This window comes from Calypte anna, chromosome 8 (assembly GCF_003957555.1).
Source record: "Calypte anna isolate BGI_N300 chromosome 8, bCalAnn1_v1.p, whole genome shotgun sequence".
NCBI classification, from domain to species: Eukaryota; Metazoa; Chordata; class Aves; order Apodiformes; family Trochilidae; genus Calypte; species Calypte anna.
The window spans coordinates 9098762-9242940 of record NC_044254.1 but is presented as its reverse complement, the minus strand read 5'-3'; the positions used below and the strand labels follow the sequence as shown (position 1 = coordinate 9242940).

At 38.9% G+C, this 144179-nt stretch overlaps 1 protein-coding gene across 3 annotated transcripts; it reads right to left on the bottom strand.

Moving 5' to 3' along the window:
- Positions 1-57447: 57447 nt before the first annotated feature.
- On the bottom strand, positions 57448-139962 carry NR5A2 (nuclear receptor subfamily 5 group A member 2). Of its 3 annotated transcripts, none has more exons than XM_008503295.2 (7): positions 139425-139962; positions 136823-136941; positions 135468-135609; positions 132166-132812; positions 97274-97393; positions 86513-86660; positions 57448-60700 (listed from the first exon to the last, which is right to left on the bottom strand). In XM_008503295.2, the coding sequence occupies exons 1-7, from the start codon at positions 139504-139506 to the stop codon at positions 60453-60455; spliced, it is 1506 nt and encodes a 501-aa protein (XP_008501517.1). In that variant the 5' UTR covers positions 139507-139962; the 3' UTR covers positions 57448-60452. The 3 variants fall into 3 exon arrangements, with proteins under 3 accessions (XP_008501517.1, XP_030311495.1, XP_030311494.1); XM_030455635.1 differs by lacking the exon at positions 139425-139962 and adding an exon at positions 138245-138501; XM_030455634.1 differs by lacking the exon at positions 139425-139962 and adding an exon at positions 137922-138215.
- Between the last annotated feature and the right edge of the window lie 4217 nt (positions 139963-144179).

Genomic DNA, 144179 nt, shown 5'->3' with positions numbered 1-144179 from the left:
GCATAAAGCTTCATATGACAGAATACAGTGGTAGCTGCAACTGCAGATAAATGTATATTCATGTACTCTGCATACTAATTGATGCTAGTCTCCCGTTTCCTTCCAGCCTTAAAAATGTTCTCTTAATAGTGGAAATGCAATGCTGGTCTGCACTTAATTAAAGGTTTTTATATTTCATTGATTCAAATAAAAATAGGTGTAATTAGAACAAGAATGGTTTCCATGCTTCTGATGGAAGCTCTTTCAGAAGCATCTGATCTTTTCATGGCTGTTTCAGTTAAACTGTGGAGTAAGAGTTAAAACAGGGTTGTATTGTGTTCACAGTTCCCAGGCTTGCAAATTACACAAAAACTATTCTTAATGATTTCTTTAATGCAGGGAAATGTTATAAATTAACTAATATTTCACAAATTGTTCCTGAATATGCAAAGTGTTTCTAGTGTTAATTTGCATAATCTGTGTTAGACCTTTCAGTCATCATGAAGAATTTTCTTTTGAAATTGCTAATTCCTTTCAGTATCATTCTGAAAAGGAAGAGAGAGAGAAAAAAAGGTATTTGATATAAGTATTTATAGCCTAAAATAGGATGGAATAGGTTCAATAGAACAGATGAGTAATAATGGTATCACATTGAACCAGAGGAGAGAATACTTAGCTCTTAAAGTTCTTAATGCAACCAGAATACGTGGTTTTAATTTTTTCTCTCTCAGACTTTCAAGGGTTGATCTGTTTTCAGAGAAAGTAACAAAAGAAGGGAATATTTATCAATTGCACATAAACATTAGTTAATATCAATGAAGCATTATTAGTTAGGTTGTTAGATCTCACCTTTGACATCTAAAAGAATGCCTGATTTTTTTTCTTCAGGTTTAGTACATTTGTTCTAAATATGTAGGTTTTCAAATGTATAATTGAGAATTTCCTCTCTCCGAAGAGCTTCTTGCTTTCTGTTTCCCTCCACTTGCCTTTTTCGTACCCTGAATCAACATCTGCTGATAGTCCTTGTCCTTGCTTTCTCTGCTGGTCCAACTATTATTATGACCTTTAACACACAGAGAAGGATGATTTCTTCTTTTCCTCTGTCATGGGCTTCTCTACAGGGCTGTGACTGTCTTTGAAAAGAAACTCTTCTGCTGGCTTCTAGCTGCTGAAGCTCTGTATTTAAATTCTTAATTAAATTAAGACTTTTGTACAGGTAACTTCTTTTCTGAAAACAAGACATGTTCCATACGAAGAAAATGCTTATTTTGCAGAAACAGGGTTACATGGTTGCTGGCACTATTATTTCCCTTTGCATCATAGGGATTTTATCTCATTTAACTTTTTCACTGCAGGAGATGTCTTTGCAGTGCATGGCAGAAGGAAGCACTGTGGAGCAGAGCAGCTTAGGGTTTAAAGCCAAGTCATCTGTGTCTTGTATGAGCTAAAAGCAGAAATTGGCAGTGAATGGAAGGTAAATTGTTGGCTGGGAGAAATAACTTATCTGGGGTGATTGAGACATCATTGGGTAACTGAAATTTTTTTTGGTGTGTCACAGAAGCAGCTTGGCATCCCAATTAATGGAAATACAGAATTTCTATAGACAAATGACTTAGATAACTTCTAGATAGCTTTAAAATCACAAGGGCCAAGAGTTCAGGATCTCTCTTGTTAAGCTGTTCAAAGAAACATTATGGTTAACTCCTTGTCCCTAAATTGCATCAGTGTTTGAAATTTTTTTTTTTCTTTTTCTGCAGCACTTAGCTTTGAAGTGTTAATTTACATAACATAATATTTTTAGGATTCATCTCCTTGCAATGGCTATTCACTCCTACGTGGTAAAGGAGCCTACTCCAAGTAGATGCTGAATGGAAAGATTATTTTTTTTTTTTTTTAGTTACCTCAAAGTTTTTTTTTGAATGTGTTCTCCTTTTGGAAAGTTCAAGGTCTGTTTTATTAAAAATAAATGCATGATTCATAAATGTAATTCAGTTTTGCCCAGCCCATCAAAACAAAAATAGTAAGGCTTACACATGGGTCTGCATTGGCATAGCTGAAATCAGTTTATTAAATAGGAAAGGCTTATTATGAGGATATAAACAATGATCTTGGAAAATCCTAAGCAGAGGAAAATTGGCTATTCTTCAGTTTTGTGGTGTTTACTTGCTTCTCCTATTGTCACAATAGCTTTTATTTGTAAAGTTTAAGCATTAGTGTCACTTCGTTTAACCCGAACATCTAAATAAAACATCACAACTGTAAACTTACCTTTTCTCCCACATAAAAGAAGAGCCGCTGGGCTAGATTTAGAGGAATTAATCCTTATTTGCATGCTGGTTTTTGAGATCTGGAGGGGCCCAAGGACCTGTACGAGGTGCTAAATGCCACAGCTGTAGAACAAAAAGGGAGAGCCCAGGGGAGGGGGGGCTGGAGGGGGCATCAGCAACCTGGCACTTCTGCCCTACCCTGGGAAGCAAGAGGGTCTTGTGCTCCTATTCCTATTTCTTTTGCACATTCCAGAGGCTCTGAATACCGTATTTCTCTTGCACCTTCCTTCCATTATTTATTTATTTTTTTTTTAATTTTTATTTTTGTTTTTTTGAGAGCATAAAGCCTGGCTCGTTCCTTGAAAGTAATCAAGTTCAGCCTTTTGCAGTTTGAATGAAAATCTGAAGGCAGAGTTACAAAATAGTCAACAGATGTATTTCCCTGCCTTCCAATGGGAAAACAGTCATGGTTAAGATGCTTTTTTGTTTTTCTTGTCTTCTTTTTTTCTTTCTTTCTTTTAATTCAGTATATAAGGTGCTTGAGACATACCACAGTGAACCGGGAGTTTCCATTAAGTTGTCTTTCAGTGTTTTTTTAAGGGAATAATTGTTATTACTAAAATTAATCTCAGGCATTTCCTCATATTGCACTTGGCTGCCAGGCCACTTGATTTTTCAATCAAGCTTGTGCCGTCTGTTTTTAATTCAAATATTCATTGTAATTGAATCCTGTGTTACTGAAGTGACTGTACTTGTTCCCAGTTACTAACAAGGTACATAGCTTGCTGACATCTGCATATGGATTGGTTTGAAACTTGTATCCTGTAATCATTCCTCTTTAACTAAAAGAACTGGCAAAGAATGAGCCCTTAGGAGCTGCAGACTTGATGTCATTCAAGCACTGGTTGTGAAAATTCCAGCTATAATTTACTATTCAGGGGAGTAGTGGCCCATAGTATCAGGTAATTCCTGTATCATCTGCACAAGTTTTAATCTTAGAGTACACTGTTAGAAATTCAAGGATGTTTGAAATACTTTTGTTGTTCTGTTTTGATGTGATTGCTTCAATGATTTCTGCCACCTGTGATGCAATGCTGTAAGGTAACAGCAGGTTAAGATGTGTACCAACAACAACAGGGCTGTTTCTTTTCCATATCATGACGATTCTGGAGGTTACTCTCTCACTCTGTGGCTTACAGATTAAGGGAAGAATTTTATTGCAGAAGTGCTAGCTTTTAGGTCATGCTTTTGAACTGTTTGGTATCTCACACTGTAATATTTAAATAATTCAGTTTAATAGCATATTTTGTATAACTGGTTAGCTAGTTATCCTTTCAATTCTGTTTTTAACATAAAATAATTTTACAGATAGAATTTAATAACTGTTACCAATAATACTTAACAGGAATATGCTAAATTTCAGTTCAGGTGACCAGGCAGAAGATGAACTCAAGTTGTTGAAGTCTCATTTTTCTGCCCTAGGTAAGGGAGAGGTAACTGGGCTGCTGTATAATGAATAAATCTTGCAGAATGGATCGCTACTGTTGAAAGAATGTGGTGAGTTTGATAAATTATTTTCTTGATATTTCTTGATGTAAGGGTAAAGGAAAAATTAGGATAAAAAGGAAAGGTCACTTAGCAGAGTGTATTTAAGTGTGATTTACTCCTTCTTAGTGAAGATTCCTCATAAGCCCAAATTGTCCTTAGTCTCCTTCTACAGAGGTAAGGAAAATATAGCAAGGGAGATGTTAATAACCTCACAGCTTTCCCAACAAATCAGCTGTTGCAGATTGGTAGAAGGTCATCCAGGATTTATCTTTCTGTTAATTTTCATTGTTTTTCATGATGATTGAGCTCATTTCAAGTAGTTATAGATGTAATCCTCAAATACCTCAAAGATTAATTTACTTTTTATGACAATTATGATCGTTAAACTAGAAAACTTTCTTTACTTTTTTCTTTCATTTTTTGTTTTTATTACTCTGCTCTTTTATGACCTGAAGATTTGGACCAGCTATCTTCTTTTTTGGCCTTCTAAACATTTTGCAGTGATGGTGTAGCTGTGTGATATGAGCTGTGTGACACAGTTTGAAAACAATTTTGTCACTGTATAAATTGGATCATAATTTCTATTAGTTCTCTAATGCTAGCATGAAAGTAATAATTTAACATAAAAGTATTATAATTTAAAAAAACTATGCATCCTGAATTAGGTGTTTAATATCTATTATGTATTCCAATAAATCAAAACTCCTGAAATTGAGTTTAAAACCCCACTTGTTACAATAGATGTTTTTAATGAGTGGAAATTGCAAATTTCACTCAGCCTTAGACACTGTTGAACTGTACAATTAATAGCACAGAAAGGGTACATTTAAGAGATGGTAAGTCAAATCATATATTTACTATAAAGTTTTGTTAAAAAATGTTTAATCTTGAACAGATGGAAAAAGTAGTGATTGAGTGACCTGCTTGTCTAGCACGTACTGTTTTAGTTTAAATTCCTTTATTCAACAGTATGGAAAATTCCTTGGAAATGTTTTCAGGATCTGTGCATGAATTATATTGATATCAATAAGCTTCTGCAGCAGAATTAAATACAGCAGACAGCCACTGTGGTACTGGGAGGTAAAGGAATGCTTTGTGATGCTATCTGCAGGACAAGAAGTAGCAAGTATCAAGATGGTTTGGCTTTATGTAGTTGTTTATGGAATGCAGGCTTTTTTAACACTAACTGTGTTATATATGAACTCATAAGACATTATTGGAGCTATGTTCCTTTTTCTAAATGTACTACTGAACAGTCTAACATTAGGTATTTTACTTCTACTACCATTCTAGAAAGCAAGGCTGAAAATGGAGGGTAGCAGATCCTTTATATCTCCTGAGCAGAAGATTCCATGAATTATAAACTATTGGATACTATAATTTGAAGCAAGCTCTGTTCCACTTTTACAGCCAAAAGAACAGTGACTGTTGTCCTTTTTTTCTGTAGTAGATTTATAATTTAACTATGTGTAATTTTTACATCCGGTATACAGTTAGATTTATTTCCTGAATTTTGCAAATTTCCCTCATCAGAGGAGTAAGTTTGGGTTATTATTTCACTTTATGTCAGTATTCATTATGTGCCAGTGGATTTATAAACACAAAAAAGATGTTAGCTTGTCCCAAAAAGGCTAAAGCATGATGCCCCAGCTAGAAGTCTACTATTTTGAGTGACATTGTTAACATAGATTTTCATACATCTCGTTTCAGTTGCAAATGCCTGTTTAAATAAAGCCACTGCTCTGAAATTTTACTTGGCTGCTTGAAAAATTTAATCAGGAAGCATTTGTTTTCAAGTGTGAAATTAGTGGATAGTAGGTAGTTTTGCCTATTTTGAATTCTTATATTGATTTTTGCTGAACTGACATGCCCTCAGACACATATTTTGGAAGTCACCGTTTGTGCTTTCATCATTGCTACAAAATTTTGTCTTATATAAAAAGTTACAAACTGGAAAATTATAACATTGCTGCTAGACCTGGGAGCATCACAGTGATAACTGCAGCCATCAAGGACCCACCTGCACATGTGTGAGTGGTGGCCACAGATGGTGTTCTGGGCTTTGAACAAGGTCCAGCTGGGCTGCTAGCTCCTGTCAAGCCAGCTGAGCTGGAAATGGGGATTCCTTGTGGGCAGAGGCATGAGGAGAAAATAAAGACAACAAAAGTGTTTTTTCTGGGAGGCTGTGTTAAGAATGAGAGTGGAGGTTGACAGCAAGGGACAGGGACCTTTGGCTGGGGATAGGAACAACTGCAGAGAGTACAAAGTAATGTAATTATAAGTTGATATGTAATGGGCAAGCTGGGCCTGATCTGGGAGAGATCAGAGTGGAGGTACTGTCTGGTGAGAGGGCTGAACAGAGAATTGGATGTGATTCCCTCCTGGAGGGTGAGAAAGAAGTGCAATTGGGTTGTTGTGTTTATCACAAAATAGTTGGTCCAAAGCAGTAGGTTTCCTCACCCAGTTCTCAGACATGGAACAGTGACACATAGGCAGGTCCTGAATTCTGGATTTGAGCCTCTCTGTGGTGAACAGGTGGACAGGCCTGGAGTGATAGGGATGGAAACTCTTTATACTTATGGAAAAGATCTCCTCACCATGTGATTCACTGTGGCTTTGAATGGGACCGAGGAGATCTCGGCTTCCCCCACCTGTGGATACATGCTATGCATATGTAGAGGTAGGAATAAAGACAGCGTGACCTGTGTTTAGTCTCATCCTCCTGTGTCGATAACATCCTTTTGGCTGCTGTTCAGAAGAGAGTCAAGAAGTTTCAGTGAGAAGCCTGGAGCTGGAGGGAATACAAGACAGCACCAAGGCAAGAGCACTAAGGGATCATTGGGCAAAATTCAATATAAATGTGTGATGTGAGCTGGCTGATACAGCAGTCAATTCTGAACAAGGTGTATTGATATTTTATTTTTCTGTTTGAAAGCATATGTATTCTTGATCCTTCCTGCATTAAATTAGGGTGGTTCTGAAGTCTGGGATATTGTTAGGTTAAGGTTTTCTTTCTTAGTGCTATTGGCAGCTGTGCTTTAAGAGGCACTGATCAATCAGCTCTCTAGGGTTAGTGTGCTGTGTCAGGAATGATTTTGCATATATGTGTCATGCCAGTAAGTAGTGCATTCTAAGATGAGCAAGAATTTGTGTTACTCAGCAAATTGGATTGTTGGTCTTTTCTGGCATGTTCTTGTAACTGTACTCTCTGCTTCATGACTAAAGACAAATACATGAAGACACGGTGATCTTTGTAATAATTAAATAAGAATATGATGGTGAAGAAAGAATCACAAAAAATCATGGACTTCTTAAAGAACTTCTGTTTTTTTGAAACTGAGATCACCTAATTCACCAATCTAACAGATCTCTGTCTTTTGCTTTCCACAAATGTAGAAAAAGGTGATGGATGTTGTTCATTACTAACAAATACCTTTCTCCTTCGTGTGAGTGCATCAGGATAATGGTAACCAGAGGAGACATGAACAAAGCACAAAGTAAGTTGTTCTGCAGTAATTACTTGCACAGTTTATTAAGTCATACAGTGATCTTTTTGTATCCCTGTTAATTAGTGCTACAGCTGGTTCAGTTAATAGATCCACTTACATATTTGAAAGTGGGAATCTTGCTGAATACTGACTTTTGGTACCGGTCCAGTCTGACTTTGAGGAAAATCAGTGCAGAACTGTTTCCCTTGCCTGTGAATCATGCAGCCTGACACATTTTTAGTTGTTGCAATGTATTTATGTTCTTAGATGAGCAGTATCCTCTGCTGGATTGGGCAGTTCCACAAGGACAAAACTAAAGCGGCTGGGAATGCCTGTAAAGAAGATGGTGATTGTTGTTGTTAGTATTTTAAGGATCCTTTTAAGGTGTGTTGTGTTACACAACATCTTAACTTACCTTAATAACATGCAAAACGCTTAAAAAGTCGTGAGTGCAAGAAACAATCCCAACATACCTTAATCCTTGTATCAATAACACTACTATTGGGTTACATGGGTTTTAGTCTCAGAGGAGTTGTCGTCTGACATTAAACTGTCCAAATAGTATTTATATCTGCTGCTGCCCTGCAAGATCACTTAACCCTGCACAGCAGTTTAAAAGTAGTTAATGACAGACCCAGCATGACTTGTCCCTTATGAATGATCACATAAGTTCGACCTGTGCTGTCATGGTTTATGGAGGAAGGCAGTTTGTCCATAGCCTGCTCCAGCCACAGCAGGTAATTTGAAATGAAATGAGACAGTTTCTACAAGTAGATTGATTTGGGAATCTTGCCTGTTCTTCCCTTTGACCCTTGACAAGTTGACACTACAAAGATTGTGACTTTAAAAAATGATTGGGTGCAAATACATTTAGGTAGATGATTTACTATGTGTTAAAGCAAGGACGGTGCATTTAGAATGGAGCTGTGAGGGAAGGTAATTGTAAACTTTAACAACTTATGTTTTATGTTTCTGTATCTTATTAATTATCTGACTAGGTGAATCTTCTGATAATGGTAGACTAGGTACTATATCTAATAAACTGTATATATGAGAGCCCACAGGCTTTGCATTATTCAGAATTTTAGCTATACAGAAATAAGTATATGCAATTTAGAAGTGCAACTGGAATGCTTTCTTTAATAGAGCTGCAAGGGTTAAATCTGAAGATGAACATCTGAATATATAGATTCCTGACCCAAAGATGTCTTTATTTTGTTATTCTGTAAATGCAAATACAAATATTGAATAGCAAGATCCAGCATATGATAGGTAACTGGCAACCAGTGAAATAGTGAAATGATGCCAGGAAGAGAGTTAAGATCACAAATATGTAAATATTCTGATATTGCAAAACATGCACCGTCCTAATTAGAAGAATTATGTGGACTTTCTAATATACTACATGAAGATTTTTAGTACCTTTGTCTGATTTATGTAACTGGCTTTTTCGCCAAACCATTATGTGATTAATTACATCATTTGAAAATACAGAGTTAGAATATATGGCTTCTGAAGAATTATCCTATGATGATCTAAGCTGGTATGTAAAGCATATGTACAAATACTGATGAAGGTATCATATAAATTTCATGATGATTTTTAAATAGAATTTAACAGTCCTAGAAAGCAGAAATTTATCTTTGGTAAGCCCCCTAACACTTAATATGCACCTGTAAATGCATAATACGAAGTAAATGTTTGTACAAAGTTAATTTTTCTGCAAGTTTTTCTCCTACTGTCTGTTTGAAATGCTTGGTATGAAGCATAATTCTGAAGCTGCATATAAAAAAATTCTTATTGGTCTCAGTTCAAATTATTTAATACCCTTTTGACTGTGTCTTCACTGAACTATGTTAAAAATATTTTGCTGCAATGTTTCTTTATGTTGTCCATTGGGTTTAATAGACGTGCCATTTAATAAGCTCTCTACCTGTAAGGATAGACTATTTGACCTTTGTGACCTGCCAGTGGTAGACATAGTATAAGATTGCTTTGTGAAATAAAGCTGTCTGTAACATCAACAAAATAAAAAATGATCGTATTCCAATACTCTCTGCTGAGTACTATGACAGCACTGAAATATGGAATAAAATTGAAAGTAGATTAGTTTTGGGTCTTAAGTCATGTTTTGACAAGATATAAGAGAGGAGAACATATCTTTGAACTTTTAGTTTTAAAGTTTTTTAATGAAAATATTTATCATTTTGTAAGGTTCCTTCTTTCTTTATCACAACTGGGCTGTATAACGTTAAAACAATCCATTCTTTTATTTTGGGGGATATAAATACTGTACTATCTTTTGTATTAAACATCATAAAGGATACATGCATAGTATGAAATTGCTTGACACTTGCAAGTATAGGACTGTCATGTTAATAAAAAGCTTATTGGAGAGGTTGAAAAATCAGTCATTAATAAGCCACATATTTTTAAGCTATGTAAAGCATGTAAATACTGCAGACAAGAAGGCAGTTTTTGCCATATTTTCTCCTCTCTATCTGAAATCCTTAAGTTCTAAAGCAATTGTGTAAATAAGAATGATAAGATTTTATCTTCTGTGCTTACTGTAAACTTGATATGAATAAAAAAGAAATTAATGTTTTAATTTACAGTGATTAGTGAAATGAAATTAAGAGTGTGTAGGAGCAATGCTGACGTGACTGAATTCTAGAATTTATGTAGCTTGCTCTCAGTCTTCTCTGGAGGGGGGAAAAAAAAGTGTTCTAAGGGGAAAAAAATAAATTCCAACTCATCAAAATCCACTTTGGATAATAGCTACATAGTGTGGGAAATGGAGGGGAAGGTATTTTGAAATAGTGAAGATAGTCCTTCTGTCTACATCTGTATGCATAATAAATAAAAAGTATATTAATTTAAGCTTCTCAATCTAACATAGTTGACATTCTCCTTGATCAATTTTTTCATATTACTTTTTCTTTTAAAAAAAAAGTGTGACAAGTTAGTAACTGTTCTTATTTAAAAATAAGTATTGGAGGGAAAAAAACCCCCACCAAGTAAAGAAAAAATTACAAAGCACAGGTACATTTTTACCTTTCAAGTTAGTGAAGTGTGGGGTTTTTTTCATGGCAGATGTTTATTTTCTCAAGCCATAGGAATGAAATATTTTTCCTGGAAGAAGTCACAATATTTGTACAAAAGTACAAATTTGTATAAAGGTCTTAGTTTAATTCCAGCGAACAGGTTATTATCTAAACATTGTAGGAAATAATAAAATTTTTAAATACTGCCTCAAAACAAAAATATTCTTATAAAATCAAGGACCAGTAAATAAAAATTCTGTTTCATACAGTGGCTGTAAGATGGTCTTTTTAGAACCATCCTCAACCTGTGCCTCAAGTAGCTTGAAATGAAAAGTAGAAGAGCTTTCAGGAAAATCTAGTTGGTGTGTATGGGACTGTACTGAATGTCAAATGCATCTGGCTGTATTATGACATTGTTCCACACCTTTGGTGTTGTCCTTTCAAATGGTGTGAAAGGAAGGTAAGTGTGTTATACTTTTTCACTGTGGACATCTTGATGTGCTCTGTTGCTGAGCTAATTGGTAGAAACTATGTTGTCTTACTCTTTAGATGATGTTAATCACCATTGCTTTTAATTTCTGTGACTGTAAGGCAGGGACAGTGTCCCTAGGCAGCAGCATCTTTGATTGGAGTGTGTTTAAGGTCTTAGCACTTGGTGACCATATGAATGCTGATGGCCAGTGCAGCCCTAGGAAGCAAAGCAGTGGTGGGGTGCCTGGTGTTCCAGTTGCCAGCCTGGTGACTTCATCATTTCTCTGACACCGAGGGGGGATCACTTTCTGAACATATTGTGCACCCCTTTTTCAGTTGCAAATATCTCATGCAGACAGTGAGTTCTTCCTGGCACAAGGGAGATGGTGTTTCTGTGTGGAATGGGTTAGCAGCAGCAGCATGTGGCTGTGCTGTCAATTCTGTTAAGCCAAAGAAAAAGGCCCCTTCCTTCCCCCCAGCTGTGAATCTGTATGTCAGTATTTCTTTCAGGAAGATATACATTAACTTTTTCTTCCTTTTAATCTTACATATTTTAAAATATAATCTTATAATACTGTTTTCTGTGCCTTCTCCTGATTTTGCAGAGCCTATCCTGTTGGAGCTGAGCAATGAACAGCACAGGACAAGGCACTCAATGTTATTTCCTTGTTTTCTGTAGCTGTTTCATTTGATGTTTCACCTCACTTTCTGTCTCCTTTATTCTACACAAACCATTCCTGTCCAAATTATCGTGATAGAGTTGCATAGAAAAGGGACAAGAGAAAGTGGTGTTCTAGCTGCCTGTGATTTGCTAGCATAGTTTTGGTTTTTTTTTTTTTTGGCATCTGGACTTGTTGTCTGGCTGTACCATACAGTTTTTTAAGCCATTCCATTGCTAATCATGTGACATAGAGGCATATTTAGCTATACGTGTAAACTTAGTATAGTGGGGTTCTGGTTACTAATCTGAACCACTTGGAATTATTGCTTTAGGACAAATAGACTAATCCTAAATGTTAGATGCCAGTCAATATTTATCAGTGCTGAGAACTGTTGTTAAAAAGAATATCAGAAATGTGTGAAGTTAAGCTCAGATTTTTGGAAGCCTGTACCTCAATGGATTTATGAGTGCATTTAATCAAAATCAAAATAGAAGAGGGTTTCCTCCCTTTCATTGCAGACATGAAATTTAGGTTCTTAAGGCTACTTGACATGGTATGGGTTTCTTAAAACCTCCAATTTGCTTTAAAAGCTATTTAACCATATATCTCAATTTCTTTGCTTTGCATCAAAATGTATAAATATTTGAACAGACTCTAGCTTCTCTACCACTGACCTGAATAGTTGACTTAAGAATGGAGGTGGAAGAACAGTATAATTTAAAACTTGGTATTAAACAACATTTTCAAATTAGAAAAGGTAGAGAGGAGGTTTAGGAGGGAGCAAGAAAGGAGAAGTGGGGTAGCTCATAAGATGATCACAGATCTAGGCCATTCATAGAGATGAATATTACTTACATGGACAACTCTAGGTGATTTTGAAGTAAGCATCAGTGCAGTCCAAATAGACTTGTAGAAGATAGCTATTTGTCATTGCTATCTTGGTCTTCAAAGAAAGACTTAGACTTACTGGGTAGATGTAAACTTGTAAACTTAGTATGAGTCCATTGAAAGGATGTTGCAGGGAACCTGCCATTTAAGTAAATTTCTTGCCTTTTTAGAACAGTAAATTGCCTGCAAATCAACACCTGAAAAATCATTTATTCCATGAATGTAGTGGGCTGTGATATGGATCACTTGGTCAAAGAGGATTTTGAGTAGCAACGTGCAAATGTCTTTCTCACAAGTTCAAACTCACTGCACACTACAGTAAAAATTTTAGCTTAGATTTGTGTCACCTGGTTGCTGGTTTGCATAGGCTTATGGAAGAGCACAGATTAGAAGTGTTGAACACACCAGACAATATATATAAATATAGTGTAAAATATGTATAAATTACTCTTTTGTAAGTATATTTCTTTGGAAGCTCTTCTGTTCTCACTGTGCAGTACTGACTTTCTGTTAGCAATTTCCTAGCCTTCCTTTTCTTTCCCTTCCCTCCCCATCTGTCATAATTTCCATTCTTTTTCACAAAAAGGTGGATAGTTGAATTTTGCATATTCAACGGTGCCTTACTGCTAATAGTTTGTTCTTGGTCTCAAAGCTCATGTCTCCATAGCCTTTGTTCAAAATTCCTCAATCTTTCAGTTGTGAAAATCGAATGAATTGGAGAAACAGTATACACAACATATTTTTTCCATTTATTAAACAATATACACTAAGATCCAAAACCAATGTCAGAAGTGGTCCCTGTTGTGCTTGCAACTTCTGGTCAGGTTTTCAGTACTCCTGGTTTTACCGTGACGAGGAAAGCACCGCTACATGTGACCAAAAGGTGGCGGCACTTCCTGCGCTGTCCGTGCGCTGCCGGCGCTCACCTCGCTTCTTGTCAGTAGGGAACAAAAAAGCGGGGAACACACAGAAAACTTATTAAAATGGAGACTGCGTTATGGATTACAATCGAAAGAGTTTGTAAACATAAGTAGTGGTATCATTAAAGAACTGTGCTTTGCTGCACGCTCTGTGCGAGCAGACACAGAAGCCATGCTAGTGATTTTAAGTGTCGCATGCAGGCTCTGTATGCAAAACTTGAGTGGTTGAGCAAAAGTTTGGTTGTGTTTGTAAAACCAAATATTCTCTTGCTCAGATCAGGGAGTGGAAGTTGATAACCGAGGTCTGAATCAGCTGCATCAAGCCCTGCTGCACACTGCAAGCTGAGCACTGGTAACCAGGGGCGTAGCAGACCCTGCAGAAGCCTTTGCTGACTGACTGCCATACGCTGGACGATTTGATTAATAACTCACCGGGAAAAAAAGAAAAAACTTTACAATGATGGTTTGTCTTCAGTTTCTGTGGTAATTATTTTTATGAGTAGGACTTGCTAGAGAAATGTGGGGTTTTTTCCATATAAAGTCAATGCTACTGCTTAAAGGCTGCACAGTTTTTCCTTTCTTCTGCTCCTTGCAAGTACTTTATTTGCTGTTTTTTGACCTTGCCTGCTTGGTATTTCTGGAGAAAGAGGTGACATTATTCCCTTCAAAGGTCTCACCAACTCCTTTTCACCTTACCATAGGTAATCTGTGATAGATTAAATGCATCATGTGCATTATGCCATTCTCCAGGCATGTTCCAGAGTTTGCTGTAGTGTTAAGCTTGCAAACAGAATGCACATGATAGTGCTGGTAGAGGTCTGTTAGCAGTCTGAATCACTCTTCCACTGTGTTTCCCATACAAGAAAATGTGAAAGAGGCTTTAAAAATGCTGTGTTATTTTCTGAGAGTCACAAGGAAATGACAATATACTTTGGCATTGAGAATTGTGGGAAACCCTTTAGCTATTTGAAGCTATGCTGCATTCCCCCCCATACATGGATGAGCTGTTCCTTATTGCAGCTCAAGTCCCAGCTGTCTTTGGGAGAGAGACAGGAGACCATAATGATATGTAGTACCATTATAAATACACAGGGCTAGTGACATTTCTCACTGTCTTTTTGAGTTTGTTTATCAGCCTGTAGAGACTGAGAAATGGAATGTAATATTGAGTTAGGACCTTGTGTAAAGTCTGCTGTGCCTTCAAAAAATATAGCAAAAATAATCACAGAATTGGGTAAAAAAATTTACTATTTTATTTGTAACCTGTAAAATAGTATTTGGATTCTTTAGACTTGCTGTCAAGGTTTGGAACCTGCATGACTCATCTTTTTTTTCTCATATCATGAACTTGATTTTTATTTAATCTTTTTAATTGGAATCCTTATTCACATCTCTCCATGAGCCTGATGTTAAAGTAAAACTTTGAAGTAAAACTATCTTGCAACTTGCCATAGTATATCAGAGCTGATGGTAATTAGGGGTGGAATTTGTATAGAAGGCAAGCACGTAATGTGATGCTACACAAGAACTAAAAGATATGAAAAATATCAGTTACATTAACCGTTTACCTGCTCTCTGCAGTGATATCCCAGCTTCCACAGAAAAAACCCCACACAAGCCTATTCTTCTGTAAAATTGGAATACAAAATAACAATTTATCATTGCTTTGTACTTTCAAAAGTGAACATAACATTTTACCTAGTAGGAAAAAAAAGGCAGTGAATGCCTGTGTCAATACTTTATTAGAAGTATTTCATACCAAGTAAACTGCTGTGCGGACATGTGAAATGTAAGTTTTAGTAGGGTGTGTTTTTTAAATTTCCAGTGACTTGATGTGGACCTGTAATAGGAGTGTGCTGACCAGTTGAGCACCTACATGCTGTATTTTTCTTTATAATATTCATATTAAGTTCCTTATCAATGTAAGAAAGCTCTCATACCTATTAAAATACTTAGGGCAGTGCTTGAAATTGTAGGTCAAGGGTATAATTATATTCTGTAGGCTTGTAAATGCTGTGAAAGAACTTTACAGAAAACATGCAACTATCCTTCCTAGGCAACCTATTCCAGTATCTTACTGCCATTGCGGTGAAGAACTTTTTCCTAATATCTGGCTATATCTCCCCTCTTGCAGTGTAAAATACAGGAGCCTTGTCCTGCCACCACCCTCTCTGGTGGATATCCCCTCCCCAGCTTTCCTGTCAGCCCTTCAGGTACTGAAAGATGCTCTAAGGTCTCCCTGGAGCCTTCTCTTCTCCAGGCTGAACAACCCCAGCTCTCCCAGGCTGTCCTCATAGCAGAGGTGCACCAGCCCATCGTTGTGGCCCTTCTCTGTACCCTCTCCAACAGGTCTGTATCCTTCCTGTGCTGGGGGCTCCAGAGCTGCAGGCAGCACTCAGCAGAGCAGAGCAGAGGAGCAGGGTCCCCTCCCTGGCCCTGTTGGCCATGCTGCTTCTGGTGCACCCCAGGGTGCAGTTGGCCTTCTGGGCTGTGAGTGTACACTGGTGGCTTATGTCAAGCTTCTCTACATCTACTACCACCCTCAAGTCCTTTTCCTCAGGGCTGCTCTCTATTCCAGCCTGGATTTTGGCCTGGGATTGTGCTGACCAAGGTTCAGGACCTTGCACTTGACCACGTTGAACTTCACAAGGTTGTCATGGGCCCACCTCTCCAGCCTGTCAGGGTCCCTCTGGAGGGTCTGCTTTCCCTCCAAGATGTCAGCCACACCACACAGCTTGGTATCATCTGCAGGATACACTCTGTCCCACTGTCCATGTCTCCAACAAAGATGTAAAACAGCACTGGTCCCAGTACCAGCCCCTGAGGAATGCCACTTGTCTCTTGCCTCAACTTGGGCACTGAGCAGTAGATCATAGCTCTGTGGGTGTGGCCACCCAGGGAATTGCATGTCCACTGAGTGGTCCATCTGTCAAATCTGTGTTTTGTCAGTTTGGAGACCAGGATGTTTTTAAAGTTTGGTGAGGCTAGAGCTGCTGTGTAATGATAAAAGTGTTGTGGATAACGAGGCAAATGATGAAACTAGCTTCAACAGAAGAAAAAAAGCCCTCTTATTTTTACAAAAAGGATTAATAGCACACACTTTGCTAACATACAGGCTACATTGCCATATAAAAGAAAACTCTCCTGATAAGATGTTGCCTGAGATAACGAAAAAGTGTTTGGTATCAGGCTATCAACTTGGTGCTCAGTTACTGAGCTCATATACATTCCTACTACTGCTTAATAGCAAGATTTACTGACTTCTGAGTTCGGTGTGGGTTTATTTGCCATTAGCCTTCATTGTTTTAGGAATGCTAGTATTGCAAGGAGGAAAAGGGGAAAAAAAAAAAAAAGAGAAACCCTACACCCCTACTTTGCCATTATTGTGGACATATTTGAAAGGATCTCAATTGCATCTTGATAAGATTTTGCCAGCTTGATGCCTCTTTGTGTTTGCTTGCCATGATTTTAATAAGTATCTGCCTTATAAAACAAGAGTAAAGTGCCTTCAATATTTAGTTTAACTCTTGTTGTTCCATTTTTCTGTGGTCAGGCTGCCTAGTCACAGCATCTTGCTCTCCTTGTGTTCCCTGACCTGCATATTGATTCAAAGGGAACTTTTCTAAGCAGGAGGAGCGTAGCCAGTGCCTTCTTTCCAGGAGATCAGGTTCTCAGCCTGGGAACATCCTCTTGTTGAGTGTTCTTGAGAGTGTTCTGCTGGCTGGCTGACAAGTACAAGAAGAGTCTTGAGAGATGCATCTTCCTCTGAATCAAGTGCCAGAGGTGGTTAAGGGGTATTGACTTGCCAACACTAAAAATCCCTTGTGTGTTTTGGGGAAAAGCAGGGGACAGGTTACCAGCATGAGTTCTTTTTGTGTAACTAATCTGTCCTTTACTTGGTGCTACCCAGTGAGGGTTTGTAGTGGCTTCTGCCTTTGATCCGCTTCCTAACTGGAACACTGGGTCCTGTGTGCCCTGCCTGCAGTAACAGGGCAGAGAGGTGCCCTGCCTGTTTGCCCTGCCTTCATCTGATTGTAGATCTCCTGCTCTGCTCTTGGCCACCTTCAAACCCGATTGAGGCAGCACAGACTTCTCCTCTGGTCTTTAGCCCCTGTAATGATGTCTGTGAATTCCAAGTGCAAAGGCTTTAATAGCTTTGCAGTAATGTGAGGTACAAATGCGGTGTCTGTTGCATTGCAGAATCCCTGACAGCAATGCCCAGACTGGGAATTGTAATTGAGGTCCTGTAGTAGTAGCAGGTTTCTGGATCGTGTCATGCCAGGGTAATAGACTGATTCTGCAGCCCAAAGGGAGCAAACTCTGGAAGAAGGGGTTCCAGATGGCTGAACATGGTTCATTTGGCTCAGTTTATTGGAATTGCAGTGAGCAAATGACTGAACTCTACTTTAATAAAGCTTTGTGGGTACCAGAACAAAGGAGTTGAGGAGAGTATAAGGTATGACAAGACAATTGAGCCAGGCTACTTAGCTGCTTATAGCCCCCAGGAGTAATTACTTATTTTGCTGTGTCTGAAGGTATATCACACATTTATCAGGTGCTCGTGCTTCAAATAAGGAAATCTGACAGAAGTTTCAAATATATTCTTTTGCTGGTGGGAAGTTGTTTTAAAATATGTAGTTGCAATAATATCTATATATGTATTCAGATTTCAAATAATGACTCTATCCCGCAGGTTGAGTGATTGATCTTCATTTTCTCTTTGAAAATGGAGAGCAACCAGGCAATTTAAAATGTGTTGCTTTCTTGCACATCCTAATTCTGCAATCTTTACTTGGAACAGTATTTACCTGAATGAATAGTACCATTGTACTTATTTGCAGGAATAATTGCTCTTTGGTTTAGCAAGGGTGACAAAGTTGAGCTTTAATTTGCAACAGCTAGGACATATGCTAGTGATTTTCTCTTTGCTGCATATAAACAGAATCAGCACAGATGTATACAGATAGTTTAAGGTTTTTCTGTGTTGGTATCTTCTGTTTAGTTCTGTGGCATTAAAGGCAAATGTTCTTTGTTTCCATTGTATGAGAATGTTTGTCTAGGCTTGTTAGAATAGAGATATCTCTCTCTACTTCTTTAAAGAAGGAAACATAAAAGTCTAAGAAACTGCTTCTCATCTTGGGAAAAGGAGAAATGGGAAGAAACATATAGAGATTTAAAAAAAAAAATTGCTAAGAGGTTAGAATGAGATCCATGCTTTTAAAGATACGGAGAAATCAAGATTTTTTCATGGAGATTTTACAGGGACCATGTCTGCACATAAATTTTGTGATAAAGGCTGCTCCTTTATCATACCCCTCAGTTACATCTGTTCAATCTATTCAAATCAGTGGACAGGCTCTTTACAGGCACTCCTTCTTCTCCATCTTTACTGACAATATCAGGTAACAACATGAAAACCCCCAAAACATTAAGCAAGTCATAATATACTGTGATTACTTGCTGAAGCAATTCAGAAGTGATCACACAGATAACTTTGTTAGAGAAAGCAAATCACTATGCAGCCTGGTTTGTGATGGGGAGTGGTAAACAGCTACTCATCTGCCAAGGCTTTAATAAGTTGTTTTAGTCCTACATGTAGTTAGTGCAGCCAGTTGTATGCTATTTGCTAATTATTGTAAAAAAAAGAAATTAATGATATTTAAATTCATATTAGAATATCCAAAACGTTATATAAAATGAAACAGCAAAGCTGAATGACAAATGTCAAAAATTTGTTCTTCCACAAGACAGTTTCAATTTCCTCAGCCAGTTCACACATTTTTTTCCATTGCATGTAAGAAGAAATTTGTGCCCCTGAAGAAGATAATCAGATGGGAAAATGCAGGGGCTTGTTCACCTTGGGTAAAGACAGTAAGTTAATGAAACAGGGTCACCAAGGCTGCCAGATTTCCTATATTAACATTTGAATAAATGAGAGCAAAAACTAAATGTCAAGCATTTTGATCTCATGATGAGAGTGGGGGGCTTTTCTTTTTGATAAATAAGAAACACTTATTCCCCAATATATATATATATATTTATATTGTTTATATTTTTTATATTGTTTTATTGTTTTATATTGTTGCTTATGGACAAACAGGGCTTAGTGGGAGAACTCCATGTTCAGCTTTCAGAGATACCTAAATAAAAATGTTAACTTCTTCTATTTAAAAAAATCACATGTTTATAAAGGGAAAGATTTCTGTTCTTTCTCTTTGAGTAAAATGGTGTTCTGAGCAACAGTGCTCTTTGTGTTGGCTTGGCCACCAAAAGCTGTCCATGAAAGAAGCAACCGGACATTTGGAAATCTTGTGCTGTCATGGTAAAAAGGAACTTCCTTTCCCCTCAGACTTTATGGTTACTTTGTAAAATACATTATCTTCAAATATTTTTTTCATTGACCTTGGCCCACTAGTCCAGCCTGTCGAGGTACCTTTGCAAAGCCTTTCTAAAGTAAGGAGGAGGGTTAGCAAAACCTCCACCATGGACTTCTGGAGGGCAGACTTTGGCCTGTTCAGGACACTGGTTGAAAGACTGCCACAGGAGGCAGTCCTAAAGGACAAAGGGGTCCAGGAAGGCTACACATTGTTCAAGAAAGAAATCTTAAAAGCACAGGAGTAGAGCTGGCCCCATGCAATGTAAGATGAAATGGCAGGGAATACAGCTGGCCCGGCTGAACAGGGAGCTTGTTCTGGGATTTAGTAAAAAAAGGAGAGTTTACCTTCTTTAAAGGAGCAGTGAGCATCATGGGATGAGTACAGGGATGTTGTTAAGTCATGTAGAGAAAAAATCAGGAAAGCAAAAGCCCAGGTGGAGCTTGATCTGGCCACTGCTATAAAGGACAACAAAAGTTTTTACAAATGCATCAATAACAAAAAAAGAGCCAAGGAGAATCTCCATCTCTTATAGGATGTGGGGGGAAACATTGCAACCAAGGATAAGGAGAAGGCTGAAATTCTTAATTCCTTCTTTGCCTCTGTCTTCGTTAGTCAGACCAGGCACTCTCAGCATATTCAGCCCTCTGAGCAGGAAAGTGAGGATGGAGAGCAGCACAAACCCCCTGTAATCCAGGAGGAAGCAGTTAATGACATGATATGGCACCTGGACACCCAGGGGGTTGTCCCATGGGGTCAAAGGGAATCCACCCAAGAGTATTGAGGGAACTGGCAGAGGAGCTCACCAAGCCTCTCTCCATCATCTACCAATAGTCTTGGTTAACAGGGGAGGTCTGATAACTGGAGGCTTCCAATATGACTCCCATCTGCTGGAAAGGCTGGAAGGAGAATCCAGGGAACTAAAGGCCTGTCAGCCTGACCTTAGTGCCTTGAACAATTATGGAGAGGTTCACCTTGAGTGCACTCACATGGCAAGTGCAGGACAGCCAGGGGATTGGGCACAGCCAGCATGGGTTCAGGAAAGGCAGGTCCTGTAAGACCAATCTGGTCTTGTTCTATGACCGGGTGACCTGTCCAATGGACAAGGGGGAATCTGTGGACATTTTAGTAAAGCCTTTGACACCATCTCCTACAGCATTCTCCTAGAGAAGCTCATGGCACAGACATGTAATACTCTTTGTTGGGTTAAAATCTGGCTATGTGGCCGGGGCACAGAGAGTTGCAGTCAACAGAGTTTAATCCAGGTGGCTGCTGGTCACCAGTGGTGTTCCCCAGGGCTCAGTTTTGGGGTCAGTATTTTCATTACTGATCTATATGAGGGGATTGAGAGCTTCCTTAGTAAGTCTTGAAACTTAGACTGGAGAGTCTCAGCTTGAGCTGTCCTTTGCAATTGCAGGGAAAACATTTTTAATTCTTAGTTCAGTCAAGTTAATATTAAAAAACTTCTAAATGGAACTCCTTAAGAGGGATGTTTAAAGCTGTACTTTCTTCCTACGTTTTCATGTGGGAGGAACTCTAGCAACAGTGTGTGATGCTATTTCAAATTCTGAGGGATGGTGAACACTAAGACTTAAAAAAAGAAGCACAATCCTCTAGCTATGAAAGTATTAAATAAATCTCTGTTGCATTTCTAGTAAGTGGACTTCCTTGTGCATTAAACTGGTTTGTAGAGGTACATTTTATTGCTCACATCTGCTCCGCTCCTTCTGCAGGAACAGTGGTGTACCTGTAATGATGGGAACATTTATTCGGCTGGACTGAAACCATCAATTCATTTTTGCAAAGGTCACCAGAAATCCATCACATGGTAACGATACTCAGTCATTACTGATATGGGCTGGATTTGAGCCAGTGATCTAGAGGAGAAGCACAGCCTAACCCATTACCAATCTCCTGGAGCCATTGTGCCCCCCGCTTTTTGCTCATCTTTCTGCTTCTACAGCTCTCATAGGTTAATCCTTCTTTTTCTGTGTCTAATGTGATAATCTTTCTTCTCTTACATATCTGCTTTTGACTTTCATGACAGTATGGCTGACAAACATCCTCAGCATTTTTTCTTCTGATGCAGAAGATATTAGTCAGCACTGCAATGGTCAAAGTGTGTTATTAAAAAAAGAGGGGCAAAAAAAAGAGAAAAAAAAGCCCACTGGACAAAGAGAACCCTTTTGAGATTTTCACACTAGGCAATAACTCAATGTTTTTAAATCTGCATCTTCTAAGAGGCCTACAGCCTCTATACTGTGCCCATGGTAGTATTCAGAGCAGTATTCCTGTAGTTTGGGGTATCCCATATGTGGAAGAAACTACCTCAGTCAGAAGGGATGACTACCTTGGCAGATTGTGCTTTTTGGGCTTAACTCTCCATACACCCCAGCAGTGCTGTGGAAATGTCCTGAGATGTCTGAGTGCTGAGAATAGTCCCACTGTAACTAAATAGCAGCGCTCTTTCACCATCTCAACCCTCCTGGGGATCAGGTTGTGTTACCTCAGGTTCAGTGGTGTGCTGAGGTGGCTGTACTGCTTCTGAAGCTTGTGTTGGATTGTGCTTTAAGGTATGGCTGTAAATCTGTCTGTGGGCCAGGTGATAAGAATTCAGACTTGAATTCAAAACTGAATACTGGTCAAAATTTGCATGAACTATGTTTATTTTGAGGGAGTAAACCCAAATAATCCTGATTTTTTTTTCTTCTAATTGCTCCTTCTTACTGCTTTATTGTATAAATGATTCCAAAAAAGTATTTTTAACAAAAATTGTTAAAGAGGTTATTAACTATTAAGTCACTCAAGTACTTATTTATTCTGAAAGAGGGTTTGCAGCCATCCTGAGAACACTTTGTTGCTGCTGCAGTGTACCTAGTTAGGGAGAGAAAATATCCTGTGACAAATTAATAACTTGCAGGAGTTCCTGTGAATACTTTGGGAAGAGCATGTGGGCTAAGATTCTTTTCCCTAACAAATTAAAGGCTATTTTTATATTCTTTGTCAATGTAAAAAAAGCTTTGTTACTTGATTTAAATCTTGCTGCATCATCTAGGATTAAAGCAGTTCCTTTGCCATTTATTGTGCAATATTCCAATGAACTGAGACTTATAATAGGAACATATCCCCCTGTATCCTGCACTGCTTTCCTTCCCTCCACCCCTTCCAAATTAAAGAAACCAGGGCCTACTGTTTCTATTTAAACAGAACTTGTTTTAAATTAGCCTGGAGGTGTGGTTACTCCTGTAATCCAGTGCTTATAAACACATGAGTCTGCCAACAGAACAGCAAAGGGTATTTTAAGCTGATACGAAGTGGACCTACAAGAAGAATCTTTTTGTAGGGATAATTTTTCAATGTCATGCTTTCCTCTAAGCTTCCTCAGTTATAAAATAATCTGGAAAATAATCTTGAATCATCTGTGTGGGGATTGGAAGTGTTGAAAATTAAAGTGCAGTGAACACAGCAAGCTTCTTTCACTGTGTAGGCAGCTTGTTATTGGAAATGTCCCTTCATTTACATATATGAAATCTGAAATTACTGTAAATGAATTGGTGCAAAGCTAATATTGTCACTGCTTCCTTTTTGCATTTTATTACATCTTGTATCTTTTCAGGAACAGTTTGCACTTATCTGTGGAGCTTTAAATACTGCCCTAGTGAATAAACATTTAATTTCAGTAAACAATCCCCAGAAATAGATTTTTCCCGCAAGTAGTTTGTTTTTATTAACACATGCTGGCTCTTGGAGTGAGATTCCTGAAGGAACCGTAAAATGCATTTCTGTCACAGCATCTGACTTCCCTTCTTTGTCAACCTTTTAACAGATGTGTTGGGTTCTCTGTAGTTAAGGTCAGTTTCTGTTTATTAAAAACAAAATCAAAACAAACCAGAAGGAAAAAAAAAGAAAGAAAATGAATGAGGAGGGGAAAAGAGTGCACAAATACTAAGGCAGATATTAAAATTCTAAATTAGAATTTGTCAGAAGCAATTTTTTAAAACTATTTTTTTCAAGTTAAAGATGCTGACTTCTAAGACACTAATTTCCAACTCCAAGTGTGGTATGAAGGTTGTTGTTAGGAAGTCAGTGTTATGATTCTTTATGATGTTGGTTTTATTCAGTGGTAGTTTTCACTCCCATTTCGAGGTTTTTGGCATTTTTCAAGAACCTCATTTTGGAAAGATAACCTGATTTTAAAGTATTTGCTTTATATACATTTGACTTTTCCCACTTCTAGTGGTGGGCTGTGTGTTTTGTGAGCACATCCTACTGATCTGTAGGGCAGGGTTGTGCTGACACAAGAGTTGTGGGTGGGGAGGAGGCTGCAGGAGCCTCCTGAGCTTGAGCAGGACAAAGTGGTGCCCACCAGGTATGTTTGCCACATACCCTTCTTTTTTTGTATCTTTGTAGCATGACATATATTTGCTACTCATTTATAGGGGATGATATGCATATGTCCTTTACAGTAGTGTAAAACAAAACATGATTTGCCTGGAAGAGATGTCAATATATTCGAAATGGGTTCTGCAGCAGAAAGCTCCCCTACAACTTGTCCTTGTTAACATACACACTTTAGGAAAACACCTAGGCCTATCAGTTTTCTTGCAAAAATTTCAGCTGTGAGATTTTTGTGAACGAAAGAGGAAAATCAATTTTCTGGGCTCATAGTGCTTGTATATGAGGATTAGGCTAATGCAGATTCACAGGCAGAAATCAATACAGATTTCAGAAATCCCTTCTGCTAACGATAGAACTGATCATGCAGTTCGCAGCCCTAATTATGTATCTTCTTTATGAGACAACAGTAATATCTCTTCACATGGACATACAGTGGGAATTCAACCTTCACTCTACACTATTTTTTTTTCTTGACGTGAAAATATACGTACTAAATATTATTTGCCTGGCCAAGGAGTAATAAAAATGATAAGCCATTTTATAATTTGTTCAAAATAATCATATTGTGAGGAACAAATTAACTTCTCACATCTCCCATTCCCCAAAATAACAAATATAAAGAATATTTCCAAAGCGGTGTTGTCTACAGAAGTTGCAGCATTAGGCAGAGGTTTATGGTGATTAGAATAGTTATCACTCAGATTTTATGCTTTTATGGAGTGATATTGCAGGGACCTTGTAATCTGAGAGTAATAAACATTTCTCAAGAGGAACAAAGGACTCATTTCTTTTCAAGGGCTGTATGTTTCACGTGAAATAACCCACCTTATTCTGATAGTTATTAAAGAACTGAAATGCAGTGAAAGCACTCGTGGGGTTTTGTGCCTACAGATTGCAGAACAGTGCTCCAGGATGAAGTTGCCTGAAGACATGCAGGATGCAGGGGTGATGCAAAGCCCATCAAAACTTAGGTTCACTGTAGGTATAGAAGTGGAAGTCCTTGTGAGCCCTTGCACTACCTGCCATGCTTCTTTTTGAGACATCCCAGCCCTGTTGCTATTTGGCAGATTTCTTTCCCCAGAAAGGGTTTCCTTCCTTCTTCCAGTTTCTGAGAAAGTAATCTATCCTGAATTCCAATGCATATTCAGTCAAATATCAAAGAATATATTAAGCTCAATTTCTACCTTCCCACCCCTTCCATCTCGTTTTCTTCTCTCTCTCATCCACCCACCATGGTAATAATTTCTGTAGCTATTTCTGCAATAGTATGTGGTTCTGCATTAAGGAGAAAGTCTTCCTGTGGTCTTGGACAAGGAGGATATGTTTGAAACCAATGTCTCTTGTGATACTCACAGAATAAACTGAGAGTTTTTGCTACAAGCTTGTCTGCTTTGCTGCTCCCAGAGAGGACAGATATTGTTTCATTTGGTACTCTCTGAGGGACAAGCAAGGTTCCCAGTAAGCATATCTCAAAGAAATAAAATTTGCCACCTAAAAATGAAATTTTTGGTTTGTGTATTTTTTAAAATGAAAACAAGCAGGTGAAAAGAAACACTTCGGTTGCCTAATGCATTGCTGAGCTGGAGATGCATTCATTCTTTCTCACTTCTAGGGCAATGCAGCATATGGTGGCTGTTGCTGGAGTAAAGGAAGAGGCCAAATTTTAATTCCAGCTCTGTGGTCATGTAGGTTTTTTGTGACTTAAAAAGGCTGATGAGGAACGGATTTAGAATATGAGATTTAAATTTTATGACCTTTATACTCTCTTAATAGGGAGCTTTAAATTGTCAGTTCTTTATAGATTGTATGAATGTGCTGGAGCTGTCAGTTAATGGCACAGTTGTGCACAGCTGGTGTTGGTTATGATCATCTTCTTGAGGACACTGCACCATGTGACTGCAGAGCAGAGGGAAATGTCATTTGTTAGGTGTTTAAAATAGTTGAAATTAACCAATTAATGCATAAGTTGTAATTTTGAGATGTAATGGGTTTATAACATAGAATGTGCAAAAGAAGTTTAAACTTATGATTAAGAACTAAAATGAAGAGGAAAACTTTAAGGATGATGGTAATTGAGCTCAGATGGAAGAAAACTTGTCTAGATAGAAGAAATTGAGGGCTCTATGGCCTTTTCAAAATTGTAGTTTGAGTTTGCATGGAAGTTTTCATTCATGAATTTTAGTGTTCATGTAAATCCCCTCCAGGAAAAGCAAAATTTTCCAGACCAGCGAAATCTCCCTCTGAACACTGAAACTTCAGCCACTCCATTTTGCTGCATTCCATGCACTTTCAAATATACTCAGCATTGTCCAAAAGAATAAATTAGATCTCTTGACCTCATGAATGCTTCCAGATACTTTTCCTATTTCCTTCTTACACCTTTCAAACATAAATATGGTACTTCTGTAGCTGATTTTGCTTCTTTTCTCACTAAGTGCTGGATGATGAATAGTCAGATTGTCTCCTCACGATAATCAGATTTAACCTGGATGTCTCTAACAGATTCTTAAAGGCAAAGTCTGCCTGATCATATGCTTCTTTTTGTACAAGCAGTATTCTCTCTCTTTTTAAACCTTCATTCCTCAGCTTCCAGGGTTCAGTCAATTCTTTTCTGTTGCTCTTTATGCATAAACCTTCATTTTCACTGTTGCTGGTTCCTGCTCAGTTTTCTCGGCATTTATTTTTTTGAATTCTCTTCCCTTCTTTTTCTCTATTTTCTCTATGACTGCCTTCTGCATTTAAAGCTTTGAACTGTATATTCATGTTAATTACATCTAAATTCCCTCTTTTCACATGTTCTTGGGTTCTGCATTCCTTGTTCAAAATACTTGGCTACCCTCAGCTCAGTCCCAATCACTATTTGTTAACATTACCATTCTCCATACTGCTGCTAAAGGATTGAGCTCAACCACTGAGCCTTTCCTCCTTTATCTTGGTAGATAAATCTTGTTAGTTCTTCTTGTGTCTACTGCTTGTTTAAATTCCTTCAATAAAATGCCCATCTTCTGCTTTAGTAACCAGTTTCCTTAACTGGTACTATTTCTTCCAATTTGCTCTCCCTTTTCTCTCTGCAGTTCTGCTCAAGCCTGTGCAAATTCTTGCTTTCTTATTCTGTACCTCAAGCTCTACCAAAGCCTGTCTGGCTCTCTGAGCACTTTCTTTCCAACTTCCTTGTCAGGAACATGACTGTTGTCCTTTGCCTTGTCTGCAATTGTCCCAAAGTCCCTTGGTTTTTTGCTTCATCTTCCTGCTGTATTTTTTTCCTTGTTTTATTTTCTATGTCCCTTTGGGGGCATCTTCTCTTCTACTGTTATATGACCCATGGAGGTGAGACCAAAAGGTATATATGGTATTTTTTTAAAAAAAAGTTCTATAAGATCAGAAGAGAATCTGGTTTATTGGCTAAGTAATTAAGTAAATTTTTTTCACTTTTGTAACTTGTTATTGGAAAGTGATGAGGTGACAGGGGTTCTTATGAATAATAATTCACATTTATGAATCCAGCTTCCTTTTTAAAATATTATTTTGAATGGTTATTAAAGAATCAGTTAATAGAACAGAGGATATTTCATAAGCTACCTTACTGGAGGTCTGCAGTGCTGGGATGTCTTTCTGATGATTTAAAATGCATTTCATTTTGATTTTCCAAGTTTTAAGGGGATTATTTGTGAAACTAAGAACCTTTTCAATGTTTATTCTTCATACTTGGCATCTCCTTACAGCTGTTATGATGCCATCTATTTAGACTGAATACAAATTAAAAAAATAGAAGCCAAAACAAAGCTCATATTTTGGTTCTAAATACCTCAATAGTAGCAGTATGTGCTTGCTTGTTTAGAATTCTAACCAGGATGAGTTTTGTGCTTGATACTTATGGTGGAACATTTTCCTCTCCCATAGTTGTTAGTATCATCCTGCAGTGAGTGGAGTCCCTGTTAGTTCACGATGACTACTAAAAGATGTGAAAACTATCTTGTTCACAGGAGAGTTTTGCCATGTGTTAATTATTTTTGAATAATGGTTAAGTTAGATGCCTACTCAACCACTTCCCTGGGCAGATTTTTCCAGAATTTGATGACCAACCCTCACCTTATTACAACCTCCTTTTAGGCAGGTTTCCCCTCAGCCTCCTTTTCCTCAGGCTAAACCATCCCAGTTCCCTCACCTTCTCCTCATGAGTCCTGTTCTCTAGATCCTTCACCAGTTTTGTTGATCTTCTCTGGACTTGCTCCAGCACCTCATTGTCTGTTGTAGAATGCTCTCGAATGTTCCTGAAAGGTAGGGGGTGTGACCCCTTTGCTGTGCCCAGCCCCATGTTTGAGGGGCCAATTAGATCGGCCCATAATTCTGTGCTACCTGCACCAGGGATTTGCTGTGCTACAGGTAAACACACTGGGTGTCCAATAAAACGTTATGTTGATGTTTGGTGGTGGGGGTGTGGTCACAGAAACACTATATAAGTGAAAGTTACTGCACAATAAAGTTGAAGCTTGTTTATCAACCATATTGGTTGCATTAGTTTTCCCTCACCGTTTCCCAACAATTGTCCTTGTTGTAAGCATTCCAAAACTGAACATGGTATTTAGATGCAGCCTGCTGAATACGTGGGGATGATAATTTCCCTAGTCCTGCTTGCCATGCTATTTCTGATACTAGCCAGGATGCTGTTGGCCTTCTTGACCACCTGGGCAATGTCCAGTAGCTCTCACCCTGCCCCATCTACAGTCACTGCCTTGACTCTAATTCCCAATAACCTCTGTGAATAGCTCATTTGTTCCTTCTTCTCACTGGGAACAGGGCAAGAAAGGAAGTGAAAACAGCAGCACCTTCCCTATTCAACCTCCTTGCTTATGATGAAAAAAACAGATCTTGCTCTGTAAAATTGTAAAGGGGTAACAAATCTCATGTTCCCATGGTATTGTTGAAAGAAAGAAAGAAAGGGAGGGAGGAGAAGTAAGGAGATGGTGAACAGGTAGATGAGAAGCTCTGGCCAAAGGACCTTGATGAGGAGAGGGGCATGAGAACACCCGTCTGCCTGAAGAGGTGTTGAGGACTTCTGCCTCCTCCTTGTTTGCCTGTATTGCCAAGGCTGACAGTGTGAGCAAAAGCAATCCACTGTGTGTATTAGGATGAAGCATCACCACATGCTCCAAGCACAGTGGTTTTAGCCTGATGAGAGAAGTATCTAACCAGAAGAGGTAGTGGAAATCAGAGCTAAGCCCTATGCTGTTTGGTCAGCGTGTGTGTGTGGTAATTTTTCTGAGTGTTTGAAGTATAAGATGAACTAAGCCAGCCATCTTCACATTGCCCTTATTGATACTTTACAATTAAAAGTTAATTTCTTGTTGAAGTCCCATAAAATAATGCATATGAAGTGCTGATATATAGATTTGTGTCATAGGATAACAGGCAGCTTAGAAGTAAATCCACTCATAACCATCTCATGCTGGCTCTGGCCTGCCAAATGCTACGTTTTATATAGCTGCCATGTGAATGTGAATTAAAAGGCAACGTTAAAAAATTAAGCAGCTGTTTGTTAAAAGAGTACTGAAGGAGTTATTAAATTTGCTGAAGTCCATTTTGCTAACTTTTCTGTATGCTCTGGACTTACTTGATGCTACACAGGCTATGCAGAATTTTATAAAATTTTATAAATATATAAAACATGAATAATTTCAGATGCCACTTTGTTTCTAAGCTCAGCTCCGAAGTGGGTGACACATGGTACCTCCTGGAAAGCTGCACATGTTGCAGCAGATGTCTCTCTCTTACATTTACTCAAATAGAAGTGGATATAGTGTTTGCTTCTCAAATTTTTGGTCTGACTCCTGTGACTCTGACTCCAGTAAGTAATGCCAGTTGCATGGGTAGATGGATCTGACAGGGTTGAGAACTAACAGCATGTCAGACGATTTTCTCCAATGAAGGCTATAGATCAGAGCTAGGAATCTGCTGGAGCCAGAGAGGGTGACAGGGGAATAACATCCCTTTCTCTTCCATCGACAGGGGTAATAACTCCTGGCTCTCTGGGGACAGATTGTAAAAGCCAATAGCCAGAAGCTGTGAAGCAGGGAGGGTAGAAGAATTAAAAATTAAAGAGGAAGTGAAAATTTTGTGTAGGGCTTTAGTGAGATGTTGGAATAAGCCATCAAATGCTATTCTTCTATCTGCTGTATTGTTGATAGAAAGCGTTTTATATTACTGTATGAAGCAAAAATATTAGCAAAATACCAGTTAAAATGATGAGGGTACACCATGCCTGCTTTTATTTATAGTTAGGTTTCATATGTTCTGTGGTAAGTGTTGTAATGAAAGGACGTGGAAAAATGTTTTACAAATATTGGTTTAGATTTAAAAATATTTGAATAGTAAAAAAAATAGTTAACATAATTACTGCATATAGACATATTTTGAGTATGGTGATGCTGTACATTATGTAAATATCAGGTAATGAATTCCAATGTCTGTGTGATTTATCTATGTGTTGATATCTCTATATATGTAAAATTTCACATCATTGCATCTTTCAGAGTTCACAAGTGTTTAAACTTTGGCTGCCTTTGTGTCCAGGACTGTTTCAGTACTACTTTGATTATTGTTATGATACCTACATTATACCCTGACTCTTCCATTCATTTCTTTGTGGAGCAGTAGCTTTTAACAGTTTAATAATGAACATTTAAAGAAGCAAAACCATAGTGAAAAGGCATAGCTCCCAGACTTTTAAGAAACAGAAGTGCTCAAAAGCAGTATCCTTTGTGTAAGAGTTGTTCTTGCTTAGTTTTGAAACTGTGACTGGTGTTTAGTTAAATCTTTTACAGACTCAGTTCACTGAAGGTGACAGAAGTACTCACTTGAGCTCAATGAAAAGTAGACATGACAGTAAATTTTTCAGTCAGAGACAGGAGATCTTGTTATAAGAGTCAGTATGGGGGTCAGGGCAGAGCCTGTTGATGATTGAGGAAAAGAGAAGTAAATTCATTCTGCTTCAGGCACTTTGTCAAGTGCCAGTAGCTTACCATTGAGAACTAGTCACCCGTTCTAGTCTTACAGCCCTAGAGGTCACTCATTTGATATAAATCATAGCACTGCATAGGCTCAGCAACCTATTGCCATTCGAGATGAAATAAAAAAAGAGGAATGCTTCATTCTGAATTGAAATGACTGTGAATATCCCACCACATGTTGCAGTTTAATGCAATATGTGGTTAGATATTGATCTCCAAAATCAAGTCATTAAAATGTGCAGTTTTTGTTTATTGGAATGAAGCAATTAAATGGTTCAGTTATGCCAGACCTTACCTTTTCTGATGAAAACTATTGATTTCTTGCCACAGCTTTATAAGCGACAATGTTTTTGATTACTCTTGACAAACCTCCTTGGAGTGTTAATTAAAATTGTACCAGATGAGCAGGTGTGGGAGATCATTAGATCACCCGGATCACACACTACACTTCATATTCTGCAGCCTTGCATAATGAATAGGGCACAAGAGGGGAAAAAACAATATCTTCATCAGCAGAATTACCATCTTCTCTCTCTTATCTTTTTTAACTAGGTGACATTATATTTTACAGTACATCCATTTATCAGCTATTGAATAACTTCTACTTCATCTGATTAAATTCAGTTTCTTTTGAAATACAGCATTGCTACACAAACACAAAATATTAAGCACTTGCATGGGTTGTGTGTGCATTCTCATAAGCTCATGATACCCACTGAATCCACAAAGCAGCAACTTTAGACACTTTCCTAGACGAGACATTTTAATACCATCTGCAATTTTCTAATTCATTTACATTTCTGCCTAACTACATGATGGTATAAAATAGCATGAGAACTATTGATTGTATTGGTTTTGAAAGAGCAAATTATTTCATGATTTATTAATTTAGAGTAGATTTTTTCTGATGCAATATTAATAAGTTGATAATATTTTCACACCTTATTATGCTAAGACAATGACTCTTAATGCATTTATTGTACTTATACAGTAAAAGGTAGAGTATGCAACTGATTACCAAGGTGTGAGAGGCAGCTCTGTTGACTAGACAGTGTAAGGAAAAGAAAAAGGGAGTTAAATAGGAAAATCAAGGGTATAATGTAAGTAATTAAAGGTGGGATATATGTTTGGAACAGCAGAGAGAGAGGTGCAAAATGTTTGATCACAGAATGCTTGGCCTGTAAATAAGTACCTTAATTCCCATTAATATTAGAGGTGAGTCCTAGTCAAAAGTTAACTGAAAGCTTGTGTGATGTTTGTTACTCAGTTTAAGTCTTACTGAACTGGCCCTGCGGGACTTAGTGGTTTTAATCTAAATAAAGGGGATTATTTAAAAAAAATTCTTCAAGTAGTAATTGGGAAAAGGTGCATCAGCACTTGGGATAGATGATGTCTTGAACAGAGCCATAGCTACATATTGTATGCCCTTTGACTAAGCTGCTGCTTCTGTGCTTGTTTATCTTCCTGGAATGAGATAAAACATACTGTGTAGTACTTGAGTTCAGCAGTATTATAGCATTTATTTAATGTTTGTAAAATTTATTTGAAATCCTAACATAAATGAAAATTTGAATTTTAGATCTAATGTACACTTCTTAATGCTTAATCAACTGTACATCATGCTTTCCAAAACCTCTCTGAAACAGAAATAATGTTAAAAAATGCATTAACTGCAGAGTTATAAAAAGCTTACACATTACAAAGATGAAAGAGAATGTTTAGAACTTACCTATAAATTGGAAATGTAGATATATTATTTTCTTCCAGCAGAAATCCAGTTAAATAATTTGAGTTGTCCCATTGATTTGGCAAGCAATATAAATGAGCTAGATATGAACTCCAGCCAGAGCACTGACTTCTTCACAATATGTTGTAATTTGATTGTTGTTTTTGAGTTTGAACATAGGAAAAACATTGATCACCTTTATTTTTTACTGATTCTCTAAGAAGTGGATATTTTTTAAGTTATGTAAAGCATTCTTTAAATTAATGAATTTACTTCTGCTAACTTCACCAGGAGACACTGTGTCTTTTCATTACATTTGAAAAGGATGACATTCATTCAATTGCATATAATTTGCCAGATAATTTTCCATAGATTTAAAATGCAATTTGGAAATTCTCTAATCTTCTTAGAAAAAGGTATTTCTATTCCTGGACAATAATTTCTTTTTGAGTTAGATTGAAAAAAAAAAAAGGAAAGCAAAGGTTATTTACAAACAGTGACTGAAATTGCCATCTACATAATGTTTGCTTGGTAGCTTCAATATGAATGAAACAAGATTGATTCTTGCAGGATTGTTTAATGTGGATACAGCCAGTATCACCCAGTACCCTTTTGAAATAGCCTTGGTGAGAGATTGTTAAACAAAGTGGAATGGAAACTATTATATCCTCCCAGCCCCTGTCAGAGCTGAGGTATAATGTGAGAAACCTTGGAGTGCTGCTGCTTATGTGCTACTTTTCTGGTGGGTAAATAGGTTACTTCGACACCTTGTAAGAGTCAAACTTAGAACTAAACTTTGTGTAGGCAAAAGTGATTAACAAAAAAGATCAGATAATCTAACAGGTATAAAGGAAAGAGAAAGAGCATATGCTGTAAGAATCTAGGTTGTATTTGTCCATACTATTTAGTACTTTTGTTCCTGTTATGAGATTTTTTTAAAAGATGAATGATATTAAGATTTTCACTGGCATTCTAGGTATCCCAAATATAGATAGTTGATATCAATATTATTGTATAATAATTATATAATTATAATTATTGAATAATAATACTTCTGGAGGTAGGCAAATAGTTTTATAGTACAGAATCAGCATTCTAAGGAGGGAAGGCTGAGCTAAATTATTTCAATTTTGTGCAGTAAAATTGAAAAAAAAAGTATAAGTTAATGCATCGAAATAACCTCTCAGACTTCTGTCTTTTCTGCTTTCCAAAAGGAATAATCACATAAAGCTGAACTGATGTGGTGCTTGACACTCTCAGGCATATGGTGTGATGCTGGGGGTGCCCTACACAGGGACAGGAGTTGGATTTGATGATCCTGATGGGTCCCTTCTAACTCAGCATATTCTGTGGTTGTGTGAAGATGCATAATAGTAGCAATAATAATAATAAATGGTAATTCTTCTTTGCACAGACCCTTTAATTTCAGAAGTCAAAGCATTTCACAGTCAGTGATAAATCATGGAATGGCCACTGTGCCAGAAGATAGCTTTTATCACCTGCAGAGGATGCATCACCAACTAGCCAAAATTTAGGCAGCTTGTAATGTAGTGTACTGTTGGATAGGTATGGAAAAAATCTTGGTGCTCTTGTTGACTTCCTATCTTTTCTTTTTCTCCCCCCCTCAAACAATTACATCACTGTATTTATCAGTAGCTTTTCTTTTTTGTTGCGTTCAAAAGGCTGTTAGCCACATTGCTTGTAAAGGAGTGAAACTGGAATCTCTCAGGATTAGTGGTTCTCTTTATTCTTTGCTCCATATTGAAAATCATTCCTGTCAGTTGATGCTGTCCAAGCTGCCTGGAAGAACTTTGGCATAGTTTTCCTAACCTTTCAAACAATGAAAGCAAAACTCTGCTTTGATTTACAAAAAAAAAAAAAAAAAAAAAAAAAAAAGCTCGGGACTTTGGCCCAGAGCCATTAAGGATGCAGGCGACTGTGCAGCGGTCTGACAGTGTATTCCACAAAGCGCTGAAAAGTTCTTCTCCTCGGGGTCCCTGGAGTGGGCTGAAGCACTTTTCTTGTACTTAACATATATCAACTGTCACCCGACGGCAGTCCGTGTCGAACTGAACACAATGGAACATCCAGATGGTCTAAACAAAGCGAACAAATGTTCACTGCTATTAAAAGCTGTTTACATCAACTTCCAGTATTTCATGTGCTGAAGTTTATATTGTGTCACTGCTGGGGTGCTTAGCTCCATCCTCAGTCCCTATCATGGATTTCTAAACTATTGTTGCTGATGTGTTAAAATAACATTCTGACTACGCCTTAAATACACACCACTGAACGCGAGGGTTTTTCTTAGTAGGAAATCGGTCATTGTATGCTAATCACGTGTTTTCAAATATTGTAATTGATTGCCCCCTCTGATGATTTCCCCTCGCTTTTGCCCCAGTGTTCCTCCTCCCGGCACCTCCCCCCGAGCCGGGCGCGGAGCGGGTACCGCGCTCTGCCGCATCCTCTCGGGCGCACCAGCGCTCGCTGCCCCCGCGCAGCTCCCGGCTGCCTGCTGGGGAGGGGGGAACTTGTGCGTAGAGCAGTTTTTTTTCCTCTCTGAAAGACTCTGAGATATCTATCGCTGTCTTCCTAGGGACTGAGATGTGTAAGTGGCAAATGGACATTTTACATCTCTCTCCTCCGGTTCTTGTTCCTCGTATCTGAGAGTCCAGGTCCCTGCTGAGTAATCTCTAAAATAAATTAATATAGTGGGACACAAGGTTAGCTCAGTCTGTTGGGTTTTTTTGTGAAGCTGGAATGAAATTCTTACGGGCTTGTGAATGAGACTGAAAGCAGTGCTGTATTTTGCAAGCATGGTTTCAAGTTAATTGTATGCTGTTCTTCAAAGAATGACCAAAAGTGCTTGAAGCATAAAAAAAAAAAAAAAAAAAAAAAAAAAAGGCACTTATTTAAATGAAACCTAACCAGCCCTCCCTCCTCCCCACAAACATCAGATTGTTAAGCTCTTAGAGAAGATCGAATTGGACCATTAGCCTTTTCAAGTAGGGACACTTTTCTTTAGTTTGTTCCCTGTAGACCTAGCTATTACTCGTCATCATGGTGCAAATAATACAATGAAGACATAGGCACTCGGAAAAAAAAAATTAAATCACAGGAATCTACTACTGGAATTCACAATTTCTTCATTTATATTTCTCCTAGGATATGTGGTTTATCTCCTTGTCAGTATTAACACTAACTTTCACAAAATGGGAAAAAACATGCAGATTTCTTCTGAGAAGGAAATCCTGTCACACTTTCTAGGTTTCGAATAAATGGAGGTCTGCATCACAACAGTTCTCCTGTTAACATGTTCTGAAGGCCTATACAGAGTATGCTAGCAGTGTTCTGTCTGAGATATTTAAACCACCCAGAGGATTTTTGAAGAAGTTTTGTAATTCTCAAAGTTAGTGCATTTACAAAGTGGTTAGGGAAATTATCATTCTGCATTCAGGGTGGTAATGTTATACCTGTTTAGAGCAGTTCCTGTCCTCACTGGCTTGTTTACCAATAGTAGTTAATACTCTCTAAGCCTGTTAATTACAATGTTGAATACACCATCTTGATTACTACATCACTTTTATTTTAGTACTGAGAACTATGATGTGACTTGTTACTTTGTGAGTGGTATTTTAACTACCTCTTTGTAAATGAATGAATGAATGATTGAAGCTGTCTCATTCTTGGTGTTTTTAAAAACTTACAAAACAGACACTTGTAATAAAATGTAATGCTTTATTGAGCTATTGTCCTTTCTGACAATATGTCACTACATTTTAAGCTAGAAATATGGAATTTTAATATCTGGGTTCCATAATAGTTATGAAGGTGTTGTGGCAAGTAACACATTTTTCCTGGTGTGTTCTAGCTGATAATTGTTATGTTGAATACAAGACCAATTTGTGTTCTCAGAAGCTTTGAGCATGAGGTTGCCAGATCCAAATTATTTACTTTTCCAAGACAGTTCCCTTTCATTCTGAGCTTAATAAAATTTTTAATCTTAGGCTTTTTGTGGATTTTTTTTCTTTTCCTAAAATGTTGCAGAGAACCAGAACGAATTCTCAGATTTTTTAACTTCTTCTTGCTTTACTATTTTGTTGCATGGCTTAATCTCCTTTCCTTAATGCTGTATTGGTTGTGCAAAGACTAAATCCTTGGCTTGGCAAACTTCCTTAGGAATAAAGTTACTGCTGGTAATTTCCTTTGAGCTCTGCAACGCCCACATCATTTTCAGAGATGAAATGGCTCCTTACAGGCATCTTTGTTCTGTGGGTATAATGTAAGAGGTCTGATACATCTCTGTCCCTAAAGGTCTATGATTGATCTTACTGTCCCGAATGATTTTCCTGACTTCTGAATTCCTGAACCTGGCAGGTACACACCACAGGTGCCTTGCACAGAGATTCTCTTCTGTCATTCTGATGAACTTCTCCTGCAGGCCACATGCTCTAGAAACACCAGGGTAAAGTTTTCACAATGAACCTGTACAATGTGTAATTTTTACAAGGTCTGCATCAGAAACGTGTGAAATTTGTAGAAGAAGCAGGATCAAACCCTGGTGACACCAGCGGGCAGACCATTTGATACTTCTTTTCTAGAAGGTCAAGCTAGTTCCTGTGTTACTCTAGAACATGACAGTAGAAGAAATTAATTTTATTCTACATTACAAAATGTCTCATCTCTGGTGTTTCCATTCCAGAGGGTTTATTGACAAAATCATAGGAAGTGGTCACATGAGGAAATGTTTTACAACAAAAGTGACATCATTGTTTTTAAGTATTTCACTAAGCAAGACCTTTCATGAAGTGCAGAATCATGGAGAAAGATTTTATTTTACTTTAAGGGGTATCAGGACAGAAAAGTCTGAACAAAACTACAGTTGTCATGTTTGACAGGGGTCAAGCATTGTGCCCACTGTAGATGAGCCATTTGGAGCCAGATTGTCAATCCAAACACAAGCTGCTCCGTTTCCTGTTTGTGCCTGTGCAGAGTTACACATCCTGACTTGCTTGCCTTCAGCTGCAGGTTTTTCCGCACTCCCTAGGAGATTTCTTCCTTAAAATGGCTTGTTATTTATCATTTAAGTAAGCCATGGGAATTTTGTTAATTCCTGTTTTACTTAGCACATGCGAAATGGTATCATTAGCTAAGGGAAGATAATGTTAAGGTAGTTACTGAGCCTTCTGATTAAATGACCTTTGCAAAACAAAATCTCATCAGACTATGTCTCAATGTAGAGAACTGATGCCAAGTTTACTGCTTTACAGAGGCCTGGCCTATTGTATATCTGACCTCAGGTTATCAGCAATTAAAACCTGGTCTAGTAATTTAAAAGTAAGCTTTTTTGTACATTATTTACATTTTTTCCATCTTTCATATGATTAATTGTGTTTGCACCTTGAAGGTACATTCTTAGCAGAGTGGTTTGCTTGATATGCTTACGAAGTACTTCCATGAGCAGAAATAGTTAGGATTTTATTTGGTTATTCAGCAGCATAGCACCTAAGTAGGTTTGGTTGTGGTTTTTTTTGTGTGGGTTTTTTTTTTTTTTTTTTTTTTTTTAAACTTCTCATTCAATAAAGTGAACAGAAAAACAAACTTTTCTGACAAGAGATGTCATGCTTTGTGCTTTCCCCTTAATCTGGATCATGATGAGAAAGAACCCTGACAGAGTTCTGTGTTATCTAACTTAACTTTCTTTAAAAATTAAAGTTTTCCTACATTTAATGGGCTTTCCTCTAGGTAGCAAAGAGTTTCTGTTACCTGCGTACCTCGTTTAAAAGCTAAAGGAAGGTAGTTACTGAGGAAGGAGATTGCTAATTAAGCCTTACTTCCAAGCAAGTGTGGATGCTATTTGATAAAATGACTGACAATGAAATACATTCCTCCCTCCACCTTTTTTGTTGCTTTACTCTAATTAGAAATTAGATCTTTAACACATGCTACACTGATATATATGAAAGTACCAAGTTGCAGTTGGGAAGGATTTTATTAATCTCTTGGTGTATTTTCCAGTAAAATAACTGATATATGGCATGAGCAGTGAAAGTGTATTGTAAAAAATCAGAGCATTTTGAAACAACACAATTGGGGGGAAAAAAAGCATTGTGTAGCTTTTTGTGTAGCTTTTCTGCAACTTTGACAGAATTGGAAATATTTTCACTGTACTCAGTAGGAGCTGGATTGGGTGTGATTTTCAGCTGGGGTCAACTGGCCTAGCTTTACTGTTAATGCCCTTTTGTGCTTTACACTATCAAAGAATATAACCTGTGAGATACTGATAAATGTCTAAACATCTTTAATGAAAATAAGGAAGTTCTTCCACTTATTCCTTGTTTGTGAATAACTCCATTAAACCTGGTAGTGCTATTTTTGCTTGTTCATATGGTACCTAGATTAATGCCAAGGATTAATGGGTTTTAATTTAGTAATACCACTATGAGATACAAAAATTTTATTGTTTCTTGTTTACAGGCTGAAGCTGAGCAACATTATATAGTGATTTAGTGATTTGTTTAATGTAGTGTCAGACAGAGACTTGTCTTAAGCCCTTTTTTTTCAGCCCCAACTCTCAGGTGGGCTCAGCCATTCTTCCTTCAGACTTAAGTGCCAAAGGTTCACACCTGACACCCATGTCCCAAACTTTGTCCCCATTCAAAATTCCCTCCCTCTCCAACAAAAAGACCAAACCAGCAACACCCCAAAGGAAACAAGAACTCAAACAAACCACCCCAGGCTACAAGTCAGCTTTGGAAAAGCCATTAAAGAAAACATCATTCATATACACAACTGAATGAATTCCTTTTCTCCCAAGGGATGATTATATATAATGATAGCATAGAGCTGAGGTTTGGAAACTTGGTTTTAATAGATGTTAAACTAATCATTAAATGCAATCATGTTTGTTTCCTATGTTATTTAAAGTCAAAAGGGTGGTCAGAGTCTCTTTCCAGACATTCCTTGTTGTCTTGATAAATTTTGTTAAATAACAGCTGACGAGAGTATCTATATCTTGAGTAAAGTGAGCATTGTTTAACTGTAATTTTCTATTTTTATAATCACTTATTGTTTGCTTCTTACATTATAGATATACTTGATGTAAATTGCAGAAAATAGCATTTTAAATCTTTTTTCCTGAACTGTCTTTTCAGTACATGTAAGATCAGGAGAACACTCTGCAGTACCCAAGTTAACTTTAGAATGGTTAAGCAGCAATTCCCTTGATGACCATGTTCACATTGTGAGGTGCACCAACACACATGTTTTGTCTATCACGCCAAAATAATATCCCATTTAGGGCTTTCCCCCCAGCAATCAAGGCTGAAGACAGCAAAACAGCATTCCCTTCAGAGGATGCAGCAGTGAAATGAACTCAGCATTTGTTAAGGACTGAGCTCTGGTGCTGGTTCCTTTTTGCACTGTATTGTAATGTGACTTCAGTTTCCTATAATGAAGGCAGGCATGGTAGAAATCACACGACTGCAGAATAATTTAGCAAAAATATGTTGCTATGCATAAAGCTCCTTGTGCCCAGACTTGCTGCTGGTCGAAGCTGTACTGTTTACCCTTGCCCACTCTAGCTTGGGTAAACCTGCAGGTCTTTGCTAAGGCATGCTTGTAGCATGAAATGTCTCAAGCTCTAATTAAATTCAGAATGCATGTAGATAACCTTTCCAGATGTTTTGGTTAGTTAATGTAGGTAACACCAATCTGAACCTAATGCTCTCCTTTATTTAAGAGGTGAAAAAGCTGGTATGAAATACTTGTTGCTTTGAAAATTTTAAAGCATGGTATTTGTTTTCCTCTTATGATTTTCACTAATATATATTTATTTATTTAGAGCAAGTCCAATTTTGCCTACAAGAAGTGTATTGGCTGCCATTTCCTGGGGAAAAAAAAACTGGCTGGAATAAAAGCAAATAGCCTGTGGATTTGGCAACATGATAAAGAGAGATTGTCGTTAGTTTCAAAAGATTTCTCTTCCATTTGCAGTGTAATATTACATTATGCCTCTAGTGTAAAAATGCTAATGGTAATCTCTGTTTTATGCATCTTGGAATGACTTGCTAGAGACCACTCAAGATTTTACTTAAATACCAACCTAAGAAAACCAAGACAAACAAACATACAAAATAAGCTGTGTTCACAGCTTTGTTTTAAATATCATATTTCTACTAAGTACTCAGTTTTAGCAGCCTGTTCTTTTTAGAATTCTCATCTGCTTTGATTATTTGATGAAGGCTAATTTTGTCGCGTTGCTTTGCCTTTGTTTAGGTTTTTTTTTGTTTTTTTTTTTTCAGAATTCTTAACCTTTCCATACTTTCAGTTTATTTTTAAATTATTGCAAAAATTCCCCTTCCTTCTCCTGTGGATAGCAGGAAGCCAGCAGGATACCAATACTGCTTACTCACGGAAATTAAAAACAAAACAATAGGTAAGAAAAATAAAGGAACAGAACAAACAAGAGACTCTATCTTTTCTGTTAAAGCTTAATGGTTATTGGAGCTTAAATATACAGAAGCTTTAAGTATTGAAACTTCCCCAGGAGGGTCTCTGCAGAATATAGCTTCTAGTTGCTTCAGTGTCTGCAACTTAAATATGGTGTTGAACCAGTAGTCTTGTCTTTCTGCCCATAAAATCGGTAAAAAAGAAGTAAGCCAGTGACAAATGCCTTGCAGCCCAGAGTCCATAATCAATGTATTCTAGCTGGTATGGAGAGGTGTTCTGTTTATTAATTTATTTTTTTCATTCTCCTACAGATACCAGTGTTTATGGGACTCGCCAGGCAGGTGTGGGTGATGGCAGGTTTTCTGAATGTGTGTTTATCAATACCCTCAACATATGAGGCCTCTCTAACTCTCTTGTCAAGCCTTTCTTGGGGTGCTTGAACTATCCTGTGCTCCTGCTCCCAGGCAGAATTGCAGTGGATGCCAGCAAATCCCTTTCCTTTCAGTGCACCGCCCCAGGCACAGGCATCAACAAGTCCTGGTAACCCTGCTCATGGTGTTAAAAAAGACTTTATTGAGAAAAAAAAAAAGGTGAAAGTATCTGTCTACTTTTTTCTTTCTCTTGGTGATGCTGGTGATACAATTGTGTTATGTTGCCTACTCCCCCTTCAATCAAAATATAGCCCCATAGGGATGTCTATCTGAAATGTTTTTGATGCAGTTACTTAATTTGCATTTATGGAACTTTTAACATGTCCTTCCTTCAAAAAACATCGATTTCAAATTCACAGACTTGTATTTTTCTCCAAAGTTTCCATATCTTTTATTTTCTTAAATGTCTGTTCTAAGATCATCAGGACCAGGTGTATGATCAGGCACTTGTATCCAATTCAACATTTTCAGTCTAGATTTTGGGATAAATAAACAGATCTGTTTGCCAGTGACACGTGTGTGAAGAACAGCTTGTGACATGATTGAACTCCATTGATTTTTCATAAAAGTTGAACAAGATGATACAGGTCAAAAGCTTTGCAAAATTTGTAATAAATTCCTGTGGTCTGAAGAAAACAGTGGTAAGAGCTGACTCTAGAGGAATTTAAATAGATGCTGAATTATACGTTGGGTTGTGAGGACTTGAAACATTCTGGTTAATAATTTTGAACCTTGAATTTCAGATTATAAGATTCATAACAAATTATGATTCATGTTTAGGATTAAATCATGGTTCATGATTATATTTTGTTTTTCCTTGGGTGCCTAATTTTTACAGATGACATGCACGTAACAACTGCTTTAGTAGGCAACAGATCTCAGAAAAATACTTTAATTGCACACCCCCTCCCCGTGAAACCTCAGATTTACATGGAAGTAGATAGTTTCAATTTTTTTTACGTTTTGTTTTCCCCTGAAATAGTTGACTGACATTGCATGAATACATTCAAATCAGGTGAGGCTTCAGCTGAGCTACAGTTTTTAACCGAGCCTGGGGCACAACTGCCTAATAAGTTCCCTGAGATGGTTGCAGTACAACTTAGATGACATTTAAAAATTGTCTGGGCAAAATGTGGAATCAGTGGTAAATAAGTTACACGTGTCCTCCGGGCCTGCAGTACAGAAAACACCTCTGCAGAAAGCCTTGGTAGCCCCTCCAAGTGCTTAGAGGTTGTCCCCAGGCCCTGTCCCTCCTCTGTGCTGGTTTAGGAGCCCTGGCCACCAGTAGCCTGGAAGCCTCCTGAGGCACATCACTGCTGCCATGCTTATGGCTGCAGGCCAGAGACAATGGCTGAAATCTGGCCAGGTGGGTCTGAGGAGCTGTCCCTCTAGACATGAATTTTTCATGAGCAGCAAAACCTTTTTATGACTTTACTTTGTTCCCTGAGATTTCAAACTGCAGAGGAACAGGATGTTTATTATACACATGGCACCTGTTGGCTCTGCAGAGGGGCTGCCTCTAGCATGGGCACAGCTTGTGGACCTTGCACCAGTGTCATGTAGGTGCAGGTCCTGAAGACCTCCACAGCAGCTGCTCCTGGCAAGTCTGTGTCTGGCTGTCCTTATTTCCCTTTTCAGCAACAGGAGGAATATTCTTCTTGCCTTCCACACTTAGTGCTTGGTTCCTCCCAGTGCTAGCAGGTGTGGTGCCTGTTCGTGCTTCCCACACTGAACTCCAGAATTTGGTGGAGGTCTACTCAGGTGGAGGGGGCAGCACAAAGATTCAAAACCTGGTTTGATCTCTGACCCAACACTTGAAGCACTCCATGTTTACTTCATTCCCTTTGTCTCGTTTTAGTTTGATTATCACCTTTGCAAAAACAAAACTAAACAAAAACCCCAAAAACAACATCCCAAAGCATTGCCATTCCTACCTTTAAAGACTCACATGAGAGTTTTATTGAACAGCAGTCTTGCCTTGTAGCATGATAGTGTTTCCATACAGCTTTTCAAGCGTGTGTGTTATTTTCCTCCCAAATGCACTAAGAATAGAATTTTATGCAAGTAAGGTGTCAATCTAATCCTTAGCATTATCAAATGATGTTTCAGATACAGAATATGGTGAAATTCATCTTGGCTGGTGTTTTTGTGTCACTATATAGATGACTTTATAAAAAGGTGTTGGGTTTTCTTTTAAATGCAAAACCACAAATATAGTTTACTGGGCACAGTTTTTGTGGCCTGGGGCCGTATCCTATTAAAGATATTCAGGAACACCAACCTTCATATGAATCTCTTACTGAAAAAAAAAGCTTTGTGTTCCCTTGCTAGCTGGGGGGAGTGAGAGAATTCAGTGCAGAAATCTAAACCCCTCTGGGAAATATTTTTTATAGCTCAAATAAAGTCCTTCAGTGTTTGCTGTTGATACCAAAGACACCTTAATATTCCTTAATGTACTAAAATGTTCCAGAGGGTCACCAGTAAGAACTGTGTATTTACTGGTATGGCACAGAGTTTTTAAAGGTTCCTCCCTGTTTTCATCTTCATTGCCATCTCATGAGCAAAAGCCAGGCAATTCTCTAGTTGCTTTATGCACTGCCTTAGTGCAATGGCTGTTGTCCCAGAGCAATGCATTAGAAAAGTCAAGTATGAACTCTAAACTGGCAAAGAGGGTTCTGCAGGACCTATACATTCCTTTTTCTCCAGACATTATTTCTGCTCTCACGCTTGGTGCTCAGAACTTATTATTGGGTTAGTGCTTAAGTTTTCTTTGTAGAGCATGTCTTAAAAGTCCTTCTAAAGACTAAATTGAAATCCTCCTGTTCACCTATTAAATTTATGGGTTCTCTATATTTTACAATATTTTTAAGGGAAGAATTATTTTTTTAATTATAATTTTTCAAGTGAAATGGTTATTTTCTCTATAACCTTTCCTACGGTACTTTCAGAAAGACAGTTCAGCAATGGTTTAGGTGCTGGTATTTATTTTGTAACTAGTATCTTGTAATTAAAATACTTTTTAATATAATTTCTATTTATCCAGTCCTTATATCAAGCTCTAGATCTTTGTATTGTATCTGTTGCTCCTACAACACTGTGATTTCTTAGTACTTTAGCATCTGACCTGTTCTGTTTCCTTCACACAGATATCTTGATGATGGTTCCATTACTGCTTATTCTAATAGAGTGTTTGTGTATCAAGATCAGGACATGGAGCTGGTTAGAAGGTTTCAAGGGCTTGAAGTGATAGGATGAGCCCATGGAGGAGCACAGTGAAACAGTCCCTGTGGGGTAAACATGGATTTGTAGCCCCTGAAGTGTCATGGGTGGGCAGAGGTGAAGCTGCAGCCTGTGCAGGATCACAGGGAGGCTCAGATGTGGCTCTGCAGGCGTGTAAGACCCCATGTCAGAGGAGGTGACTGTTCCCGGAGCAGCTGTGACTCTGTGGGCAGCCCCGGGCTGGAGCAGTTCCTGAGGGACTGCACCTCACGGGAGGGACTCACGTCCCAGGGGTTCCTGAAGGACTCTCTGCCATGAGAGGGACCCCGCCTTGGAGCAGGGGAAGAATGTGAGGAGTCCTCCCCCTGAGGAGGAAGGAGCAGCAGAAGCACCGTGTGGGGGACTGACCCTGAACCCCCCTGCCCGTCCCCTGTGCCCTGAGGGAGAGGCGGCAGTGAAGTGATGTGGGCCTGGGAAGAAGGGAGGGGTGGGGGGAAGGTATTAAGATCTGACCATGTCTTCTCTTTCTCTTTTTAAGTTAAATTAGAGGGTTTTTTGCTTCCTAAGTTGAACCTGTCTGGTTTTTGTCTGTTGCCATAACTAGAGCCTGTCCTGGTCAGGATTAAGGAGCCTTTGGGTGGATTTTCTCCTTGCTGTCCCACAGTGGGGTGGGGGGTGAGCGAGCAGAGGCCTGGGTGGTACCGGCTGGGCCTAAACTGTGACATGCATGAGCTACAGGAGCATGGAGAAAGAGGGCAAAAAGTGCCTGGAGTTTATGGGGAGCACTGCATCTGTGGAAACAGGCCATATCTTCTCTGGTGGGAGAAACATGCTGCCTTGGACACATCATGGTGTTGAAGGGGAAGACCCCTGAGAAGAAGATTTGGCTCAGCCCTGGGGATGCTCATGGGAACTTCACTAAGTGCTGTAAAATTAAATGTGTTCTTGTTTCCTGTCAGGGGAGAGCTGTGCCCTTAGGAAATGGGCAACTTTGAACTTAGAGGGCTTGTGTCTAAGCTAACCTCTGGTGCCAGAAAGGGAGGAGCCCAGAGAGCACAAGGCTGAGGAATGGGAATACAGCTGAAGGCATTGTATGCATTACTGTTGTTTTCTGCTATAACTGAAATACCTGCAGAACTGTGTTTGAAGTGCTTTAGGTGAAAATTCTAAATAATTTATGAATACACAGGAGGACAGATTTAAATTGCGCAATAAAAATAATATTGGATTAATCTTTTAAATGTTCACCTTTGTGTATTAGGCTTCATATTCCCAAAGAACAAGCAAGCAATTTGTCTCTATTAGTAATTATCTCTATTTGTAATTTAACATATAGCTCACTAGTACTGGTGAACTAGTACTATGTTCTGTGTTACTGTCATGCAATGAATAACTAAAGATTAAATGTTCATTTCATTAAGGTTCTCCATAGATTACCATCAGAGGAGAGAGACTAATGGGTAGTGCCAGCTGCATGAGTATGTGAGTATGCATCTTACTGGTTTTGGGGGAGTGGTTTGATACCTCACTGCAAATGTGAGCTGAGTGTTTTAAAAGCAGGGATATTTTTTAAAGAATTCCCTCTCTTCTCCAGCAACCCTTTTTTAGGAAGGTTGTCTTTCAGAAACCCTTCATTTTACTGAGACTTTTCTGTCTGTTTTAAGGAGGAGCTGGTTGTGTGTGTGGGTTTTGGTATGGCTGCAGAGTGGCTGAGTTCCTGTTCCTCTGGCATTGTGCACAGGGGCTCAGGGCAGCAGGTGGGTAGCACAGCAGCACTCCCCACCTCTGTGCACCATATCCCACACTGTGGATTAAGGTGCAGTAGGTAGAGTACTGTAAAACAGCATTTTGGAAATATTGCTCTTAGTCAGTAGATAACTCACATTTTCTGTCCCTAGTGAACGCTGTTATTTCTGAGAAATGAAAAAAAAAGCAAAAAATCCCAACCCAAGCTCATATAATGGAAGTAAGTTGAAAAACTACAAAACTTATATTGAGAGCTTTCTCTGGTTGTTGTTGTTTGGAGTAATCCATTGTCCAAGATATGATGTATTAAACTAATATGTCATAAGAGTGTCATAGCTTTGATGATGTATTAATGTAATATGTCGTTAGGGTGCCATTGCTCTTATGATGCATTACTCAAAACATTATCAACTGGTTGGGTTAGCACTCAAGCATCTGTATGTATGAAGCTGTGTTTCTATACCTAAAACTACAGCAAAACTTAAATCTTACATGTGCAAGAACAAGTTAGGAAGATCTGAAAACCAGGGGCTTCTAAAGAGAGGGCTGATATGGGTGGGACTGAGTTGTGTGCTGTAGCTGTGTTCTTGCAAAACCTCTATGTGATTGTACAGAATACAGGAGTAGGGAAGGAGAAACTGCCTTCATTGGGACTAATGCAAGTGTTCATTCCCTTTTGTAACGTGGTATGTGCTGTAATAGATGAACAAGTTTAGCAGTTTTCCAAAACATCTTGGTGTGATTTTTTTTCAATTTGTCTTACATCTTGCAATTTGCTTTCATATTTTCTGGGAAAATTAAGTTGAGCAGGTTTTATGCAGACATAAAAGCCCTTTTGCCTTAGCTTTTGTCTGTTAATTTTTTTGTTGTGTATATCAGCCATTTCTGGTTTCAGAAAGGAAAGTGGGGTAGGTTCTGGTTCTTGTCTTTGAACAAGGTTTGGTTTTGCCACATTTTCAGACATACCCAGTTTTAAGCCAGCTTTGGAGAAGCATTCTGAAGTAAACTGAAAGCCCCCCCCACACCCTGAACTGGCTATCAGGTATTGAATAGCTATTACAAAACATGTTATACTAATGATGATGATAGCTCTTTAGCTTTAGGTGTTGAATGAGCATTTGTCCTTATGAACTTTCTATTTCTTTCCCTTCTTTGAATGCACTTTAGTGTAGTGAATGTTATGGATGATATTGACTGCAAATATGACCTTGAACGAACTGTATTTATTGCCTGGGTGTGTTGAAAATCCAGCTGACAGATGCCACATTTTTGCAATGGCACATGTTTACTATACTTAAATATTTGTTTTTAATCTAAATTATCTCTTTTTTTTTTTTTTTTTTTGCCATCCATAGACCTGAGTGCCAGGTTTGCCCATTATTTATTTATTTATTTTTTTTTTCTTTTTTCCTCTAACATATCTAAAAGCAGAAAGATGCAGAGGTAGATGTAAAATAATATGCTCTGCTGAACTCATTGAGAGGGAGGTTCAGGAACATTTCCAGGTACTGATAACTTTTCCTGTATAAATTTGTCTTTTGTTCTTTATGATGAGAGGCATGAAGTATCCAGTGTAAAAAAATTGTATTTCCCAGGTTTACCCCTAGCAGTATTTGCGTAACTTTGCCCACGTTTTTACATCACAGCACCTTGACCACTAGATGGCATTGGCATTGTTAGTGTAAGCGGGGAGGAGATGGGGGATGCTCAAACCGCATTTTTCTTCAATGCCTCCCATCTTCCTTCCTGCCATTCAAAAATCCCAACCCAACGGCAGAACACTCGAGTACTCAGAGTTAACATCATACCCAGGGATGATTTTTCAGGAGTTCTTCACTGATTACTGCACAGTCACTACAGAAATGCTGACCCAGCCTCCATGGCAGTTTCCTTCCACTGGACAGTTCTCAACTGAGTGCAGTCTGACAGTAGAGATTGCATCTGCAGCAAACCCACTGGAGACACTTGTGTGTGGATTTACCAGCTGCTGTGTTATGTTGTATTCACAGTGTTCAGCACATTATGTTTTATCTTAAGGTGTTTTGATTTGTTTGTTGGTTTGGCTATGTTTTTTTTTTCTGGTTGGTTGGTGGGTCTTTTTGTTTGTTTTTTTTTAATCTGTCACTCTTGATAGTTCTGACATTGGGATTCCAGTGGTGTGCTTCAGCTTCAGGACTATGCTCTGGCTGGTACACAGGCCTTAGGCATAAAGGAAATTTATGCTTGGGTTTCTTAGTAGCAGAAACACAGGCTTTTTTTTATTTAGTTTGGGAAACAGTTGTTTTCTGCTAACCTGGGCAATACTGGAGGAGAGTTCCATTGGGTGGAAGTCCTAGGAGGGGTTTTTGGTGCTTGGTTGTCACACTGTTACTGATACAGAAGTGAGAGAAAAAACACACACAAGAAAATCTCAGATCTTTTCTAATTTTTTCTACAGTCAAGGTGGCTTTCCTGTGTTTTGGTAGCTTTGATGGCAACTCAACTGCTAGACTTAGAAACATTAGCTGTGAGAGGCCTCAGGAAATTCAACAGTTTGGCATAGTTTGTGAGAATAAGCAGTTCCTAGAGCAAACAGATGTTGCCTTGCCACTCTGCATGCTTGAGAGGTCTGCTGCTGCCTGTGGGTTGGTTTTGTTTCAGAGCTTGAAGGTGACTGAAAGCAAGTGACTGCCTCTGGGACCAAGGTGGCAGCCTGCATGTCATGGGAACTTAACATGATCTTAGTGATGCCCTAGATTTTCTTTATTTAAAAGGCTTTTTCTGACCCAAAGCATTCTGTGATGTTTGCTTCCACTGATGATCCTGTTTTGTTTGGGATGGCTGTATAAAAAAGGGCTGTGAAACCTGTTTGTCCTTGGAGATACAGCAGGATGAGATCACTAGTAGAACCTCAACCCCTTCTTCCAGAAGTATGCTGATTAACATACCCTCGGTGGGTTGTCCTCCTTATATTTGCATAATGTATGGAATTTACATATTATAAGTAACTAATGAATTGCTTAAGAAACAATGCTTGTGTTTCTCCAATATAGCAGTGTACTTGTGTAAGTAACTGTAGTCTTGATTGGGGATTGGGCAGTCACTTATGAGAGGCAATTATTTTAAGGACAGTTTAGGGACTGACACCAGACTTGGAGCAGATGGGTAAATAGTTTATTGGAAAACTTTGCTGTGGTTTTTTTTGTTATTAATATCTGTTTTTTACTGATTAAAATTAAGGCAGATAGGAGGTGGAATAAGAATGAAAGTAGCAGAGCCTGAAAAACTGAGAGGTAACAAAGCAGCTGAACTGTTTCAGTAGTAGAGATGTATGAAAGAAGTGCCATTAGCAGTGTGAGTTCTGTAGCATAAATTTGTAGTTATCAGTGCTGGTTGTACATGCCAGTGACCCATGTATTGTTGCAGTTTTGACAGTGGCAGAGTGTTGTCTTTCTTCAAATGTCTTCAGTTTTTATGTGTATTACTAGAAACTGCCATGTAGCACTCTTTAAAAAAGAGAGGCTGGTCTTGGAAATCAAAAGAGCTCATTTTTTCATCTATTAGCTTCACAAGGAGTTCCTTATAACTATAACCACTGACCCAATGAGCCAAGTACCTCCATCAAATGTTTCACTTAATGATGTCTTTTATTACAGTTCAGTGACCCAATAGACTGAGTATCTGCATGGTGAGTTAAGTGCCTTCAAAAGATCAGCAGTAAAACTTTCTGCACATCAAGTGCTGTGAAAATGTTCTCACATGACTCAAGTAGGCATTTTTTTTAGTGTAGCTTAGAAGAAATTACCCAGTAGCAAAACAAATCAGGAGAATCAGTGCACACAAACCTGCATGTAAAAAACAAAGATCAGTATGCTAAAGAGACCTGTTTCACAGTGTGTTGATACCATCAAACACATCCCAGTGCTCAGCAAATACACAATGAGACCCCATTACTAAACTAACTGCTAAGTTTTATATTTGAAGGTGATTGTTCTCTTAAATAGATTTCTACCTGGGCTGCTGTTCTTTTACTTTATTTTTTATGACTCCATGCAATCTTTCTCCTTCCTAGCCCTTGCAGAAAATTGCACTCTTGGGTAAGTTAGCTTACATTAGTTTGCATTTTGCAGTGTATTAGAGTGCCCTGAAACCAAATAAACTATGTTATTTGAATGGGCTGTGGAAATCAACTTCTGTGTAATAAAGTCAGTTGGCTACTGTGACTTATTTTAAGCTTCTCTCTTTGCTCTAATTTGAACAAATTACTTTCCATTTCTGTTGTGGCTTTGTGTGGCTTTTTTTTTTTTTTCCTTTTGATTTCTCCATTCTAACTTACCTGTGTAGCAGCTCTTCTCATTACCATTTACAGCTCTGCCGGTATAAGGAGGAAGATTCCCATCAGCAATGTTTTGATGGCTGTACCCCTCACACACGTGCCACGTAAGTGCCGCTCATGAACCAACAGGGGCACAGGGATCCTTTTGTACGTGGATCCACAGTATGTGGAGCTTATGATAATGAGGAAGGGCAAAGGTCTTAAGCTCCAGATTTTGTTTCTGAGGAAGTTCAGCTCCTTAAAATCAGTTTTGTAATGCATCTTGGAAAAGTCCCCACTTAGTTTTACGTTAATAAAAGATGTATATTTGGCTTCATGTCAGAAATAAGAATTCAGAGAGTTTGAAAAACCTTTGAAGACTGTTGCAGCTGTAATTGGCGTGTTTTGTCTTGGGTGGAGAATTTTGAAAGTTTTATTTCAAGTGTATACACTCTTAAGGGCAGGAACTGTTACTCATCTGTGTTTGGAAAGCAGCACCAATACAAACTGGATAACAATAATACTACAAAAAGCTGAAAGAACAATTAAAGATTGGAAATAATGACCTAAGGGAGGAACACGTAACTTAGCACGCTGACTACTGCACATTGTGTGTTTTGGGAAATCAGAGGGGAAAGAGGGATTGACAGACTTGTTAGAGTGGCAAATAGTCTCAGAAGAAACATGTTGAAATCTCTTCTTACATTTGATTGAAATGATATCAAATAACTTGAAGAAAAATCTTTTGAAACTGAAAGATTGCGTTTGTCCTCATTTGTGTTTTCTCCCAGGAGAGTTTGCCTCATTTTTCAGTTTCTTCTCTTTCTTTCCCTATTAACTTGGGACAGGGGAAGCCTGTCAATAAAACACCATCCCCAAAGTGAGGATTTATTTGGGAATGCCAGGAGATGTGCATAGAAACTGCCTTCTGCCTCACAAATCCAACCTCATGAGGCTTCCCCTCAGAGCAGACTTGGTACTCTTGAGGCAGCCAGTCTCTATCTAGGGTGGATGCACCAGAAATACCTCGTGTCTTGATGCTGTTATCAGCTATTTCTTGTGTTCATTACAGGTTTTAAATGTTATTGTGACAAATAATCTTGTTTCTGGAACAGCATAGGATGTAGGTCATCCTTGGCTCTATGTTACAGGTGAGAAGATGGAGGCAGTGCATTCTGGAGTTTTTCCAGGATTACAGGGGAGTTTGTGATTGAAGAAAATGAGGGGTGACCTCATTGCAGTCTGTTTTCCTCATGAGGGAAGAGATGGGACTGGCACTAACTTCTTCACTCCTGTGACCAAAGACAGGACTTGGGGAAATAGTAAGAAACTGAATCAGGGAAGGTTTAGGTCAGATATTAGGAAAAGGTTTTTCACCCAGAGGGCAGCTGAGCACTGTAACCAAGCTCCCCAGGGAAGTGGTCACAGCACCATAGAATCACAGATTCACCAAGCCTGCCTGAGTTCAAGAAGTTTGGATGACACTCTCAGGCACATGGTGTGATCCTGGGGGTGCCCTACACAGGGACAAGAGTTGCACTTGATGATCCTGATGGATCCCTGCCAACTTGGCAGATTCTATGATTCAAAATAGGGATCCCCAGGCTGTCTGCTTTGGATCTCCAGGAGGCATCTTTTATACAAACTGTACCACAGACCTGAGCCTCAAATACCTCATGACTAACAGACCTGTTGAAATAGAATAATTTTTTTTCTGTCTTTTTTTTTTTGTAAATTTAATTAATCAATTATAGGCTAAATAGTTGAAAATACCTGTTACTAAATGTCTGCTATTTTCTTCATAACTTCCAAACTCACTAAACACATAGTAGTTCTTCATTATTAATTCCTTCCCAGTATATAAATGATGGAGCATAGAGCAGCAGATAATCTCACTAAATGCACCTTTTCTATCTTTTCACAGGCTGGCAACCCCTGACACTAATGGTCTGTGCCATCACTTGTGGAGCAGTCAGGCTTTGCAGTACTTGCTGGCAGCATCTTGGGCAGTGTCCCTCTTGCCTGCTTCTTCCACCCTGAACAAAACGTTGCTGTGATGCTGTTGATGGCACTCCACCAGACTTCCTCAGGACCCTGGCACACCAGGTGAGGAACCAGACAGTTTTTCTGACAACAAGGAAAGGTATCTTAAATCTGCCACCCCCAAAAGTACAGTGGGTTCTATTTTTAGTTTTCTTTTGCTCTGCAGGATTTCCAAGGGGTAAACTTGTGTCAAGTCTGAGATATAAAAAAACAAAGAAAAAAAAATTGTTCGCTTTACTCTTTTTGGCAAGGGCTGTTTTCTTGCTTAAGTTGAATATTGCTAAGCAAATTGTTGCAGCAAAAAAAGTCTGTCTTAAAAATAATTTAATCCTAGCCCTGATGCTGCTCTTATGTTTAGATTCCACTACTAATATTAACGTATCATTCTTGAACTAAAATTCATGGATGTTTCCTATTTTCCCTCTGAAAACAATGTTTGGTAAGAACTGTTGATTATTTAGGTCTGTAGAGCTGGGAATTGTAAGCCAAGATATAGAGAGCTGAGCAGTGACCTTGTCTTGCTTTTGGCTGTGGCTTCTTCAGCATGGTCTGACCAGGTCCAGCAGTTGCTTTCCTGTTTTGACATTTGTGGTAACATTGCTGTTTCAAAACATGCAGATAGTATTGTGTCCTTGACTTTTGCCCCTCACCAACATTTAGGTAGCTCTTCTGAAAATCTTGAAGCATTGGGTAAAACTGACTTCTGAATTTTGTTTGTTATACAAAGAAAAGGGAAATTAAAGCAGGAATATGTAGTATGAATCGAGAGGTGGGAATCTGAGTGTTATGAAAGGAGTGGAAATGCAGCTAGAGGCTCACATGAAGACTGAGGGCTGTCACTGGGTGGGGAGTGAGAGAGGATCAGCTGGGGTTTCAGTAATGTAAGGGAGCAGAGGAGGGAGACAAACATAAAAAAAGAAAGATCATGAGACATGCCCCAGCCCTACCTTCTTGGGATCAACCACCTCCCCAGCTTCAGCTTCTGAGGGTTCTGTACTGTTTGATTTTAAATAGAAACACACTTGAATAGTAAGCTTCTGCTTTCACAGAACTTATTTAATATAATCAATCTATTATTCTATTAGTCATATTTTTTATCTGAAATTTATATACTTTGTAAAATAAAACTATGTTTATTAAAAGAAAATTAAAACCAATATAACTTACTGTGGCAGGTCCCTAAAATACATAACTGATAATTTATTCAGGCCTTGTTAATGCTTCAAAGCAGTGATATTAATCCAGCATATTTTATTTAGTTTTTTTCCATCTTTGTATCTCTTCTATGTCCATGTCTTCCTTTTTATTTTGTTTTCTTTTGGAGCTTGTGATCTGTTTTGCTTTCTCCTGGAGTATATAATGTAGATCACAGTGGACATTTACAATACTTCATATTTGTTAATGTGGATTTCAAACGCAGGCAGTCCCACAGACCTCTTCTTAGCATGCCGCTGTAAGGTGCTGCTTTGCTATAGGAAGCAGAGTGCTTTGAAGAGCTTCCCTTCTTTGACACATGTGGGATAAGATCAAGTTGTAAAGAGCAGGGCAGCTGTCATGGTGCAGTGCAAGATATAAACACCACAGCACTGATTAGAAAGGGTGCCTCACTCTGCACCAAGGCTGTTACTCTGTACCCACACTCTGGCTTGCAGGAGTGGCAAAGACACCCCTGTGAGACAGGAGTTGAGCTGTGCTGATGACTGATGCTTGGGGTCCCCCAGGGAGCAATGTCTCCTGAAGTATTTTTGCTTTTGTGTAGGAACAGAAGCACGGGGGGTTTGAATGTGCTAAGAGGCATGTTGTGTGTGTACACGTGTTTGTTGGCATGCAGCAGATACTGAATGGCTGTCAGCACTTTCTGTTGTACAAGCAGTGGCTTGTTTGGGGTCCTTTCCACAAACACACTTTATTCCCTCTGGTGTAGATTCCCTCTTATACTGTATAATTGCATCTGACAGCTTGGATTGGTAGTATCCACCAAACATTCAGCAGCATCAGTTGCAGTGTGATTGACATGAATGCTGCACAGGGAGGCTCTTGGTCTGTGAGAGTTTTGGTTTGCAGTAGCATGATAAACAGTTGTCATTACTGGAAGCACCCTAAGATCCTGCATCTCAAAGAAGTAGTCATTTCCCCCTTTTACAGGGAATTTACTGATCCCTTTTACTGAGCAAGATGTGAATGGACAAATTTGTGAATCCAACACTGGATTTTCCTTCTGTGTGTTTCAGCTTGTATTTTATTATTGAATAATGTTAAAAGCTGTAGTCCTTACCAAGGCAGGGCACCAGCAATCTGATCAGGGCACTACAGCTGAGCCACCAATTAAGTACAGACAGCATTAGGAGTCTGCGTTCCACTAACATCTTGCTTTACCTTGCACTGAGTTATCCACTTGGGTGTGCACAAGACATACATAGCAGAAGCTGCCATAAACCTGATAGTTAATGTAGGATTAAGGGGAATTACAGCAAATAGGAAATGAGTCAGGACCTTCTTGGGATGATGGTGAAAATTCACTTAGTCTACAGATGTCCCAGCTTGCATACCAGACGTGAAGACTGTCGATAAACTGGAGAGGGTTTTGTTCTGCAGAGAACCAAAAATGAGAGGTTTGGAAAATATGTTTGATGAAGGGAAGCTTTGTCTTGTCCCACTGATATGTCCTGGACAGATTTTCTACCTTTGCTCTCCAGTGCAGATCCACTGACCTCAGGGTAGGCATGTGTCTGCTCCCTCTAAGGGTCAGGGCTTCTTCTGCCTTTATTGCTTAGAAAAAGATTTTGGTATAGCTGGCAAATTGCCCTTATAAAATGAGTCTTCTCTCTACAGGCTTACATGCAACTGAAACTTCTGGACAGATATAGAAGTATTCAGACTCATGCCAGCATCACACTGCTAGGACTTGATGCCCCTAAAAGTTTATCTCTAATTTTCTTGGCTTGCTGTCAGTTTAATGGTCTTTGTCTGCCATTGTCAATTCCAGCAGATACACCTATATGGAATTTCCATGGAAAACAAAAGTATCTATATTGAAGGAGGTAGAAATATTGTTAAAACTTCCGTGGTTTATCTAGACTACAGGCTTCAAATTAGGGGTTAATAAAAAGTGTTATTCAGCATTCCAGGAAATTGTCAAGATCACTAAGTATTGTACTGACTTGACCTATGTTACATTGAACTCGCTACTTCCATGTCTCCAATAAAAACATACAGGAGATTGTTCCAGAACTAGTGTCAGACTCAGTTAAAAATAAATCCCCTCATATTTACATGCATAGTGTATGTACTAAACATATCACCCAAAATATGTCTTGTAAGGAAAACTATGTAAAATACATCAACCCTGAAATCTTCCCTAGGTCCTATGCAAAAACATAGAATCACAGAATGCCAGGTTGGAAAGGACCTGAAAGATCATCTGTCCAACCTTTTTAGGTAAGAACATGGCTTAGACGAGATGGCCCAGCACCTTGTCAAGCTGAGTCTTAAAAGTGTCCAGTATTGGGGAATCCACAACTTCCCTGGAATGATTATTATATGTCCAACTGTTCATACAGTGAAAAATTTTCTGCTGCTGTCATTCACTTTGTGTGATGCAAAGTTCAGTGCTTGGAGGGATATGGTTTTCAGTTATGATTTATAAAAGTTAAAATAATCCCTCCTTACGTGTAAACCAGCTAATCCTGTTTGGTTTAGTCTGTTTTTATTGAAACATTGAACCAGCTTTGTTTTGTTCAAGTGCAGCATTTGTAACTAACTAATTATAGCCCTGTTTTTTCCCCTTGAAACATTAACATTTGTCACCTCAGAGAACAGCCCCTCTTCATCTCCCAGACACTTCAGGCAAGGGGGTGGACTTGGTCTCAAAACAGTAGGGTACTACTGACAACCTCCTCTGGACCACTTTGTCTCCTGATCTTGAAACAGCAATCATGAGCCAGAGGGCAACTTTAGGAAAATATATTTCTTTAGTGGAAGTAACATCTGCCTCCTTGGCAGCCTCTGCTTGCAGTCCTGTTGGAAGCTGTGGTTTTGCCCCTGGCCCTGCTGAGTATTTACATTGCCAAGAGGTTATCCTGAGCACTGCTGGATCCTGTTACCTGACTTACTTTGGTTCTGTCATTTCCCCCCCCTCTTATACTCTGGCTGCTTAACTCTTTGTGGGTAACACATAAAGTGAAAATGAAGTGTGTAGTTTAAGATGAAATGTATTAACTTGTAGGTATTAACCAGTAAATTCCTTTTTTTTTATTAGAGATTCAGCTTTTCTGGTCTGTTTAGCTGTATTTATTTTGCTTCAGCCTGGGCAATTTCAGCATTGCTTTCTTTTGAAGGTGCCACCCTCCACATTTGTGTCTTCTGCTCTGCATCAAATTTTCTTTGGCTCTCTTATTTCTCTTTCAGTTCACTCTCCTCTCCTGTGTAACTAACTTGACTGGTGCTTCATTTCAGTGGAATGTTATCATAAAGACAATTATAAAATAATCATCATGGGCATATCAATATTTATTGAAATACTGGGGAAAAAAAATCCATTGGTGATGAGAAACTTCTGGCAAGAACTGACATGACAATATGTATTTCACCGATACAGTAAGAGAACTTCAACTTCAACAAGTAACTCACTGCACATTCTAAGAGTTGCATGGATTTAAATCCAAGGCAGCTGCAGAACATATGTAGTACAAATAGACTTTACAGATTGTCTGTTTACAAACACAGAACAACTATAATAAACCAGTCAAAGCCAAACCCTTTGAATTTTAGTCTGCTTTTACTAATATGTCCTGTAATCAATAAGGCAGTCAGAAGTAAACGCCTGGTTACAAAGTAGTTAACAATTAACATGAAGGGGGAGTTTTTTGGTGATTTTTGGTGTGTTCTTTTTTTTTGTTTGTTTTGTTCATGTACTTTGGGCAACTGATGGGATTTTCAGAACCACAGATGTGGGCAATTATATGTTAGTTAATCTGAAGTTGTTTCCATTAAAGTATGAAAAATTCTTTTCTTCTACCACCTTATTTTGTTCCTTTTGTCCTCTATGTAGCTTATATCACTGTGAATACATTTAGCAACATTTTTAAGCATTTTTCTTTAATATTCAGTGAGATTCGCTGTAGCATTTTAACAGGAAAAAAAAAAAAAAGAGAAAATACAGAATGCAAACACTTGAAACATACTTTGTTTTTCTTTCAAGAATGAAGGAATGACCATGCTTATCTCTTACATGTATATATACATATTTCACAGGCACTGTCAGTTGCCACCTGCATCCTACTTTCTGTTTATTTAGTTTGTTAGAGGGAGAAGGCTGCTGTTCTGATGATGTTTGCATGTCTGCTGTGTGGGATGGCTTAGGGATCTGTGCTTGCTTTGCTTTTGGTCCGTACAACAGTACGTGTGTTCTGTGGTATCAGACAGGCATCAGATTTTTCTGTGTTTGTACCCTATGCATGAACAGAGTATTAGAGCTGATTAATACAGGCAATTTAAACAGAGTGCTTTGTATTAATGTAGGTGTAGTAACTCATGTCTTTGGTATACAATGTGTGAATGGTAGGAAAAAAAAAAAAGAGAAATGCACCTTTTCAAATTCACATAAAACAGAAAAAGCTATGACTCACATAATTTACAATAGATTTAAATAAACTACATTTAGGATTATGAAGATTTACAGACATTTAATCACGTGAATGATTTTAATATGTAAAGACCCTTGTGTATCCCTGAACTATGTTCCACTAACTTGAAGACATGCTACAGTAAACACATATATTTGGCTTCTTCATTCTGGCTATATCTTATATAAAGGTGAAACCAAAGAACAATAAATTAGCATCATAATTGTCTACAGTGGAAACTATCATATACAATATAAATAAACTATTCAAAAGCCAGCAATCTTCATGAAAAAAAAAAATTAAAGGATTAGGATTTTATACAGTTTCTATAAGTGATTGTGCAGCCAATAATCTAAAAAATTATAGTCAAAATGAAATATCCCTATTGATTTTAGTGTCTCACGACATACAGTAATTAAGTACTGGTAAAATAATTACCAATTTAAAAGAAATAACAAGGAAATCACTGCTCTGCAATTTTATCACAGTTTTTTCCCCACAGGACCTAAAGAATGTAAACACTATGTTTTTGTTAATGTTAGAGATTAATACTTTATTTTAAACCTGTTGATCCACACCTGCACAGTTACCTTTCAGGATAAAGAAATAAGGCAAGACTTTTAACTGTGTTAATACATGTTAATACTGATATCTTAATTTGGACAGCAGAGAGAGAATTGTTTGTTCTTCTTTAATATTTGTTCTGCAGCAGACTTTGGCCTACACAGACATAGCAGTATCACTCTTCTCTCTTTTTGTAAAAGGTGTGAATTACCTAACTTTAAAAAGTTTCATTAGCCATTGGTTGTTTGAGCTGAAATTCAATTTGCTAATTACTGGCAGTTTTCAAGGCAGTTTCTTAATAAACTCCACGGCATCATCAGGTCCTAAAAATTTGTCTATTCTTGAATTGCTAAATGCACTATTTTTGTTCGAGTTTTAGCTTTTTAACACCAGTATTTGATGTTCTAAAAAACATTTTTTTTGTGAATGCTAAAGAAGATTTGTTTGTGATGGCTAAAATATCCCTGCTTCCTTTATGTGAAAAGGGCCAGGAATCTATAGCAGAGCCTTACTTTAGCCGCTGCACTAGGTAAGTGTACAGCTGAATTGTCTGCTTTGTTCTGGAATACTTCTCTCAGCTATGTAATAGCTATCTGACAAGAGCAGTAGAAGAGGGATACTGCCTGGTAGAAGAACATAAACACGTGACAAATGAACTTGAGAACATAGTACAAATGCTAAGCTAAATGGATAACAGACTCTTCATATTAGTGACTTGCAGGCCTGAGAGACTGAGAAGTCAAAACCAGCCTCTTAGGATTTGGTGGCGATACCACATAGCACCTGGCCTATGCCAGCTCTCTCTGACAGATTGTTGGATGGATGCCACATCATTTGTCACAGAAGAAGTAAGCGTTGGGTCCTTGGAGGGTGACAGAAGAAGCTACAGATGCAGTTTTGCATCTATTAGAACTGTCTTACAAGTCCTACTGTACAGTGAAGGAATTTAGTGCACTGAAATTCCCCACTATCTTAGCTTGATAATACGGATCAGTTTTTATTTTCTCCTAAGTTTCTTCATTTTGGCAATCAGCAGTGTTAAATATACAAGAATCATTCTGTCCTTTTTCATGTTGGGTAAGTTCACTTCACTGCAGTATAAAGTCCTATATAGATTCCTTTGGGGATGTGTAGCATGTGATTCACAGTTTGCAATACAAATACCCTGATACATCACTTATTTACTATTAGTATTTGATTATTATACCATTTCGCAAAGTCTTAAAACCATGTTTTAATTAGTGTTGCTTGGAGCAGTTCAGAATATATTTTTTTTTCCTTGAAAGCAGAAGCTTTAATGGGTTTAAATTATGCTCTCTTTGCATGCAGCATTTCAATGAGAAGGTTGTTACATGGCACATCCCCATTCAGGTGTTTGTAGTAGAGGTATTCTTCAGCCTGCATACTGATGGCCCGGATTTCTGGTAGTCGCAGGAGAAGCTGCCCAAATTTGTCTGTTTGCTGTGGGTAATTGCACATTGTGTAGTCCAGCAGAGCAGCATTCACTTGTTCCTGAACACCTTCCACAAGCTGGAAATTCTCAAGATTTTTGACATCTGAATTAAAATTTAAAAAATAACAACAATTTAGTTGCACGTTAATTCCTGTTTGTGAAGGCTGTGTTTCACTAAATGGATCTGGGTTTTTTAACTCCTGACAAAAGCTGCTGAATATTCAGTAAACCCTTTTGCCAGCTTTCCTGGGAAAATGATCACAAAAGAGCTTTAGCAAAGTGTCTTGTTGAAATTCTGCATATACCTCAAATCAATTAGACACCAATGGAGTCTGAGCAAGGTCAGCTCTTTTCATAGCTTACAAAAAAAAAAAAGTTGAGGATTCCTAAAGTAGAAGACCATAATGTATTGCTAGCAAATGAGTCCCAAGAGGAATCCCTATCTTTAACCTAGTATGTTACACAATTCATATAATTCTGTATTAATTTTTCTGACCCAAGGTGAAGTCTGTGTCCAGGTTATGATGTAGTTAATTCTAATAAAAAGTGACAGGGTTCTTGTTTCTGTTTGACATTTTCTAAATGATTCTGAAAGCCTTTGACTTGTCTAGCCTACATTAATGAACCATCTGGTACACTCCAGTGACTGCCAAAATAATCTTCCCTACTAGAAACTCTCTAAAATATATATTTCACTGACTAATGATCTTTATAAAATGAAATAATTGTCCTTTGGGTGGAATACCAGATAAGAATGGTGCCCTTTAACCCAAATACGGTTTCTGAAAACCAACATGCTGATTTTTTTTTTTTTCTGGTATTGGACAACAGGCATTTGCATCAGTATGGCAGGTACAGTTTGTTCACTCTGTCTCTGGTTATCTTCTGTTCCTATACAGCAAGTCCAAGTCATGGAAATGTTGGTCAGTGAATTATCTGCTCGTTATTTGCTTCTCTGTGTAAAAACTACTGTGATGGCATTGTCTTTCAACATGTCTAAATTCAGAAGTTACTCCCAACCTTGCAAACAACAGGGCTCCTATAATGGAGAAAGAATAAAGTGATCAAAGTGCTCTTGCTGGGAGAACATGTTTTGATGTTTGATCATTTATACCATCAGTAATAGAGTCCTGTAACACTGTTTGATGTGATTCTAAAGCACGGCAATACTGAGCATAACTATGCTGCTAATTCACTTTGAAAAAAAGAGAAATCTGCTCTTCGGTCGATATTCTTGGAGCACAGAGATGGGGAATTTGGCATTGTAAATGCCAGCCTTTGATTGGAAGGGAAATGAGTGTTTTCCTTTGGAAAACAGGAACACACACTGGTCCCCCAATCAATCAGCAGCCTGGGAGGCTTTGTTAAGTGTATCTCACTGCACCTTTTCCTAGAAGTGCTTTAAATAGAGCAAATACTGGTTCCTGCACATAAGTGTGCTGGAAGAGGAGGGAAGCAGTTGTAGGAGGCAAACATTTTCTCCAGGACAACAGGGGCATAGGAAGGCTGCCAAGGACCCTGATGGCAGCCCAAGGTAGCATGAACAGCCCTCAGAACCTGAATTACAGCCTTTGGGCAGGATCATGCTGACTGCACTTCAGGTTTGCTCTTGCATGAGCTGGAGTGAGTGTTTCCTGCTGTGGTCATTACTACACTCCTTTTTCCTGTCCCAGTTTCACTGTGGAAATGAAGCAAGCAGCTCCTGGATTTGTCCTGCGTGCTTGGGAACTGGGGACACGACCTCCGTCCCAATTCTGCTTAAGAAACTTGCTCATGATGCTGGTATTATGACAACTGTCCAACAAAGATAGGCTGAACTTCCCATTATCCAGATTGAGGAGCACTGGAAACTTCAAAGCTGCTATGGCTGGTCCCTTAGCTATTCAGACTCATTTATCCAAAGACTTTTTTCCAGTGTCTCTGGAGATCTTTGGATAATCATGTTTTCATCTATCACACTGGACATTTTCTCACACAAAATATAGCTGTTTATTTTTTTATGTACTTAGATAAAACTCCCAAGGTATTCTGTAGCAAGTATACCCTGGGTTAAAAATTGGGTGTCTTAAGCATATTACTTAAGAAAGGAAGAGTAACAATTATTTTTAAATAGATTCCTTTCAGATGCAAACTGCAATCATGAATGAACTGTTTAAGTGTAAGAAATTCCCACAGAAACAGAGACCTTGCTGGAGATTAAGCTGTGTTAATCAGCAAGATAAAATGTGTAATGATTTCAGAATCAGTATTTTGAACTTTTTTTCTCCTGTTTAAAATAACTTTAAGCATCAGGAAGTTTTAGGAACTTTGAATTAAAATTGCATCTTTTTTCTCCTGTCTGTCCATTTTGAATACCCTGATATTAAATTCTGCTGACTTCTCAGGAAACCAGGTTCATTCTCATTTTTGCTCTCTGTCTAAATGTTACTGTATGGAATATTATTTTTATTTGCAACACCACAAAATAAATTTTTACAAAGATCAAGAAGAAACAAAATGTGAGAATTGCAATATAAAAACAAAAATCCTACAAAAGGGGTGAATTAAACAGATGCTTTATAGAGAGTTTTATATGATGTGTTTTATAAGTAATATTCTATTTATACAATTGAAAAATTTATGTATTTTTAGTATAAATTTGTATTTTTTTTTTTTATAATTCAGCTGTATTGATATCATACTCCTAGTCAAAAAGGAGGCATAATATTTCATCTATACTGCCCCCATATACAGGATTGGAGGCTTCTGCACCATAGAGGTGTTCCTAAATGCTCATCAGCTTTGTAGCTTGGCTGGAACTGCACCCAAGTTACAGAACTACAGGGGAAGAAGGTCTGTGTTGTGTTTTTTTTCCCTCCTCTCAGTGAGCACCTCTTCAAATACCCCTCATGTGGCAACATAAGCACTGAAGTCAGATGTAAAAACAAGTTACTACCAGTAAACAAAAAGTAGTTCTGAGGCTTCTCTACCATACTCAGCCTGAGGAAATGCTTTTAATGTATTTGCTCTACACAAATTCTTAATATTTGTGGTGAGGCTCAGTGCTTGTAAACAAGATGTTATTGGTTAACCAGCAAAACTATGTAGAATTTTCCTGGCTGTTTCTATACTGCATGAGATACTCATAGTCCAAATGATTCCTTTTAGGACATCATTACAGAATCCATCTGTGTGTAGGCCTCTCCGGTACTGCAGTCATAACTATGGGGATATAGAGGGAACCTAATGACCAGTTATGTATTTTGGAGTGAATCTCCATGAAATAACCATGGTTATGACTTCTGGTCAGTGCTCTCATCTCATACACATTAACAATAAATGCTGCAATAAAGCAAACAAAACAAATTGAAGAGATAGAAGTCGAGGGATATGTGCTGAGACTACTGTGTAAAGTTCCACTGTTGTGTTTCAAGCTCTTGTGTATATTGTATATTGCTGAAAAAGGTTTGGCAAACACATAGTTGCAATATAAATTATGAAGTTATTTTTGAGAGGCAATCACAAACTCCAGCTCTAATAAAGATGAATAATAACAACGGAAAACACGTGAATATTGTTATTTCCAGTAGCTTCAAGTTCTGTGGGTAGAACAAATACTATGCAGTTTTCACTTCTGGTACTAAATATTTAGCTGATAGTAACACACATGTTATTATATTATTACTTTGGTTTGTAGGTAGATGATCTTCCTGTGGTTTGTGTTTGTTTTTATTCTTGGTATTTATTATAGAACTCTGGCTAAAGGTATATGATTTAGTTTTCTAAGTATTTCCCTTTTGATAAAGATCTTTTGAATGCTAGTGAGTTAACTTGGTGGAACATCCAGCAGTGCCATTGTAAGTCTGCAACGGTGTAAAGACAGTGGTGTAAAATGAGCATGGAATCTGCTGCTGGTGTGTACAGCACAACAGTCTTATGCTTTCATATAATTCTTCATTTCTGTTTGCTTTTTAGAATTGGAATGTCTCTTATCAATCTTCACATGGGCTAGTAACAATTTCAAGTACACATGTTTAAGCTTAATGCAAGAAATCATTTTCCAAGGTTTAGATGCTTGTAAATTAAATGAATAGGAATAGGTCCCCCCCTCCCACCAACCCACCCTTTAAATCCTAGCAGCTAGAAAAAATGTTTTGTGTTGCTACAGTAAGTATCAGTCTTGTATCTCTTCTACTTTATTCACTCAGGGACTAATTACCAACTTTTTACATGAAACAGCCTTACTGTGAGCTCACAGTGGGGCGCACATCTTTTTCTATCCTTATTGGAAAGTAAACCCTTAGGTCTTCTGGAATATATTATATGTTTTACAAGAAATAGCAATTGCTTTTCTGTCAAACAAAGAATTTTTCTTCTCTATGGCTTACTTTTGACGATTAAGACAAAAACAGTATTATAGTGTGTCAGGATCAGCTCTGCAGTCACTGTAAAGATCTGCCAGTATTCCCAGAAATCCCCCCATTTTGATTATTTTCTACATCTGCTATAAAAGCTGCGCATTAAGCTGAAACTGCATACAACGTTCAGCCTGAGGAGAACACTTTTGCATATTTTCCTCAAAAATGGGTCTGGTCTTTAGAGGGGGAAAATATTTAGCTTTCAGAGTGATTTTCTCCCTCTCATATTCCAGACATGAAATACTGAAGATTTGGTGGTCTACTAATCTGTAGAGAGCTTCCCTTGGTCTGGGAATTTTGAAAAGAAAAATGAAACAGAATCAGAGATTTAAATTTGACAAATAGTAATCCTTAGGATCAGCGTAAATATTTCCCAAAGAAAGCCAGGCACTTTTATCAGGCACTCTTTCTACATGTAGTGACAAAGAGGAGCGTGCATATACAGCTTGGCTACCTCTGCAGCACTTTTTTACACCATTTTGCACCATTATGCAAGTCCTCCTATTGCAAGGAGAAAATAAGATTGTGTTTAAGCTTCTCCATGGGGAGAGCTCACTTTCATAAGGCTGGAAACGACCTTACAAATACTCCAGACAATAGGATGCAATACCAGCCCAGGGCTGAGCTTCCTCACCCTGAATGGGCTGACCAGCCCCAGCATGTAAGGACTTGATTAAAACTCAACTGGTCCCAAAGCTTAGTAGCTTTTTGAAGTGAATGTTAAACATGGAGGTAAGATCTGATGTCTTCTGAATTCTCGTGATGGTATCTTTGGCCAGGAAAGCTTTCAGGCTCATCCTCAAGGGGGTTTCTGTTTTTTCCAGCCAGACTGTGATCTAAGGAGCAGCATTGCCTTAGCTTAGAAGCACACTGTCCTATCAAGGAACAATACATTGTATCAATGTACAAATTTATTAATGCTGATGATGGAACCTTTTCCCCCAGAATAGTTCAAAGAAGGGGACTATCCAGGATGCAGGTGATTATCCAAGTCGCCTTCCATTTAAACACAGCTTTTTCCTAGATTTTGCCCACTCTGTGCTATCATTGCAAATCCTCTGGGTCACAGGACTTAAAATACAAGTAGATTTTGACATGTGATAAAAAATTTTTTGAGGGCAAGAGTAGTAATGGTTGATAAAGTGCCAGTCTCTGGAAATTACCCACAGTTCTCCTTCATAGAAACTAATGGCAACAACGGCAGTTCCATATAGCATGTCATGAAGGCAGATGTATGCCATGCTATAGCTAAGCCTTCTTGACAGACAAAATGCTATAATGAAGGAAGATTTATCATAAAGATAAGCTCCTTACTGCAAAATTCCCCCCAGTTTTATTACAGAAGGGCTGTGCTGAATATTATTTACTTAGAAGTCATGGGAAACAATTTATGATCGATGTGTTTGTTAATCAGTGGTAAGGCACTATATTTAGCACTTTCCAAACCTTGAAAAACTTTTACATTATAACAACAGAAACCACTTTTATTTTCTTAAGACACACAACCCAAAACTACATGCATAGAAAAGTTTTTTGGTCTTTAGGTGGTTTCTTTTTTGCCAGTGGCTAAGCTATCTCTAACAGTGCAAGGATCAATCTCTGACTGTTTATTAGGGTCATAAAGTAATTTTCATTTTCAGTTGAAAGTAACACCAGATAATGAAGAATGTACATTGTTTCAAAAATCTGGATTCAGTTCTTCTATAGCAAAATATTTTATTTACATCTGAGTACTGGGCAAAATTATATGTTTTTAAAATGAAAATGAGATGCTTACAAGAGAAAAAGCTGTAATTCTTAGTCCAAATCCTATTTCATCCCTTAAGTATTCAATCTTGATGGACCTTTGGTTTCTTTCAGAACAATGCAGAGTCAACTAAAGCATATTTTGGGGTTGTTTTATAGTGGTTGGCTTATTTCTAGTGTTATTTTAAATATTTAAGTGTGTTTTTCTATTCCAAAATTATTGTAAAATAACATATTCTTACTGAGTATAAAACCTTGTGCTTCTTGCCTTTTGTGAAGACTTCTATAGTTGTATTTGCTGCTGTTAGCTCTGCAGTGAAAGAAATAAACCAGATTCCTCTCCTTGTGCATCTGTGAATCTATTTTACTAAATTTCAGGTGTTTCTTCTCTTGCAGCCCCTGTAAAGATGAAGGGCAAAGCCTAATCTGATCTCTCAAGTCTTTATGACTGCTGTAATTACTGAGTCATCACTTGGGAAAATAAACCCACTTAATTTTCAACAGCTCAGGATGAATTTACTGACCTAAAAGTTAAACAAACAAAATCTCCACCCGCTTCTTGTCCTGGCCCCCCAGGAACCAACATCCTGATTACTTGTAAATGAGACATAGGTGATATGGTGGCTGCTGGAACATGGTAACATAAGGATCCTGCCAGGCTTCTATGGACCAAGAGCTGCTCACAGCTCCTGACTGAAAGTCCACAGCCAGCCAAACCCTACAATAAAGTCCAGTCTGCTGAGCCTGAGGAGGGAAAAGCATGGCCAGGTACAGCCCCACAACCCCAGGTGTGGAGAACCAGTTAGAAGAACTACTTGATAAAATTATGGCTCAGCTCAGAAGATGCTGGAACAGACCACAGGCACCAAGTCACAAGCAGAGTGCTTCCACTTCTGGTGCTTCAGCTTTGCTAGGCCTAAGCTCCAGGACCAGCTCACTTTCTTTTACTTTCTAGAGCTACCTCTGTGCCTGAAGTTATGCCCAAGCTGATGTCCCAGACTTACTGCTGCTCTGGGTGAGCAATTCAGCCTGTTGCTTGCCTCTTGCTCATCTGGGACTGAGGGAAGCCTGTCTATTGCCTGGAGGCTCATTCTGTATATATGTTAATCCTTGTTTAGTGTTCACTGGTAGGACTAGGTTCCAAGTAAGAGAGTAGATGTTGCTTTTTTTTAAGACATGACAGAGGAGCTGGAATTTGAACAGCACTTGCTCTGTTGTGCCTTCAAGGAACTTCCCCCAACAACTCGAGTCTCCCACCTCACCAGAGGGGGTTTATAGCTACTGCTAACCTACCTACAGGCTGTTCTCAGCAAAGGTGAGCTCCAGTCTTTTGAGTTTAAGCTCTGCTGCTGACTGAAAAAAATAACCCTAAAAAATTTAAGCCCAAATTTATAGTCTGTCTTTATAGGCTGGTGGTAAGGGAATCTGCTTGGCCTGACACAGGTTTCTGGTTCTTGCTTCCAGGCTTGTTTGTACACTTGACCTAGTGAACACTTAAGGAAAAGGACAGATCAATCCTAGAAAAAATGTCTCAGTCCAAGTCTCTCTTTTCCAGGGAAAAAATTGTGTAACCACTATCCCAGGTGTGCTGGCATGTGATCATAATCTGGGGCAGAAGTAATTTAGTAAAAGTCTTACAGGTAAACCAAGAAAGTGAGACAAAAATAATTTTTCCTAACTTCTCATCTAATTCCAGGTTCATATTATATGCTTGTCTTTTGAATATTTAAGTTGGAATAAGCACGGGTAAGAAAACTAGTTAGTTACTTATCATGCTAACAGCAGGCTTCAAAATATCTATGTGCTTAAATGAAGTCAAACCTACAGCAATAGCACTAGTTTATTATCACAAAAATAATAATTAAAAATACTATCACATTTGATAGAAGCAGAAACTGGTAAGAGTTTAAAATATCAGAATAGTAAATTTATTAAATCAAACAGTTTTCCCAGTTAATTTCTGAAACAAATTTAATCATCTATAGCAGATGAGCAATATAGGATTGTTGGTGTTTTACAGGAACTGGCTGTCAATGTCTACAATTTGTAGGATATGAATAGTTAAAGATGTCATAAATACTTATGAAGTTCCTGGGAATGGCGGTAGGAACATCATACAAAATCCTTGAAATTATGAACTGAAGCAGAAAGGTATTATATGCAACTTGCAATAATAGACAGTACTATAGAAGGAGTGAGAAGCAATCTATTATTTAGCTTAGAAGAAGTGCACATTAAAAAAAAAAAGGAATGAAAATTTTAGGTAGATTTGCTTTTATCTCAAAAATATTTGCTCTGCTTTTGCTTAGACATTTGCAACTTTTCTGAATTATTTGATTGATTGTACCCATGAGAAGCTTGCACATTTTCTCTCCTTCCCCTTTCCATCCCCCTCCAAGTACTCAAGTACTGTTTAAAATACAAGTAATGGACCAGATTAATCTCAGAGATATTTCTACTGCCACCACTGGAACTACACCAAGGGGTGATATGGTCCTAAAAGTGGAAATATAAATATTTTCTGGAAAAATATTGAATATAAATTTCTACTGAGGTTAGAAATGCAGCTGTCACTGGAACCCTTCTGAGTAGCAGGTTGTATCCTTTTATAAAGCCCATCTGTCTCTGCAGAGTATAAAAAATGCATGATCATAAAAAGGAGTACTCCTTAGGGGAAAAATCTCTGTACTAATCTTGTAGTCACTTTACAAAACAGTTTTAATCCCAAATTTGCATTTGATTTTCAGTGAGGAACTTTTGTGGTTTTTGCAAAGTTTTCCTATTCCATTAGAATAAGATATGAGGTACAGTTTGTTCAGGTGGCAAGTCCAGACTATGAATAAACCAACGTTATCATATGAAAGAGAATTAAACAGGCAGATCCAAGTGGGGATATATTAAGCCCAATTTAAGCTCCGGTAGTTGAATTTAGCCTGTACTAGATGTCTGGTTTGCCTCAGGATATATTCAGCTTTCCAGCTAATCGACTGAGGAAAACTGCCTGAGGTATGATAAAATTTACAAGAGAGCTCAGTCGAATAGCTCTTGTTATAAATACTAGCTTAAAGGCATTCTTCTGGTCTTTGGGATCAGGACTGTATTTGCATTTAATTATTATATTTCAAACTTTCTTCAACTCAGTTAAAAATATCAGATCGGCCAGTTATATCACTAGAGGGGTTTCCAGTTAAGCATAGAACTTCATACCACTTCTTTATTACTTGGTGAATTTTGTTTGGCTTTATCTTTTTGTTTAGATCCAAAGGAGCAAAAATTATTAAAAAATATGTTTTCTCTAAAAGAAGGAAATATAGTTAAGCAAAGCTGTTTTAGTGGTATGTGGATATAAGAGGTGTAATACTTTACTAGGAATTTTTGCCAACTTAATTGGCAAATCATTCAGTTTTAAGTCTTTCACTGTTTTAAGACAAGGCTTTGTGTGAGACAATCAACCATTCATCTTTCAGACATTTAAAAAAATTATTTTCCCTCTTTCTTTAGCTTATTGTTTTTGACATTGTCTCTTGATCTGAGTGGAAGGTGCAAATTTCATTTTTTCCTGTGACATATGCCAGCACTTAGTTGGGGAAGTGTTTTGGCCAATGAGAGTGCCAGAAGCCCAAATGGGGACATCTGCAACTACATGGCATGCTGCAAGTGTCACTGCTGGCACTGAGAAAACCCTGGAGGGGCATCCAGATGTGTGTCAGCCTTTGCACTCTTTTCCCAAGACCTTAAAATTATACAAGTGTTCTTTGCATTGCTAATGCTTCTAAGCATACAAATACGAAAGCCAAAGCAAAGCCCACCTGAAAGTCCCTCTGGCAACATGGTTACTCATCATTTAGATAGGGTAGAAAAGTGTGGCATAGGAGAAATACTCTAGCACCTGCATTTCAAATATAAGGCTCCTAGAAGAATTTTACTTCTCAGCTACGTCTGATTTCTTGGCAAGTCACCCTGATCAGAAAGGACTGAAGGCTCTCAGATAAGGTCGTGTCTCAGCACATTTCTAACATTTCAATTGCTCGGTCAGGAATGGCAGAAATAAGTCGGGTAAATTCCAGATTTGTGCTCACTGCTCAGGGGTCAAATATTTGGTTAGAGATAGATGAGATGTTTCCACAGGAACAGTCATAGGCTTAACATAAGGAGCATGAATTAAGGGGCTCCAGATCCCCATTGTTCTCTGGCTGGAACTGCCCCTAACACAATGCCCAAACCCCTCATGTTCCCTGCACGGGGAGAAGGGTACTTTTTGCTCTCCTGATGCTCCATGACAGATGAGGGAAGGGAGCAGAGCACACCTCTAGCACTGAGCAGTGCCTACTGTGATGGGCTGCAGAGAAGGTTGCCTGAGCTTTGCACTTTTTCTGCCCTTTTCTGTCCTGGCCAAGCTCACCCCACCAGTGACATACATGGCCTCAGGGTCCCAGCAATGCTCTGCTGAGTCCCTCAGTGCATTATTGAATCACACTGTGCATTTTGCTCTTATTGCTCAGGAACTGAAAGGATCTTGAATTCTAGGTCTACCTACACAAAAATCAGCACTCATTGGACTAAGGTCAGGTCTAGGTAGATCTCAGTGTACTCTTCAAAGCAGGGGTGTTTCCCCACCTGTAAGTATATTTACAGAAAGAACTGGGAATAGCCATTTGGAATGAAATTTGTCTGTTTTTTCATTTTATGATAAAAGCTATATGAGTTACTACTATGAAAACTGTAATTGTAAAAGCAATTTGTGTTTCTTTTAAGGTTACTTTTCATGAAAATTATGACCAGGCCAAGAAATAGTGCTTTCTGTAGCCTTGTGAGCACAGCAGACAGTGTGATATGGACTTGGCAGGATACAATTCATGTAAGTACACAGGTACATCCTCATGCTTTAGTTTCATGGAAATGCACAGACTTTCAAATCTGAAGTATCCAGCAACAGTGCCTTTGTAGCTGTAAATCTCCATAGTCTCAAGATGCCAAAGAAACTACTGACTCCTGCATTAGAACTACCTGCCCACCCTACAGGGACTCCTACCCAATTTCTGGGGATGTGACCTAAAAAGCCAAATGCCCTGGACAACATATTCCAGGCACTACACTCACGTGTTTACAATTGTTCTTGTGATTCATTGCTTACATTCATTAACTGGAGGTTAATGTGTTCTCAGAGACAAATATATTCAAACAAAAAACCCAACAATATTTTTTCAAAACTGTGAGTTGAAAAGCAGCTCAGGGCTTTTCCTAGCGCACAGTCCTAGTAGTGTTTCTGAGTCTGCAGAAGTACTGTAGTACCTTTCACTTCTGTTCCATCTGTGTCTTTAACACAGAGGTTATTGGTCTCTTCACTTGAATCAGTCAGCTTACTTTGACCAGTAGGATACAGAGTAGTTCATCAAAGATTAAAACAAATCTTACCACTTCTGTCCAACCAAACCTAGTGAACTTAAGAGTAAGCAAAGCCCAGCAATACTTTATTTAATTTTATATTAATTTCCTGTGTCAGCTTCAGGTTTAAAAAAGAAGAAATCCTAGCAGAGAAAATACTAATCAAGCCTGACACCTGGAAAAAAAAGTCACACTGGAAAAACCTGACATGGAATCCAATGGTGTAAAAAAATCTTAGATATTTGATGTTTCAAATTCTGACATTCTTCATTTAGACTAAAATAACAGATGTTTGTAGTGTACCTTAGCTGGTGACTATTTAACAACTAGGTGCTCTCACAGCATGGTACTCTTTATGTTCACAGTAATGAAAGTTGGCTATTGATTTTTCTGTAGTGGCTTGTAACTATTATAGTTGACACATCAATAGAAAAGGAAAGCACAATGTTTCACAGCAGGCAGAAAATCAGAGAATACATGATGCTGTGACAGTAAATCATGGAATAATCTCAAGAATTGATATATGGTTACTGCTAACTTGAAACCCATGGCTTTCTCTGAAAAGACTGCCCTATAATCGCCCAATATGTTCTAACAGACTGACTGCCCATAATAGTGGTAAAGCACACAACACAATGTTTCATCTTCAAAATAATGGTTTCCATGAGCCAGGTTGTTTTGTTGTGGTGGAATTCGTTTTATGTGTTACTGCAGAAGAAGGGAGAAAGAGTGGTCTCAATATCCCAATATCCCTTAGACTAATTCTGAAAGGTTTTAGGAAATTTTTTTTTCCTTTCAGAGAAGAGCATGGAAGGTTTTTGTTCAAAAAAAAAAAAAAAAAAAAAAAAAGAAGAGGATGAGATGTTGCCATTGATTTTTAACTTGCAAAAATCTGCAGTTGAAAAAGAAACACAAAAAAGCTGATTATTTTTGATATCAAAATATTGGAGGTGCTTTCTCAAGAAAGGCAAATGCTGAGAAAATACATTCAACACGGCTGTTTCCAGTTCCACAGCATCCTGAAAGGGATCCAAAGGCACGTAAGTAATTGGAAGTTCTTTTAAGTGTCTGCTTCTCTCTGCTGCATTCTTGAGGGGCACAGCAATCTCTGAATTTTACCGTATTCCTAGTGAATTTTTAGCATGGATGTTCTTAATTGCTTTGTTCCCTCTTTACTCCCTGGCTTACCTCTGTTGTATCTATGGTTTTAATTAACTGTGAGGGTCTTTTTTCCCTGTCTCAAAACAGAAAGGGAGGAAGAAATACAGGTAAGAGCTGGCCAGTGGGAGCACTGTTGACACCACTCCCACAGTAACCTCTTAGCAATGTTCCTCTCTGGTACCTTCAGCATGTAATGCTGTTTTCCTGCAGATGTGAGAATGTGACTCCATTCTCTAAAGCCAAATATCTCCCACAAAAGAGGGACTTAAGTAAGGGGAAAAGACTTAAGCTGCCATCCATCTAGTCTGCCCCAGACTGTTATTCTGCTTAGGCTATAAGCTTTCCCCCAGTGAAAGGCTGGATAGGATCATCTGTCTTGTCCCAAGCAGTTCACTGATCTATATTACAATTTTTGGTTTTGGGAGAGAGGAAAGATGCTGTTGTAGTGTCATTCCCCATTCTGATGTTGAATTATTTCTCTTTCTTTATATGAAACTTCCCTTCACCTGGCAAGCAGAGGTGTTGTGCAAAAAGTCTGTCATTACTGGAGATTATGTTAAATGTAGGATTTTCCTTATTAATCTTTGAATAATCTTATAAAGTAGAATTTTTAAAGGAGGACAGCCATGTTTTAGTTTTCAGATAAAACTTATACAAGCCACAGGGACTGTTTTGGGGCTCACTCTTTCAGTTTGTCCTATCCTTCACTGGCTCTGCACAGGACCAGATCAATACAGGGAACCCCTGCTCCATGAGGTTTATCCAGTCTTGGCAGCATCTTTGCCAGAGCCTAAGGAGTGGCAATTTTCAGTCTCTTCTCTCTTCCTGCCAGCAGAAGTCATCCGGAAGCACTCCACACAAGGAGCTTGGGAAAGTGTTTCCACATAGTCCTCCTCTACCTCCCAGTTAAAGATCACAGCTGCATTCAAGGCTGGGCCATAAAGTTTGTTTCTGAATTTTCCTTCATTGTTTCTTTCCTGTTTGCTTCTCTTTCCTTTCTATCCACCTCTGTCTTGGCTTTGATCACAGTTCCATGGTTTCTCTTTCCTTCCTGACGTTTTCCCTGTTTTTTTTTCACTCGTTTCCTAGCTCAAGCCCTCTGGCCTCTCTCTGTTCCTCTGAACCACATCACTGCTGTCCCATGTTTTCACTGACAGCTCCTAGCTCCTGCTCTGACCAGATATCCTCTTCTCTGCCCCTCTTCTCCCATCTTGCAGATCTCACAGATCCTTTCTTTCCCTCTGGCCTCCTGTTTAATTCTCCTGTTACTTCTTTTCATTATTTCTTTACAGTATTTAGTATTTATTTTAGCTCCCTCAAAAGCAGCCTTTGCTTTAATTTCTTTTCCAATGTCCAACCCTGAACAAGCAGCAAAAGGGTAAGAGGTAGGGGAATTTGGCACAGTCTATAGTGTTTCTGCAGTAAATGGCTGACAGTCACCCATCTATGAACTTTCAAGTAGGAGCCTCTGCAATGTGTTTTTAACTAGAAATACATGAGAAGCATTTTTTTAGCCTATACATTCTGGTTTGAAAAGTATTTAGTAAGTTAATCTGTTACAGCTGCAAAGTAAATTTAGCCATTATATTTCTTTAGCATGTTCCTCGTTCAATGAAACAGTTATTTACCTGTTCTACTTAAGACTATAGTGTGGTTTTACTGGCTCCAAGAATAAGGATATTCCTTAATTTATCTATGCCTTAATATATAGCCATTTATTCCCATGTCATTCTGGGAAACTTGGCTAACAAAAGTAGCCAACAGAAGCTAAAAAAATCTGTAAAATCCCATCCTCTGTTACATATATAGTACATTCGTGTTGTAAAAGTATTCAAAAAGCAGAGACAGATGTAAATGTGTGTTATGTGCAGGTAGCTTTTCCCCCTTACAGGAGCTGTTTAAAAGCATACTTACTGGTATTCTGAAACATATTAGAGGGAAAAAGTGCAGAGCACACTGATTGGGTTATTCTGAAATCCCCACTGTCTCCACACAAAGGCAGCAGTACAGAATACAAATATTGCTTGATACCCGTGTTTCTAATTACTTGTGAGATTTGTATCTAACAAATATACGACCTAATTTTCTCTCAAGCATCTAATCCTATCGTTATTTCAAAATCTTGTAAAATATGCTTTTTAGAAAACAACAACATGAAAAGAAAAAGTACTTGCAGAAGATGGTTAAGCTTTTTTCCCATAGCTTGCAGCTTTCAGACATGCAGAAAACATAAAACAGTAATGATCAGATTGGATCAAATTCATTCCTCAAATAATGCTATTGTACTTAACAGTTGCATGAGAGAGGAATCTGCAACATTCACTGCATTTTATAAAACAATAATCAGGACAAATCAACTGTGATTACTAAATTTCCTCTATAATTTAGTGTAGTTTATTCAAGAAACTCATTCACCCGTGGAACAGAAGGATATCTTTCGAATTCATATGTTTATTGTTCAGAATTCCTACACCCAACACTGAGATGAATGATTAAATATTTATTTATTAAAAATACTAGCTTAATTCTTAACTGTAGATTATAACCCCAGCATTTGTATTTACTCCCTGTATATAGTGGTGTGTTTTTCACTTTTTTTTTCTTTTTTTTCTGTTTTTTTTTTTTTTCATGAGAGTACTTGATTGGAGATTTCATTAAAATAGATACCTGTAAGATAGACACTGACCTACTTTTTTTCATATTGCTTGCACAACATGTGGAGCTGAACTAAAACCTGTCAACTCACTGAAAAAGTGTTCTCAGGACCAAGTGATTGTTTATTGAAGTCATCGCTCCATACATCATCATTCAGTACCTATAAGACAGTCAAGTACTGATTTTTAATTGTTTGCCTTTGTGCAATGAGTTTTGACAATTAACATGAAGGGAATATGTCTTTGCTTGTGTTCCTCTATAAGGAAATTAGAAAAAAACAGAAATAAAAAGAATAGAGCGAAAGAAAATCCACTTTGTCCTGCATGTGCTAAACTGTTAATATTCAATTCTAGAAACAGTCTCTCTAAAGATGAATTTTTAATTCCTTTGGAATTTTTTAGACTCTACTATGAAAATACAGCAAGGAGCTACTTTCATGTTGTGTCATTTATAAAGGAAAGGAATGAATTTTCTCAAAATCTATTAATACATATATTTTAAATCAGATTCCTTTTAATGGTGGTCTTTGTTAGGATCTTATCTGTGGATATTTCAAACAACATTGTTTCGATTTGGTTGTACCTTACATATTACTTTTAATACTTTGGATTTCACCACTGTGTACACAGACAGATAGCTATTGTTTCCTTTTACCATAGGGTAGTTGAGATATCATTTAAGAGACTTCAAAGCCCCAGAGTCAGTAATGGAGTCAGAAGCAAAATTAAAGACAAGGGTTGATTTCTCTGTTGGGCAATGCTGGCTCCATCAAAAGGAGAACGTCCCTCATGAGATGATTCTGAAATGAGGTTTTGTCCATATTCATTTGCTTAACTTTCCCAGAGGATTAAAGTAGAAAAGTAGAATGTCTCTTCAAGTGGCAGAATGGAGCCTGGCTGCTTTGCTTGAGACCCAGAGAAGAGTTAAATGTTTCAGGAGCAGACTGGCTATTTAAGTGTTCTCCTGGCCCTCATAATCTCCAGTAAAAGATTTATTCCAAATTTCCAAGGCAATGTGGGACATGCAGCAGTGAGGCACTGCATAAGGTTCTGACAACTGCTGGCATTATAAATTACCAAATTTGAAATTGGCAAATGTAGGAAAGTTTGAAAAAAAAGTCAAATTAGGAGACATGACAAAGTTACATTCTTGCCTAAGAAGTTTACTTTCATTGATTTGGGGACAGGAATGGACCTGTATCATAATTACAGTTACTTCCTCAGCCTTCTGCTCAATACAAACCATGTCCCTCCAGCAGTTGGACATCATGTCTAACTTTTACTTGAGCTGTACCTTAATTTAGAGAAGTGTTCATTTGGATTTCAGATTTCAAGAAATAGCCTCCATTGTACTCAGAATGACATCTTCCAAAAACCAGTAATCACCCCATTTAAATTTGTTTATTTCTAGTATAATTAATCCCAAACTAATACTGCATAGCTAATCCTGCAGATGTGTTCTCATTGCCTTCCATGGGATGTGTACAGGAGCCATTGCTTACAAGATTTAACTTTTAACAAATACCACGTTGCCTCATCCTATCACATCTCAATTACCACAGCATGTCTTCCTTTGGCCTTGGCAAATGGTGCTGTCAAGATACCTTTCAGAGCTCATTCTTTCCCTATCTTTTTGTATCTTCCCTTTTTCCTGCTACATCAGACATAAATTGTGTTCACTTTCAAGGTCTTGTAGCTGTTCCTTGCTTACCCATCATCAGTCACACAGCATCAGGAGGTCATCTCCTGCCTCCGAATGGCTGGCAATGTGATCTCCATTTCCCACTCACCACCTTTCCAGACCTTTTCTTCTTTCTCTGCTCTGACCCTCATACTTAATATGCCAGATCTCTTTATCCTCCTTCTTCATATTCCCTCTCAAAAGTTTCTCCTGTGACATTTGAGACAAGCCTGGGCTGTAGGTGTGCTGTCACTGTGCCTGTCATCCTTGCATTGTCTGCCAGTTCATCATCACTTACATAGATTGTATATGTTAAAGGAGCATTTTAAAATATCACCTGACATTAAGGATTCCTAAGCATAAAATTAGGAAATGTTACTATTAAAAAGTATGTCACAGTGAAAGTATTGTCCTAGCTAAGATCTCTTGTTCTACACTGGTTTCATTTCTTGCCTAGCTGCGGATGAGACATTGATATCAAAAAGCCTATTTGAAATACTATTAGTGCAGCAAAAAATAATCAAGATTCAAAGGGGGTAATTTTTTTTTTCAGAAATTAGTATGTGAAAAATTTAGTGAAAAAAATCTTTATCTATTTATTTTTTAGTTAGTTGTCAGCTAATAATAAATTATACTCAATCCCTCCCTTGTTATAAATACACATCGATTAGTTTTAAACTCTGAACTTCAGAATGAGTTATATCTGGTGATTGCTAAACTGCTCTCTTCACTCAGAAAAAGATCCCTAACACCTATTATACTGCATTTAATTAAGACAAGCATCAGCTTTATGTACCATTATTTGCTTCTGCCAAGTCTCTATGGTATAAATATTGAGCAGTCACATCTCCTGAATACTAATCGATCCTTCCTGAATGATTACAAAGAATTTAGGAAATGTTTCTTTGTCAGTATTATGCTCTAATGCTTACTGTAGTTAGACATTAGGGCTGAGATATAAGGCTGGGTTTGACAAGTGTGCAGTATTTTTCTAAATTCAAATGTGATGTGGGGAAGCCTGAAAGCCCTGTCTGTATGCTCATTGAACAGGACTCCTCAATTGCTTATGTACTGGTGTTCATCAGGTGAATCTTACAAATACACGTGGGCAACAGAATGGATCAATATAAAACTGCCAATGAATTCAAAAAATGACAACCCAGTTATAAATGTGTATTATAAATAACATATACATATATAAATTTATATAAGAAAACCAAACAGGTGTAAAAGTAGTTGTGTATTGGTGAACTACCAGAAGTAAAACCAGGTAGAGCGACCACTTTGAATATGACTGCATTAAATCCTAAATGCTATTTGTCACTGTAAGCAAGAAGTGAACACGGTTCTGATGAGAAGTCCATCCCTGGATAAGTGCTCCATTACTGGCTTTCATTGCCTTGCCAAGGAAGGATGTCATACAATACTTTTTACTTCAAATTCACAGCACCTATTTCAGTTCCTGGGGTTGATGGTGCTATGACAAGATAAAGTAGAATTTTCTGTGGGCTTCTCTGTATTCTGCCTAAGAATTACCTGGACCATTTTACATGAAGGAGAACACAGTCCCTGAAAACTAAAATGGCTCACACTTGCCTGAAGAGAGCATGAGAATGTCTGTGCTGGCACTCTGGACGTTACTGTCTGATCTTTGACAGTCACCAGAAGCAGATGCCCAAGGCAACATGATTTTCCTCCCATTACTTTATACAAGTGACTTTGGTAACAACATAAACTTTAAGCATCCTCTATGTCTTGAAGCAGAGATTTCCAGACCTGGATAATATGCTAATTTGAAGAATTAGCTCTTCTTGCATTTTGACCTAGTCACCTCGTAGTTTAATTAGTTTCATTCAGTTACTGAACTATGAGAATGATGGGGGAAAAAGCTTTTTGCTAATTCTGGTTCCTAATAAGTTGTCAGGTTTTGTGGAATGTGCTCTGAAGAACTAGTGAGGTCTTTTTGAACAGAGACAGTAAAAGGAAGATCTATAGTTGCTGAAAGTATAATGTAATTATTAGGAAGGCTGCAATAAATACCTAAAGGCCAAAATTTGCTAGATTATAACTTTATGTCTGTGTTACACTGATGTGTCCATAAGCCTGCATGAATTGGTTCTTGTCTAATTTTCTAATCTAGTTACCTGTTTTCCTTTTGGTCTGACAAAACCTCCCGCTTCATTACTTCTTTTATTCCATTCTCCTATTCTTTTTGTTTGTGTGCCCCTAAGCATCATAAATACTACCAAAATTCAATCAGTATTCCCTGTTATACTACTTCCAAATGATGCTTAAACACTTGTTTTCCTGTCTGCATACATGATACCCTCAGCAAAAACTGTGGAAGTGAAAATAGGTACAGCCCTATGTTTCACCATTGTTCGCTGCTGTGTTTTTTCTTATCTTGTCTGTATATTTAGATTGCAAGCTCATTGAAGGAGACATTCTGGCTAGTTTGTAAATCTAATAGTGAAATGATGTTATATAAAGTGTATTAAAAAGTGCAACAGCTAAATTAAAGTTTTTTTTTCCCCCTTTCCAGAATGTTGCATAACTGCATTGATGTGAGTTACTGGAACCAGCTGAAACAGCACGGGCAGACTTTGGGCTGCTTCTGCTTGGGTGCCTGTTTGTAGGAAGCTACTTCTAGTCCTGTGAGTGGTGAGGGTAGAGCCTGCTTCAAAAAGAATTAATTTCAGACTGTTTCATCTACATGAATATCTTAAGAGGAAGGCTTCTTCTCCAAAAGTGGAAATAGTGGAGTGCAGTGTTTCAAATACCTCCTTCCAGCTCAGCCCTGACACTTCAGGTAGACCGAAATCAAGGAAAGATTAATTTGCTAATGTTCCTCTTAGTCAACAGAAACTGGGAATGGAGTGTTGCAGATCCAGATAGAGTTCTGCTGAACCCTTGAATAAGGCTGGGGTCTGTTTGAAAACCAAGTTCTTATTTTTGGTTGGGTTTTTTTTGTTTTTGGTTTTTTTTGTTTTTTAACCAAGAGCCCATTGTTTGCCATCCACAGTGATTAAATGTTTACCATTTCTACAGGACTCTCCTGTCTCATGTTAAGTGAGATGTGAGATCAATAGTGGCTCTGCAATTATTTGTCCATTGATAAAGCCTTCATTTCTTAAATGAAGTACATTTATCTGTGTCTTGACAATGATAAGGGAGCAGCACCAGTCAGCTGCTGCCTTGTCTTAGCCAGACAAGTGCCTGGACATGGGTCAAATGATGTCCAACTTTCTTTGTATTGACATTTCACTTTACAAACTGCTCTGATGGGAGGTTTGACAAATTGTCCTTGCTGAATTCAGGTAATAAAAACTATCAGGACAAATGGGAAGTTTTGGTAAAAGAGAAAACTGGCTCATTTCAGGTGAAGTGATCAGTCTGTAAAGCTATTGGATGGTAAAATGAGAACTGTTGAGTCAGAAGATGATAGAAAGTATCTCATGTAAGGCACTAATTTCATTCTTTGAACATCATTACAATGCAGTCATTTAGTAAATGTAATTGCTGGAAAAATGATCTGAACTTTATTCTATGGTAGGAAACAAATCAAAGATATAGTGAGACAAATTTTAGCTCCACTTAACACAGTGTGAAATTCTTTTTGGATTTAGTGAGGCCAAGATTTCACCTCAGTGGAGCATCCTGGCCTATTTCAGCCCCAGCATTAAAGAATGCAACAGCCCATGTGGGCTTTTGGTGGGTGGTTTTTTTGTTTGGTTTTTTTTTGTTGTTGTTTTTTTGTTTGTTTGTTTGCTTGCTTTTTTAATTTCTATTTTTGATTTATGAACAAGAAAGAGCTAAAAATCTAATAGTGAAAATTCATAGAGCCTGATAAACTGCTTTTTCTATCTGTAGTTCATTTTGATTTAAATGAGCAAAGGCATTAAAGACAATCCATATTTATTTATTTTTAGGCATACTTTTTTATAATGTTTACTTTGGGGTGTGTTGTTTATATGCTACAGAAAAATTAGGTATTTTACTACTCTGGGATTAAGTTAAAGAAATTTCATTATCTTCAATTTGACTGGCTTTGGGAAAGCCAGATATGTTTATCCTCTTTTAACTATGTGATCAGCATCTTTCTCCGATGTGCTTTTCCCATGTTTTGGACATGAGTTCATAAAGGTAAAACCTGCAGAAGTAGCATTAAAATTAAGTTTAATATTCAAGTCTGTCAAAGATTTCTTTCCCAGTTTTGCAACATGTGCCTGGTCACTAACTTTACCATCACTGTGTGATTACAGCTGCTGAGTTGTCATGTCTCTACCTTCTTTTTTTGCTTGAAAAAAACCCGTCAAATGCAACCAAGTACTCAAGAAAATCCAGGTTTGTATATCCCTTGAGCTACTGATTTTCTAATCTGCGTATTTTCAGATTGTGAAAAAAAAGTTGGCTGATATACCTGAATGACACTGTGTTTGTTATGTTGATTACCTTCACTCCCTTAGTTGGAAAAAAAGGGAGAATATCTCTATATGTGAAAATATAGGAATGATGCCCCTTCAAAACAGGCATGATTTGGGGTTTGCAAATATGATGTAAACCTCAGTAAAAGGAAGGCTGGCTGCTGTCAGCAGTGGTGTCCTGATTTACTTCAAAACAAGCTAATAGCTCAAGATAATTGAAATGGAGATTGATAAGAGAAATTGCTATTTCTAGATCACCTAAACAGAAGACTTCATTCAAAAAATAATGCTGGTTAATGGATTGCTCCTTTGCAATAAAATACTTTGGCTTCAGAAGTCCAGCTCATCTTCAAATAAAACATTCAATCAGCATCTAGTGTATCATTTGCAGAAAAGACAGATGATGCTACAGAATTCAGATATGTTCAGGGATAAAGTAGGGGAAGAAGTGACTAGAAGATGGCTCAGTAATTATACCAGGCTACATATACCAGGCTGTGAAGAGCAATTCTGATCACAAGATTTGTTTCTATTTGCTTGCTGTAATCTCAGCTGTCAGTTACACAATCAATCAATTAGTTGTAGTGAGAGAGGAAAGCAACATATGTCTGCTCCTGTGTAGTGAGAATGGTATGCAACAAGGGAATTGCCAGAGAGCAACTCACAGAAAGATTGTGATTCTTTAAGGGAATCCTGTTAGAATAGTGTAGTAGATCTGTAGATCATGTAAGTAGATCAGATGGAATTTAGTCCAAAATTCCTATACCTTGACAGAATAATTGACCACTGATGGTACAGTGAAGCTATGAAGAGAAGTGTCTCTGCTGGTGGTTTAATGTCCTGATGAGTCAAGGCTCTTCGCTAATCGAAAATAAGGCTGAGTCAAAACCACATGTAAGATGGTAATGTCCAGTGTGAGCATCATGATTATTCTGGTTATAAGGACTGATTTGTTCTCTGACTTTATAACCTGTGGCAGACTGATTCAGCTAAACTGGTTATCTGATGAGAAAATAGTCCAGCTGTGATGGACTTGCTCCTCTCCAGGGACTGGCAGTGACTGTAATGAAGGGTGGAATGAGGAACCACTGAGGGTAGACAGAGCAACAGTCACTGAAGTAGCAAAATCCATGGACAGGAAAGGAGACTCATGTACAAAGAGGTGAGAACTACCTAGCTGTAAAGACATTTGCTTTTTGTAACTGATGGAATTAAGAAGTTATGTAACTTCACATATGAATATTATGTAGAATTAAAGAGATGTCACACTTAAGAAAAACTGGTTACTAAACTGTTCTAGCTTCTTGAATAATTCCTAAGTCAAATATCATTATGTACTTGGCAATGCTGTCAGACAAGCATGCACAGACTTGATTACCCACTGGAGAAAGGAGTTGAGCTCCTGTGCCCAGCTACATCACTCACTGGAGTAGGTATGTGCAGTATGACTGCAGAAGAGCTGTGCATTGCTAGCTGCAAAGGCTACAATAAATATGAAGTTGTCTAAGCTTCATCATCATCTTTTTTAATGTCACCATAAATCAAAAGCATGTTCCTGTATAAACCCTTTGGAACCATTGACAAGTAGATAATGAACTGTTACCTCTCTCAATTAAAATCTAGCAAGCAAAACTGATATGATTTAATTATGTTTTGTACAAATATTGCAAGTACATTTGGTTTTGAACATTATTTTACAGTTAGTTTGCTAAGATATAAACTTCTTAAATAGTAGGAAAAAAGGCAGGAAAAAAGCAATCTATTTGCTTTAAATGGATTGCCGTATTGGGAAGAGACAGACAATATGATACATCCATGAACAATAAATAGCTTTACAAGGCACCCTCATATCTACATGGTTATAAAAACCAAACATCTTCTTCTCAAGAGATTAATTCTATGTATTATTGAGTTTGTGTTGCCTTTTAGAAGCTTTATATTAGACGTTTACTTTTCAACCAAGCAATGTACTAAGGAAAAATAGCATCAGGTGTTACTGGTTTGGTTAACACTGTGGTATGAACATGTGGTATGAAACGTAAAAATGCTGGTATGTCTTGGAGCACTTTTTATTTCATTAAACATTGTAGGACCAGATTTCCAACAAGAGCCAGCTGACATTTTTGAACTACATTTTTGATAAAGGGATCTGTTTTTGAGATCAGTGATCTATTGAGATCAGTTTTCTGTTCAGAGGCCCAGGAGATGTAGATGTGTGCCTAATGCACCTAGATACTAAGGTACAGTAATTGCTTCCAGGTATTTATGTAGAATTTGATGCTTAGCTCATTTTGCCTGATATGCTGAATGCCTAGCAATGTTGTTAGGAACCTCAGTGTCTTCAAAATCCTGACTCCTTTTGGGATGCAAGGCATCTTATTAATTTCATCTGGATGATTCATTCATACTTGTGGGCTTAAGTGCATAGTATGTACAAACTTAAGTATGTAGCTCAAAAGGGGATCTATGGTTATAATTTCATCATCATTCTCGCTCAGTTCTGTGGGTGACATCTCTTTACCTTTTACTTTTTGCAGAATCACATCTAGCCTTGACTGAGCAAATGGAATTATGCAGTATGTTAAATAATAAACTAGTCAGTTTCAAAGGTGCTGAACCTTTTGTAGCTACATCACCTTTACATGCAAGGCTTCTATCAGCAGCTGAATTAGCTTTTTTGATAGTAGCACAAATAAGAGGAAAACTGGGTAACCTGGCTCGGTACAAGCTTGCACATTACCCAGCTGCTTCAGAAGCTGAGCACACTACCTGGCAGAATTAAAAGAGCTAAAGGTGCAAGAGTACTTCCTAAATCCATGCAAAGTACTAGAAGAGTCGATGAAAGCAATCAAACAAAAAGGCCACCTATATGTGACAATTTTCCAAATGCACTTCACTTATTCAACTCATTTAAAATATCACTGAACTGAGATGAAATCCCTAAATATTTTATCAGAGGAAAGCTACAGTCTCTTTAGACATTTCTTTGCCACTGTCTAATGACTGGAAAACTTACTTATTAGGAATTAGGAAATCTGAGTTCTTTTTATTTATTAGATTAACTCATAAAACATAATTTTTGCAACAGATGGCTTGCTTTTCCTTCTCTGAATCTAAAATGTGAAAAGCAACGAAGCCCTGAATAGAAATTGTTAATAGTTACTAGGGAAATTCATCATCTCTCCCTAGGATTCAGAATGTACAAACTTAATACCAGTCAATTCAGTTATCATCATTCTAATTTTTAGAATAATTCTTATTTTTCTTCTCCACGTTCTGTGCCTTGTAATTCTGAAGTATCTATTATTTGCAATCTATATTTAAAGAGAGCTTAATTTAAATCCTGCCAAAGCACATTCAAATTCTATAAACACCACATAGGACTTATTTAAGATGGTAATTGATGCTTTATAATGTAACTAAAACTGCAAATGTATTACAACAATTTGTTTGTAGAATTTTATTCCTTTATGGAAGCTTTTTTTAAAAAGTGAAAATCAAAGAAAAACATAAGTAAATGTCACCACTGCTGATATTTCTGTCATTTTTGAGCTCCGCTCAACTGTTCACTTTCTTTGTAGACAAGATACCTTTTGAGTCAAACAGGAGTTTTGGCTATTGACGTATGGCTGCATCTCACCTTATTTATGTTTTTAAGCCTCTCCTTTCAACTCTCTGCCAGTAAACAAAATGCACTTGGCCAAAGTTTATTTAGACCAGTTTTATTAAGTCAAGGATGTACAGACCTGAAAAATCTAATCCTATGAAGTCAATAGGAATCCATCTCCCTAAGTATTTTTTTTATTCCTGGCATTGGTGATTTGTCTTGACTGATTTATTGAAAGGTCCTAGATTAACTAATATGTCTTGCATAGGTATCTTTCCCATCCTCTATCCTCTCCTTTAGTACAAAACAATCTTCACTTTAAATTATACTTCCTAGCTAGGTCTGTCATAAGTTATTATCATTAAATTGCACTTTAAGAGTTCCTTTCAATTCTTAAAAACTATGAGATACAATCCTGATTTATGGGTTATGGTGTGAAAGCCATCATATGCAAAGAAGATTGTTTATACTTACCACAGGTGCTTTTGAAAAAGTGGAATATTTCAACCATATCCCCACTCCATCTGCTTTACATAACTATTTTACATGGCAATCTGTATTTTCCACTGCTCTCCAGAATTTCTAATAGAATTTTATTTCTGGAATATTCAGCAATCACTTACAGAAATACAGCAAGGTTGCTTATATTCCAGGGTTTTTAGAAGTCATTTACATAGAACCTCACTTTTAATTCTTATGCATAATATTCCTTAAGTGATAATGAAAAAGAGCCCTCAGATTACAATGAGAACCTCATTGTATATATTCCAAAATCATGTTTATCAAAAGAAAAGCAGAATATTTTCAAAGGTTTTAGAAAAAATGCAACAACTCAAGTAAGTTATGAAGAGTATACCTACCTAAACTAAATAGCACCAGGAATTTGAGGCATACAAATTCTCGTAGGTCAAACTGCAGGGAGCGAAGCTTTGCTACCAGTTCTTGTGCATGGCTCATAAGGTTGCTGAGGGTAGCTCCAGCTTGGGATGCTATTATGGAATAATCCACCTGTAAAAGAGAATTGTATTTCTGTCTGGTCATCAGGCCTGCAAATGGGATTAGGATGTTACAAGCACTCACATACAACTAACAACTTCTATCCAGGATACTCCTCGATAAAAGAATCTCTCTCAATTTAATTATGTTATCAGTTGATTTTATATCTAAACCTGTTTTAGTACAATGGTATATACTGAAAATATTATTAAACAATATATCTTAATGGTATGTCACATCAGTGTGAATGCTGGTTTGTCTGGATTAGCTTTTTTTAGAAGCTTTATATATGACAACTGTTTATGACAGTGGTAGCTGTCCCCAAGTCTGTTTGTTTTACTCATTTGGTGTCTCTTGTTCTGATTGTAATGATCCTGTGAAGAAAGACTGATGAAGTGAGCTTTGTGCCTGTGCTGGGTGTATTAGTCTGAAGGGACATAACAGTATTTGTGGGAAATGATCCAGTGTCCATAACTTGGCCAGGAACAACTATTCAAGTGCAGAAATGTCGGTGTATTCCCACAGGAAACAGAGGTATTGTGTGCATGGTTTCTGTTCTCCTTAGCTACACAAAATCCTGGTATTTATTGGGATCTGGTTCCAGCTGTCCTGTTCAGAGCTCTCCCCTGCTAGTGAAGAAGCAGCAGTGACAGCAGCTTGCAGCAGGGTTCAACAGCTTCAGCAGAAATGCCTTCAGCTCAGCACTGTTGTCATCAATGTTACACATCCCCTGCAAGTGCCACTGTCCCATGAAAGTGGGCTGTTGTGTTCCTTGTTCCTGTGTTGATCTGCTCCCAGCTGACTGGCTGAGGCCTAAATGGCTTATTGCTACATTAAAAAAAAAATATTCTTTTCTTGCCTGGCTGCTGTAATTTTACCAGCACCTTTCTCGTAGGAGTCTCCATAACAACAGGGATATTGCTGACCGTTTTTCAGGTATGCACCCATAAGCTAGGTCTGACTCTAAACTAAAACTGAGCACGATGATAAGTGCACACTTGGGGTTAATGATTTGTTTAAAGGTATTGGTGCTCTAATCTCATCTTTAAAGTCTACCATAATAAAACTGTTAGTAAAGAATTGCCAGGTTATCACCAAAGGAAACAGACCAATTGTGCAAAATAAGGTTTTTCCAGGCATTGACCTCTTAATATCTATTTTTTTAAAAAAAACTGCTAAGGAACATGTCTTTTGAAATATATAATTTTGATTTTAAAACTATTGACTTGATTTTGCTCAAGTATAAACAACAGTGAAGCAAGAAAAAAATGCTGAAAGACTTTAAACCTGTCAAAATTTCAACCAGGAAAGATAGACATGACTGAAAGGATCTAAAAATAACTTCTTCTAGCGATGACCTTTATATAATCAATAGGTTACTGACTTTTAATAAGACATTTTATTTATATGTACATTTAGTTCTCCCAAGACGTTGGAAGGCAACTATACAAGAAAAATGAAGTCGCACTTTTTGTATAGATGTTAAGAGTAACACTACTCAAACTTGGCAAAGAATTTAGTTATGCTTATGTTTCAATTAAGTCAATGGATTATATTTAAGTATCCTGTGAGGTAAGTTTTATTTTTCTCTTTTACACCTGGGAAACTGAAGTAGTGATATCAAATCACTTACTAAGGCCAAAGAAATCTATGACAAAACTAGGATCTAACCTCTGGAAGTCCTAGCCAAACTATCTTTTATAAACTACTTTCCAGTTCATTTGTTATTTCTCTCTCTTTCTACGTATATACACTTATACGTATTTCTTTATATTTAAGTACATATACTTACATAAAAAATAAGAAAACCTAAAGTAACATACCTCAAATACTTTTTACTGAAAGAGCAGTTTAATGTAATGACATGATTGAGCTACTTCACATTGAGAAACTGGTCACATATAACTTTCACAACTTAATTTCCCTTTTATAATAGTTAAGGGGGAAAAAAAGCTCCAGATCCCTCAATGAGGTTCCAATTTGTAGGGGAAATATGCTATTCACTTCTTAATAAGAAGTTAAGATGTCTGGATGTCAAGAATATCAGTGGCCTTAGTGCAGCGATTATGCCATAATGAAAAAACCCAGTAGATGCCTGAATCTCCCACCATCCCTCTACTGGAGAGCTCTTAGGCAACCTGCTACTCTTTCAGGTGCATTTAATATTTGCAGCACCAGCAAATTTGTCTTGGAGGCAAGTCCTCATCTGCCACTCACCAAGAGCAGGCTGTATTAAATTTTTATATTTATTGACATTTCATTACCATAATTGACTGCAGTTGGTTCTCTAGTAGAAGCACTGGGCTGCCTCCTAAGCAGGAGAATTGGTCCCTTGAGTAGGATTTGCAATTAAAAACAATGCAGAATGGATATTTTTTTATTGTGTAAATATGATGAGTTGAATTTTCAGCTTTGACTAGAGAATACTAGGTGTGCAGAAGGCTTTTTTCAAGAGTGAGCAAAATTATGAGTCAGTGGAAAGATGACCCCCAAAGGTGTCAATCAGCTTACACAAAATCAAACTGTGCATGAAAAAGCCTCAGTTAATGCCTGATCTGAAAAAGTGGTCCCGTTTGAAGAGTAGGCTGTCCTGTTTCCTTGGTCCTGGATTCAGAAATTGGTAGCAATTTGTGTATTAATTCTTATACCTTCCAATTCATGGTTTAAAAATGCATTTTAAAGACCAAGATTAAAACAGCCTGGATCTTGAGTAAAATGCTTAATTGCATACTCAAGTATTTTCTTTATATTATACCATTAATTTAATTTGGTAAAATCAAACCCACAATTGAAGTAAGTTATTCTTGCTTTCCAATTAACAGTATTACAATTCCCAGCTGATGTTGAAGATGGTACATTGACTGGCATTTTTGAAAACAGGAGCTTTTTCACCTATTTTGGAAGTAAAATTACAGATATAAAGTTACAGCTTCAGATGTACAGTCTCCTTCAAATGGAGGTATGTGACTTCCTCCTGTACGTAGTGCTGTCTTGCATGGTCAGTATAGTAATGGTGAAGTAATGAAGAGAGGCTTAATTGGATTAACTTGGTACTGAAGCAATGAAGACAGAACAGCACTGAATAATTTACACTGCTCCCTGTTCTGATGATTCAGCTGGCATGTTTAAGGTTAGTATGGGCACCAGTATGTGTTATACTGCAGACTGGTACATCATGGTATCTTCTGAGCATGAGTATTGTGCAGAAAGAGGGGGAGTTTCAGTTTGGGTTGAAACAGGATTGCCTTGGTGCTTAACTCTAGGAGGGGATTTCAAGCTGGGAATCCCAAATAGAAAAAATGTATGTTAAGTCCCTTGGACAGGGAGCAGTTGTGTCACAGCTCTCTCCTCAGCATTTCTCAAGGTTACCTCTCCCAGTTTCCAACTGGTTTGTGGCTGTCCTGCCTTACTCCCCACCTTGCAGAGGTAAGGGCAGGGCTGATGAAGCCACAGGCTCTGTGAGAGGGCACTAGAGAGGTACTAGCAGCAAAGGAAAATAAAGAAAAAATATGCTAGTATTAGTAAGAGGGTCATAACTTAAAAGGGACTGCAGAAAGACATGGCAATACTGCGGGTTTTTTCCTAAATCTTTTTCTGAGTGAGGAGTGATTTTCAAGTCCAAATCACCTTATTATCAGTGAAAGCAAGTTAGGCCAATGCTGGTTGTTTATGAAAATTCTACTTGAAAGCAATATAGTAAAGTACTTGGAGTTCAGCAGCTATCAAATATGTTATGTTCATAGCTATAGTGATAGCTATGTTCAGCTATCAAATAATTTCTCAGTTGATAAATAGGTAAAAGAGCTGGAAGTGACTAATTCTGCAGGTTTTTTTCTCACTTGAAGTTCTCATTCAACACAGCGAGATACTGTTCAAGGCAGAACAAAAGACAAACCTTTTTTACAACATGAAACTACACTCCGGGCTAAATAAATGCTGAGGCTGAAGGCCAGAAATAGCAGGAGCACTTGTGCTTTTTTGTTTTGCAAATTTATCATGTAATTAATGATTCTTGAAGCCAAATCTCTGGTTTCAGTAGGATCAGGGTTTCTGCTGGAGTCAAGTGGTGGCCTCTGATATCAGCTCCTCTCCATGCCCACAAAACAGAACCTAACATTCAATGGTGGGTTCAGGTTTCTTCTTTCTTATAAAATCAAACTGTGTTTTGATTTCTAGAGCAGGACATTGGGGTCATATGGCATGTAGCAATGGAACTGTACCCTCCTTTTTCAATACTTAAGCAAGCTGGAAACAGTCTCCAGAATACAGGATTGGAGTGACTTGTTGCTGGCTGTTACCAGGTATTGATTATCACTGAATGCCATTCCTTTCAGCCAGAACAGGAGTTGTGCAAACAAGCAATAAAGCCCCTGCTGTGGCTGTGTATAGTACCTGAAAAATGAACAAATGTTCCAGCAGACTAAGGTATCTTAAGCTAGTGAAAGACTGATTTAATATCTAATTTAGTAAATTCATAGAATCATAGAATTGGCTGGGCTGGAAGGGACCTCAGAGATCATCAAGTCCAACCCTTGGTCCATTACTGTGTGTTTGGATCATGAAGGCAAAGAAGGCAATTGGACCTCAGGTGCAGCAGAGGGACCATCCTGCTTTCCCCTGCACTGCTCTGTGCAGTTCTGGCCAGCCCAGCTGACTGCTGCTGGGGACCTGCTTCTCCACTACTCCCTCCTTGGCTACAAACTTCACCAAAAGCCTATCTGGTGGCTTGCAATTATCTGCCCAGGGTTTTGAAGTCCTCGTGGGCCTTTCCCTCCAAAGGATACATTCAGCACACTACACAGCAAGCAAGTTAATTTTTTACTACAACCGTAATTGCTCTTCCACCATTTCCTGAAAGATTTATTTCGGTGGCAACTATGGTGGTTATTACACTCACTTAGAACTTTTCATACAATTAATACTTTTATTAAAAACAAATAAAGCAATATCTGTGTTCTGTTTCTGCGGCCATGAACATGGAAAAACACTTTGAAGAGGTACCTATGTTCAAAAACTGAGGAGGATTCAGCATGGACAAAAGGAGCAGATATGCTTCTATCAACTTTGGATATATTAATTAAAATTGCAATGTCTTATACAGTGCAAGATGCTTGTCATTTTAACCTGATACACAATGATAGAGGATTATGAATTGTTGCCAGTGAACCTTTCCCCTAGGATGATGTTATTGTGCTTCATAATTAGCTGTAATATGCAAACTGTAACACTCCAAAGTACTGTGCTTACTTTATCTAACTTTGTCAGAAGAACTAGTACTGAAAAAATTTTGTGCCTTGTAGTTAATCATATATAGATTATTTTATAGTAGATGTATTCATGTTATAGAACACATAATATTAAAACTATCAAGTTTCATGAAGATGGCTATTTTAATCTTGAGCATTAAATTTTTCACTCTAGTAATGGTGACTACTGGGTTCTCCAAATTACTAGCATGAAGATGTTTAAGTGCAGACCATAGCTAACCTAGAGTGATTCTATTCTAAGTAGAATCCATTTCTTTACCAAAATGCTGTACTGGACTTTAAGGTTTTTTTTTTTTTTTTTTTATAGATATGGTATGGAATCGCTGCTGTGTCTGAATATCCATAAACTTCATCAGAAGGCAGACCATCACTACACAAGTAGACTCTTCAGCAAAGGCTTCAGCAAATACATTTACATTGGAACAGTAGGAGCCTTCTTTACAATTGGGAAAATGTCACAGATGACAGTGCCACAGAAAATTCTCCAAGCCACACATCATCACCTTCAAATAAGGTACAGGTGAAAGATCTAATAGTATCCAATCTAGGGAGATGTTCAAGTCACAAAAGTCTAACTTAAATGGAAGTTATATTTTGATTTGCTTCAAAATATTTTGATTTGCACAACACTGCCAGAATTGGTTATCTCATGCTCTCCTGGATGCTGTGCTTCAAAATACAAACCCAGGTGGAAAGATGTAATTGTGTGATGACTTTATCTCAATCCCTATTTTCAGCAATCTCAAAAAAACCTTGAGATTTAGGCATGTTTTTAGGATGGTCTTTTTAATCTAAAAGGCTTTGTCCAAACTCAACAGAGGGTAAATTTGGCAACAATCAGTAGAGTGTAGTTATGAACAAATGAGCAGCTTGTGTCTGGGCAGCTGAGGCTACAATTCATGTCTTGCGTGTTGACTGCTGCATGAAAATGCACAAATTATATTCTCAACAGGGCTTTAACGTGTGCTGGATCTTGGAAGCTGGCACTGCATTGCTGGTGTAGAAGTTACAAAAGGAAAGTGCTCAGGTTGGAGGAACTGAAGTTCTTTAATTAGAAATTATTAAAATTACGTGCCACATGGAAAGCCTACAAAACTTGGTGTGTGGAGAGCATAGTGGCTATGATTTACAATTAAATACCACATTGCAAATCACTCCCTTAGCCTTTTTCTGTTATGAAATTTGGGGAGTTGTAAAATACATTTGTGCTACTTTATTTCCTTTTGAAATGGTAATTGCTACTGCTGAGGGGCAGTACTTAGTGCTCAAAACGAAGTGTGCAGCACAGGGAGGAACTTGTTTCCGAGGAAAAGCTAAGGAATTGTAATGGTCTGAAAAAATTGCTGTCTTCAAGCACACACATACAAAAATGCTTCATTTATGAAAATCCAACCAAATAAAGAACAAAATAAAGTAGTTTTTTTTGTGTGTGTGTGCAAGGGCTAATGCTACTTGTTTGCTGACTTCACTTTCCCTCCAGCAAAGGGGAACAGTGGATTGACACTGGGTAAAACTCATAAACCAGTGCCTTGAGGGAAATGCAGATGTATGGAAATGTGATAGGAATACCCTTATGTAAAGGGTTTTGAGCCAATGCATTTGAAAATTACTGATGTGCCTTCTAACCACTAGCCCATTTTAGACACCTATGAATTGAGTGGTATGGCCCTGGGGAGCTGGATGAAGTTTGACTTTTGTGTCTGAGGAACACAGGCTGTGCAGCCTAAGAGGAGAAGGCAGGTATGTTCTACCTTGGTGGTGGTAAGTTCCCCCTTAGAGCTTTCCCCTTGATTGAGACTGTATAAAGGCATGTGGTTAGGTGTGGCTTTTATGCAGGGGTATACTAAGGAAAGCAAAGAGTGATGCATCTGAGGTCTTAAATTTGCTAGTATCTGGCAATAATCATGATCTTTCAGGTAATAAAGTAAGCTGTCTAGCTCAGGTCCTCAGTTAAAAGTGATTATCTCTAAAAGCCAGAAACTGTAATTTTGCTTGTAGTGCTTTGCTGGTAACAGTAAGCAAAAACATTTACAGCACTTCTCATCACTTACAGTGTCAGAGTGCTTTCTACACCTTTATCAACTATTTTTTTTGAGATGGTGGCATGGTTATTTCCCTTTCTCTTATGGAGGAACTGTGAATGCCTGGGTTTAGAAGTGTGGCTTTCCAGACATATTTTACAGTTAATACATAGGAGACAAACGCAGCTGTAAATCTACTTTTATGAATACATTTGAACTGGCTTTGTGTCTGAGCCTGATGCTGCCAAGATGGTCCATCTTGACACTTAGGAAAACAAGCAGTTGTATTGGATCACCTTGGCTAAACAAGTAACTCTCAACTGAGCTACAGTGCCAAATGGAAGTATGCAGCTCCTGAATGGCCAGCAAGTAATTTAAAAGCACTGTTTAAGCATGTAGTGATGATGTTAAAAAAGACAGTATTCAGCTAGAGTTGAGACTTGCAAGAGATGTCAAATTAAGTGAAGGGATGAACAAGAAAAATGTGGGACTGCTACTGGATTCAGCTGGTGGTTTAAAAGCAGCAGACAGACCAGGTTGAGATTCCCAGTGCTACCTTTGCCTCAGTCTGTACTGACAAGATGTCCCAGGCTCTGTGCTTTGCAGCAGGGCTCAAGGAGGACAATAGTGACGAGCACTGGGTATGACTTGCAAAAAAAATATTTGACCAGAACTACAGAAGAACTTTCTCTCCATGAAGATGGTCAGGCAGGGGCACTGGCTGCCCAGACAGGTTGTCCAGTTTCCATCCTCAGGGGTTTTCAAAGTCCAACCAGACAAAGCCCTCAGCAACCTTGTTTGATCAGGGAGTTTGGCAAGAGAATCCCTAAGATCCCTTCTAGCCTGGATTACTCTGTGATTTTAAGGTCTGAGGCTCTGGCAATTCTAGGTATTTTAAACCTTCTGCTTAGCTCACCCAACTACATCAGTCTAATTAAGAAGAGGTTCTTCAAATTTTCAACCACAAAAATAATTTAAATTGATGATGTTTTAAAGTAAATGCTTTTGAATGACAAATTGCATACAACTCAGGTACTGGTATAGTAGTGGCTCATCTGCAGTGCCTCAAGTACCAGTGGTCTTCCAGTCCATGTGCCATGTGCTGCCCAGCAAGAGCAACCAGAGCCCATTGCAGCTGTCCCTGCCCCTGTGAGCAGTCTGGCTTTTAATCTAGGATAGCAGTGACCAGAACTGAACAAAATCAGGGCAATACAGTAACATTATGTGTAGATTTCAGACTCTTTCCAGTTTCAGAAACAATGTCCAGAGACTGCATATTTACTTCAGGTCTGGTGTCTCCCTTTTCCTCAAGGAGAATCTTTGGTGCATATGTGGGAGTTATCCAGCCCTTAGCAAGTGTGAAAGGTGAAGGGGTCCATCCCTAAGGAAAGGCACTGACTGCAGTGTTCTGGTTTGCTCTTCTTGTAATATGGCTCTCAGCTCTACAAGCAGACTAAGTGCAAAGAGGAATGTACAGATGATGTGAGACACTGGGGGCTGCTCACACTGACTTAAAAATTACAAACTTTGGCATAGGAAAGCAAAACTGGGTTGTCACTAGGATATATTAAACCTATTTGACAAATTGGGGTAAAATTGGATGCAGTCTGCTTGATTTAGCCAGGTTTCAATTTAGTTGGAGAATAATTCTGCCTGAAAATACATCTTCCAAAACCAGCTGAGGGTTAGCAAGCAGTTCTTTTAATAAGTATCCTGCTACCTGTGGTCCAACAGTGATGAAATGCTCTGCTTTGCTATGATATCACCTACAGTTGGTTTTTTTTTGCAAGAAAAGATAAAATGACTAATGGGGTAACAATTATTACTGGGGAGAAATAGGGACAATGGCTAGAATTTAAGGGTAGTTAGATGTCTCTATTTCAGTGGAATTTAGGCACTTTCAAAAACTAGTTACTTGCATAACAAATGTGACGCTAATTTAGCAGTTCCTTTGAGAACACAAAACTGTGAATATAGCTTTATAAACAAAGGTATAAACAAAGCTTACCACTCTCTGGTAAATAAATAAATTGTCAGTACAATTGTCCATGCTTCACAGATGATGAAATGAAAAGGAGAGCAGACATTTTCTCAATAGCACCAATATAAATGAAAATAAATCAAGAATAATGCAACTAAATTTTGCTCATATAATTATGGAGTGCAACTTTATCTCAGGTTGGTGACTTTCCATAAAGGAGCAGGAGTCAGTTCCATAGCTAGAATCTGAATCTTCCCACTTCTTGGACAATTCTACTCTACACCTTTAATCATAAATGCAAACAGTTATTTCTCCTTCTGATTCTTATAAACAGTTGTTCTTAGTGTTAAGAAATGGCTACAGTTTTAAAATTGTAACTAAAGGTGTAAGCAGATTCTGTAACATGTGGGCACAAATGATATATCATAGGAAAAGAAGCTCTTTCCCATGTGTGAATAAAATGAGGCAGTACAGTTTGTAGCTACTTCAATACCAATGAACCATAATTTGTTTTCTACTTGAATCAGGAACATAATGTACAGGCAACCTCTGCTTCTCTTAAAATACTGTGATTTGTTTGTTTGTTTGTTTTTCTTTTTGTTAAAGCCAGAATAAGAATCTTAGGAATAAAGTTTTTAGTCTTTTGGAAAATATGAGAGAACCCTCAAGATTTCTAATTCCTTTAAATTTTCTCACAGTTTTACTAATATTTGCCATATTTTTTTTCTCTTGCATTTTGGGAGATCTGTGCGTCTGACAGCTGAAGAAAACTAACCCTTGGAAAGCTGTGCTGAAACTTCAGGAGTCCATCCTCTGAAACAGCTCTGGAGGCAACACCTGCATTAATAGCCTATGGACCGAATAATTTTTTCCTGGGATTAGATGTCATCTCCCCAGCTTCTCACGCATGTGCATAGTTCTCTAAAAGCAAGATATTTCTGAGGTAGTAGCTGCAGGTTTTCAAGTTTTCTGGCCCAGCTAGTTATTTTTTTAAGCAGACCACAATTCTGAAGGGAAAATAAGCTATAGTTGTTTATACCTAAAGTATCAGGTTTGGGAATTTTGTTGTTGTCAGAAACCATTTTAGCCCCAAGGAAATGCAGCTTCTCAAGAAATGCTTCTTATCTGCTAACTTTCAATCACCAAAGTATACCAGTATATTTGAAAAGCAAAGAGCTTATGACTATATATCTGCTTTTTAAAGTTTAATTGTAATCAGCAGACTAGGACAAATCATTTTATCTACATTATTTGTGGAGAATCTCTGAGAACACAGGAGTGCTTCTGACCTAGTTAAACTCCTATTTTGAAAATAATTAAAAAGCCATCAATACTTCTCTGAGCCCAGGTACTCACTTGTTGCCCAGTAACCAGCAGGATGGAGCCTTCCTTCCCGTGTACCACTTGCCGATAAATGTGATCTAGAATTAAGAGTTCACTCCAACAGTTCTGAAGCAACTTCATTTGGTCATCAACCTGTAAAGCAAATACAAGCATTGATGGCATCATTCTGGGAGCAAGTCTTACATCAGACTACATAGTCAGTCCATCTTCAAAAACCTGGCTAAGGTTCTGAGAATAGAAATCAAAATCTATCAAAATTATTCATCCATAAAATTACTATTCTCAGCTGCTGAAACATTTATCTGTTACACCTATAGGATATTTACCACTGATGACATTCTAGAAAAGCAGAACTGGCTGTGTTATGCAAAGTAATAATAATAGTTTATTTATGAAATGCTCATGGAAATGGGATATTATTTTTACCCAAAACAAGAACAGCAGAAGTAATGCTAATGTGACTCTCCAGGCTTGAACCTCTGCTTCTGAAAACAGTGAGGAATCTACAGATTTAAGAGCATTATTGCTGCAACAAGCCCATGTCAGAGGTAAGTCCCTTGCAAAGGAAAAAGTAGAAAGAGGTGAACACTCGCTACAAGAACGGTTGTATTACTGTGGAAAGAGAAGAAAATTCCTTTTTAAATAGCAGCTAAGTAGCTTCAGGTGTCACCAGCAGGGCAAGAAAGGGCTGTGAGCAGTGAGATATCACTGACTCCGTTTGGTAATAGAAGCAACAGACTGGGGCACTCAGCACAAGCCAACTGCATTAAGTTTGTGCAATTTTAGTTGGGATGTACATATTATAGGACAAGTGGGTACACCACTAAGATGACTCCTATTGCAACTGGATTGCACTCAGTTTTATTAATTTTAAAGATGGAAAAATAATGAAGATTTCCATGGAAATGTGAGGAAAAAAAATCACAAATCAGTGGAAGGCTGACTATGAATTTAAGCTATGGTAAGCATCAATATCCCTCTGGACCTGTACTTGACAATTTCTTCCTAAAATCAAACGAGGTCATTGACTTTATTCATTTGTCCTGAAAGAGTTAAGAGATGCATACATTAGCCTTGCTGCATTTAAATGTCTGGTGTAGATGTAGTAATGGTGTGGATGTGGTAATACTGTGTATGTAATTACAAGGACTCTTAAGAACCTGCAGAGATAGCAACTGTTGAAAAATTAAAAAAGCTATAAATTAGGAGAATTAAGAAAGGGAATATTTAAAGTGCAGTGGAGAAATGCCTAGAATTATTGAGACATGAAACTAGTAAAATTGGTTTTCAGGGGCTCTAATTTCAATTACTTTAGAACCAGATTTGATAATGCTCAGGAAACCACATTGTAAGAATCAACCTTGCATGAGCTGAATTATATAATGTAATAGATGTTTTCAAATTTTATCAGCTATGACCTAATGAATTTTTGAACTTTATTGTTTCAAGCTTGGTTTCTGGTTGTATGGCAGAGAAGGAAGTTACATTGGTTGCTAATAGATTTTTGTTGTGTCACCTGTGAAAGTCATCAAGTACTGTCTCCCTCTTTCCAGTTACTTGCTATACAGTTCAGACTTTAGCATCTGAAATATTGAAGTCTCTGTTTCCCTCCTTCATTCTTATTAGCGTCCCCACTCCTAACTGTTCTCATCTCAGTTTCTCACCCTTAGGTATCCATCTCAAAACATTTTATCTTCCTGGACTGTGCGAACAAATGAAACTAGGAGAGAAAGAGAGCAGATAGCTCAAAGCCAGCAGAGAGAAAAAGGCAGAAGAACCCCTCTGCAGCAGATCACATTCTCCAGCCCGGCCTGCCCTAGCACCTCTGGTTCTTACTTTTACCATCTCCATGACTGGAGCAGGTACCTGTGCCAGAAAACTGCACAACACATTTCCTCCACTACTGCTTTACCTAGAGGAAGATAGCATTTTCATGGGGTTTTGGTAGCATTTTCATGGGGCTTTGGTTTAATTTAGGTTTTTGTTTTTTGTTTTTTAAGTTTATTTTTATCCCTCCCCTTTGCTCTTTACAAAAAACAAAACAAAACCAAAATCAAACTAGCAAACAAAACAAAAAACCACCACAAACAAACCAACAAACAATTCCCAAACAATAAAACAAAATCCAAGGAAATCTATATCCAAATATCTATACCAAAAAATAGCTTAAGGTTGCAAAGTCAAGCACTGTGTTGCAACAGTTTTTTATGCATAGACACAGAAAGGCTGAAGTAATACTGTGCATACACCCTCAGTTCTGCTATTTTTGATATTTCAAATGTTTTGTATGTTTTTGCTTTCCAGTATTAAGAATAATCTTTTCTGACTGCTGTTCTTCCTGCAGTGACAGTGAATACTTGTGTGCTTAGGTACCTCCTATAGGCTATGTATCCACTGGCAATAGAGATGGAGGGGGAAAAAGCAGTGCAGCCACTGTAGATGCTAAGTGTGGATATATTACTGGTGCTGTCACAAGTTCAGCCTTGTTCCATCCCATGTATTGTCTATGTCTGTGATAATTTGTTTCTGTTTAAATCACAGAGCAAGGCTGATTGTGTATTAAAGATCTTTCTTACTCTTTCCACAACATGTGTTTGACTACAAAACCATATCAACCAACTTGTCAGCTCAAGAGAGGGCAGTAAATTAAGACATTCATATTCTCCCTACCAGAACTTAATCCAGGTCTCAAATAAGGCATTATTTGAAGGAAACTTTTTAAATTTACAGATTCTAGCACTCCTGCTTTTTAAATGAAGCTGTTTCATGATAACATTATCCTCTGTACAACAGGGTGTTACAGAAATCAGATAAATCATGCTAACATGGTAATTTCATCCAAAATTAGCATTTCACTTAAAGCTAACACAGCTTACATCTGAACAAATCAAACTGTGAGACAGTTTAAACATTCAGAATCCATATCATAACAACCACCTGAATAAGAGGTCAAGCATTTGATTATATTATAAATGCTGTATTTTCAGCTAACCCATCTGTCTTAGCCACAGGCTTTTAGAAACAAACTACACTTTACAGGTCTGGGTTTCTGAAGGCTCCAGCAGCAGCTAACCTGCAATCAAAGCTTCCCTCCCAAGCTTTATCATATCATTACCAAGCGAGTGCTGTGAGAACAGTATGAGATGGCAAAATCACACACACACAAAAAAGTGTTTTGCACATAGTCTGTTCCTGCTGTTCTGCAAGACTCAAAACTAGCAATAGCGAGCATCTCCTCATCTGGTCCTCCATATTCACTGTAATTTAACCAGTGAAAGCCCATAAAATGGATGGCAGAAAAAGCAGAATACACAATGTGTATTGTGTCTTGTATTGCCTTCAGAAGACTATTAGATCCATCTGTCTCTGGCATTTTAAGAAAGCTGTCAGGGCAGCAGAATACTTGCCAATTTGAACTAGGAAGAAACAAGAGATGACTTTAAGGAGGGTCATGGACTACTAGAATGTAGGCCAAGTGACCAGTCAGTTCCAGCTGACATCTGAAAGGCACGTTGGTGAAGAAAAACAAATACTTCATTTCTTCTAATGGATATGAAATGGAAAATAGAAAATAAGACAGATCACATTGAACAATAGTGGTAACTTCTTACATTAGAATGAGCTGTTAAACTTATGGTGTGTGTAACTTCAGACAGAACGCTAACACCTTTGTATTTCATATTGTAGCATATCAATAAATGTGTTGCAAAAGTGTTTAATCTGGCAAAATGAAAAAAAAATCAGTCTTTCACCAAAACAAATATGTGCCTTGGTCTGGTCCCGAAGGCAAGGAAGCTGAAGTTTTGGTGACCAAAGCAGAGACTGAATTCTGAAGAGCAAGGTTCTTTGCAGAAAAAGCACCTTGTGGACTTCAGTCTTCTGACTCCAAAGCCAAAGGATGTGAGTCCTCCATTAACAGAGTAAGCAGGAAAAAAGATAAGATTCTGTCACCAAGATAACAGCTCCAGTCTAAAACGTTCTTATAATCAACACAATTTTTAATCATGATATACACTGAACTAGAAACAAGCTCATAAACTTGTACTACTTGCTAAAATTTGAGGCAGTACTACAATTGAGATTTTAAAGCCGTAAGAGTTTAAAAACAAGAAGAAAAACAAAATTCCTTTTTCCTAACCAGTGGTAATGCATATAAATAAAAATTGAAAATCATACATCCAACACCTGGCTACTGCAAGAACACTCCCTGAATCTGCAGCTGCTCCCTACCATAACAGAACATTGACACAAGGATAATGTAACCCCTGTCTTACCTATCAAATGAGATACCCATTTGACTGTTTTCTAGCCTTGAGAATAAGTGTGAGTGAATACTGTGCCTAGGTGGTTAAATTTAGGTCTTCTCTGGCCAGATGAAGACACACCACTGCAGTTGGCATAACTGGAAATTGTTGTTGAAGAAATGGTCTGTAAGGAAAGATGTAGAGGAAGCTAAGGGAGAGCGTGTAACGCAAAAGAAATAGGAGGTAATTTCCAGCATGCAGGGTGGCATGAAGGAGTACTAGTGTTACAAGTATGAAAAGAGTAAAACAACTGACTTGTGAAACCACTGTGAAGTGACAAGGAAAGCAAAGAGAGTGCTTATGAGGAGGCTTAAAAGTGGGGGAATGGGGAGGCAGTGCAGTGAGAGTAGCCATAGGGAAAGATGGATGTTAGGTGAAACTTAGAAGATAAGGATGATGAGATTGGATGAGATGCAGACTGAAAGGGTTTGTTTGACAATAAGTGATGCTGCTGGGGCAGGGAAGGAGCAACCTAGAGAAGCAGGGGACGGCACTTGTCACCAGCACAGGCAGGAGTAGGTGCATGAACAGGTAGAGATGGTGAATGAGAGAGACATTGCACAGCTTGCTCGGGCAATACCCACTGAGAGGTTATTTTTTGTGTACAGGTGGATGGCAGGATGCAATGCACTATCTTCTGATAAGGTTCTGTCCTTCCCATGCTGATCTGGGAACTTGGCTTTAGTCACCTCATGGTAGAAATGTGCACAGTTTCAGTATTAATTGACAATATTTTACTATTGTGACCACTGTGGAAGAAACCTTTGGCATGCTCTCTCTCTCCTCTCTCTCTCTCCCCCTTTGCACAGCCCATCTGCAGTAGCACCTGGGAAAGGGTGGCTGCAGCCTGCACACTTCCCTTACTCATCCAAGCTCTTCATCAAGTATCAAAACAGAACTGCTGTGGGGCTGGGTTGAGAGGTGAGAATGTGTCTTGGGATAGGAATGGATGAAGGTCACAGAGCAGCAGAAGTGTCTATGCCCCAAGCATGGGAAGGCCACTATGCTCCCTGCATTAGCTTACTCTTCAGTTTGACTACAAAGTAGTGTTCCCCATTTAAAACTTTTTAAAAGTTAGATCTGTGATAAGAGAGCGAGAGATGTGCCCCCTCCACGAAGTCTATTGACCCTTTTTTTCCAGGGGTTTAATAGGACCATTGAGCCTGGTAGAACTGTGACACTTTTTTGTGTCCATTTTGAAAGATTCATGTATTGCTTATCTGCACAGTGAGCTTTATATTGATAAATATCTGAATACAGATTTAAACACAGAATTCCCTGGGCATATCTGAGTTCCTCCAATGCCAGCTGGAATTAAAAGGTAACTTTAAATCTCTTTTCTGAGCTCTCTGATAACAAGGATTAGAAAACAGGCATGCATGTCAATGCATTTAGATGCAACTATTGGTTTGCATAATTTATGTTACAAATATAATACAAACCACATAAGCTGTTTCCAGGAGTGGAGGAAATAGACTCTCAGTTTTAAGTGTAAAGGTCTAATCCTGAGCACTGTGGTGACACACTATCATCTCTTGGTGGGACACAAAGTTGACCTAGGGTTGGGGATGGAGGTGTCATATTTGTCTGCTAAACCCCAAGCTCCTGCTCAGCTGGGCCCTGAGTATGGGACTCAGTGGAAGTTTGTCAGGATCATTGAGGCCTCTGTTGACACTGCAGTAACATAATCATGCATTATCAATTGTAGTTAGAGGAACGATTTATCTCAGAAATTCTGGTTACTCATCTGAAAAAGTATTTCTGTTGATGTTAGAGATGAGGAAGGGTGGTGAGACACAAGAGTAGCATTGTTGTAGTGTGTGCTTCCCACAGCACAGAACGTTAATCATTATAAACTTTTGTTTTTTTCTGAAGAACACTGAAATTGCCAAACAGTTAAATGAAGAATAATGTGTATGCTTTGCTGAACTACGTCTTAATCTTATCAAAACCACACTGTGTCTTTCTTTTAGGAAAGTGTTTCACAATATTTAGCATATTGTAACCAACAACTGCAGACTTATTACAATTTTTCTTCTGAAGAGGTATTTTCAGTCTAGCACTTGATGAATTACTTGTTAAAAGTTTTGGGGTCAAGCTTTTCTTTGTGTTGCTCTAAGTTAAATATTTTCCTTCTAATTATTGCTGCAATTTGGTTAAACAAAGCACTCACCTTTTACCCAGTCTGCACCTCTCTTTCTCAGAAGCTGGAGAATTTTCATCTTTTCATTTTTATCTCTTTTCATTTGCATCAACTTGCAGTATAGCTTAGAGTTTTTCTGCTACTAAAAATTTAAAAGGGTAACTAATGATTTAAAAAAAATAAGATGATTGAAATTTATGGGATAAAACCATGCTGGATTCAGCTGAACTGTTTTTACTTATGCTTCTAAAAGGGAATGCCAATACAGAAGTAACATGAAGCATTCATTTCAGTGCCACTTTTAAGTCCTGTGGCCATTGAATAGCCATTTCCTAGTGAATATGAAGTGATTAAACATCTGTCTGAATTGTTCAGCCTGAAGCATACAGGTTCAAGGGATGGTTGAACTTTCATTTGTAGTTAGAAGACCACTCATAAGTCATTGCAGACATATAGCTTGAGTTGTTACTCCATTTTCTTATGCTATAGTGAAGCAAATCACCCCAAATCAAAGTTTTATAAGACAAGTGCACTCCTGAGGCTAATTTTCACTCCTGAATGGATGCATGGTTTCCAAATGGTTACGTGGGTAGAGAAGGGCTTGGACTCTCCAGTTGGGTTACTGCTAACAGTGGGGAACCTCCTGTGCAAGGCTGCTGTCAAAAAGCAGCATGTTAGCAGCCAGTGGGATTTTAAAAGTAAATACACAGAACTTTCAGATGCAGTGAAAGGGCTAATAAAATGTGATAACTACCTACCTATAACCTCAGTAATAAAATACTAAAAAGTACAAGAAAAAAAAGGTCTGATATTAACTATGATTGTTCCATCTCTTTACTAGAAACCTGTGTGTTATATAAAATTTCTATGTGAAGGCAGGGAGTGACCTTTACAAGCCCATGTTGGGTCAGACAACTGTCCTGTTGCCATCTAATGCTAGTGTGAATAGAGTATAAAATCTGCCCATGTTTGGTAGCATTTTAATTTTTCTTTATTTTAAAATGAAAGGAAATGCAGAAATGTTTCAGCATGTGCCTTTTCCTGCTCATTTGCAGCATGTACAGAGGCTGTTACAAAGCTGCAATAATACACAGTGTGTACCTGTGTGTGTGTGTGTGTACCTCTCCCTTCAGTAACTTCACAGTTTTTTAAAGGGTGTTATATATGGAATTTAAGCAACATTATGCTGTTGAAAATCCCAACACATTTACCCCTCAAGATCTGTAGTGATGAGTATATGGTGCTCACGCTCAGGACTCTGTGGGGTTTCCTGCTTAGCAAATGCACCTGGGGAGAGCAATGACTGCAACAGCTTCTCCCCTTGCATGCCCCTTATTCCCAGTTTCAGTGCTATCTTCCATTGAGTCAAAATAGTTTAATAAAAAGAAGCCTTGAGCTTCAGTTCACACTTATCCTGTTTTCTCGCAGGAATATAACACAAAATGTATGAGTCTAGGGGCATCAGCTTGCTGAAGGGGGTAGGGGCAAGGAGCATATGGTGATCCTGCTAAAGAATAAGACCTCTCATGCATCTTTGGGCCTTGTTTAGCGAGCTTCTCTCTGTCACTAAGAAGGTAAGTGAAAAATCTCAGTTCTTCAAACATCAAATGAAAGGGCTGTTACAATAAACTTTATGTGCGTGTGTGTATACATATTATGTAGTGAGTCAAATGCAACTTATAACACTCCTATTTTTTGTCCTATTCTTCATATTTATTTCAGTGCAAACTGCATAAAAATTACTTAGTGTTTCACAGTCAGCATTATTTCTGATGAATTATAAATGTGTTTTTCTTAGGTTCTTTTTTTGGCTGTTTTTCTTTTTTAAAACAGAAAATAAGAAAAGGGTTCCTTTTTAGTACCAATTGAAAATTTTGCTTACAGTGCAGTTTCTTCCATGTCAAAGTGAATGCAAAGACAAGGAAAGAGGAAAATTAATTCTTTTTCTCAGCACCTGTTTCACAGTTTGAAGAAGGAGGCATCTTCTTCAGGACTGGACCCATAGATCTGGCCTTCAAAATCCTACAGTGAATGTGATGTCTCATGTGAATGTTAGTAGAGCATAAGTTTGTGCATATAGGTCTAGAATTTTAAGAAAGTCAGCTACTGCTATATAGTTTTTTGCAGCTATTTTGGTACTAAAGCTATTTATTCCCTTGAATTACTCTGCAAGAACATCTGTTTTTTCTGATGTCAACAAACTAACTGCAAAAATGTGCAGGGCTATATTCTGAACTCTTAACTTACATGAAGTCAACTTTCCACTTAAACAAAATCAGAATTAGGCCTACTGATTCACTGTCTGCTTTTTAGGATACACCATGATGTCCTCTGGGGAATCAAAAGACAAGACTGAGTCCAGTAAACTTTATGGTACTGCTGGTGAATTTATTCTCACTATATATTAAATCAGCAGTTTCACTCTATTGTACAGCCTTCAATTAAAGTCTCTGTGGTCTTCTTCAAGCTACACATATTTTAGTATTATCTGAAAGGATTTTTAATATGTAATGTTCCTTTCCTCTTTGGCGATTTATTGGATAAATTATGATTTTGTTTTTCTTACATCTACGCCATTTTTCCAGCTGACACTTATTTTAAGAGTCTATAGGTAAACTTTACCTCCTTCATTAGCTGTAATTTGTAAAATTTCTCAGGAAACAGCAGCATCAAATTTCAACAGCGATCAATACAACACATTGGGGTGGACTGTTACTGATGTAAAATTTTAAAGACAAAGGTCTAGTAAGAACTAAATTAATTTTCCTCAAAATAAATACTCTATTGAAACTCATTCAAGTAAGTATAATATGGAAACCATTTTAACATGTGTCACAGAGACGTTCTAATTTCAGAAAGAACCTTTAATAAGGAAATAGGCACTCAGAATACCATCTCAACACACTTAGGTCCCTGTTAAGTTATTTCCAGCTGTTCAAGGGTCTGTGGAGTATGGGAAAGGAGAAAGCCATAAGAGAAATCTAACCTTACTTTTAAAATAGGTGATACCTAGAAAGGTTGGTTTCTATATACAGTGAGGGACAGTATTCACATTTATACTGATGGGAATATGCAAATCTGATGTGTGACAGGACAGAATGTCACCTGTTATGGGCCTTTGGCAATAAATGCTGATGTTACCATAAAACACTGCACTTGCCATACAAACCTATTCCACTGTGTTTTGTAATAAAATAATCAACCAACCAACCAAAAAAAAACCAAAACAAAACAACCCAAAAAACCAAAACCAAACAAATCCCCTCCCAAAAAACCTGAGAAAAAACTCAGCAAAAGTAGTAAGACATCATGAGAAACAGTATCTTCAGTCAGGATGAGAAAGGAGGTGGTATACTGATGAATTACAAATACAGAAAGGTTGTCTTACATCCCAAGGGCTGCAGGAGTCACTGAGTCACTGAGTAACTCACTGAGTTAAGTCACTGAGGCGGAGATTAAATGAGAAAGAAGACTCAATGATAAGGGAGAAAATGAAAGAAATTCAACATTATGAATGGGGGTTGTCATGTATTAAACTGGTATCCATCTGACTTGATAGAAAAAGTTGCCTAAAACCACCACCAAAGGAAGCTGAAGTCATATGAAAGGGCTGTGGAGAACAGTGAGAACGTGTGATGCATGAGCCAGTGAGCTAAAAGACTTAGGGCTTCTCTTTACATTGCAAAAGCACGTCTCTTGGCATGCAGCTACTACCACCTATCTAAGACCTTCCAACTGTGAACATTGTCTTTAAGAAAATTAGCTCCTTTCCCAACAAAGTCAAGTGGAGGAGAGAAGACTGAGTCATGATATTAAAAATCACAGGAAATGTTGATTGAATTAATATTTAAGGAATAGGCAAGTCTGTATCAAAATATTTTTTACACTTATGCTTTCAGTTGGCTTTGTTTCATTTATTTCCACTTTCTATTTCCTGTATTTTAAGTTGGAAATCTCTGAGATATCATTAAAATAAGATTGTCACAACTACCCAGATCCCATACACACAACAGCACTGCAGTTAGGATTAATATTTACATTAAAAAATATCCTTGAAGAACCTGTTTTTATTTGTACTTTGGTAAATTGACAAGAGAAACTTTTGCAGTGCAAAGAATGAGCTGAAGCCCTGCATGTAAAAATGACTGAACTGTGACACAGCTCAACCAGCTGTGACTCTCCTTGCTGTCACAGCTGGACACAGGTATCAAAATTTTGAGCCTCTAAAGTGGGTTACTACATATTTGTATGCAAGAGAAGATTAGTTGTGAGTTTAGGAGAATGGGTGTATATCTAATTTATTAGGTTTTTCTCATCTCACTTCTGAATTAAAGCAGGGATTATGAACAACAAAATCAGATTGCTCCCATCCACCCAGATATGTGCCATACACAACTGGGGAAGCTAAGTTTTAATCCGACTGGCAGAAACTCAGTCAATGGGCAAGAATTTGTAATATAATGGCAGCATTTTCTTAAAAAAAACTTTTTTGCACGGCTTCTGTTTAACTGTCTAGCAATCTAATATTAATTTAGGTCTGGGCAGAAGTTTCTTTTGATTTGTATTTAACTTTATTATAAGTTTTATTTTTGAAGATCTGCCATGGCTAAAGCATTACTTTGATACCCAAATGTAAGAAGATTTATTGATTAATCTAGATTTTCCCAGATTTTATCAAAAGAAAATGCATTGCAATTGTGCATTTATTGTGCATTGTGCTTTTGAAATGTATTAGAACTTTTAAAACTGTGGCTATGTAAGTCTGTATCAGGGCTATTTTCCTGGTACCTAAAAAAGCCTGAATAATGTAGGTGTAAATGAATGCAAGATTATATTAATATTAAGCACCTCTTCACTGACAGGTAATGCATTGAATTCTCTCTTTGCTTCTTTTTGCCTTTTTTTTTTTTTTTTTTTCTAACTAATCTGCCTGAGGGTCTGTTTCTTTTAGAATACAGGGTCTTCAGGGAAGGGATTGCCTATTACTATTTTTTAAATGCAGCTACCTGTTTATGTTACTATAAATCTAATAGTAGAAAAGTGTAGCTTGACTTCATGGAGCATGCATAGACACTTCTTTGTAACTAAAATGATGTATTTTTCAATTTACACTGCCAGACCCCCAAAATAAACCCAGAATGTCCAGTTAACTAATACAAGATACTAGTGAAGCACACTCTTTGTGTGTGTATATATACATATATATATACATATATATGTATGTATCATCCTAACAACACAATGAGAATATTTTGCTCAATATTTTTTGTACTGTGCCATTACCATATAACCTTACATCCCACATAGCACCATTGTACGTATAGTATTAAATGGTATCCTGAGCTCAGCTTGTACTTGAATCATTTCTTTATAAACATCTTTGAGACTGGTTCTACAATTCATATGCAGACAGAAATACAAAAATACAAAAATGCCTGGGCTTCAATAGAAAACTTCAAGAAGCAGGTCCTTAGTTTGCATTGCTTTATATCTGCAAAGGCTCTGATAATGCACACATTTTTTTAAAGTACAGCCTAACAAGCCAACTTCTAAATTCAGCTTCTGGCGACAGCTCCTTTTATATTTCCTCTTGCATGAGCACACACAGCACCAAAATCCAATCTACTGTGTCAAAAATACGTATTTTGCAAATATATGACTATCTGATAGATGGAGTTGAATCTAGAGGGTTTTTTTAGATTACTTTTAACAACAGAGAAATGTGCATAGTTTATTTTTTAACTCATGTGTTGCATGCAAATTGTCTCTTTCTACAGTGCAATGTGCTTATGAAGTTCCCTGAGATGTGTGAACTAGATTCACTGTGAGTACTTATCCAGAATATGCAATAAAAAGATAATTCATTTCTAGATATCATCAATATTCTGTCACTGTATAAGGGGAATGGACTAGATGACCCATGAAGTCTATTCCTACCTTCATATCTATTACGATTACCTTTTATTAGTAAAATTGCTTTTTAAGGTCACTTACACATGGTGGTTCCCTTTACACAAATATTTGGTACATTTGGCCGCTCATGTATTTCTTCAGGCTCTGTTTCGAATGGACTCAGTACAGGTAGAGCATCAAATGAAGCAAAAACTTGATATTTTACCCTAAATAATTCATAAAACAGTGTTACGACCCCTATTCCCTGTGAGGCATCCACATAATGAGCCACCCAAATGAAGCAGGGAAAACATCCACTTCTCCTGCCATGGGTGTGCTCCTGACAGAGACTCCTCAGGGTCAGAAACCCATCAATCTCTTTTCACACATGAGCTAATCAATTCAAAGAGGGAAGTGCCAATGACCTATTAGATCAATATGGTGAAGTATGGAGATTGATCTTATCCCAGAGTGAGTACATTAACAGACTCGTCAGTGTGACCTCTGCCCTGCAGCACACATTATACAGGATTGCAAGGCTGATATCTGAATGAAGACCTCAGGTCATTGCTTTTAATAATCTGCTTTGCTGAAAGAATTAGAAGTAAATCTGTAAAGGGATGACAAATGAAAATATGAAGTGCTTTCTTCCCTTCTCTTCTTGGAACACTTGCAGGGATGACGCCAGCTTGTCACAACAACAAGCTACATCATCTGTCTCGCCCAGAAAACTGCTCAGCCCTGGGCCTGGCTGCTGGCATCTGAGATAACACGTACAGTACAGCCAATGAGATTTTGCTCTCCTGCCAGAAAAAATAAGACCAACAGAAAGTACTGATACAAAGCAGTAAAAAGTATGAGCTGTGTCAAAATCTATAAAAGTCTCGGGTGACTTGGTTTACACGAGTGGCCGGGTGAAGGGCTGTGCTGGAGTCCTGGTGGTGTGAATGCAGGAGCTGGTATAGGTGGGAGGAGCAGCTGGCAGTGCTGTGACAGCTCATCACGGTGCTGCCATGGCCTGAGCAAACTGCCCACCAAGCACAGGGTTCCCAACACTTCCATCACCTTGGAGTCCAGCTCAGGCTTAGTCTGGCTTCATTTAAAGTAAAGGCCAGTGACTCTGGGGGGAACTGAGCTGCTTGGAGGAGCCTTGCCTCACAAAATCTGGGAGCAATACATGCATACAAGAGATAACACTATCCTATCTCTTAATCACCTTGTGCTTCTGAGTGTCTCCAGCTTTACAGGGAGTCTGTACATGAAGTGACTGCAAGCAATACTACAAGCAACCATCTCAGGCCTCTCTTTTTGAAGACTAACCTTTTGCATGTGTAGTTTCAGAGATACTGAAAAAGCCTACATTTTGATATCTCAGAACGTGGTATTTGCATTTTTAATACTTTTAAAACCCTCAGTAATGCCAGTGCAATGAAATATTTATGCATGTAACACACTTTAATACTTTATTCTTATTATATAAAATGTTTTTATTCATGGTATAATTGAATCAATGAATTAGAAGAAGATTACTAGCAAAGGTTTAATGCATTTTTAATGAAACAGAATGATATAACCTCTGTTACTCACTAAGAATAACAGCAGATCTATCAGGTTTGTACAGATAAGAGCTTTTATTAGTTTATCTGAAAAACCACATAACGGCTCCTGTTTAGCTGTAACCTGGAACAATAGGCTGAGTGATTCTATTCGGGCTTTTAATTCATTGTTTATGCACATGATCTCTGCCACCTTGTTATCAGATCATCTGCGTAATCATAAGAATATGAATCTGTTTAGCAGATACATCTATTTCCCGTTGTAAAACACTTTTTTAAAACAATGCTCTTTTGAAGGCTAAACACAAAAGCTAAGCTAGTCATACAGTACCACTGGGGAATGTTTCTGAACTCTTAGATTAATGGTGGGGTAATTGGTGAGAATTTCATACCTTAATAGAGAGAATGTTGACATTTTCATGCTTGCAGAGCTCAAATCCTTTCACTAGCCTAAATTATAAATGCTTTCTAGGTAAAAACTGCTATACTTAATAATATCTGAACAGAAACCCTTTATATTAGTGTAACATTATGACTGAAATTTGAACACCACATAGAACATCACATTGAAAATTTAAAGAGCAGATGAAAACTCTGCTCTGGGTCCTACACATTTATGGTGTTTCTTGCAATGTAGTGTTTAATTTTCTATTATTTTCTAATGGATATAAAAACAGACAAGGAAATTTAATACTAGTACAACATATATGTATTGTGGAGGAGGGACTTTATAAAGACTCTCTTAGAAATGTATTTTCAGTTTTTAATGGGAGATATGTCATCAAGCTTCTTTCAAAGAGAAGGATTTGAATATTCTATCTTTTAAGAAGAAACTGACAGAGTATATGTGTAATTTGTGTGTAAGGTACAAAAGATGCTCAAGTTATGCTCAAGGACTTGTGTGAATGATGTGAGACCAGAGAATTTATAATGGTGAACCACAGTTAAATAAATAACACCCCCAAAATGGGCATATAATTTTTTCCACCACTATGATGTTGTTTTTACATCATGTTCTTTCCAAACAGAAAAGCTATTCTATAATAGAAGTGTTTTAATTTAAAAGGTTTTTGGAATTCTGGTATTATATTTGTATCTTTCCACACTTGTAAAGTGGAAACTCAATACACACCCAATAGCACAGACCTCAGAAGGACTTTGATTAGGGAAAGCACTTTACACAAATCATTTGTCCTGATTTCACCAATGAGAAGAGGCACATATTTTCACTAAAACGAAGGTGATTCTTCTGAACAGGGGATAGAAAAAGTAAACTTACAGCACACACAGAACTAAAATATCTTTTCCATCTATAATAATATATTTTAAAAATTTGGTATCTCAAATTCAACAAGTGCTAAAAGGAAATACTGCCTCCCAATGGAGGCAATATTCAATAAAATAAAATATTCAATAAAATAAAGCACACAATTTCTGTTTTATCAGATATTGTCTGAACAGCATTCCTTCTTGATTTCAATATCTAATGTTTTGTTTCAGGAACTTCATACCATGGGTGTAAAATGGAAAGTTTCTGGAGTAAGCAGATGTCTTTTCCCTTTGACAGCTACTTGAAAACTGGTCAGGAATATTAGAAAGCAAAAATGGATTAGTGTTAGAGTTCAAACGAGGTCATTAAGCTAATGATAAACACAATTTATCTTATAATCCTGCAATTTACTGCATAAATCCACAACTCATAATTGCAATGTCACTGTCACACATATGCAATCAACAGAAGCATCTGTCTGCTTGCAGAATCTATGGCTGCATTAGGAATATCTGTTAATGACATCTGTTCAGATTATTGTTACGTATCTGAGCACCAGTAAGAGATACAAATTATTTTATAATCAATGTAACTGTAGTGTCTGCGTAACACAGGCATGGCTGAATGGAAATATTTCTTAAAAAGCCCCTCCTTCCAATTTCCACAGTAAGGAGGCACTTGCAGACAGAGAATGTTCATGAAAACTTTCAGAACAAAAAAGATAATCTTCTGGGAAAGTTACAATAGGTTGGAAATACATGTCTGGAATCAAAATTCTTTCTCAGCCTTGACAGAATAAATAATAAATGCTTTGTAGGTAACTACTGCAGTTCTTTTGATAACATATATATTAATAAATTAAAAATGTCTGTAGATTGACAAGTGTTTTGTGGGCTTATACTGGAAAGCCAACAGCTAATTACAAAAGCTGACTTGACTAATCAATTATTCAGATGAACATTAGGTGCCTATTATATGCATAAACATGGGAATTATATTTCCCCTAAGTAACTTTCTAAAATAACAAAACCAAAACATGCAAATTTGAAATTGAAAGAAACGGCACTATTATGCACTTATTGCACATGCAGAACTCCCACTGAATTATTCAGGGCACACTGAATTGGGAGCCTCAGTTTTCTGACTCTGTGCAATGCAGCAATAGCAGCACGTGCCGTGTTGTATTTGTTATGCATGTAATATTGATTCAGCTTGTTCTTGCTGGTCATGTTGCAAATTCATTTCATGTTTAGGAGGTAGGTGAAAGAAGTATCCCTGGACTGAAATTTGCAATATATATTTTACGCCTGTTGAACACAAGATTAGCTGATAAATTAGTAAGACTGTGGCTGTTGAGTGCAGGAAGAATAAGCCTTTGCAAAAAAGCACAAGTGTAGTAATGAACTGTGTTTTGAAAAGGTTTATATTTTTTGTAAAGGTTTATATTTGCTTCATTTCCCCTCTCCTGCATGTAAAGACTGGGAGAGTGCTAGTATTACAGAACAGAGTCACTGGTGTTTCATTTAATTTGCAAGGCACAAAACACAATAAAGTAATGCGTAATTGTCTTTGCATGTAGAAAAGACCGAGCTCTTAAACAGAATACAGCAACAGGGAAACCAGAAATAGATGTGACCAGACACCTGCTGACAAACAGTGACAAATCCCACTGACACCACAGTGACCCCCAGTTAGTCAAGATTTAATTAAGGGGCATAATTAAGCCAGTGGAACAGAGCACTAATGAGTGGTAGTTTTTTTTATATGGGTAATTACACATAAGAATACAAAGTAAGCTAGGGCCCTTAATATATCATTAAAATGAACAGATCTGGCAATCAGAATGGCAATCAGAACTTTAAGTACTTTTTTTTCTCTCTCTCTGCAATAATACAGGTTGAAACAACCCAGCTCCAGTCAAGCATCCGTACCCATGCTAAAAAATGCTATTGGCCCAATCCTGCATGTGTGAGAGCATGCCAGTAACATGACCTTGGTGGCACAAGGCACACCAGTAAGGCCAAGCATGCATGGGTTTGCTGGTCTCTGTCTGTCATTGTGTTTGCATGTGTTTGTCCCATGCAGGGATCACTTTGGCTCATTTTCTAACAAATGACATTCTGTTGCTATTCTCTTACAAGTAACACAGTCTCTAGATTTCATTTATCAAGTGTGTTGATTGCAAGGAAGACATACATTACAAATTGTTCCTATGCTTATCTGCACGTTGGACACAATATACCTTTACAATCAAACAACAGAGACTTCTCCGGACAGTGGTACTTTATGCCTGATCCAGTTCTCTGGAATTTATTTTGGGAATCCGTAGGCAGGAATAAAATAGCTGGAATATCTTTGTCTATGTGGTACTTTCTTATATTTCAAATGGAAAAGTATTATAAAGTACATTTACTTGGCCAGCGTGTTAAACTGGGGTGGAAAACATCATCATGAATAACGATGATGATGGTAAGGAAAAAACAACTTTCCTACAGTCTCAAAGCTTTCAAAGAATGCCTGTGTAGTTTGGGGCCAGCCCTCTTCCAGGATCACTCGATCTGCTCCCAGCTGGTAGCCTGCAGTTCATGACAGCCTTTTATCCATTATCAAAGCAACAAGTGGAAAAGCAGCTCCTCCTGCCTGCTAACGCTGTTCGGTTCTCTCTGTAGAATTTCTGCTTCTAAATCTTTCCTTTTAACAAGTCATCAGATTTCCTTCCTACTGCTACAGGAGACACCAAATATGTCTCTCAAGTCTTTCGCTCACTTGTCTAACTTAAACTGAGCAGGACACTACAGGAAGAGAGAATAATTGCAGTGCAATGGGACATTTTCTACAGGAACTGACTGAAGTGCAGAATGAGCCTGATCCTGCTCACACAGGAGTGCTGGGAATTTAGCAGTTGAGTTCAGACACTTCAGTTACAATTTCAAACTGAGATGTGTTAGGCTTAAATTTAATAAAGTAATTTACTAATTATTTTTATAATGTTTACTATAACAAAAGCAGAGTGTAATAACAAAAGACTACAGTGGTGCTTACGGCAGAGCTTACTTTACATTTTTAGTAGTATAGGAAAAATAAAAAGAGGTGGAACTGGGAGATAATTAAGTGTAATTATTGTGAATTCTTTCAAATAAAATCCACTAAATGTGGACAGGTATTTACTACTAAAACAAATCTAAATTAATATACTTTATATAGTAAAAATATACGTCCTACTTTCCTTAAACCATGCTGGCACAGAATAATGGGTCTTAGGAACCCAATCCTAAACCAATTACTACAAGTGTATTTTTAAAATCAAGAGAAAAACTTAATAGAATGTTAAGTTGGCTGTGTTAAACATAGCCAATGTTAGAGGGGTTTAATTCTTTCAACTCTTTGTTTTAAACAGAATTTCCCACAATTCATAACAGTCACTCAATGACAGAAGATGCTGTGGGAATGCCAGCCTGGGCAGTGACCCCAGGACTTGCTCCCTCTCTGAACCAAGGCCTTTGCCACCAATGCACACCCAGGTGCCTCCTTGAGCCAGGTGCCAGATCCTGCTAAGGCTCAGCCCAGCTGCTGTACAGTCTTGTTGCACTTAGCAGAATCAGACCTCTCTCCCTAACCCTACTCACTGGAGCCCATTAAGAAGAGATTCTGAATACATGCAAAAGCATGATCTGGCTTTGGATCCTCTGATGCTTTGCTAAGCGAGGGCAGTAGTGTCTCATTTTTACGAGGTGCCCAAGTTCATTATTCTGGATAGGACCTCAAGAAATGTAATCTTATGATCCAAATTCACTTTTTTTTTTTTTTCCCATGAGCTGGAGCTCACATCAAAACCATAACAAAAGCTGAAATGCAATGACAGGAGTTATAAAAATCATGTCAATGATTTCTCTGTTTTTTAGCTCTTGTTGGGCACGTGCCAGCATAAAATCCTGGATCCGCTGGAGTGACTTCCACCCTGGCTGCAGACAGACATATGCATAATGGGTGCCTGACATCTTCTTCTCCCCCATTTTTGTCCCCGTGAGGCTGCCCCTGTCCAGCCGCGTATGAATGAACAGAAGGGCCTTTCATCCCCCACTCGCCTGGCGCTTCAAAAGAAACTACCAAAATAGCAGCAACAAAAATCCAGCTGCCTGCCAAAGGGCCCGCACACGTCCCATTCTCACAGGCATGTGAAAGGTTGGAGAGCTCAGCAAAATTTTTATGTACAGGAGCAGGCCCAAGGAAAACTCACACGCCATAACCAATTGTGGACAGAGGATCATCTATCAGCAGACAAATGCAGGAACTCCAGAATGTCTCTCCTCAAATGAAATAATATATCTTTGAAAGCCAATGCCCGTTTTAGGCCTGAGGCCCATATATCAAGCCTGAGAGGCTTGTGGATACGCTCCAGGGCCATTAACCTTCCACCTGTTTCCCCTTGTCCTTCAGGATGAGACCCTGCCCTTGATTTTACTCCCTTCCCCTGTTCATCTTCCGACAGAGTGTAAATGTAAAGCAGAGGGCCTGTGAAATAATTCAAAGGCAATGGACCAGGGACATGGTTACAAATCTCTGCCACTGGCACTGTGACTTATGCAGGCAGTTTGTCACACATGAGCCAGGTGACCTCTGTGACATAACGGAGAAAAATATCGCCCGAGATCAAAAGATGAGATTCAGAGCAATCTAACTAACTCTGGTGTACACAGCCATGCTATGCAGTGGCCAAGGGTTTCCTCTCTTCCAAATATTGCTCACTCCCTTTGCCAGAGGGCAGGCCACGTTCCTGCTATTTTCAGTAATTGGTTTTTCTCTCATCACTTCCTTGTAAGCAGAATGTCAAAATTTGCCTCCTCCTGAAGCCTCTCTTTTTCAAAATAAAAAGAAAGTGTCATTCATCAGATAAAGATTAACACAAAAAAAGCAGTATCATCTGGATAGTGGAACAGTCACTTTTGCAAGTGGGTCCCTTTTAATCCAGTATTTTTGAAACACGAAGTGTTACTAAAAGTTTGCATGAGCACAAGCTGTATCTGGTATTGCAATGAAAAGTCTTCCAAGGCTAAAACTTTTATAGGGATTGAACTGTCATGAGGGTTAAAACGAGTGTGGAGTTAATGTTCAAGATGACGTAATGTACCCAGATAACACACAACTGTGCAGATTTGTATTTTACAGTGATATATTACAGAACTAGAATAACAGTCATTTGAAATAAAGCATGATCAGATTGATTTTTCTTTTTTTTTTGTTTTAAATCTTGAACTCATTTTTCAAGCTGTGTGCTACATAGGATGTTTTCCAGCTGTTTTGTACATTTAGGACTTCTCTGCTGGGTGCAGATGAAAGAGTAAGGCCCAATGCAGCGTTCCTCTTTCACTCCCTGTAACCTGACAGTATGTCTGGTATGGACATTTAATTTTGTCTATTTCATAAATTAAGAAAACCCCACAACTGCCACAGTATCCCTGGCATGATGATGAAATGAGAAATACAACTGTAGCTAGATCAGCCTAAATCCTGTTCTAATCCTAAATCACTTTGGCACTTGCCAACACCTAGTTGATGAAAAACTCGGTTTAACCCATGAATGTCTGTAAAAAGAGACATATGCAGACACACAAAAATTCAGCACATTGCTTACAAGTGTGCTAAACATTATGTCATCAGCTATTTCGTTGTGTTATCACATGCTGACTTTGAAAATGTTGCGGAGTTCAAGCTCTTACCCTAGATCATTTGAAGCGGGTGGTGTTCCACTATGGAAATATATCTAATTTCATTAAATCTAAAAGCATAAAAAAAAGTTGAACTATGGATAGGACTGGAGGCTAAATACTGCCATAGTTACAAAGAAATGCACAGCTGAAAATAATTTCATGTTTCCGATTGACTAAAGCCTGATGTAAAACTTGAAACAACTCTTCTGCAGAACAGTGCAACAGTAAACACAGTAAATGCAAAATTAATATTATAAAAAGATTACTGTGAAGTGTTGCCACATGCATTTGTAAAAAAGACAGTTGTTTGATTTTACAGTGCTAAAATCCTCTGCTTTTGCTCTGCCCTGTGATTACATACACCTTTTCCTCTATCCAATATCTCTAAAGAAAGCCTGCCAGACATACAACAATCAGCATCTACAAGTGTGTTTTATCACTGGTTTCAGAGAATACCAATTCAAGCCTCAGATGTCTTAATTTTTTAAAATACCTTGAGTGTTACTTTTTCATGTAAGATAAAGATGGGAGATCCAAGACTTCTAGCAGTCAGCTCTTTCACTCTTTTTGACACTCCTACTGAATATATTAATTTGTATTTAGGCCTTATTTCAATCAGGCTTTGTGCATCGCACACATTTTTTTAAATTTTTTTTCCTTTTTTAATAATATATTTGATGTATCCCTTTAAAAAATAGTTTTTAATTGAAGGACCACCTAGCCCAATCCATTACCTTTTACAGCAAGCATGATCTAGTGCCTCTGCTTTCATAATATTAATAATTTGGAAATCAGGTACAGGCATCTTATGTAACTCTAAAATAGTAACATGCTCATTTGCATGTTTGATTTAGTTTTGAATGCCCAAATGATCTATTAGAATTTCCAAGAAATAAATGACTTTCAAATTTTATTCTATGTGTAAAAAAACCCTGTAAAATTTATAAATTATAATCTTATATATACACACCCTTAGATACACATTAAATGAATTGTCCCATTTATCTTCCACCATGATCTTTTTGTGTAAAGAGATACTGAGCATCAAATATTTTATAAGATTAATTCTAGGGAAGAGAATTTGACTCCTGTTAGTTTTAATATAACATAATGTTTTGAAAAAAAGTCTTAAATTAATTGGTTGATGTACTACACAAATGCTACAAGTCCAGTAATCTGTATTTTTTATTGCTTTGCCTCCCCGACTCAGTCCTTTAAAGCAAAAGAAAACAAGAAGTATTTAATATTATAAAAAATACAAAGAAAAAATTGGAGCATGAATCATTCCTTACATTCTTTTCCAGCTACAGACAATTTCTATTGGGAAAAGTGCCATATAGTATCGACAGTGACAACAAATTGTATTGTCTGGTGAACATCTGTTTCCGACTCCCACACTGATATTGCAGGTTGGGTACTTCAAGTTAGTCTTCACAGGCTGCCTGACCACAGAGGAACTGGAAATTACTGGTACATTCAAATTTTATTATTGGAACACAGGAAAACTTTATCATCATGCTGGGAAGTTCTGTGGCTTTTGAAATATTGGAAAGAGGGTTATGTTAGCACAGAGAGCCACGTTTTACAGTTCTAAAGAAGGAGAAAAGTGATTTCATGTTCATTGTGTCTGTCAGTACATGCAGGTATTCAAGTCTGAGATTAAAACTCAAAATAGAATACTATTCCTTTTTTCAAAATACAAGGTTTGACAGTGAGGGTTTGGGGAGGTGGGTGTGTTTATTTTTAATTAAACCAGTGGCACCACAAAAAAGGACCAGGTTCTCCCAGCCTTGCTTAATATACATATTCTGTCCCTACACAAAGTACCTACAAGGCAGTTTCTATAGGATGTAACAGACTGAGGTTTAGTATGGATTGCAGGACCTAGCTCTAGACAACGTCAGCCTTTAATAAAGAATTGGTCTTTTCTAGCATATTTATTGCATCAGATTACTATTCTAGCAACTTACAAAGAAATGCCATGTTAACTAGCTAAAATTATTACTATTTTAAAAAACCAATGACAAGACTAAGCACTTTTTTAAAAATTGAGGGGAGTTTGCTAAAATGATCAATGTAATTTTTTATCAGAGTTATGCCACCATTTGTTATTCAGCCTGGAGAAAAATGTAAAAGTTCTGGTTTGGCAGGGACAGAGAAGAAATGAAGATACATTCTTGAGTGGTAGCATATGCCAGTTTGATAAAGCTCCAACTCTTGATCTGTGGACATACCAGCTAGTGCTGGGATAAACTACTGAAAACTATCCTCTTTTATGGGCAAAGAGGGAGAGAGAGAAGCTCCACTGAAACTCCTATTAATACTAATTAGAGTTACCAGCACGGAGGAGAATCAAAGGCAATACATGCAGAGTTCCCACAAGTCAAGAGGAGGATATGCCTTAAAGTAGAAGCATGCAAATTAAAAATATATATATGCTGTTCAACACTGCCAAATGACCTAACCACGTAAACACTCACTTTGATGTGTAACCCCTCCTACTGGGAACACTTTTCCTGAAAGTTCATTTCTAGTAAGGAGAAAGCATTGTCCTTGACTGTGCTTGCAGAATGAGAACCAATCTTGTGAATGACAGGTCTAAAATGAATTAAAGTAATTGCCATGTGTTTACTTCTAATAAAGCTACTACTATTATTGCTGTTGTTAATGTTTTTGTTGTTTCTTCACTGTATGATGTACAATGACCATTGTTTTCCAAGTCCTGTATCAGAAAGGCAGTTTTTCCATGGTACTCCTTGCAGTGATTTTGGATTTCTCAAAGACTACAAAATCTGTGTAGAATCCTAGTAATAGGGTCAATATTCAAAGTACAGTTGGGAGACTGTAAGTCTCAGCCTCAAATGCAGAATCATGCTTTTCATGAGTTTAATATGAACTGACACTTGTGCTAACCCAAACAACACTCCAATGGTACTTGTTTGTTAGTAGCTTGCATCCTGTCTCTCTCACTTCTCTTCATACATAGATAGATGGAACAGTGATTGTGATCACAAAAGAAGCTGAAGCTATTTTATACCATATTGACCTGGGTGTGAGCTACAGATTAGTCTTGGCTTTCAGTTGCACACTGGATGACTTGCATCACCACCTAACTTAGTCTCACGCCTCCCAGCAGCCTGTCTGCTACATCCCTACCATCTCCCACAGTTCTTTCTAATGTTGGGGTTTTTATGCCCTGAAAGTACTGCACAGACATGAGTAGAACCAGAGGCTTTGGGCAATTGTCTGTTATTTTCCCTATGCATTTTTGTCATTACCTGAAGTAAAGCTAATAGTTTTGGATTAACTATCTTTGTGGCTTTATAGTGCTTTCCAGAAGCAGCAAGATGGAAAGGAGACTGCTGTCTGACCCACCCATTCTGAACCCTCTTCTCAAAGATTTCCACCTTTTCTCAAAAGACTGCAAAAGGAGTTTATGGGGTTGGCACTGAAAAACACTGACTACTGAAGACCTCTGTTGGATAGGTCAGTGGAGCCCAGAGCCACAAGTACGCGTAGCTGCTCCCTCCTACGTAGTGTCCGTGGTACCAGAACTCGTCCAAAGAAAGAGAAAATAAAATAAGAGGAAATAACTAAATAAGAAAAAGGGCATTTAGAAATAACATATAGCAAATGACAAGTAAAAACCTTACACAGGCAACTTTACAGAGGAAAATAGGAAACTGGCAGATGCTGCAAGGGAAACTGGAAATACGGTATTCAAGATCTTAATTTGTCTTATTTGGTAAAACTCATGGGCTTCAGTAAAGAAGTACAAGACTGGAAGCAAAAGCAGAACCTGACTTACACTGAAAATTACTATATGCAAGACTTGGTCAACTCTCTTATTTAGGAGAGTAAGCAGCTATAGGCACACATTTATTTCCTTTTACAGGGAATTCTGACCATAGCATAGAGAGGAGGATGGCTCCCAGCACTCTGTTACTGTTTTCCCTTCATACCTTCAGGAGGGATGAAATAGATGAGGGGATGACAAGTCAGCCCCGGCTCTGCCTCCTCTAAAGTCCTGGACTAGCCCTCAGACTAAATAAGCAGCTGGTGCACCAGGGCTGCAGCAAGCTGCTTCTCGTAGTGGTGAGGCACTATGACTCAGCACCACCAGTCACTGTGTTTGCTCATTACTCAGGACAAATTTCAAGACTGCAGCAAGTATTCCCCAATAAATACCAAAAGGTATCCAATGAGACAAACAGACGCTGCTGACCGTAACAGCAGAATAAAGATACAATTGTTGGTCACATCCAGTGTCACTTAGTCAGGGTGATGTTTCCTGTATTCAGCAAACATGCCAGTAAAGGAATTTCCTTGGCATATGGACAGCGTGGAAATGTCCTTTTAAAAATCAGTTAATACCAACAGAACTCATGAGCTAGCTAGAACCATTTCCTATGCTATGGAAAAGAACACTTAAATAAGGTTAACCAAGACATTTCACCCTCCCAACCTCCCCCCTCCCCATCTATTTCTGGATGCCTTCTTTTGTTCACCCTTTGCTAATTATAGTGGCCTTGCTTAGGTGATATTTATAGTCTTAAAAGACTTGCCTGACTTTTAGAACACTTTATTCATGTATATTTCCTGTGTTTATTGTTGCCCTGACTAAATTTTAAAGTTAAATTTGCTCGATCCAAGATTTTATTTAGCAACAAATATCAAAGTAACTTCTCTTGAAGTTACTGAAAGAGCTGTACTTAGATGTAAGAAGGCATTTTTCTATTTCTGAAAACAGATTTTAGTTTCCTTCCCTCTCCAAGTGTTGAATATGATAGATAATTCCAGAATTCGACAAAATAAAATTTTGTTTTTCACTACAGTGTGATTATTTGGTATGTTATTTTACTAACTTATCATACCTTTTTTTTCCTGTAATGGTTGCTTTAATGACTGGGGTGTTTCCAAGACAGGGTGTTAAATATTTGTTTACCCAGACTGACCCAATGTTTACCTAAGCACTATAACTGAACTTCTACCAGTCACAGGAGTGGAAAAAAAGACATGGAGGGTGTCCACCTAAAATTATAGCTTCACTTTCCCCCATGCACTGTATTTTATCTTAATTCCTTAATTCCGAGTTTTCTTTAATTCCTTCTTAAATCTGTCCTGCTATTCTCCTGCAGTTGCTCTACAAATATATCAGTAGCAATGCCAATAGCAACAACTTTCAGTCCCTATTTCAAAACAGCAAATAGAGAATGTTTTAAGGAAAAATCTGGTGCATGTCCTTCAACTCTACTGAAAGTTACTAGATTTGGGAAAACATTAAAGCAAAGTGTGAGACTAACTGGTTTTTCACCTTTAAGCAGTCACCCTTCTCCCCTAGTAGCTGCCATCTACTCAAACACACACAGACACAATAAAGGAACAGCACCTCTGTGGAGGACAAGCCCAGGCAGCTGGATCCTGCTCAGAATGCTGGTGCTCCAGTACCTGGGTATGTATCTCCGTTTGACATCCAAGCAGTGTTGCCTGGCAGAACTACTTCCAAGGAGGGGGCAGCCACAACTTCCCTGGGGAACCTGTGCCAATGTCTTACCATCCTCATAGTAAAGAATTTTCTTCTAATATCTAATCTAAATATCTCATATTCAAGTTTCAAATCACTGCCCCTTGTCCTCTCACTACACATCTGTGTAAAAAGCCCTGCCCCAGCTTTTTTATAGTTCCCCTTCAGGTATTGGAAAGTCACTATAAGGTCACCTCAGAGCCTCCTCTCCTCCAGGCTGAACAACCCCAACTTCCTCAGCCTGGGGAGGTGCTCCAGCCCTCTGATCATTTTTGTGTTTCTCCTCTGGACATGCTCAAGGAGCTCTATGTCCTTCTTATGTTGGGGACTCCAGAACTGGACACAGCACTTCAGGTGGGGTCTCACAGGAGCAGAGTAGAGGAGGAGAATACCCTCCCTTGACCACCTGTCTGTGCCTCTTCTGATGCAGCCCAGGACACAGTTGCTTTCTGGGCTGTGAGTGCACATTGACAGCTCAGGTTAAGCTTATGGTCCACCAACCTCCCATGTCCTCCTCAGGGCTACCCTCCAGCCTTTCTCCTCCCAACCTGTAATTGTGTATGGGATTTTGAGGGCAACTGGGTGCTTCCCAGGCACCTGCCCCGCCCCATCACACCATGGGGTTTGTGTGCCACAGGGGCCTAGGGGCAGCCCCCCGGGTCACATCTGCCTTTTAAGGGGAATGACTGTGTGAGAGAGACAGCTCTGTGGTCCTTGAGTTAAAAGCTTTTTCAGGGTTTGTTTTCAAGAGTTATTTGCTGATGTCCCATGCAGGTCACACCTGCTTTTCCTGAGGCGAGGCCCTCGGGGCTCCTGCAAGCCCTGACTGCCCCACCTGCCCCCAGCCACAACACCACTGAAGCTCCCTCCTTGGGCTGCACCGCAGGTAAGGCTTTCTCACTGCCTGTGTGCCCTTGCCTTGACCTTTCAAACCCTACCTTGTCCCTGGGGGTGGCGAGTCCCTGTGAGAGGGTGGTGGGGTAGGTGCTGGCACCCCTGGGGCCTGCCTGGGTTTGGGCAGAGGGGCAGCGGGCCCATGGGCTTCAGCCAGGCTGAGGTGGCAGGGGTTGCAGTGCCTGCTGCTTTCTGGGGTGTGTGGAGGGCAAATGTTTCAAATCAATTTTATAATGTGGTAAGACAGCCTGATGTAATTTAGCCAGCATTAACTCTGAATAAAACTGTATTCTTTATTCAGAGTTGAAATGGTTGCAAAAAATCAAGAGGTTTCTCATTAGGGAAAAAAAAAAAATCATCATACAGCTCAAGGCTGTTCTAAAGATGGTGGTTCCATTTCAGCTTTATCCATGAAGAATGTTTAACCATTCTTTCCAACCAAGTGTCGGAAAAGTGGAAAGATTTAAATAGCTACTTGATATACCAGTCCACTAAAAGACCTGTGCTGTGCTCATTTGATTGAGTGCAGGATTTTGGACATTGCTGCTGTCTCCACGCTGGCTGCTATGGAGTTCAACCCAAATGTTTATAATTCATTTGGATATTTCTTGAATTGCACATGTGTAAAACAAGTTTTTAAGTACTATTTACTCTTGTACTAAGACTGACCCTTTCTTGAGACTACTGTTTTTGCATTCTGGCTTATGGGGCTAATAAACCACTGCATTTTATTTCCAGCACATGAAATTTTGCTTTGCTTCTTTTTAGTAGTTGTAACTCAAGGCTACTAGACAGAGCAAACCATGTTAGCTTTGATGCATGACAAAAAAGCAAACCATGAAAAATATATGGATAAGGTTTTGGCCAATATAAAATGACATGCTTCCCTGGCAATAGATGGATTATTCTACATTACAATATTAATGTGTATTGGTAAAAGCTTGCAAGTAAAGAGATACCAGATAGAGGTTCAAGTGCAGCTGACTCTTGATTTTACTGCCTGTATTAGAAACTCCATTTTATAATAAACTTAAATTTGGAAATGGAAAATACTTTCATCCTCTAGTATGTGTCTGTGACTGTAGAGTGTGTCCAGTCTGTTCTGAGTGATCTTACAATTTACAGCACTAGGTAAAAGGTCTCAGTTTCTGGCCTTTTCTTCAATAATGGCTCTGATGACTGAATGTCGTAGAAACCATCTTACTAGTGCTACTACAGGTAGAGCACAGTTGCTCACTCTCCAAGGTCTTTTCGTTCAGATTTTTTGCTTCTACATGGCTGCCATATGGTTGTATTCATTGCTTCATCAAGCTATTAATATTCAGATTTCTTCGTATTTCTACACAAATCATATTTCATGGAAACCTGAGTAAGTTTGCTACAGTGAACTGGTGACTGCATATCCACCCAAGTGTAAAAGTGCCAGTCTTTCAGAAAACACCTCTGTGTAACATGGATCTTAGTCTCACCATGATACCTAATGCTGTGTATTAGATGGAAAAATTACTAAATCCAGAGTTACTGAACTCAATCTCCTGCTATCAGAGGTGGTAACAGCAGAGGGAAACTCAAGTATCCAGGTTTGACATGAACAGGCATAGGAGAGTGTAGTCTTCTTAAAAGTGCCAGAGGCTTAATACTCCACAAACTGTTAGAAAGGCTGCAAAATTACATGCTTACATGTTGAAATACAGAATTTAGTCACATCCTTTTTTATACAGAAGAACCAGAAGAAAGTAATGAAGTTACCTTCTAACAGGACATTCCCCTATCAAGTTCAGTTAGGTGGCAGGTACAGTCCCATGTTTCATTAAACCCTGCTTTCTCTGCTGACCAAGGCTTCTTACTGTAGCAATGATTTTACTATTTGTGATATTAAATTAAGGGTTCTAAAACAAAGAACTATTTTGCTGGTTAAAAGAAATACTTTTCCCAACATTTTTATATGTTTGAAAAGTACATTTTCAGATCCAGTTAAGCAAGACTAAAAATCAACACCTACACATGACAACATACTGACTTTAATGAGTCTGATTACTAATATTAAGAGAAGTCCTGGACCTCAGTTTCTGTCAGCTTCCCTGATTGAAAGAACACTGCAGAAGTTTTATTTCATCAGCCATGTTAGTTACATTTCCTGTTCTGATAAGCATGTACTACAAAGTCCATACCCACTTTGATTTATCAAATTGCCTTTGATTACTTAAGTCTAAATAATACATCAACCTTTCATCACTCTGGAAGATCTTTTGAGATATTCCACTGCTGGTATTTTTTTCTCCAAATAAAACAAAAAAACCCCCAAAACAGCCAACAAGCCCCACCCTATTTTTTCCTATTCTGTGTTAATTTAATTTAATAGTTCTCTGTATTGTAATTCCTTATTTTCTATGCATGTCTTAATGCTTAATTACACAGACTGAAATGAAAGCTGATGTACTGAATATTATATTAATATTATATTACTATATAATGTCTAAATGTTTTACAGAAAGAATGGAGAAACTCCAGTGGTCCTGTTCATCTTATTCACACTGAGTTTCTACTACTTTAAGAAATAATTTGGAACTCTGCCAATATAGCTGTGTGTATGGGGAATATCTAATGCTTCTCACTAGGCTTCTGTGAGCTTATTAGCTAACAAAACATTTGTGTTACTAGGTACAGGAGAAGGTCTAAAGACAGAGACATTTGAGACGTGCTTAAACCATTGTTTTTTGTAGGACACATTTGCAGCTAATGTAAACCTGGACAGATCTATACTTATAGAAGGAATCTGTCCCAGAACTGATACAGTCTGACATCAATGAATGGCCTAAATTTGCATGCTCAGTGAATACTTTTAGGATGAGCTTCTTTAATATGAAATATGCTGGCTCTTCATGCAATCATTCACTAAATGGGCTTGTGCTCACATAGTACTTTGACCTATGACATCCTCAGTAAAATAGCTAAATAAGTCAAGGTAATACTTTTTTGTGAGTCACAGCCTCTAGTTCCTTTTTTGTAACTATGTTTCTCGATCAGGAGAAAGTATCCTGAAGACTGTTCTACAGTGAAGATCCTGTTTTCTTCCTGCCCCAAGCAGAGACTGCTTTCTTTTATGGGTTCAGCAGTACTTAGCTTTGGAAGTAGTTGTTGAATTTTCCTTGGTGCAGGCTGATGAGGAAAGATCAGTCCAGTGGAACTGTCTGCATCCTTTCTTGGGGCCAGGTAACCTTTGGACTCTACAAGCTCTTGCAATATTTTCTTTTTAGCTTTGTACGAAGACCTTTCACCTGACTAAGACAGCTGGCTACAAATCTAGCATCCCCAGGGCATTCCTGAGTTTTCTTAGCTGAGGATAAGATGGATATATCTTACTTTTATATTTACTGAGCTTTCAACAACTCCAGAATAGCAAACAAAGGCCTTCCTTACTATTACTATTAGTACCATCACAAGTCTAGTGGGGGGTTGTGTCCATATTCTTATTTCATCGTGCCATAAAGAACTATGCAGAAAGATTTCCTATTACAAATAATCAAGTAATATGTGATGTCAAAACCTGTCATTTGTGAGGTATTATTAATTATGAAATATTCTGACTTCACAAAATTGACAGGTATGTTTGAGATATTAGCATGTTAAATTCAAAGTTACTGGATTGCAACTGGCTGCTTTGGATCTTGCTCTGACATTATAATTAATCCTGACTAGATTGATTCATAAACAGTTCCATTGGTTTCTGATATCCAACATGAAGATGGCAGGATCTGCTCCTTAGCAACACTGAGTGTTAGACAAAAATTCTGTACCTAAATTCATATACAGGTCAAATTCTGTGAAAAAACTGTACATGCTCTAGATAATTTTGTCCAGTCAGTATTTTTACCTTTTTACATGCTTATATGTATAACACATTCCAAAAAAGGTCTTGACAATTTGTAGAGCAACAAGGGAGAAGATTGTGCTAAGTGTAAATTGATAAATGCTTCAAATACAATTTTAAAATATGCTTGTAGTCACTTGAGATATCTAAAATAAAACTAAAACAAAACAAAACAAAAACCCAACATGACAAGAAACAAATTTACAGCCAAATGGAAATAAAAAGACAAAACTTAAGAACTATACACTGGTGGATTTTATTATTATATCTAGTGTAAATGTAGCCTAAACCACTGATGGACTGGGACAACATTTTTTAATCACGTCCTACTCCTTTTCAGTCCCTTTTTAACACTGCAGCTACAAATCTCAAGGTGTAGCAGACAGGAAAATTTTTGCCCTTTTATACGAATTGAAGAGACAAATGTGCAAGGCTACATTTAGAATGAAGTGAATGGAGAAAGAATTGCAAACATGTTTAGAATTCAGACAGTTGTGGAAGGCATCACTTATCGTGACAAAATCATGATGAGTTTCGTTAAAACTGCATTTGTACTTTTTTTGCTGTTTAATTATTTGAAATTTGAGTAATTTAAAATTTCAGTCACAGAGATATTCTAATTCACCTGTCTTATCAGAAAGACATCTCAAGATTCAGTTGTTATGTTTAGCAAGTAAGAACAACAGGAAAATATCTTCTTAAGCAAATACATACTTCTCAGCTGTGCATAGGTAGGGAACAAAGTTAGCTGTTGTGAGAATCTGGTTGCATCTTTATTACAACTGCCTTTCCCCTTCCTTCTGCATTTAAAATCTGCCACATCCTTAGATGGTTATTTGTTGGGGGTGGTTTTTGCCCCACAGGTGTTCAGGTTCTGTGGAACAATCTGAAATAGCTGCTTTGTTGCCTCAATCAGGACCTGAAACCACGGATGGACAGAAGAGAGCTGTGTTTAGAAAAGGTTTGCAAACCCTTTAATTCTGTTCCTCTCCTCTCAGTTTCAAAGAGAGATGGTGTTACTTTGTGCTGTTAATGTAGAGTCTGATCTAAATAAGTTTTGATCACCTCACTTTTTTTTTAAGTTGAGAAACTTAAAGTCCTTAGAATTATGTGCAAACTGGTCCCTAAATATTGGATGTCAATGGATTTCCAAGTGTTGAATGCTTGCAGTATCTGTCTACAGATTCAGCCATGGAACTATAAGAAGTAAATGTTGCTGTATTTTCATAATCTCACTTTAATGATACCTGTAATTTTAAGGCAGATCATAATTTAAATTCTTACACTGAGGAGTATCTTGTACTGCAAGTCTCAGTGATATTTAAGACAGTTACTCCAGACTAAAGTGCTCCCCAGTGTATGGGTAGAAGCATCTGGTCCCTGATATTTAGGATGTAGCCTACTGGAAATGTAGCATATTTGCAATTTTCTATTTTAAAATTATTTAAAATGGGCAGCACGGCATATAGCTTACTACAAAATTGTAAATAACTTAGCAAACAAAGGTGTGACCATCTTTTTCTCTCAACTTTGTTTTCTTTCCCTTCTATGAGTAAACTTGGTCTCATTTCTCTCTATGTAGACTGCTTTTAAGGGTTCCTGCAGCCATTTTATTGAAAAACTGGAGAAATGCTGGAGTTGTGTATACAACCCATACAGCCTGCTTTTCCAGTAACTGGGCTTAATTTCATTTGACTGCATCCCGACAAGGAAATGAGTGCACCCTCGGTGAGTCTGCAGATGACAGAAAGTTGAGTGGGAGCGCTGGTCTGCCTAAGGGTAGAAAGGCTCTGCAGCAGGATCTGGACAGGCTGGATCTATGGGCTAATGCCAACTGTGTGAGGTTTAACAAGGTCAAGTGTGGGTCCTGCACTTGGGTCACAAGAACTCCATGCAACACTAAACGCTTGGGGAAAGGTGGCTGCAAAGCTGTCTGGCAGAAAAGCACCTGGGGTGTTGACTGACAGCTGACTGAATATGAGCCAGTGTGTGCCATGGTAGCCAACAACATCCTGGCTGGTATCAGAAACAGGATGGCCAGCAGGACTAGGGCAAGTGATTGTCACCCTGTGCTAGGCACTAGGAGGCCAGTACACAGCAAATACTGTGTTCACTCTGGGGATTGTCACTACAGAAAGGACACTGAGGTACTGGAGTGTGTCCAAAGATGGTGAAGGATCTAGAGAACAAGTCTTATAAAGAGCAGCTGAGGGAACTGGGATTGTTTAGCCTGGAGAAAAGAAGGCTGGGGGGGAGGCCCTTATTGCTCTCTCCAGCCACCTGAAAGAAGGTTGCAGGAAGGTGGGTATCAGTCTCTTCTCCCAAGTAACAAGTGATATAACAAGAGGAAAGGGCCTCAAGCTGAGCCATGGGAGGTTTAGATTGGAAATTAGGAAAATCTTCTTCACCTAAAGGGTAGTAAAATGCTAGATTAGGCTTCCCAGAAAGTAGCTGAGTCACCACCCCTGGAGGTTTTTAAAAGACATGTGTTTGGGGACATGATTTAGTGAACTTGGCAGAGCTTGGTTAATGGTTGGACTAGATGATCTTAAAGGTCTTTTCCAACCAAAAATATTTGATGATTCTACAATGGTTATGACAAATACTATTGTGGCAAGCATCCTGATTGTGGTTTTTTAATGGAATCTCTCTTCTGTGTTCTTGATTTGTGCAGATTCAATTCTCAGTGAACTTCTACAGCAGTTGTTTTATTTGGAAATTGTATTATTTTCCCTTAGCTTGACAGTAGTCAGCAAGAAATTATGAATGGTTACAAAATTTTATAGATTTCAGCAGCAAATAGTTGTGGCAAAAGCATCACTGTGCAGGAGACAGATTCAGTAACTAGGGACATTCAGATGTGATTTGAGTTCATAATTTTGAGATTTTCTTGAGACAGAAAATCTTTCATTCACTCCAGAGCTAACTTCTGTATCAAGAAAGTGATTACAAGCTGTAGTTTCTATTGACTGATACTGAATTTCAGACCTGACCACAAATGACCTTAAAATTGCCTTGAAAAGTCTGAGAAATGTAAAGGGGGAAATTTCTGGCTACTGGAGCTGCACATGAGGATTCATTGAGTGTTCCAACAAAATAAAAGCCTGAAGGTCTTTGTAGCCAGCACAGATTAAAGGAAGCCCCCATGTATCAATGGTCACAAGAACTGAGAGGAGTCCTTAAGGTATCTTCCTCCTTTTTTTTTTGTTCTCTGTCTACTCTGCTTGGGATTCAGCCTTCATGGATAACTACACACATGAGAATGCACAAAATAATACCCCATTGAGAAAAAGAATATTCCAAATATGGGCTTATATAAAAAGTGTACAGAGATGGAAAGAAATGGCATCACCCCGTATGTCAAATGAAGCAATAAAATAATTACATATATGAATGTCTAACAGGCATATTGACAACTCTGAATACAATCCAAGCAGTGTGCATTACTGAGAGGAAAAAACTAAAACTTATGTGAGGTCCTATGGAGGTTAATTACACTTCTGATAAATAGTAAAGTACAGAAGAGCTGAACTGGAAGTTGAGTTTCTTTGCTACAGCTAATTACAGGCGCAGGTGGAAGGACTACAAGTTCTCCTCATAATTTTCTTCATGCCCAAAACATTAAGAATGAGATGCTTGGGAAAAAAAAAAAGATAAACGGTACTTGCTTGCTTGAACAAGCATTGTAACAACTGACATTTTTTCTTACTGAGCAATAAAATAATGTAAGATTATTACCTACCTTAAGTTCTCTAAAAAAGATGCTACTTCTAGCCCACTCAACAATGGAGAAGAGGGTTTGGTCAGCCATTTTACACATAAGCCCAAATGTGTTGAGCTTCTCGTGTTTGCTTCTATTGGCTTGCTCTTGCTGCAGATAGGCCATTATCTTAGCTTGGACTTGTGGTTCATCTGGCTCACATTTCAGGAGTTCCAGTATCAGGTGTGGAATACTTGCAGGTGAGCTTGTTTGGTAACTATCCATGTATGAGTAGCCCATTATTGACTCTGGTGAACTGGTGTAAGGGTCAGGGTACTCAGACTTGATAGCTCGGCTTGGAAAATGGCCATAGGTTTGGTAACCTTGCAAGCTGCCATGGGGTGGCATTGTCATACTAATTGGAGAGGTTACAAAGGGACTTCTGTCATAGTCTGTAGGAGGCAAGGCAGTGTGGTTCAGAGGTAGGCCCTTGGAGGCAGAATGGATGTTCTGGATTGCAGAGGATATTGTCAGATCAGTCGGCATTGCCTGGATCACCTGAGTCATGGCTTCCAGTTTAAGTCCATTTGCTCGGATAAGAGCTTTCTTCTGCTGCTTCAGTGCCCTGTCTCTCTTGTACATTGGTCCAAACTTGTTTCGACCACCACGCATTCGGTCAGCTCGCACAGCTGTGAGGAGAGAGGAGGAAGTAAATAATTAAAATTGGGCATAAACATTCTTTAATAAAACATATATTAGGACAGAGAATAAGTGTAAAAATGTAACACTTTTACTCCTGGAGAATTATTTTGACTTAACAAATGTCACTTTTTCTCTGGTAATTTAAATATCACATGCATACATCACTAACATAGAGGGACTTCTCTTTACATTGATTAGGACACAGGGACAAACACAATGGTTTGCTACAGGAAGTTCACACCTGCCTGCTATGGGATCATGTGGAGATCTCAATGTATATTTGGTTTTATGTCAAGCTACTATGTCATTAAGAAACAAGGGCTGATGTCCAGAATTTTTCTGAGATGTATCCAGTGGACCACACTGTCTCATTATAATCATTCCATTACTGCTTTCCACCACAGCAAAACATCTGAAATGTAAATTGTGAAATATTCAGTAGTCACAAAGGGGAATACTTTTTTGTCTTGGCAAAAAGGAAATATTTCCTTTTGCTGATTCTGTTCAGGTTGGTTTAAAACTTTACGAGATTTCTAGTTAGCTGAACAGCTCTACAGAAATGTTTAGCTGCAGTTGGAATATGCAGAGAGAAAGCTGTCAGCTTGCTGCCTTCTACAGAAAAGATGGAAGTGAAACAAAAACCACTGACACTGTTCTAGTTTGTAATATCTCTGGAATTTGAAATAATTAAAACAAATCCACCTCAACAGCTGTCTGGGGAGTCATCCTGGTGGTCTCTGTCACAGCAGTGTCTGTCACCATGCCATATATGCAATGGACTAGTGAGGAGCTCTCACCAAGGCCACCTTGCCCAACGGCAATTAGATTGAAAGAGGAACCTTTGACAGCCTGGTGACATGTTGAGACTGCTGAGACTGCTGGAGGTTAAGTTCTTGAGCTTTTTATCTTAGGGATTAGTAGAACATTAAAAATTTATTGTGAACGCTAGATACGCATAATACTTTACATTACCATAAGGACCTCAACGTTTAATGATTTTTTTGGTCTATGGTAACTTAGAAACTAGACTCTGGGGGTATATATATCACTATCAGGAAATACACATAAATGTCAGAAGTATTTACAATTATGGAAGCATGTGCTCCTAAACAAAGGAAAAAAAGTTGTATGGATGTGTGTGTAAGGAAGCTATAATACATTTTCTACAGTATCTTTAAAACTAATAGCACTGCTTAAAGTTTTAGTAAAAATACTGCTGCTAATACTGATGTTGGTTTTTAACAAGATGCAGGAAATAACTAAACCACCATGCTAGTAAATGTAACTACATCAGTATACATAGTATCTTTCCAGGTGTTCTGTAATTAAAAAATCTGAGCCAGATTTAATTATCAAATGTTTTTTTTTTTTATAATTCCTATAGAAATTAAGGTGAACTGCATGTAGTCTCAGAAGACAAATTTTGGTCTTGGATCACTGTCGGCAATTGAGGGGAGCTTAAAGTAGGAGCAGACAACTTTATTTTATCCTTATTCTTAACATCAACACTGAGAAAAGGATTCAAAATGTTCCATTATTGTACTGTTTGAGTTTGGAAAAACATGCAGTGATTCAGGATGTTTAGCACAGTGTGTCAGTGCTAGATCAATCTTGTGTGTAAACAGTATAGTACTGAATCCCTCAAACTTCAGGCTGATGTTTTTTCTGTTTATCTTCAGTTATAGCGACAGCATTCCTCTGCCTGACTCAGGTGATTGGGTCCTATCCTTTGTGGTTCCCTTAATGATTTATGGTCTCCCTCCTTGGCCTGATATTTCCTGGTTAAACATGAATTCACCTAAAGGGTGGATACTATTTCAGTAAAATTGTAAGAATAAGGAATTTAGGAGCTCGTCCATTTTCAAGCAGAAATGTCATTTGCTATGAAATCTGAATGTTCATATATTCTATATCAGAGTTAGAACAAAGTGTGTGTGACTCTCAAATTCGTGTTGGTATTTTTGCATTCAGCTATCTCAAAGGTTATTGCACCCTTTTCACTGTGTGCTTTATACTAGAGACTGAAATTAAGTAAAAATTGTACTTCAAAATGGCTTATTCTCTTTCATTTCTAATAGCATCTCAGGTGTAGCATCAGAAAAATATGGGACAGAACTTTAGAGATTGTTTGGTTCCTTAATTGCAAAGGTAAGTCACTGTGAGAAAACCCGTTATCTGTTTCTCTGGTTTCTGCCCAATTTCAGGAGAGTGTGCATATATGTATTAAAAAAACCTAACCCTAGATAAAATATAAATAAAATGAGATCATTCTCCATAGTAATGACTAATATTTTTCAAATCTGCACACTTCTTACATATTTCATGTTTAATCTAAATCAAGTCCTTCTGAAAGACTGCAGAACTGTCATATCTAGATCCATAACTGCACAAACTCTAAAATATTGACATACCAAATCATATACATATATGAAAAAAAGGATTATGGTTTTGACTTGTTGTTAGTGATTAACCATTTACTCATTATATTCTTTTTATTAAAGCCACAAATTAATTGAGCAAAGCCACCTTTTATGATTATTTCAGAAAAATGTGTATTTTTTAATAAAATAATGTGTAACGCTGTCATTTTTGAAATGAATCTACATTATAGTTAGCAATATCATCAAGACTGTAGATCTTACCTTCCAGTTTCATTCCAACACTTAGACACTTTTGAAATCGACAGTAAGGGCATCGTTTTCTCTGTGTTTTGTCAATCTGGCAATTCTGATTTTCTATACACGTGTACCTTTTGTTATTCTGGACGGTTCGCTTAAAGAATCCCTGTGTGATAGATACAAAAGTTAGTCTGTTTTGCTTGAAGAGTGTGTTTCAGCATTTTATTTTATGGAAAACATTGTAACATATTTTTCAGACATCATTTGTAAAGTCATATAGTATATTTTAAATTACAGTAAGATGTACCCAGAAGACCACCAGACTCCAGATGAGCTTTCCTGTGCTAGTGCAATGGTTTATAGATTTATGTCAAAGCTTGGTAAGATCGGCTATTATCTCCTGTCCCCCTAACAGTCGTAGCAGAAATAGTGAGGCTGACCAGTTCCTTTTGTATTCTTTAATAATTGCAAAATATTCAAATCTTCGTTTAAAAATAGCTTTAGATTAAATAAGTTGGGACACTGTTGCAAAGATAACAGAAAGGCAGAGTACCTCTGGCTACTGTATATCCCAGTGGTGCATGTTAGAGGCATAGTAAGTGCTTGGTGTTCGTTTCTCATTGATTATTTTTAATGAAAATATAATGCACTAAATTAATTTTTTCCATGCAACTAAATATCTTAAGTTACATTGTTCATCCAAAGGAGTTTCCTTTCAGTGCATTACTTAAATAGGCATAAAGAACTTTTTTAAAAAAAATTTTAAAAATTACCTTTTAGTATAATAGAACCATGCAGATACATTTACCTTCCAATATGATAAGTTACATTTATAAGTTTTTTATTCTCAAAATTAATTATATAAACCAAGTCATACATGAGTCACTTTGTGTGTCGAATTATGTATGAAAAAAACACATGGTCATTATAGTCACAAAAATTTACATTATAATATTGAAGAAAAAAAAATCTTAAGCAACCTACATTAGATTTTGCAAAGCTGATCTGTATTGAGGATACTTATTCTACTTTATCCCCCAGGAAAATAAATACTCTGAATGTATAGAAACCAACTAAAATCAATATTTAGAACAGTTGGGAATGAAAGTTATCCTAGAGCTCCATTACTTCACAACAGCAATATATACTTATAAGCAATGATAAAGCTACAACATAAACCAGTCCAAGTTGTTCCCATTTGTGGAGAAGAGATCTCTCCAAGAGACTTCTAAATCTTAAAGCTTTTTAGTGGTTATTTTTTTATGTGAACATAAGAGAAAAGTATCAGAAATAAGACAGATTATTACATATGTGTTTTCTTCAATTCTATTTTTTCCACTTCAAACTTTTTTGTTTGTATGAAGCAATTAATACAGAACCTTGCAGCTTTCACAGGTGAGAAGTCCATAATGGTACCCAGACACTTTATCTCCACAGACTGGACACAGTTCCTCAAGGTCTTCATCATAAGAGTAATTCACCATTTTAAACTGAGACACTGGGGAAAGGAGAAATAGCACAGTCGATTAGAATTTACATTAATAACTCACATTGTCTGTAACTGTTCCATTTAGAAAGCTTACACACACTCCTGACAATAAGGGGGAAGAGGAAGTTTTATTTTCAAAAATACAGCTTGCATTGAGATATGCAACTTTTCATTAACCGCAGATCTGTATGATACATAGCAAGTGGAACAAAACCCATCAGCTCCTCGGTTTTATGTTTAAATATTTACATATACAAAGTGTCCTTAACCTTATATCCTTAGTTTACAAAATCACAAACTAAATTTAATTTTAAATTAATTTATTTGATTCCGAAAAACCTCAGAGACAAGCTTTAAAAAAGCAGAATGAAAAGATTGTGTCACTTGCGTATTTAAAGTAACTCGGTTCGTTTCCTTTAAAGTTTTCTTTCAACATCAGCCTGCAAATATTTACTTAGCCTAAACTTGTATCTTACAGACCCAGCACTTTTGCGCCGCGTTAAATGCAACTTACTTGCAAAACCAACTCAAACCAACCTCCTCTGTGCCCCCCAAACTCGTTGTCTCGGGGTGTCCGGCTCCCCTCCCGCCCTGCTCCAGCCGATGGGCTGCGCTACCTGCCCAGAGCCTCCGGGGTTCGCAGCCGCCCTCCCGCCGCGACGACGGAGACACTTTTAGCCCCCGTTCTCGAGTTCTTCCCGTTCGCGAGTCAGTACCGCCGCCCTCGGGGGATGCGGTCGAGGGTTACCCAGCCGGTGCCTCCCGGTACCGGAGCTGGCGGGAAACCTGCGCGCCGGAGCCGCCTGAAGTTTCTGCCGCTCGGGGAAAAGGCGGGGAGGACCCAGTCGCCCAGAGGGGACGGGAGGGGGGGCGTTGCGGTAAAACAAGCTGAATGAAGGTACAGGGCGCCGTCACTCGAGCCGGGCTCCCCTCCTCAAAGAGCCCACTTTGGGCTCTGGTAATTCCCCAAAAGAAAACCCGCCGCTCACCGCGGGGCCAGGTTCCTTCTCCTTTCCTGATGCTAGCTACATCTCCGATCTGCTCGAAGCCGAGAAAGGCGAGAGGCGAAGGGCACCGCAGCGGCACCGCTTAGATTGTCGCCTCTTTGTCAGTGACCCCTCGGCTACCAGAATTCCCGGGGCACTGGGGCGGTCAAAGTCTGCCCGAAACCCGCGGAAGGGGCGCCCGGCGGGGGGAGCGCTTCCCTCCGCCAGGGCAAAGAGGCTGCGCCCCGGCGCTCGCGGGAGCTGCTAGGGCGTGCGGGGAGCATTAACCCGCCAGCACACAGCCGGGAAAAGATTTTCAGAACGACCTCGGCACTGTCGTGGATCGCAGCCTGACAGCGGCGGGGGGCGGACATGCGGCGGCCGCGGGTAAAGAATGAGGGCCCGGCCCACCCCTCTTCTCCCGCAGCTCCAGGGTCCGGTGCTGGGACGAAGTTCCCCCTGCTCGCAGGAAAATCCAAGTGCGAAAACAGGGGTTTTCCGAGCGCCGTGCCCTGGCACGGAGCCTCCTCTGCGAGAAAGGGGAGAGGGGGCCACCCCCAGTACCTCCGAAGCCCCCGGCCCACCCCGCCCCTGCTTCCCAGCGAGCTCCCCGTAGGAGGGGAGGTAATTTCGAAAAAGCAGCCAGGACGCGAGTTACTGACCCGGGAGGGGCGAACAGGACAGAGTAGGGCGGAGCAGGTAGTGCCCGCGTACGGGACTGCCCCATCCGTGGCAAGAAGCCGACCCTTGGACAGGGTCTCCGCCGCCTCTCTCCTCGCAGCGCTCCAGCCCGGAGCAGGCAGCCGCAACGACCCCGTCCCTCCTCACTGAGGCACTTCCAGCATCACCCCAACTCGGGCATCCCTCTCTCTTCCCGAGCACTCCGCAAAAGCGCAAATCCTCCGCGGCTCGCTGCTGCAGAGTTTGACCCCGTCGCCGCTGTGCCACCTGCGCTGTGCCTGCGGGCACACGTACCCGCGGGGCAGAGTCGCGGCCGGGCCGCAGGAACACCAGCAGCAGGCAAGCCCCACGCCGCACCCTCGGGGCCCCGTTTCGAGACGTTGTCTGGCACATGGGGTGTTAAGCAGGGCTTCCCGCGTAACTCCCCCTGACTTCGAGTCAGTTTTGCGCAGACCGGGGACGAGCCCGAGACCCTCCGTATCAGCATTGGGACCGGTGTCCCCGGGCAGTGGCCATCGGGGCGTCTGCACCCCGGGGAAGGCTCGCACCGTCCAGATGCTTGACAATTTCCCGGCCGCGGCTGCACCTCCCGGCTGGGGCCTTGCCGTCGCCTCGGTGCTGGTGTCCCGTCCGCTGGTACCCGCCCGAGCCACGCTGGAAGTTGGCCCGGGAAGACAGGGGCACGGCGGGGCGTGAAATGGGCGGCGGGTGGAGGGGGAGCTCGCAAGCAGCAGCCGTAAACTTTTTTGGTAGGACGAAGGGGCGCTTTGCCGAGGGGCGCCCGAGCGTGCGCGGAGGGGGAGTGCGGTGCATTTCCCCCCTTACCTTGCATGTTTTCCGGCATCTGTCCCTGTTCCCCATTCGACCGGGCGAGTCCCAGGGTCTCCGTCTCCACTTTGGGCAGCATGACAAGGCGGCTGCGGGCCGGCCTGGGAGCTCCGTGTCCGTCCGCGACACCAGCACCTGGACACGGCAGCACAAATTTAACTGAAGCAAGGGGCGTTCGGCGGCCACTACCTCTTCCTCCTCCTCCTCTTCCCTCTCTCTGTTTCACGCCAGCCCTTGCCCTGCTGCAGCAGGAGCACCGAGCGGCTGGGCCGCCGGGAAACGCCGCCGGGTGCCCGCGGCTGGGGAGCCGCGTAGCGGTAGCTGGGCTGCAGGCGGCGGGGGCGGAGAGGAGGCGAGGAGGAAGACTGGGGGGTGCCGAAGAGGAAGGAGGAACCCCGGTGGCTCGCAGAAGTAGCTCCGCCCGGGGCTCAGCGTGGCGGCAGCCCCGCGCCCCGATCCATGCGGAGCGGCACAGTGCACAGAAACACTCTATCGCCGCTGCTGCTGCTGGTGCTGCTGGACGGGGTTCCCACCCCCGTCCTCCCTCCCTTCTTCCCTCCTCCTCCCTCCCTCTCTTCCCCCGCCACAAGTGCGGAGGTGCAGAGTAGGGACCTCTAGCCCCGGCCCCGCGGGGAGGCGCTCCCGGAGGCTGTAGGGCGTGGGGGGGCTACGGTGAACGGGGGCCCCAACAGCGCCCTTTCAGCCAATAAGGCAGAGGCGGGATGAGCAACACCCCTCGCGTAAACACAGGCACCGCACACACGCACAGGAGTACAAACACTTCCCCAGCGCGCTCAGCCCCTGGCCGGCTGTTCAACCGGTCTGCGGATTGAAGTCCTGGGCTACGGGACGAGGTTCTGGGCTGCAAGCCACCCCTCCGCGCCCTAGCGGAACCCGACCATCTACCAGCCCCACCAAGCCCTGCTGTGCCTGCCCTCTCTCCCCCGGTGTGCCTCTACCGACAGGCAACCCCGCTTCAGCTCTCTTGGGCAGGAGGAGCAATATCCCCTCCTGGCCAGTGGCGGCTGCAGGGACCCTGGCCCTCTCCTTCCCTCCGGGCGGATAGGGGTAGGTGGTGGAACCCCCCACGCTTGAAGAACTCCAGGTCTTGTGGCTACCGTGCCGCCTCTCAGACCTTGAGACAGAAAAGCTGGCGGGAGCCGCGCTGGAGCTCGCTGTACCTATTCTGGTTTTTTTGGGTCTCTCCCCCTCCCTCCTCCCAAAATAGTGAAATCTGTCAGTGCAAGTTATATCGTTTGCACAAAAGCCAAAGCCCTGGCCGGGAGAGCCATCGCTTGAACCTCTCTTCCCGGGCTCACGGTGTAGCAAACGGCAGTCGTTTTCAAGTTGTCCCAAAGATCTCGTTTCTCTCAAGCGGGTGCCCCGAGGCGCGGCGTAGTGGAGGATAGGGGGCTGGAGGGTGCCGAACCTCCTGGCGGACCAGAGCGGGCACCCCGCTGCCCTCCCCTCCCTTTCCACGTCAGGCGCATCTAGGAGGGCTTTACGCCGCTCCCACTTCGGCGCGTAGGTTTAGCGGTGTGGGATGAGCGGTATTTGCAACTTTGAAAGAATCCGAGCCCCCCGGCCGACCGCTCGGCTGCCCGTACTCTTCTGGCACCGTAATGTCCGTTGTGTATATTAAGAGCTGAAAATATGTGGCGGTGAAAATTGCTTCCGATCGAAAGTGAGGCGCGGAACTGTCTCCAGCACAGGGTATAGCATTTCCCATCGGCTGGGGGAGAGTTTGTGAGAAGTGACCCTTGTTGTAACTTATTAAATGTTTGAGATAATCGCAAGGTGACCCGCGGTGGGACAACCCCTCTACGTACGTCAAGCGGACTGGCTGTGCAGTTTCCTAGACAGTTTAATTTCTTCGCATTCAGTAAATGGATGAAGAGACCTTTGCTTAACTGAGCGCAGATTCCGATCCAACCCCACACCAGCTCCACTGAATAGTAATGTCCCTTTCCTTCTCTGAGTATAATTCGATATATTTGGGATGGACGCAACGTGCACAGAGGACCTCTTAGGCTCTTTCTATTCTCACCTTTTCCCCATTCCCCTTCAGGCGGCAGTGGAAGCAGGCGAGCCCTTGATCTGTGTTACCACACTGTTTCTCATTTTATAATCTCACTGTTTAGCAGTTTACCTGCGACTAAGCTTTAGCATGGCAACATGACCAGCGCGGGAGCGTCTAGCTCGATGCCTAAGGAGGGGTGGCTGAAAACTATCACGAGGGAACGCCGTCGCTTCTAGGCAGTAGTAGATCGGGCTGAGACCATGTCTCGGCCTTTGGAAAGTTGCTCCCAGACAGATTTACTGCAAATAACCCCTGTCGCAGGAGTCGCCGGGTGGCATCGCCCGGGCAGTTGAGCGCTGGTGGCTCTGGTCCACTCCCTTCCTCGGGGGTCTGTGCTGCCCGTCGGGACCGCGGCCCTCTGGTCTTGCGAGTCTGCAGCCGAGCATCTTCAGCCTGCTGCTGGCCCGATGGGTGTCCAGAGGACCCCGGGGCGGGGTGCGTGTGGGGGTGGCAGAGGAGCCTCCTCACAGCCCTTCCCGGCAGAAGAAGCGTTGTCAGAACACAGCTTCGGCTGCATAGACGGCAGACCGTGGGAAGCTTAGTGCTCATGGGTAGGACACTGCCGGAGCTGAGTCCCGCAGCCCGCTGGGCTCCGTCGGGGAAAGAGCCGTTCTCTTCCCTCCCGCTCTCCACCGGGTGGGTCAGGCCGCTTGGCGACGCCTCGCTGGGGGGCTCCGTGCCGTCGCTCTCGTTATTGTTGCTACGGGAAAGGAACCCACGTTTTAGGCGAAAGCCGGGAAAGGAAACCCCGCATCCGGATAGGGAAGGCGAAACCGGCCCGAGAGCACCCCCCGCGAGCAACCCGGCAGGGACGGCCGCTTGTCCCCGTCCACGGCTGGTCCCGGCCAGCACTACCCGCGGCAGGGCCCGAGAACTAGACCCCGGACTTCTCGCTCATATTCATGGGCTTAATGTCATTTTGCCGGGGAAGGGTTTGGAGAGAGTTCAAACTGTACATCACAAAGCTACTCCACGAGTTATCGCTATGGATGAAAATACTTTGGAGCGGATATTACACATCCACATTTCTCCAAAGTAACAGTTCAGGGCAGTACATATTATAAATGATACCTGGTCCCTTGTGGCTACATTTAATTTAACATGGAGTTCTAGCTCTTACGATTGCCTTGAGCAACCTTAATTACCCTTTCTTCTAATCATCTTCTCCATTCCTTACAAAGTTATCCAAACTTTTTTAAAAATATGATTTCTCTCCTGAGTTTGGCTCCCTTGTTCTGACTTTGCCTGAAGGTCTTGATTGACGCGTGTAATTATAATTATAAAAGATGATGGCTCGGGGAGCCTCCAGCAGCCTTGATTAGTACGAGAAGCAAGACCTGGAATATTTTATACTTCTCTGTTTAAATGTATGTACATTTACATTCAAAAACCACTGTGTAATTGTAAATAATCTGAAGCTTCTTTCACCTCTTTGTTTTCAAGGTAGAGGGTTCTGTGTGATGCTATTTCAAGGCAAGCTCCAATTTCTTACAGCTTCAGAGAGGCCACAGAACCTGTGCAAATTTCAATTTGTCCCTGAGCAGGAATATTTCCAACTTGAAGGGTCTGCTCGATGAGCAACAAAGAGCATACTCCCTCCTTGCTTTGTGTCCGGAAGTGTCCCGGAGAAGGTTTGATTTATCTTTCCAGCAAGCAAACTCTAGCGAAAGAGAACTTTTTTTTTTTTTTTTTTTTTTTTTTTTTTTTTTTTTTTTTTTGAAGGGGGGAATGTTCAAGACAAACTTCGCAGTAGCAAATGAAATAAAGAAATGAATGGAAGACAGGAACTTTCCTGCTGGAAAGTTTAAATCCAAAGCCGGTCAAAAAGACTTATAGAGGGAAGTATTTCAGAAGAAGAGAAATCCCCATCCTGTCCTCCCTTCCTCTCCTGCTGAGCATTCCCGTTCACGGCCAGCCCAGAGCTGCTTTGAGCAGCTCTGAGCACTCACTGAAACCGACGGCTGCAGCCAGGCACGGGGCGAGAGCAGCGGCACAGCCCTGGCCCCAGGCTGGCACGGCTGCGGGGGCACAAACGAGGGCGGCTCCGGGCACGGAGCGGCACAGCCCCGAGCACAGACGGGCGCGGCCCTGGGAAATGAACGCCTCGGAGAAAGCAGCGTGTGCGATAGGCACAGGACCTCTCGCAGCTGGGAAAGTTTATAACGCCAGCTTGCTTCTTCACCTCACACATCTCTCACGCCCAATTTTACGAGACTTTACACCAGGAAAAGTGTATCCAATACAGGCTCTGTTCTACTTTTCTCCCACTTTCTTCTCTTCTCTTCTCTTCTCTTCTCTTCTCTTCTCTTCTCTTCTCTTCTCTTCTCTTCTCTTCTCTTCTCTTCTCTTCTCTTCTCTTCTCTTCTCTTCTCTTCTCTTCTCTTCTCTTCTCTTCTCTTCTCTTCTCTTCTCTTCTCTTCTCTTCTCTTCTCTTCTCTTCTCTTCTTTCTCTTCTCTTCTCTTCTCTTCTCTTCTCTTCTCTTCTCTTCTCTTCTCTTCTCTTCTCTTCTCTTCTCTTCTCTTCTCTTCTCTTCTCTTCTCTTCTCTTCTCCCTTTCATCTCATGTCTTCCTTCTTCCACTCCTTGTCATAAACAGATTACCACTACAGTACGGAGTACCTCGAAACCTTCCAAGTCCCGTACCCAAAGGGCTCTTCTCGTCACTGCTTTTA

Bases quoted from the DNA above. Each gene is read 5' to 3' on its own strand.
- NR5A2 (XM_008503295.2), bottom strand. From the start codon at position 139,506: ATGCTGCCCAAAGTGGAGACGGAGACCCTGGGACTCGCCCGGTCGAAT. The intron at 136,942-139,424 runs GTAAGGGGGGAA...TCCTTTCCCCAG, and splicing joins GATGCCGGAAAACATGCAAG to TGTCTCAGTTTAAAATGGTG. The intron at 132,813-135,467 runs GTAAGATCTACA...CTCTCCTCACAG, and splicing joins TGTTGGAATGAAACTGGAAG to CTGTGCGAGCTGACCGAATG.